Source organism: Mauremys reevesii, linkage group 13 (assembly GCF_016161935.1).
Source record: "Mauremys reevesii isolate NIE-2019 linkage group 13, ASM1616193v1, whole genome shotgun sequence".
NCBI lineage: Eukaryota > Metazoa > Chordata > Testudines > Geoemydidae > Mauremys > Mauremys reevesii.
In genome coordinates, this window is record NC_052635.1 from 43437066 (window position 1) to 43558497 (window position 121432).

Here is a 121432-nt window from a genome sequence, read left to right on the forward strand (position 1 = left end):
AGTCAAATGCAGCCAGCACAGTGTGTACCACTGGCCCTGAGCATGGGATCAGATCAGCTGGCTTGCTGTGTTCATGTCTGTTTCTTGCAGTGGTGTAGCCTTTTTGCTTGCAGCACATGACAAACAAGATAGGTGAGATAATATCTTTTATTGAACCAACTTCTGTTGGTGGAAGTTACAACGCTCAAAAGCTTTTACTTTTGGACCAATTTCTGCTGGTGAACATATTATCTCACCTACCTTGTCTCTCTTATGTCTTTTTTTGTCATACATTTTACGTACTACAGCCAAGCCTCAAAATTTTCAAAATTTGATGCCAGAAATAAAGGCAGACACCAACAAATGCTAGATGTCGTTTTTCCTTTTTTCCTCCTGTTTTCATGTCATTGCCATGCTGTTCTGTGAATGCAGGAGAGGGACCCAATCTCATACAAAGAGCATGGCCTGTCGACATTATCATGTAATCATCATCAAACCCACCTGCTGTTCATTCCAAGGCAGCGAGCCCCTCGTCATGGTGCTGCAGCAAAAGATGCATAGCTGGATAGTGTATGACCACTAAGGTTTTCCGAAGATACCCACTCCATCTCTCCAGTTTTATCACTGGTAGCTCAGTTGTTGTTCTTACCATCTGCTAGTTTCCATTACATTATAAGGATAGTCCATCTTTGTCATGCTTCTTAGGACAATGTCACCCATGTTCCAGCTCAGCTTCTTCACGTTTTGCCAGATGTCTTTCTCATTGGTCTTCTGTCTTACCTTCTCTTTCTTCCTTATCTGTCGTGCCCACTATCAGTTATCTCTTGAGTCAGAGTCAATTTATTTACATGGGGAGCATCGCACGGTTTGCTGGTGCCTAGAGCTGGTCTTGGTGGGGAGAAATAAGTTGCTAACCTAAGTAACACAAGAATGCCCCTCTTTGCCAGTCACCCAAATGCCATTCAGGCAGCTGGGCGTGTCTCCATAAAAAATAAACAAGTTCCAAGCTATAGCATGGTTGAATTGGAAAACTGGCAGTTCTGTGTTCCTTGTTGGCTGATATTCTACCCGTTAGAAAGCAGGATGAGCTCCGTTAGATTGATAATAATGCCTGACAAATCCTTCTTTAACAGAAATTAATGGATGAATGGTAGCACTCACATTAGTCACCAGCTGATGGCAGCTTAAAAAAAAAGAAGAGTGTTATCAGGTACTTTTGTTTAAACAAATGTTGTTTGGAGTAGCTGTGCCATGTGTTTTAGGTGAAAACAGAAGAGAGCAAAATAGAAAACAAGAATGGATTTTTCTCTTGGCTGGCTATCTTTTACAACAATCGCTTTAAAGAGCCACTGATTTAACTATGGATGGAGGGCATAGAGTTCCCTCTTCTACTAACAACTCACAGCTGCCACTCAAAATCTGCACATCACATTACAGAATTGCTTCATTGTGGTACAATTGTCCCAACTTCAGATCCATTGAAACTGTACCATGGGACCCAAAGACAGAGCACCTCCATGGATTGTAAGGGGCAGGGAAAGGGGCCAGCCAAGCACCCTCAGATTCTTCCACTGCCCCGAATCTACAGGCTAATACATAGTAAGTTACCGCATCTCCTTCTGCAGTTGGGAACCTCCATCCTCTTGAGGGAGGACCCATGTAAGCAGGGCTGAAAGTAACTTAAAGGACTTACTGGTATGCCCGAGATCTGAGTGGGGCATGGCCTCAACCGGAAGAGGCGGGGCCTTTGAAGATTTAAAGGCCCTGGGGCTCTGGCTGTGGCTGGGAGCCCCAGGGCCTTTAAATCACCCCGGAGCTACAGCTGCCGAGGCAGCTGGGAGCCCTGGGGCTCAGGGACGAATTAAAGGTCCTGGGGCTCTGGCTGCCGTGAAGCCCCAAGCCCTTTAAATCACCTCCCGAGCCCTGCCACCCCGGGGAGCCCTAGGCCCTTTAAATCCCTGCCAGAGCCCAGCTGCTGGGGCCCCGGGGTTCCGGCAGCCGGGCTCAGGCGGGGATTTAAAGGGCCTGGGGCTCCCCACAGTGGCTGGAGCCCTGGGCCCTTTAAATCACCGCCGGAGAAGCTGGTGCAGTCTGGCACAGAATACCAGCTCTTGCCAGTACGCCATACCGTACCGTACCGTACCAGCTTACTTTCACCTCTGCATGTAAGGGATTGCTGACTGCACAATTCTTGAAGAAGCCATGCTGTTCAGGAGCTAAGGGGAGCGATTGGGCCAGGTGTGCTTTACCTCTGGAAGGATTGTTCCTGGGTAGGGAAGAATGGAGCCCATAGTTTTACAGTCTGTTTGTGGCATTAAGCCACTGTATCCCAACCTCACTCTTCTCACTCTCTTTGGGGAGGCCCGAGCTGCAGCTGGCAATAGCCTAGAGCAGTGGTTCCCAAACTTGTTCTGCCACTTGTGCAGGGAAAGCCCCTGGTGGGCCGGGCTGGATTATTTACCTGCTGCGTCCACAGGTTTGGCCGATTGCAGCTCCCAATGGCCACAGTTCGCTGCTCCAGGCCAATGGGAGCTGCTGGAAGTGGTGGCCAGTATGTCCCTTGGCCCGCGCCGCTTCCAGCAGCTCCCATTGGCCTGGAGCAGCAAACTGCGGCCACTGGGAGCCGCAATCGGCTGGACCTGCAGACAGGGCAGGTAAACAAACCGGCCCGGCCCACCAGGGGCTTTCCCTGCACAAGCTGCAGAACAAGTTTGGGAACCACTGGCCTAGAGCAGTTCCTGTGGTCAGGGAGCACAAAGACTGTGATTAGGATCAGCCCCTCAGCAGGGGAACGGGGAAGATTCAGTGGGTGGACTCCTGGCTCTGTTGGCGTCAATTTCTAACATCAATTTGGCCAGGATTTCACCCTTGCTGTCTTCTTCTTTGTGCAGCCAGCCCTGTGCAGATGCAATCCAGCCCTTTATCTTTGTATTGAAAGAAAAGACAAGTCATCACGTCCCTTCCACTTTAAGTGAGGAGAGGTAGCCAGGAACTCTTTCATCCATTTTGGTGGATTTCTCAGTCTGTCATTTTCTTTCTGTGCTCTCACTTGCTCCCTGCTGCAGTTGGTTTCTCCTTTGGCTTTAGTTTTTTGTTTAGGTTCCACCCCCCCCCCCAGACTTCCTCTCTCGTTTGCTTCCCCAAGATAGTTTTTTCTCACACACACTACGTTTTTCTCACACAGTCTACACGCCATCTATGTTAACTTCTCCGCCCTGACTCTTCCCTGTCTCCAGCTGCCTAGGGAGTTCTGCTGCTTTCACTACACTCGCTGCAGTTTTCGTCTTTTCCTCACCAATTGCCCAGTTTTAACTGACGCCCCAGTTCCCCAAGTTGCCCTTTTAAAAAACGCCCAGTTCTGCAACTATGATTAAATAGCCGCAGACAAAAACTGCATCAAGATGGAGTGAAGGATGCGAAACATTCCAGAGATGTGGTAATTGTTCAAAAGTGGTGACACCATGTGATAACTACACATTTATGATTAAGACATTCTAATATTTGTGGGTCTGTATTAAATTATTTTTAAAGACACAATTTCCACTCCTATTCCTCCAATCCCTCTACCAGCCCAAGGGACTGATGGGGGAGAAACACAGCAGGTGAGAAACCCGAGTGTCAAAGGCAGAGAGAAGTAAGCGTTTGTTAGGAGGGAAAAGACAAAGAGGAGGAAATAAGGGGGAAGGAGGGAGATCACAAGGGGTCTTGTTAATTTTCTCCTTGCAGAAGTCAGCATGATCCAGCTCAGAGGGGGCAGCGAGGGAGAGGGTCATTCCCAGCTGCCCAATTCCCAACTTCCCTTCCCCGTCCAACTGTCATTCCCAAATGGCAGTCCCAATTGCTATTCCTAACTACCATTCCCAGTTGCCCAAGTCTCAACTGCCGTGAAACCTTCTGGAACTAAATGTGTCCAACATTCTGTCACTCCTTATCCCCTAAAGACTTTTTGGTGTTAGAATAGTACCCGGCACCTAATGGAATTTTTCTGATAACTTTCAGTATCTCTTCTATAACACGTCTTTTCTGTGTGTTGTTTCTCTTATTATCTTAGAGCTGGTTGTAAAGTGGTAAGTATATTTTATGGAAAAACACCTGAATTTTGGGGGGCGAGAGGGTTGAAATTTTTTGTGAAAAATTTCAAAATGTTCAGATTTTGGAGGTGAAACACCCAAATAATGGTCATTTTTTGATTTGTCTCCCCTTTTCCTTCTCCCCATTTCCAGTGGCAAAATGGAGGGGGCGGGGGAGGAGGAAGGGCAAGAAAGAAGAAAAAACAAAAAAAAACCCTTTTTTCAGTTTTGAAAACCAAATAATTTTTGCTTTTCGTGAAAAAAAAAATCAGAAAATAAAAACAATTTTTTCAATGAAATTTTTCATTTTTAAAAAAAGGACCATTTTTCATTACAGCTTCATACAAAAATAATTGAGCTGCTCTGCTACATATTGAAGAGCTATTCTTTACAGCTCACTGGTTCCTGTAGTCGTTGCTGCTTATGAAGTTCTGAACCTTAGGATGAAACCTCACAGTTGGGTGCAGTGTAACATTTAGGATGTCACAAATTGACGTTAATAAACTCAAGCGGGGAATATACTACAGGAACGCCAGGAACTACCACTCCACAAAGAGATCTTGGAGTCATTGTGGATAGTTCTCTGAAAATATCCACAGTAGCAGTCAAAAAAGCAAACAGAATGTTGGGAATCATTAAGAAAGGGGGAAAAAAATGAGACAGAAAATATCATATTGCCTCTATATAAATCCATGGTACTCCCACATCTTGAATACTGCATGCAGATGTGGTCACCCCGTCTCAAAAAAGATACATTGGAACTGGAAAAGGTTCAGAAAAGGACAACAAAAATGATGAGGGGTATGGAATGGCTTCCATATGAGGAGAGATTAATCAGACTCTGACTTTTCAGTTTGGAAAAGAGACCCCCTGCCCTGAGCCCACTCCTGCACTCCACTCCCCTCTGCACCTCAACCCTGGCCTGAGCCCCTTTCAGCACCCTGCACCCCAACCCCTTGCCCTGAGCCCCCTCCTGCACACCGCACCCCGTCCCACACCCCACACTCCCTCCTGCACTCCAAACCCCTGCCACACCCCTCTTTTACTCCAACCCCCTGCCCTGAGCCCCCTTCAGCACCCCGCACCCCAACCCCTTGCCCTGAGCCCCCCCCCCGCACACCGCACCCCTCCCTGCACCCCAACCCCCTGCCCCAGCCCTATATTCATGGCCCTGCATGCAATTTCCCCACCCAGATGCGGCCCTCAGGCCAAAAAGTTTGCCCACCCCACCATAGCCTCTGTTTGCCAGAAGCTGGGAATGGGCGACAGGGGATGGATCACTCGGTGATTCCCTGTTCTGTTCATTCCCTCTGGGGCACCTGGCATTGGCCACTGTCGGAAGACAGGATACTAGGCTAGATAGACCTTTGGTCTGACCCAGTATGGCCGTTCTTATGAAAAGGTTCTTTTAACAAATGAGGACCTGACCTGCAAACACTTATATACGTAATTAACTTTACTATCATGAATAGTTTTCTCACAGTAGAAAAATTAAGCAAGTATAGAAATTTCCAGAGTCCCTTCATGCCCCAAATTTCTCTCCACTCCTTGTGAGGGATTTGACCAGCTTTCTTCCCATAAAATGAAGTGGAAGGCCAGGATTCATACTATAATTCTTTACAGTTCAACAAGATGCTGTCTGCAATTGCAATCTGATAGGCATCTGGTCACACTTCCTCTTCTATTTGAATTCTAAGCATGTTTGATGATTGTAAGCTTTTTGAATATTATTATTATTGGGTCTACACTATTCATCGGGACTAAGCATGTTAGTTTCCTGTTCTTCAAAATCACAATAGGAGGCTGAAGGCATTTCCTGTATCAGGAGTTCAGATATCTGCTGAGCTTTTCAAACTTCTCCTTTAATAGAGACTCTGTTCCCCAGGTGTGGCCTAACAGCTAATCATACTGGAGTCTGAGTAACTCCCTTTGCTAACACAGCATGCTGCATCAATGCTATTGTAAATATTACAACAGAAAAAATACTTTAAAGATTGTGAGGTGTTCAGTTAGTACTATAATGGTTAGGTTATAGAACCACCTAAGTTTGATAGAATATTCAGGAGGCAGTCTTATGGTAAGGGACCGAGAGTCAGGACTCTTTGGTAAGTCACATAACCACACCTCTGTACTTTAGCTTACCCATCTATACAATGATTATAATAATATATACCCACCTCACAGTGGTGTTTGGCAGGCTTAATTAGTTAATGTTTGTAACCTTCTTTGAGATCTTTGGATGGGCAATGGATTTATTATTAATTGTTGGGTATGTGTTGGCTTTGCTTATTTTTTATTATTGAAAAATCCAGTGATGAATTAAAAATAATGATGAATGATCAGACTGTGGGAAGACCTTGAGCAGGTGGAAAGCCCTGACTGGTAAATGCTGATGGGGAAGGAGAAGTGCTCTGCACATGTATCAACATGCATTGTCTTGGGACCAAAAAAAGAAAAATCTTTGGCAGGCTGAATAGAAATCAAAGCTAGACATTTTTACCCCCAGCTTGAAGAAGTGATTCTGTGGCCACTGTCTGTACGTACAGTCATTTCTCAACACACCTTGTTACTATTCACTGGGTTGGAAGGCACTGTCTTTTCACAGTGGACTCTTGCATGAATGCCTTGGAATTTCCTGTCAGACAGTGATGCTTTTCGGTCCATCAGTGCTGGCTGGCAGGCTCCGATGGGAGCTGCAACAGACAGGCACCATCAAAGATTTTACTGATGAGGGAGAGGTGGTGTCATCAGCTCCCAAGGGCACGGAGAGCCTGGGTGTTGTTCTGCTCCAGGATGACAACCAGCTGGTCATTCAGAACTGAAGGGAGCTTAAGGACATTAATGTGGATGAGGCCAATGGGCAGGAAAGTGACAGTCATAAATGGCGGGGGAGGGGCAGGGAGGAAGCTTTCATGAAGCAGATATAACCAGCGCTCCTGCTTCTAAGACCCCAGATTTCATGACCCTACCACACTGTCCCAGCCTAGCTAGAAGTTGTACAAAAAGGCCTCCCCATATCTCCTTCCATCATGTCCCCTCCCCAACCACAGATCTTTACCCTCATGAACAGAGCTAGTCAGGCATTTTTCAGTGAGACGCTTTTCCTCTGGAAAAAATTCTATTTGTCAAAATCAAAACTTGGTTTTGCAAAAATGTCTCAGTTTCAACAAAAATCTCGTCAGGAAGGTTTCTCAGGACCAGGTCAGAATTTCTGGTCAAAACGAGACAGAGACAGAATTGCCGATAGTCCAGTGATTAGGGTGTTCGCTTGAGATTTCAACATTGGTTTTCTTTCCACATAGGAACAAAAACAAAACCTTTTGATTTTTTGGGCTGGGGGAGGGGAAGGAGTGAGTGAGAGACCCCAGAATATCCCAGTGGTTGGGGCACTCACCTGGCATGTGAGAGACCCAGCTTCAAGCCCCTGCTCTGCCTGATTCAAAGTAGGGACTCAAAGCTGTATCTCCCAGGTGACCCACTTATTCAGCTACAGAGTCAGGGTATGTCCACACTGCAGTAAAACACCTGTGGCTGGCCCGGCTAAACTGACTCACGCTAGGGCTGTGGAGCAATAAAACTCAGTGCAGCCTTTTGGGCCCAAGCTTTGAGACCCCTCAAAGGGGGCGGGTGCCGGAGCAATTGTACAGTCCCGTGAGCCCAAATCAGTTGACTGAGGTCAGTCCCAGGTGTCCTATTGCAGTGTAGAAATACCCATAGTCTCTCTCTCTCTGGCACAGTGATTATTTAATTATTTGCACAAAGTGGAACAGCTCCAACAGGAGAGGTTGACTGTATGGCCTGATGAGAAAGAGCCTTCCCGAATCATGGCTGAATCATCCTGAATCATCAAGTGAACATCACAATAGTAAAACAAACAAAAAAAAAGGGAAATTGCATGCCGTTTCCTCCATATTAGGGCGATTGGGGTTTAGTTTTAATTATTACTATTAATACTTTTTAGACTGCTGATAAATGCACTGCAATTTATTTCGTAAAAGTAATGAAATCTCAATAATATGGAGACTTCTCTGTGATTGAACCTTGACTGAAATGTGGGCTGCGACTATCAGGTTTGGGATAAGGAAATCATGGGGTGTTTACATTGCTAAGACAGAATTAAGGAGGTTCTATTACAACAAACATTGGCATTAAAAGCTACCTCATCTTATGGCCCTTACATTCCAATCTCTGAAGCCTTCTACAGCTCTCTCCTTTTTAACAGGCCTAATAATTAAAGCCGAGGCCTAAACATCAGGAGACCTGGACCCATGCTTGACTCTGCCCAAACTGCTGCATGAGCTTGGGTTAAGTTACTTAACTTTATTGTTCTGCAACTTCCCCCTCTGCAAAATAGAGATAATAATACTTAGAAACTCTCCCCAGGCACTTTAAGATCCTTGACTGAAAGATGCTTCATAAAAGCAAACCAGTATTCATCATCATTATTATTTATTAACAGACACCTTGCTATAACTCACTAATAGCTCCCCAAAATATCCCTTGTAATTGGGAATTTGTCCAAGTGGCTTTTCCAAGTGTCTTAGGTTTTTAATGTATGTTCTGCAAAATCCATATATACTTGTAAGGGTAGGACCAGCGGAGCAGAAGTTAATGGGCAATTTTATCCTCAGGAAGGATTAAAAAACACAAAAAAACCACATCCATCCACAACAGGATTCTCAAAACAATATTGTAAATAAGCACTGCCCTCTACTGTTTGTAGCATGTCTTAGGTTTCACCTTCAAGATTTTAATTAAAGCACATTAAAGACAAAGTTACCACCTCAGATGGTCAGGCTGACATTTTAATTTAAAAAACATACAGTTGTTTTATAGTCTTGTTTGGAGAAAGGGATTTTGGTTAATTAGGGGCAGTGCATGATCCAACAGGTTTCTTCAAGATGAGTAGTAGCACGTTCTGTTTTCCCAAATGGAAAATGTGGCAGGGGAGATATGAGTTTTCAAATCCCTGTTCCATTCAAGACCCACCTTAAAATCATTCCAGGACAAAGAAAGATACAGGGAGTGTTCAAACTTCAGGGATGCTGTGGAAGCTAAAGATCATTCTCTTCTGCAAAAACATAGCTGAAGCAAACAATTCAAACCGCTTTGAGCAAGTCCTCCTCCCTTTATGGCCCCCATCATGTGTATATTTTCCAGTATATTTGGTTGAAAATGAGAAGGTGGCACAAAACAGATGAGGATGCAACAGAAAAGTGCAAAATATGAGATGATACCAACAGATATTAAAAGAAAGAGAAACGATTAGTTTCAGAATCGTGGCAATCCAAAGAAGAAGTAGCACTACAAAGGGAACTGCACGTACACAGTGTATGGAGTTACACTGCCACCAAGGTTTGATGTTCCCAAATCTCTCACACTGACCCAGCAGGTAGCAGTCCAAAATCTCTTGACAAAATGGTTTTGAAATACAAGTCCTACCCCAATCACTGAAGCGTGTGAGCCACTCATAGATATGAATGGGCTGGTCTCTTAGTTACATTACACCTTTTGCACCACTCTGGCAGTGTGAAGTGGCCTTAAAATGAATGTAAATGTAATTTACATCCACTTTAGGGCCCCAGAGCAGTCCACAGGGGGCTTAGTGTAAATGATAATTATGTCCCAATGAATTTATCCTCACAACACCGCCTATGATGGAGGAAAATGTTATTATTCCCATTTTATAGATGGAGGCACAGAGCGGTTATGGCCTGGATCTTGCAAATCCTTACCGAACTTTACATACACAAGTAGTCCCACCGAAGCAGGTGCTTTAGTGTTTGCAGGATCAGGGCCATAATCAAGGTGTAGGTACAGCTCCCAGCACAATGTGGCTCAAGTCAGGCTGGGGACCCTAGGGTGCTACCACAATATAAATATTTGCTGCTGCTAATCAATTTGTATAATTATTTGTGCTTTTTTAAATTTTTCAATGGCTTTTTAAATTTTTATACAAAAATATATAGTACTGGGATGCTACAGCAGGTCTCCTAGCTCCTAATTGGTCTCCAGGGTGCTGCAGGGGCTAAGAATGAATCTCCATGAAATCCTCCAGCACACAACTTTAAGCATCCCTCACGACATCCTTTTCCACAGAGAATCTCTGAGGCTGCTGTTCAGCTACCACTTTCACTGGGGGATTTCAGGGGCAGGAGAAGGAGGGATGACAACTGTGGGTATGTATAGGGAGTATCCCAAACAGCAACAGGGAGTGAGGTCTGCTCTGGCTGCCTGAACGGTTACTTACTGAAAGACTAGTAGGAGACATGGCTGAAAGTTCACCTGGGCCCTTCCCCTCCCAGGCAGAGTGAATGGAGATGAAAGGTAGAACGGCCAATCAGAGGAAAGCAGCAATAGGCACTTCCCCAGCAGGTGAAATCACTCAGGTCTTGCAAGGTGTACCACACCCTCCAGAATGGCAGCTGCAATGATCTAGGAAAAAGAGAAACAAAGCTGACCTCTCTCAGTCACAGCACAAGGCAATGGGCCCTGGAACCTTTAAATAGTGTTGGGGAGACAAACTAGCTCCTCTAGGAGGGTCTTGGATGTTAGAAGTGCTCCATAGGCTGCAGATTAGTAGCTGGTTAGTTATGTTCTTGTTTGATCAATATTTTGCTGAGTAGAATTGGAGGGAGGCATCTGGATTCTGGCTAGATCCCCCTTTGAAATGGGACTGCTAATGAATGGGTGTCTAGCCTTAGCTTTTAATGGCCCAGAGCTGAGTGAGTACTTTGAGGAAGATGATGCAGGGGGCTTAATCTATGTTTCTGATGCCCCAGGAAAGTGCATTGGGTGGTGGAAATACTGGCTTTCACTTCTGTGACTTCTTGCCATCTCAGTCTGGTCTTGGAGAATTCGGCTGCTAAGAAGGCTCCTGTCTAAAGGGTCTCTAGCAGGATCAATAGATTATTTCAACATAACCAAATAAATGGGGGCTTCCTTTGGGGGAGGGAAGGAGGAAGGGGTGGGTGGCTGTGATTTATGACCAGGGGGTTATGAACTGGATGATCTCTCTTACTTGTCTTAGTTTAAAACCAACTCAACTCCAATCCCCCCCAAGAAAACCACTCCAGCATACTAACTGCCTGGTGTCCCCCACTCCCTGCCACTGAAGAAGTCTAGCTCTGCTATTGAGTGTTAGATGAGGTAACCCTCCTCTTTCTCCCCCACCCCTGCCCCAACTGGGTAAACTTGTTCCAGTGTATGGTTCAGTAAGTGACAATCACTGGTGATGGCTCCCTGCAGAGAGCAATGCCTGCAACTGTTTGACATTAACTATGACTTTTGCTTTGGCAGAGCCCAGGGCTGAAATAGTGCTGGAGTTGCAGAACTGCCCCAAACAAGCAAGTTGCTCTGAAGCTCTTCAGAGATCTGAGAGTGAAATCTGGTATGTAGGTTAAAGCAGCCTCCAAGTACCTTTACAGCACTGCAAATCCCCCAAGTCTCACTGACTCTAGCAATTTTATATGGATTTCTTTTACACCAGTTCTCAAACAACTGCTTCAGTGTATTCAGCACAAACACCCTTTCTTTTTAGCATGGGCATTCAGGACCTTTCTCTCCTCCACTTAGGTTTGTCCCGCTATGGCTATGGAAGGAAATTCTAGCTGTCTTGCTAGTAATGGTTTTTTTTTCTGCCTGGCTTTCTGTGGGGGAGAGGTGCAGGTTAGCAGGCTGCATTGAGCAGCTGGGGCTGTCTGTCAGTGAGTGCCCATGAAATACTGGACTTCTAGTAATGGTGATTTCAATCTGTCACTTGTGGGACATGTATCTCACAGGCAATGCCAGAGTAAGCTTCTCCACACCCACCAATGTACTGCAACCCTCTTCTGGCGGGACTTTTACTAGGGTAGCTAGGACTCCATATCACCTCTGCCACTGGCCTCTCTGTGAACAAGGTACTAATAGTAAAGAATGGGCCTACAATGTGCTAGGTCAGGGGTTCTCAAACTGGGGGTCGGGACCTCTCGGGGTTGTGAGGTTATTACATCGGGGGTTGTGAGCTGATAGCCTCCACCCCAAACCCTGCTTTGCCTCCAGAATTTATAATGATGTTAAATATATAAACAAGTATTTTTAATTTATAAGGGGAGGTGTCACACTCAGAGGCTTGCTATGTGAAGGGGGTGACCCATACAGAAGTTTGAGAACCACTGTGTTAGGTGCTGTACAATTCCCTTCAGGCTACCAAAAGCTCCCAAAGGGAAAGGGGTGCACCATGCAGTAAAGTGGGCAAGGTGATGGTTGGCCACATCTTGATAGTAAATGTCTTTAGAATGCTCTGACTCTTGTTAAATAATAGCTCCATTTATTTTATCTTGTTAATATATGGGTGCCTGTGCACCGTATTGAGAACTATCCACCTACAGGGGCGGCTCTAGGTATTTTGCCACCCCAAGCACGGCAGGCAGGCTGCCTTTGGCGGCTTGCCTGTGGGAGGTCCCCGGTCCTGCAGATTCGGTGGCATGCCTGCAGGAGGTCCGCCGAAGCCGCGGGACCAGCGGACCCTCCGCAGGCATGCTGCCGAAGGCAGCCTGCCTGCCACTCTCGCAGCGACTGGCAGAGCACCCCCCGTGGCTTGCCGCCCCAGGCACGCTTTTGGCGTGCTGGTGCCTGGAGCTGCCCCTGTCCACTTATACCACAAAAGTCCATTAATAGCTAGCAGATGGTCAATACTTCCTTGTCATGAACAGAACTAGTGACCTAGACTCTGACTCGGTTTTCTTAGGTGCATTTATATTAAGAGGCTTTATCAATGACTGCTGTTTGCCAAGTATATGGAGTCTCCTACTCTTGAGTATTTCATTTACCTTTAGTGGAATCACTCCTGATTCTCACCCGTGTGAGCGAGAGAAGATTTAGGCCCAGAGCCTTTTTGCATCTACTTTTGCTGGCAATACAGAAGTGGTGGTAACCTCGCAGATCTGCTTACAGATATCTGAGGAATATTACTTCAGTTTGAGTGGGGGGGGAAGGAGGCTTGGATAATCAAGTAATATATTTTCTTTAATTTCAGTCTTCCTTTTGATATAGGACTAGTGAAGGCAGCAAACCACTATCACCATTAACTGTGACTTGGGGAAACCAGTATAGGAAAGTGGGCCTCAACATTTTGGGCTACTTCTGTAGTGGTTCTGCTGCCGTGGTGGGGTGTATTGTGAAATGGGATGGGTAGGCATGACCAGTCACAAGCTGCTGATTCAGCTTCAGGCCACAGACTGCCGTACTAATGAATACTAAATGTTACACGTCATGAGAGGAGAAGCCTGCTAATCGAATATGCGACCTGTGTAACTGGAGGCGTGTTTGGTTATAAAAGGGATAACACGAGGAAATGTTTGCTTGGGTCTTGGCTATTCTGTGTAGGCTTCTGGCTTGTTGAACATGTCTCTAGAAAAGCAAACAGAGGAATTTAAATCCTTTTTATACTTTTGTTAAAGGCTAGAGAGGTGACTGAGTGTTCACTGCTCAGATCAGAGACTGAAAGCTGGAGCGACTTTGTCCAAGTGCATTGAATAAGCTTTGCCTTTTTTTTGCTTTTCCTGCAAACCACTTCAGCTTCCCTGTGACTTGAGAGACTGGAAGGGAAAAACTTCTGGTCTCTTCTCTCTAGGCACTAGTGGGGATAGAGGAAAAGGGGCAGGAAAAAGCAGCAGCAGGTCATAGACAATCTGGGTCTCTGGTTTGGCTGCAATTCAGGAACATGCTTGGCTTTGTTGAGACCATGAGCTTTCTAGAACATGTAGCAGGCTGAGCTGTGGGGACGTGAATGCAGACTGGCAGTCTGAGTGCTGCCTGACATCAGGAATACAGCTCCTCACTGAGGGATTGTCATAGATATTTTTTTCCCCTCTCTCAGTGCTGGGACATGGAGGACAGCTTTCCCCCAGAGGAGATCAGGTCTGGGCAAAGGCATTTTCGGCTGTCTAAGACCAGCATGCGGAGCGAGGAGAAGAGACTGAGGACTTTCCGGCAGTGGCCAGAGAGCTCACCTGTCTCTGCCACAGACCTGGCTAAGGCTGGCTTTTTCTTCCTGGGTCCTGGCGACCGAGTGCAGTGCTTCTGCTGTGGTGGTATCTTGAGGAGCTGGGAGGCTGAGGATCAGCCCATGCGAGAGCACCAAAAATTTTTTCCTACCTGTAAGTTCATCTGTGGTGAAGATGTTGGCAACCAGCAGATGCTCCCCTTTCTGGAGATCTTGGACTATGTGGATGGGCAGATCCTCAGCCTCCTACAGAGGATGGATGTGGAAGAAGCAGCCCTGCCCAGTCAACCAGAATACCCGGAGATGGAAACGGAGGCGATGCGACTAGCCACTTTCCAGAGCTGGCCACCATACACAGAGCTGTATCCTGAGCAACTGGCCAGAGCAGGGTTCTTCTATACAGGTAGGCATGGCAGGACTAGAGCTTTATCGGTAAATGTTGATACACATCAGTTTGTGCAGTGCTGTGAAACCGACAAAAAAATATTTCCATTGATGATAAATTTAGAGAGAGGCAAATAGTTGCTTGAGACTTATTAGAGTTTGATGTTAAAGATATTTTACTCTGTATATTGACATGTAAAGTTGACAACTTGCCTTTTAATAGTTATAAATCTTCAACGTTTTTGAATCTCAACATCTACTGTTTAAATCTGACATTCCCCCCCTTCCCCCAGGAGATCCCTCTCAGTGAAAAATTAAATCAGTGGTTTTCAACTTTTTGAGCTGAGCCCCTCTTTTGAGTTAAAATTTTTGGTGTCTCCCCCCCCTCAGGTTTACAGGGTGGGGGAAGGTGTGTATAACGGTCTCTGGGGGTGGAGGCAGCATGTGGAGGCTGATGGGAGCAGAAATCGGTGTGGGGCCGCGGTGCATGTTGACGCTGATCCACGGGCTAGGTGGCCTGCTGAGGTGAGTTGGGGGTGGAGGTGGTGTGCCCTCCCTGACCTGTGCCATGTGGGGCTAGTGTCACTGCTTGGTCCCCCCCAATGTTCCTCTGCCCTCCTGGGGTGACACACCCCACAGTTTGAAAACCTTTAATTTTAATTAACACAAATAAAAAAGCTTATTAGCTATCAATTATATAAAAACATTTCATTCTGCCAAGGCTATATACAGGTACATACGGTAGGGAAAGCCTCCCTCTGTGTGCGACTGTAGAGCTGTATGGTGTGTCCTGTTAGACAAGCTCTATTTAGGGTTTTTAATACTGCACCCATATACTGTGGTACAGAAGCAGTGGGGATTGGTGCCAGCCACACCATGAAGCCCTCTCCAGTAGAGCCACAACTTGACCCTCCTCTTCTAGGTGTGAGGGACCACAGAGTTCTCCCTAACTGGACCATCCTGAACAGCAGAGAATGAGATTCAGACACCACTTATCCCCTGCACCACATTCTCACAGCACTGGGACAGAGTTAAGGCCTACACTGCAAATGCCACCGCCGGGGGGAACCTAGTTAGAGCACACCCCTTTCTGACTAGAGTGCCCTGGAAGGTCAAACGCCATCGTTTGGTAACTTGGCTTTGGGGCTTTCCAGGTGCATTTACACTTTTTATTTTTAATGTAGCAGCCTCAGTTGGGATTGGGAGTCTCTTCTTCTTCTTGGTAATGTGGTACTGCATAGGAGCCCTGGGCATGGACCCAGGACCTCATTGTGCTGTGTAAACACAGATCAAAAAGACTCTCACTTCCCCACTGCTGGGTTAGGTTTGGCACAAACCTGTAGTGGAAAGTCTCTGCTCTGAGGAACTTATTTTAAGTTTGACCAGGTGCAACAAGGGGCGTGACAGACAAATGAAGATAATGGTAACAGCAATGAGGGGACATGACTGTTGACTTGCTATGTACCCCGTTTGTACCACATTCTTTAGTATCTGAGCAGTTGGCTAAAATGTGAAGTCTAATGTGAGTTATGACCTTCAAACAGTTCAAGTAGAAGCAAAGTAGAATGTGTTATGGAGGGGACAGGGTGGAGTTTTTATACTTATTCCTGAAAAAGAAAGACCCTCATCTGTCTGTAGGTGTCCCCTGTTCAGAAACTGTTTTGGGCTCTGTGGATCCCAGCTAGTTTCATGCTCTTGGATAGAGAAGTCTCTTAGGCTCTGTCTAGCTCTCTAACTGAGTCATGAATGGAAATTTGAGTTTGGGGCTTTTCATCTGAGGAATCACTTTGAAAACTGCTGTTTTGAACTCTAATGCTAAAATCTTAAATCTTCATTGTCTTTGCTATTCCTGTCTTGGTCTGAAAACTCCTACTCATGGGGTGTCCCCAGTGTAAGGACTCAGGTTTTTCTGGCTGAAATGTGTGAGCTCCCCCCCACACGATCTGTTCATAACATCCACAAACTATAGCTGCACATGCTTACGGAGACGGTGTCTAAAATTCCTTGGTTTGTTCTGTGACAGTTTATCTAATCTCTCTACGCATGCAAGCACTGCATTTGTACCTCCGTGCCTTCCACAACCTGTATTTCACCTATAGTTCTGTAGGGGTTGACCCAGTGAGCTGCTGTTCTGTTTATAGCATTGATAGAATCCCTCTGTGGAACTAAAATTCTTAATGTAGCACTAGACAGGTTATTCCTTTCTATAGTCTAACTACATGTGCAGTATTTCTTGTTTACTATATATTAAATACACATGAATACTAACATAGCCTAAATGACTCTCATTGAGTTCCTTGAGAAGGCTTTGCAGTGTACTTCACAACAAATGGTGTGAGGAGGTACCTCTTATTACTAGTCCTGAACTGAGCAACCAGATGTGAACTCTCCACCGTGTACTAGCTCATAGCTTTTCTGGAATTATAGTTATGTATGCTCTAGAGGCAAACACTACTGACAAAAGAACAACCAGCTCAGGAAAACAGAATAAACCAGAAGGCAGAGGTTGTAGTTGAAACCCTTTGTCAGATTTGCTTTGGAATTTATTTTCTACCTGCAGACCAGCTGTTGAAAACATAATACTGAGAATGGGGATCCATCAGGAAACAATCCAACAACATGGCAACCCCAGAGGTCACTTAGACGGGGCAATTCCAGAGCATTGCGTCATCTGATCCTCATAGTTCCATTGTTCTAGAGTGTTCAAGGACTTCTGAATGCCCAGTGTTTTGGAACAGCTGTACCGAAACTCCTTAAAGGGTCCAGCTTATGACTGGAAGGCCTATCCATTCCCAGAAATTCTCTTTTTAGTGAGACCCAATTATAACTTGCTGAGTGGGAAGGTGTAACTTTATATATAGCTTTATTCAAAATCATGCCCTGTAGCAGGCATGCTGATATTGTTAAACCCACTGAATCTCTTGCCCAGTTTCTTCCCTGGGCTGGATGGCTTGGGATCTTTATAATGAGGCCTCCTATTACGAAGGGGAGTGGTGTAAACCAATTTCATGGACCCCTAGTTGGCCGTCTTTATGGGGGAGCAGTTTGCTGGATGAAGAAACAGGAGGGGGCAGCTGTGTGCAGTGGGAGTGGACGTATAAGGTATACTTGGGATACATGAGCCCACAAAGGGGCTGCACAGTGAATCCATGAATCCCGAAATGTTCATTGACCCAACACTGGAATCCCAATAATTGATTGGTGCAACTTAGGCAAGCCAGCTAGAACTCAAATTTTGAACTAGTGCTCTAACCTGACTCCCTGTCTCTGAACAGGGGCGAGCTGCAGAAGTAGTGAGCCGGAGTCCTGGGACAGTCGTGATGTGTGCTCAACTGTTTGGTCTGGTACCATAGCAGGCTAACAATTAAACATACTGTACGTCCCCCAGCTCTCCTGGTAGCAACATCAAATTGCCTGTGGGTTAGTGTAGCTAGCTGCTCATGTACCTGACCTCCAATCTTCTCTTAATGCTCCTTTCAGGTCAAGGTGACACTGTGAGGTGTTTTTACTGTGATGGCAGCTTGAGGAACTGGGAGCTTGGAGATGACCCCTGGAGGGAACATGCCAAGTGGTTTCCAAGGTAATTCATGGTATACTAATGCTTGTTGGGGCCAAAGTACACATCATTAGTCAGTTTTATACTGAATGGACCTTGCTCCACAGTCAAACCTCATGCCCCAGGTAAGATGTAACTGGATTATTAGTATGTAGAGCTGTCTATCTGTTATCCGTTCAAATCCAACCAGCTCAATAGTGAACGAAGAGTGCTACTAGCTGATAAACCTACCTGAAATGAATCTGGTGGCTTATGGCCTAGTTGCATCATAAAAACTATATCCTGGAACAGCTTGTGGTCAAAGCAGGAATTTTAGTGAGCTCAGGAACTACCAAGAGACTGATAACTACCCCGGAAGCTCCCATCCTAATAAGCGGCATTGTTACTGTTGCAATCTCTTCTCTCCCTCATTCAGATGGTGGTAATGATAATCATTGTACACTTCTATCATTGGCCACAACCAAGTGAAGAGCTGTTGGATTAGACGTTGTACAAATCTACATGACCTGTGTCTACAAGTCTAATGCTTTTCAATCAAAATCACACACTAGGACTTGGCCAGAGCCTTGGAGTTCAGACCCCTATGTCTATAGAGTTTATGGATCGTGATCTGTGGGTCAATCTCTATTACCACTGCTTCATGGTAACTTTAACACTGCCTTGTCTCTTACCGGCATCGGAGCAGCCCTTGTATTCCACTTGTATTGGTCTTCATGTGTAAATGGCGGGATGCTCTACACCTAAGTCCTGCTGTGGTGGCTCTTACAGGTGAGGCCACAAACCCATTTTCCCCATGATCCAATCTGTCTGAAAGGCTCAATTGCAAAAGCCAATCTCACAGGCCTAAAATGAAGTCTGACCTGTTCTGGGGAGATCAGGAGCCTCAAACCACCATTCTTTCTGCTTGATCGGGAAGATTTTTTTACAGCAGGGAGGGCCTGTCCACTGTGGCAAGAATGACGTTTACGCTTTGTATGTAGAGATGTTGCTGTATACACCCTGTTTCATTAGGGAGCTTAGTACCACCCTCATGATGCTGAATTTCAGACAAGGTCTGCTGTCTTTCACTGGGTATTTGCCTTTTTCTTCGCAGGTGTGAGTTTTTGCTGCAGTCAAGGGGCAGAGACTTTGTTAGCAGTGTTCAGGACTCTGACTTCAACACTCTAGTAGCTCCAGTGAGTTTTAAATGTTTTTTGTTGTTGTTGTGCAGTGGAGGGTAGAGGGAGGTTTGAGGAGACACTTCCCTCCTGTGACTGTTTTGTGTCTTATGATGTTTTCAGGGAGGCTCCTGGCAACGGGCTGAACAAGATCCCCCTGTACCTCAAGGTTTGTGTGGAAATGCATATTCTCTTGTCTTGTCTTTTTGATGAAAGTGCTGCAGATCTATTGCTCTGGCTTCTGCATATTCTAGAGTTTGCAGGCAGAATCCTTTTCTGAGAGGCTTGCATTTTGATATGAAATAGCTTCCAGAATTATTACTAAGAAACTTCCTCTGGGACCTGAAACCAAGGTGAGCTCTGCTGTTGAAAGTGCCTGCTAAAGCTGGATGTTACTTTTCAGCCAAGGCTTTTTTGCCAAAAAATGCAGATTCAGGTTGGTAAAAACATTTAGCAAACTTGTGCTGAATTTACCAATTTGTCTTGGTTGGGGGGTGGGAAGCCCCCAACTTTTGAAAAAATCAGAACATTTCATTTTGATGCTATTAAATTACAAGTTTCATTTTTTTATTCAAACGACTTTCCAATTATTCAAACTGACTAAATTTTGCTTCCTACAAAATGTTTCATCTCACCCCAAATTATTTTTTTAAACTTCTCAGAATGGCCACTGAACTAAAATCAGTTAAGTCTAGTTTCTTGAGCAACCAGTTTTGCGGACAAGAGAGACCCGGTTAGCATTCAGAATCTGGGGTGCTCAACTCAGTTTCTGTAGGCTCCTCCATTGCTAGTGATAATATTGCCTGTGTCCTCAGAACCCACAACGAAGGTATTTTAAAAGTACATAGATCTGCCAGTAGAAGAGCTTGCGAGTGGTTCTTGGGTGCCTTTTTGAGGTTGATATGAAGGAGAGTTTAAAGCCAGCTGGTTCTGGAAATGGTGGTTGGGGGCTAGATCTTCAACACACAGAGACCTTTTGGAAGTTGGGGATACAAAAGCCACTGCATTCTGAGTTTGAGGAGTAAGGGAAGAAAGCTACCCTTTACAGCAGGGTTTCTCAAACAGGGGTCGCCCCTTGTGTAGGGAAAGCCCCTGGCGGGCTGGGCTGGTGTGTTTACCTGCCCCGTCCACAGGTCTGGCAGATCACGGCTCCCACTGGCCGCGGATCGCTGCTCTGGGCCAATGGGAGCTGCTGGAAGCGGCGCCAACTGAGAGACTTACTGTCCGCCTCTTCCAGCAGCTCCCCTTGGCCTGCAGTGGTAGGTTTCAGGGGGTGGGTCTGACACAGCCCCTGCAACTCCTAGCAGGAGAACAGGAAATCCTATCTACTCCTGCCTCCAGCCCAGCTGGGGCTACCAGCTGATCCTGGCTCAGGAACAGGGCCACTGGCTGGGATGTCACCAGCTCTGTGGTGATTTACCTCTCTGCTGGCTGCCCCAGGTGCCTGAAACCATGTACCTGCACTGCTAGGGAGTGGTGTGTGACTGCTCTCGCAGCTTTCCTTTGCTTCCCCGTGAGAGTCATTTTCCTGCAGGGAAGCAAAGAAATCTGTGGAGGACATGAATGCTACACACGTGCAGTGGTGCAGAATTCCCTGCAGGAGTAATCAATGGGTTTGAAGTCCAAGGGAATGCTTTAGGGTTCAAACTAGTTAACTGAGAACAAAAGGAGCTTGGGGGCATAACTTCATTCACAATTGTCTGCAAGTATTTTGGGGTAGCATATAGCTGAGAAACTGAAGCCAACTGTTAAGTAGCTGCAACCTGGTTTTCATACATCTTAATCCCTCAATGAGTTAGAGAAGTGTTCAGCCATCTAATCTGCCTGTCCTATAAGGAGGACCTTTGAAGAGCCTACACTTTTGGGATGGGATCACTTACTTAGGTATTTTATTTCAGATTCTCATGGAAAGGCCTTTTCCTGAATGGGACAGATTGGATCAGAGGGGAGAGATTTACAGTTGCCTGTTAAGCTCCCCCTCTTTTTTTGTAAAGTGTCTCCTCCCTGTGCTTTACAGATTCTGTGGGGAATCGGGAATTGTCATCTCCTCCTCTGGATCAGTCTTCCGTAGTGCAGAATGTCCTGCAGATGGGCTTTGACCACAGCTTGGTGATGAGCTTGGTCCAGAGTAGACACCTGCTGACTGGCACCTGCTACTTATCTGTGTCGGAACTGGTCTTGGATCTGCTTCAGGTAGATGGGGAAGAGAGCAGCAGTGCAGAAGAAAGAGGTATGGCAGTTTAGCCTCTTAAACCTCACTGATCAATCTAATCACATCCCACCTCCTCCTCTGATGATCGCTGAAGTTTTGGCACTTCAGTGACGCTATCTCATGGGTCTACACTGTCTCATCCTAGACTAGAATGAAATGCAATAATGCTTCCTTAGCTTCGTAGCCCTGTGATACTGAGGAAAGTGGTTCAGTTGTAGAAGGGTCAGCAGAGTCTCTAGTTATTGGAACATCTGTTACATTAGCAGTCTCCCAGCAACCTGGAGTCTAGCTGCTTTTCAATATTTCTCCGTTACGTCTTGCTTTAAAAGCTGTAGTACTACATTAAGACTTAGGCTTCCCCCCAGTGCTGACATTGCAGCAAATCCAGAAATGGATTCCTTTTGTGCCTGCTATTTAAACTGGATGATTCAAGAAGCTCTGTCTGATTCGAGGCGCAGTTGGGGGTGGTGGTGGTGTAGAAATATGTTTTTAACATGACTTCTAGCTTAAACTGTGAGGACACAGGCAATTGTTAAAGGAAGATTTCTAGGGTTAGTACCTCCCCACCCTATAACTTCAGTTCTACATAGGAAAGAACAAATGCTGCTCTCCATCACTCCTTTCCATCTCTAACATGCTACAACGCTGGCTGCAATCTTTCTGACCAAAAATAGCCTTTTTATAAAATAGAAATCTTTCTGTTTAGAAAATCCCCCCCCAAATCAGAATTTTGTGCCCACTTGTTTGGGGGGACGGGACTCATCGGAGTTGGATTATCTAATTTATGGTTCTTCATCAAGTCTTGGTGTTGCTATGAGAATCAGAGAACCCAGCTTTGCTGTCCGATCCCAGGCTGAGCATGCAGGGTTAGCCGCCGCCTCCTAACGAGAACCTTTTTCATCTAGCAACACAGCACACTTGAACTGACATCACTGAAATGACAGCGAAGGACCCACTGTGTGTGTGTGTGTGTGTGTGTGTGTGTGTGTGTGTGTTGTTTTTTAAGCATGGGAGCATTAATGCCATCTTCGTTCCTTCTGATTTCTATAGAGCGTACAGAGAGAGAGACAGGTATGCCAGGACAGAGACGAGACACACAGGCTGAGTGCTCAAAAGAATCAGGTGAGGTATCTGCCTGGGCTGGACCACAACTGTCTCTACATCAGGAAATACTAAGGCTCATTACCTCCCATGTAACAGTTACATTGCAAAATAATTTCCTCTTATTATTCAGAATGTGGTAGCACCTCCCAGGCCCCATTCAGGGAATAGGGTCTTGGGTGTATTAATCTTGCCTAACACAATAAAGAGTGCTTACCATGGATTCCCCATACATCACAGTTCACTAACTGTATCCTCTCTTCCTCCCACTGTTCAAATCTCAAACCCACCACCTGTGGACAAACTCTGAGAGGCCCAGGACTGGAATAGCAGGGGTTTGTCCTGGCCATTGTCATGGTCACAATTTTGAACAAAACAAGGAGGGAAAACTATGGCCCTAAATCCAGCTCTTGAACTATGGAACAGAAAGATCCTTTCAAAAAAAGTCAAGATAACACTGTTCTGTAATAAAACTTCAGTGTGTCTCTTTCAGCAGAGTCTCCACTGAGTACGGAGGAGAAGCTGCGACGGTTGCAGGAGGAGAGGATGTGCAAAGTGTGCATGGACAAAGATGTGTCCATTGTATTCGTTCCTTGTGGCCACTTGGTGGTGTGTGCAGAATGTGCCCCCAGCCTGAGACGATGCCCCATTTGCAGAGCAGTCATCAGGGGAAGTGTGAGGACTTTCATGTCCTGAATCATGGGGTGAGTAAGGGGGAACGTGGGTGGGGGGTACTGGGTGGGTTTTATAGAAACATTTTGTTCAAATGCCTTGTGTGTAGTTCAGATGGATTGGAAGGGTCTTGCTTGTGCTTTGTAAAAGCAATGTAATTATTTTCACTAGCAGGGTAGATGATCTGAATTTAGCCATCTACTTTGTGCCCTAGCTAACAACCACTTCCTTCAAGACTTGCCACTGAGCTGTAGCCCTCTGATTTTGCAGGAGAACCTGAGCTCCAAAAGGGGCTGGAGGAGAGTGTCTGTCTCTTCTGTCTCCTCTAAACTTGAAAGGCTTTTTTTTTTTTTTTTTTTTAAAGGGGAAATTCTCCTGCTTTGCCACTCTTAACAAGGATGGGAATCCCTGCTTTGTGAAGAGAGCACTGGAATTCCTCAACAACCTGAGGCCTTGCGTGTTTTCACTGAGTACCTGTGTTTGGGGACTGGAAAGCTGGCTAGAAATGGTGTTCTGGCATAGATCCTACATTGAAGGAAAAGCTACAAAGAATCTAATATTTGTTCAGACCTTGATTTGTCATGTAACTTGTCTCTTAGAGATGCATCTAGCAGCAGTGATGTCATAAATAAGCTCAGGACTCCATTGAAGAAGCAATGTTCTATTCCAAACAGGTCTTCATTAACTGCACGGAGGAAAGGAAAGGACTAGAAAAGTTAAATTGTGTAAATGAGGAGTTCCTCACACAACTTGAATACTGTGAAAACGCCTTCTGTCTTTGCAGAATCTCCAGTCTGACTGCCACTGATGGCAGCCCCTTTTCCAACACAGAAGGTGCTCCACGAGGATACCTCCCTAGAAATGATGTTCCTAGTCTATTGCTAGCAGTCTGGGTTACTGAACAACCTCCCAGAAGTGTCCTGCAGAGCTTCTTCCATGCCTGCTAGGAACCATCCCTTTGCTGGAAGATGACCATGGAAAAGTTCAGTCCTAAATTTTTTCCATTTACAGGATGAGTGGTAACTTCTTTTAGTTTAAATCTGATGATTCTTGTCTGGAATTGTGATTTTATTTTTAAGAAATTGTTAGATCTTTGAGCAGATAAAGGAAAGTTTGCCTGCAGAGTAACTTATTCATGGATTTGAAAAAATGATTTGCTAAGTCTGTAGATTTATACTTCACATTTTGGAATAAAAGCATCTTCTGTTACCTTTTTAGACTGGTCTCTCGTGTAGTCTGGCCTATAAAATGCTTTAGTACAACATTCCATCAAGGTTGGGATCCGAGGGCTTGCCTGCTGCATCAGATTGTAGGGTTACTTAGTCTGCTAGCCCATTTCCTCCAGTACCAGATTGGACACCATTCCATTCCCCCACAACATAGCTACCTTTCAGAGTAAACAGAGCTCTTCTCCTGTCTGGGGGCATGAACCAGACTCCAACAAAACATCCTGCCTCTTCTAAGGTGTAAGCAGGACCACACTATTTTGTATCTCTTGAGTCAAGCATTTGTCTTCCTTTTATGCATATCAGCTGAGACTGAGGATCAACTGCATCTTCTCCCCAGTCACTTACAGCCTTTGTCTGGTTCCATGCTCCTAAACACCTAACAGGACTGCAGGCCTTGGCTATATCTGAGTGACCTCAGTTCAGCTGGCTGGAGTCTTCCCAGAGCCCAGATGGAGGACATGCTCCATCACACCACCTCTGCAGAGGCAGGGGATATTATTCCACATAACAATATGCAGAGGTAAGAGGAATTGATATTTGAACTGCTAAAAACTTACCTTGGACGCTAATCAGTGAAGATGGGTGGGGTGTTCATAGATTTCAGCGCTACCATAGAATAGAAGTGAACTTTTGTACTTACAAGGCTGTTTGCATCCATTACAAACCCACAATGGCGCTAATATGCATTGCTAACTAATCTGGGGGTTGTGCCTAGTTTAAATAGTTGTATTAATCTGAAAAGGAATATCTTAAACCTCAAAACTGACTTAAAAGTTTGTTCAAGAGTAAGAACCAGCTTCAATTCAGAACTTGGCTCACTTATTAGCAGGAGGATCACAGTGTTTTTAATGATGGATATAATTAGGATAGAAACTGAAATCCTGACAGAAATCTTCTTGTAAAGTTAATCCAGTGTAGGCCATTTCTTTCAGCTGTGAAAGACTGCCTAGGTTCACACATTGTTCACACCAGTATATGTCCCTTTACGATGCCATGCAAAAGACTAGTGTTGATTTTAGTTTGTAAAACTATGCTTTTAGCCAGCAGAGGGCACCATTAACCTAACTATAACATCCAGAGGCTTGAAACCTTCAATTGCTCTTCGTTCTTATAACACAACAGACAGGAATGAAATGTAGTTTCCCATTTTAGCAAGATAGAGTATTGCACGGGCATACAATGAATGGAATTAGTGCACCAGAAACGAAGTGATTTTGTGCCCTTACTAATGATAGAAATCAATGGAGGGAAAAGGTTATAAGTTGTAAAATAAAGTCCCTAGTAGCTTGTCCTGATCCATCAAGAGCATCTGCCCCATTTCAGTGCTCTCAGCACAACAGCTCCCTTTGTCATAGAACCTGCTCTTGCATGGAATGGGATGAAGAAGGTCCTCCAGGCCGTTCTTCATTCCATGGACACTATTGCCATGGACTTAAAAGGTAGCACCTACTCGGTCTAGTCTTTAAATTCCAATGGATAGCTAAGGTTAGGTCTATACTGCAGCTGGGATGGAGCCTCCTGGCCCAGGTAGAGGGACTCCCCCTAGTAAGGCTCAAGCTCTAGTGTGAAAAATAGCAGTGTGGGCATTTCAGCTCTGTCGGATACTCAGCCTGGCCCCTCGAGCTCAGATGTAGGGCGTTGGGTGTGCTAAAGAGCCTGAGCTGCCACCTGAGCCACAACATCCACACTTTTAGTGTTGCAACCCAAGTCTGTCTACCTGGCATGGGAAGTTGGCTCCCAGCTGCAGTGTAGACAAACCCTAGGTGGGGATTAGCAGAGACTCACTGTACTTCCTATTAGCATTTGTCCGCCTATTCACACCATACCTGCAGCATACTTGCTTTGTGGGAGGGATGGCAGGGGAAGGTCTACCCTAACTCTACATATCTTCCTTGGACATTACCAAGGAACATTCTAATTCAGTGAAATAGAAACAAGGAACTCTCCCTCATGCCAAATGTGGCTTCAGGCTTCATGTGTTTAGAGGCTCTTAACTCATATTTTTCCTCTTTCTACAAAAAAGCAAATTGTCTTGCTCAACTGATCTAAAATAATGAGCAATATAATTGCACTCAGGTCATTATAGTGAGACAAGTTGATGGCTCAGGCGGTGATCATGGTAGTAGATTACGTTGCTCCACAGCAGGATTTCATCTCAGGCCTTGATCCTTACGTGGTTAGGAGGGGCAACTGCTTTAAAAAAACAAAAAAACCCACATTCTAGTAGGTGATTATTGTATTTTTTTAATTACTGTGGCCAACAATGCAATTTAATTACAGTGATGTGTATCCCCTCTATTTCCCCACCCCCCCTTAAAATAAAATTCTTCTTCTCCACAAATTCCCACATGGCTCAGGCCACTCCTGGAGTAAATTTGACTGCCTTGTGTCTCTGTACAAGAGGTCTCTAATGCATCAAGAATTTGGCCTTAGCCCCTGTCTACAGTGGGAGCAGCAGTGTAAGTTTAGTGTACACAGACAACGTTGCTGTAAGCTACAATGTGCACTGGTGTGGCTCACCCAGCCTTGACATTGGGCTAAGCTGTACCAGGAGCAAATCATGGCTTTGCCCGTCTACAGTTAGGACTTTTTCACCAACACAGCTGCCCTAGTGGCTGAAATCAGGCCACACTTCCTATGTGGACTAATCCTTAGGTTATAAGGAGTGGAGATTCTCAGTAAAGGCAAATAGCCTCCCCCCTGTCCCCCACAGGTAGGGAGGGGTGAGATTGTGTTGGGGACTTTGTCCATTTTAAAAAAAGTAAACTACAAAACTGTTGAAGCCTGAACCACTGGGATTGGCAGGACTTTATTCTTTATAGATCCATGGTGGAAGGAAGAAGTTCCCAGCTGTTCAACTCTGATGCTCAAGAAAGCGTGAAGGGTTCCCGTTGGACTTGTCCATCTCAGCCAAGCCTGTCCCATCCATGGGTCAACAAGGCCAGGCCACGGACTAACGGTTCATCAGGACACTCACAAACTGAAAATAAACCTAGAGGCCATTCATCAATGTACATTCATTGTGTAAAAAAACTGAAGTGGAATGGATTTCATTATCCTAGCATTTCCTCTGCCACAGATCTAGACCAAGGATGGCTTCATTTCTTGCAGCGCCTTTGATTGCTGGGTGCAAAAGATTTATCGAGCTTGTGGATCTTCCTCACTTACGCAGGCCTGGGGGAAAGGGAAGAGGAAATCTATCAACTCAAAAGGCAAAGGTGACATTTTCTGCATAAGACTGTTTAAACAGTATTGAATCAGTAAGAGCAAAATAACTTTTGTCCTCCAGTAGTGCACCCTATCTATCCTGTGTTTTGCAGGACAGTTGAATGCACACTGGATGGTCCATCTATGGAACTTGCAAGCTTTGAAAATCAGCTATATCTCCACCACTAGGGGCCAGATTTTAAGAGATATTTAGACATGGAGAGGCACCTAATGGGATTTTCAAAAGCACCTTGGCACCTAACTCCTATTGTGGGGCATTAGGTTCCTAAGCACTTTTAAAAATCCCACTCCATGGCTATGTGCATCTTTAGGTGCCTAAATACTTTTGAAAATCTGGCCCTAGGACTTGGCATGCTCTGCTGGAAGAACGTGAAAACTCTAGTATTATTCCTTACAAGCTCACCTGACTATTTAATGTTATGAAATACCCCACAATTGTGAAATGTTAGTTACAAAAAACTGTGTGTATGCGTGCATGCGTGCGTGCGCGTGCACACACACAGAGAAAATGCAATAACTAAGCCGATGAAACCTCTGCAGTTAAACTCACTATAGAGGCAACAACCAGTAGCTGTGGTACAATGATTTTTAAAGAAATCAATTAGACAATTCTTAACTTGATTTTTTGAATGCTTCAGACCAGAGCTGAAGGTGATTGCACTCCCCCTGGATCCCAGTATGGTAAAGGGAGCTAAGAGCAGCTCATCTGATGTATCCAGAGCTACTTCCACAATGCACTTAAACTAAAGATAAAAATGGCCTCTGAGGTTGTGCTGACTGCCTTTTCTGTGTAGCTGTGATAAGGTAGCACTGCTCATGTGTCTAACAGGTAGTAGGCGACCTAGTACAGGGCTACCTTAACTCAGGACATATACCTGCGTGTTATGGGTTCTATTCCCATTAGCCAGTCCTCAAATGCTGCACATGGGCAGTTGCTTGTGGTGTCAGTGTTTGTGTGGCCATGCTCAATATTAGAGAAATGCCTGAAGCACAGTGTGATTGGTTAGAAAGCATTAAGGAGAGTAGTGACCCAGAGGTGGGTGGAGCACTCCTGTCCCTCCAGCTGTGAAAGGACAGGCTGCCTCACTCACAGGCAACCAGCTGCTGCCTAACAGCCACACTTGCATAGCAGGGACTGCTCCACTGTGTTAGATATGAAGACGGTAACATTTAGCAACAAAACAGCTGACCAATATAGAAAAATGTATTTAGTTTTTTTTATGCTGCAGTAACTGTCAGTAAAACTGGGCTAGATGCTCACAACTGAAACCCAAAAGCTGGTGGAAATGTGCAGTTGTAACAGAACCAGACCAAGTTTGTAGATAGGTTCTCCAGCACTTGTGAACCTCTTGTGGAAACCCAGGGCCAGTTCCAGACCCCTGTGGGAGCAGTTTCTAGCATCAAAATGATGTGAAATAAGTTTGAGACAGTTTTGATCTAAAAAGAGGTGCTCAAGCACAATTCCACTTTGAGATCTTTTCACAAACTCAAAGGATAAGGATGGTCTCTCTTGAACAAACAAAAATGGACTGGCTCTGACACAACAGCTTTGAAGTGATGGCAATGGGTCACGATGGGTCTAAATCTCCATGTGTCTGAGAGGGCAGCATTGCTATTTGAGTTCTTAATGGTATTAAGTGTGCATTAGCGTTAGTCATAGATGCTTGTTCAACATCTCAAGAGCACTCTGCATGCTCCACATGGCAAGAATTGTTTCAGGTTACAGACCTTGTTGAGTAGTAGTTTTAAGTACTGTAAAATGGCCCTGAGCTGACACCCTGCGTGGAGCAGCCTCTCCACACAACCCCCAAAGAAGACAGTGTTGCAAAGAAACATGGCCTGAATTTCAGCCTTAGCTAATGAAGGATAAAACTGTTGAGCCTCCTAACCCTCATTCATGAAAACTTATTAGGCTGGGAATGCTCTCTGACTCAGCCTGGGGAGAGGGTTGCTTTTAGTTTTCAATAACTCCTTTGTTATCCTGCTCTTTAATATTTTGACCCAGATGCTCATGCACTGAAAACCCTCCAGTCCTAACTTACTTTGTATCCACATTCCTTAAAATATTAGTATTAAAGTTAACAATTAGTGCAGTCCTTTGATGGGCAAGCAGCAATTTGATTGATTGATTAAGGGCAACTAACTTTCACGGTAAACCTTTACAATATTTTTTCCCACAGTCTGTTGACTCCCTTTGTATTCAAAAGCAGTTTAATAAAAAACACCCCCAAAATAATCCTTACAGCCAGTGCAGATTGAAATAGGAATAATTGTAACCTGCATGTATTTATAAAGACTTGTTGCTGTGTATGTGGGGCAAAGGGGTGCTAACTAAACATATTTAAATATTGCAATTGTAAGCAACAATGCAGCATACCAATGGGGTAACAAACATAACTAACAAACAGCTAGTGGCTGTTTGTAGGTTTCCAATTAGCAGAGAACACTCTTACAATCACAATTCAAAGCAGCTCAAATCTATTTATTTTAACCAAGAGAAGATTAAACGGTGACTTGATCAAGGTCTGCAGGTATCTACGTGGGGAAGAGATTTTTATAGTAGCTGGCTCTTTAACATAGCAAAGACATAATGAAATCCAATGATTGGAAGTTGAAGCTAGACCAATTCAGACTAGAAATGAGGTACACATTTTTAACAAAGAGGGCAATTAATCATTGGAGCAAGTTACCTAGGGTCATGATGGATTCTCCATTGTTTGAAGTTTTTAAAATCAAGGCTTGGTGTCCTTTTCTAAAAGACACGCTATAGCTTAAAAGGACGCTATGGGCTTGATGAAGCATTCAGTGGGTGAGGTTCTCTGGCCTGGGTTATGTAAGATGATCGAATGGTCCCTTCTGGCCTTAAGAGTCTGAGAATTCAGAAGATAGGGCTCTCCCAGGAAAAGAACCCAATAATGAGCCTGGGATCCTATTGCTCGCAGATTACAGGATGCTTTGGTATCAGTATATAGAAATTGTTCCTTTTTTGTGTCCAGCTCCTTCTGCTCCTCCTCCTGCTAGATGTGTGTGGAGGAGGGGTAAGAGCCCAGACTGCTAGTAAGCAAAAGTCATTACAATCTGGTGGCTATTGTGAAATATATGGGTGCTGTCTATCCAGTGCTTGGTAGCTAACTGCACATCCCAAATTAAACAGCACAGTACCACTGTGTACAGTCTCAGCAGGAGGATCATGGATTGGAAATTGAATGAAGACTGTGGGGTTTTGTAAGGAAACTTGCACTGACACTCTCCATGCTGCTCCAGGTTGTGAAAGAAGCTGACATTGATAAGTGAAGTCTTATTTCCACATAACACACAACTATTTTTTAAGAGAAAAGCAACCTAATCTCTCTCTCTCTCTTTTTTTTTTTGGTGCAAAAGTGCAGTTTTTCTCCACTGCACCAGGTCAGTAAATCAAGGAGCTGCCCAGGAACCCTGCAGCTTCCACAGATGCAGGAAAATCCCACCCCACAATGACAAAGTGAGAGGAAAAAAATCAATATTTAATCTCCAGCCCCGTCCCTCCTAATAAGGCCACTAAGCCCCTCAGTTATGAGAAACTGAACTTCTTTTCAAAACTCACCTGTTCTCCTGCAGTGACATAGCGCGTTTGAGTGTGCCTATGCATATGCATTTTGGGAGCATCTGCCCAGATCTATTTTAAGGTCAATTTCCTCTTTCCAGCCCCACCTCTCCCTCACCTTTTGCTTTACGGGAGAATTCTGCTATAGCATCAGACTTAAAATCATCCTTCCTTAAGAGTTTCCGCACACCAAGGTGCTCTCCTGAAGATTCCATGCAGAGAGTAACAGAAATTCAATGTCTATAGCTGCTAAGCACATATAATACTAGCCTTTAAATGTAAGTATCTAATTAAGAAGCAGCTCTCAAGTGGACCGCACAATAGCTCTTGTGTAATGAATAACAAAATGGGGATTATTAGAGGGCAGGAGTTAGAATTCAATGACGGATCTATCAGGCACCAGCGTTCCAAGCATGTGCTTGGGGTGGCATTTTGGCACTTTGGGGGCAGCACTTTTCAAGGGGCAGCACTCCGTTTTGTTTGTTTGTTTTGCTTCGGCAGCGGCACACCAGCTTTTTTTTTTTTTTTTTGCTTAGGGCGGCAAAAAATCTGGAGCCAGCCCTGGGATCTATGGTAGGAGTGTGAGGGGGATGGTTGTGAAACGACTGCCTTTCATCTGAGCTCTACTACAAGCACTGTCTGTATAAACCACTGTTTCCATGGGAAACAGAATTCCAGCAAAATGAACTCATAAAGCCAAACGTGTATGATCCTGTATGTAAACCATAAAACACCCAAACATGGGGGAAATGCCCACTTTCCACTGCACAGGGTGGCTGAGAAGTGGAGAATCTATACAGGGAGACCAGGCCAGCCTCTGCATGTCATGGAGCCAAGTCTTTAGGTGCTCACTCCATGGAACTGCACAGATGTAATGGACTAAAACCCTGTGTTATGACTGGCTGGGCGCAGAGCTGAGATGTAGTTTTAATAGCTGGGCAAGGGAGGGGAGGATTCTCTGCCACCCTTCCCCAGCATGCATACAGTTACCTTGCACAAAGCTCTCTTACCGAATCTTAGCACGGGGGACTAGAATTTACTCCATTGTGAGAGGCCGTAATGAAGCCATGTTAGAAACCAAGGATGGCCACACTAGCATTCACAGCTTGAACCCAACCACACCCTGAGGTTGAAAGGAATTGACTTCACCCCTCCCAGGGATCTGTCCCATCAAGTGTCAAACCCTGACAAGGGAATACCTGCTAGAGAAATCCGCCTATTAGAGAGTAAACAGAGCAACCTTGAGCCACTGAGCTGAGAGGCACCACACGCTTCTTAGCACGGTAGCCAATACTTACAGATATGTCTGCTTGCACAAAAGGTTGGTGGGTTTTTCATTGACATGGTAGAGAGGAAATGGATCAAATCCACCAATGAAATCAACTGAAAGAAATCAAAACCCAAATAATAATAAATAAATAAAAAAAACATATGGCAAGGATGGTGACAGGAAAGCTGGTGCGTGGCATGACTTAACATAAAATGGTGCAAAGAACAGAAAGATGATTACCAACAGCCCTGCATTTGGCACTTATCTTTGTACATGAGACCTAATACAGACTGGAAAATTCTGCCTATAAAGACCACTCAACCTAGACCTCTTGGGAAAGGAAACCGTTCACTGTGTGAACTCCAGCTACTGCAGAATTTTCAATCATGGGGGTGGGGAACCCCTGAGGCATCCCTCCCCACTTCAAATCATCATCACGTTGTGTCATAGCGCATCAGCCATGAGTGGACAAAGCAGACCGTGGCCTTTCAGAAATGTGCTAACAGAAAGACTTTGAGCGATGATAAGGGAGTGGATGTCTGCATGAAAGCAGGTAGCAAGCAATATCTCTGAAGGTTGTCTCCCCAAGGGCCATTTGCTTGCTTGTAGGAAAACAAGACAGTGACAGCAGTAACTGGTTTATTATAAACCACCCTAGTGCCCATGAATTTGGTGGTTTTCAGATTTCTTCAATTTAAATATTTTTATGGATTTAAAAAAAAAATCAAAATGCTTCCTTTCCCCAATGCTCAAATAATGACAATGGAACTGGTCAAAGGACTTTTTATGACACAATTTCCTCTCTGCCCATTGTCAGAGTTTTCCAGATGACCTGACTGGGAAAATCTTTCTGCTCTTCTAAAATTAATCATATTTTTAGACCATGTGGCTCCAACAATATATTTACAGATTAAGGTTGGGATTTTCAAAGGAAAATATGGGAGTTAAATTTCAGAGGGGGTTGGGTGTCTAACTCTCTCGGGCTCCTTTGACAATTCTACCTAGAACATTTTGTAGATGTTCAACTTAAGGAAGATTCTCATAGAGAATGTCAGACTGGATCAGACATGCTCCACCCAGTCCAAGTATCTGATCTCCTACAGTGACTATAATACCAAGTAGTATAGGAAGTTATGGAATATTCTCTCCATAGGGAAAGTTTCTTCTTAAATCCCATCAGTTTGAATGTGGTTTACACCCTGAAGTAAGAAAGTTTGTATCCCTTCCAAACATATTTAAAAAAAATATAACTCTGGATATTCTCATTAACCATATAACCATTCCATTTTTCTTTCCTGAAGGTGGCACTGTTCTTTTAAGCTTCAGTTACATAGTTTTAAAGGTTGTTGGTAATTTTATTGAATATTTTGTCAACACAACCTAAAATAGAAAGAGAAGCATGAAAAACATTACAAAAATATTTTAAAATATTTAGAAATTGAACTTCTTAGCAGCCACCCAAATCTTTGTTCTGACAGACAGCAGGACACTGCTGTTGTGACACTGGAATGACTAGAACATAGGTAAAATTTTCAAAAACACATAAGCAACATAGGACCCTAATCCCAATGACTTTCAATGATACGTAGGCTCCTAGGGCCAGATTTTAAAGGAACTCAGATGCCTAACTCTCACTGATTTAAAAATATCTTTAAAAATCTGGCCTCTATCTGCCTATGTCACTTTTGAAAAATAAGATGTAGGCACTCAAGTCATTTAGGTGCTTTTCAAAATGTTCCCTGATAACTTCAAAAATAAAAATTGGCCAAGATTTTTGAAAGTGACTAGTAGTTTTGGTTGCCTCTGTTTTTGTGTATCCAACACCAGAGATATTAAAGAGGCCTGTTTTTCTGCTCCCTGAAAATAAGTTATCTCAAGTTTGGCATCTAACAACTGAGGCACCCCAAATCCTAATCACTTTATAAAATCCTGATAATAATTCACTGGCGATACCATCCATAGATTATTGTGCATTAGCACATCTAAAACACTCTTGCCCACAATCCAGGGTTAGTGGATCCCATTGCTGTTTTTTCTCATGAAAATCACGTTAGCACTGGCCTCCTGATTAATGTGTCTCAGCACTCATAATTACTTCATGCTGCACATCAAAGGAACATTTAAAAGAAACCACAAATGGGAGAGAAAATTAAAACGCAGCTCAAATTTGTTCAGGTCACTGGAAGGATCTACTGCTGTGACTGTGAAATATTGATGGTGTGTCATTGTTAATTATTCAAGCTGGCATTTCAACTCTAAGCCCGAGAAACTGGGATGGAGCAGAATTTTTAAAATTCTGAAATTAACAGCAGTATGTGTCTAAATAATTCATTCTACTTGTAATGGCTTCTGGTGATGAAACCATTGTATTTAAACCATGTTTTTAAAAATAGTATTTAAAGTTACATTAAATCTAAAGCCCTTTGGGTAAAACATACAGATGACATTCTTGGTGAGAGAGGGGAAAAGATGATGGAGCAAACCTTGTTTTTTCATTACTTATAATACAGGCCTTTGTTAAACAGCTAGCTAGCTCTAAGCAAGTAACCAGTAAAGCCACTGTGGTCGCTATAGCCACACAGGGAGCAAGAGAGAAATAGAGAGGGCAAGCCAGACTAGTAGTACATCTCATTATATCCATTTGAAATAAACTTTCTCACTTACCTTCTAACATCTAATTCAAACCCATTATTTTTCAGCAAACATCCTTGGCAGCGAATCTTTATAGGATAAAGCTTCTCACATTAATGTGAAGGGCTAGAAGCCTCAAAGAAGTAATACTGGTATATAAAGCCTTTAGGTCAGATCCTCCGTTGAAGTAAATTGGTGTAAGTCCATTGACTTGAACAGAACTATGCTGACTCACACCAGCTGAGGAGCTATCCCTTAGATGCAACCCAAAGAAACACGCTTCTAAAGAGAACATCCTATACTGCTCTTTATAATCAATGGACCCAATCTTTGTGCACCTAAAATCATGTGGTTCAATGGGAGTTTTGGAAATGCAGGAAAAAGCTACATGTAGGTGGGTAAATCCAGCTGACCTTAATAATCAAAGTGCCTTTCCTTTGGCTCTCTGCTTTCCTTTGGCACTGTAAAATTGAACCCTAAGTACCTAAGAGAATTGCAGATCAAGCATAAGGAGAATTAGTTCATTCATCTTCTCTACAATCCAGGTACAGGACCACCTCGTTTTGCAAGTTAAATGCTCAGTTCAGTTATTTGTCAATATTCTTGCCCTCTATTTTATCCTGAGCTTATATCATGAAGTGCACAGGGCATGGCCTTCCTGCTCAGTTGAACACACTGGTCCTGATTCTCCATTCACTTACACCAAGTTTACTTTGTTAATACTCCACTGATCTCAATGGCATTATTCCTAATCAACACCAGTGTAAAAGGAGAATCGGCTCCCCTGTTTCTGTCTCTAATACCCAGACATGATCAGTGGACAAAGCCAAACCTTTATGCTAAAATAATCAGAGAAAACAATATGAGAGTTCAAGACAGAGGAAAGGATCTCACGGTAAATTTGTCCTTGTCAGGCAGATGTTGCAGTGATGCCATTTATGTGGTGAGATGGAAAGATTGATAAGAAAATGTCACCTCACTTCCCCTGACCTTCTTCCCCTTCATTCACTGGCTGAAGGCCTATAGCACTAGCTCATGAGACAACATCCTTGAGAAAGAGAGAGAGAGTGGTTTTTTTTACGAAAACGGTTGCCCAGGAATCTGTTGATGAATACTTACAGCTGTCCTCTTCTTCTGTAAAAACACTGACAACGTAACAGGCATAGACAAAGCCCACCAGCTGGAAAACAGAGAGAAGAAATCATTCAGCACTTTTGCAGCCAGACTTCAGCAGCCACCACCGGAATGGTGAAACCAAGTAAAATTTGCCATAAGGTATGCAGTGCAGGAGTCAGACTGTGGTGTCATATTTCTCCCTAAATTCTTTCCAAAAAATCACAAGCACCACTCACAATCCCAGAGCAGCAAGATACTTCTGCTAATGTAATCAGTACTGAAATAACATAGCAATGTTGCCATTTAAACTGTAATCACTGAGCTTCAGAGTTAACACCTGACTGAGATGAGTCATTCACACCTTATGTTCACACCACTCCGAGAGCTATTGTTTCAGGTTCCCTGTTTGCAGACAGTACTGCTTTAGGTCACAGTTAGGTTTTCTTCCCCATAAGGATTGGAAACATTTATTTTTGATGAGGATGCCAGAGAAGTACTGGGACAATGTGCCAGACAGTATCCACTTCATACAACCCCTTCTACAATAGCAGTCAAATAGACACATGGAAGAATACTGATTTCACTACTGAAGAGATGCAAGGGGAGGAGAACTCATTGGCTAAATCATCCTATAGATATGGTCAAGCCTTTAGGAGGTAAGTTAAGAGATAACTACCTTGGTATTATCCATCAAGAGAATGGGACCAAGTTCTGTTTTGCTTTGTAGGTAGACGAGATGGGACAATTAGTTTTGAAATTAACCATAAATGTGGGAATACTTTGGCTTTTAATGTAGTGACACTGAACTCTCTTAGACTTGGAAATGGAGAAATGATTGGAAGTAACAGTGAGGAAACTTAGGGCAAGATGCAGAGTCAGACTCCATGTCCATACAAGGGAGTAAGAAGAAACCCCACACTTCTTAAAGCCCTGCTGGAGCTCCCAGACCTTGGGTCCAGGTGCACAGCAGAATTTTTAGCTGTTTACTCTCTCCCAGAAGCCGGTTGTGTGGGAAATGGGCAGGATCTTGACTCCACCTCCTCTACTCACTGGCCAGAAGAGCTGAACCAGTGGGTGGTGTTTCATAATTCATGGGGTAGTATAGGCCAGCTTTAAATTACTATCTCCTGTGAGGAAGCAGGGAAGGAAAAATGACTCAGTGGGGGTGTTTCTGGAGTCACAATGCCTCCTGGAGCTGCTCCTGACTTGATGCCGTTTACACATTGCTCATTGCCCAGAGTCAGGCCTAAAGTAAGAAAACAGACTTGAAATTTCAAAACTGAAGTGGACCATCACCGCAGAGCCTCAAAACAATTAAAAAAAAAACCCACACAGAGGCTCACCACTTTGGGGACAGTCATAGAAGCTCTAAAATGTGACAGACCCTGTTGTCCTCATGTTCAGCAGCAAGAAAATACCCAGATTGAGTAAGGAAGGAAGAATCTGGCCCTAACAGAATGATCCTGGTTCAGCAGATTTGTATTTTGCTCTACTTTCTGTTGATCAAATATCTCCTCCGCGCCTAGTATTGTGTCCTTACATAACATTCCAGTTAGCAAGATCTTGGTTGACACTAACCACATTGTTAAAGTTATTGTGAGCCACAATTATTTGTTTTCCACCGTGAACTCAATGCCCTTTAACAAGAGTTAGAATGTGGGAAACAATGGCTCACTCCAAGGGAAGACAGAATGATGCATGAAAGGACTCAGTAAGTGGAGTCCATCCATTTTTAATATGACAGAAAAATACATCACACCAGAAAACAAAGGCAGAATAATGAGATTTCTATTGAGGGATCATAAGACTTGCTTGTGTGCTGCAGCTCTCTGAAGACAAGAAACACCTTAGCTGGAGGAAACTAAGTAATTATTTTTATAGCACCACCAAACCTTCTATTTCTTTTTAACTTCCTATTAAAAGTTAAATGCAACAACAGAACCATCAGTTTGCTCTCTTGAGCCTTGTCTTGTTCCATGGAGGTACAGTCCAGCACTGCTGTGATGGAGAGACAGCTTTCATCACTCATTTTCCTGCTGCATAGTTTCCAAAAGAGGGCTACTTTACCCCTTCGTCTCCATTAACTACAGTTTACTTAACTCAGAAAAGAAGCCAACCAGTTGCAATGGCAATCACAAAACCACACGACATACAAAACTAATTATGCCTGGGGAACTTTGAGAGAGTTACCTGTTTAAGTGGCATCACTGCTCTCTACAGGCATATGAGAGAAGAAGAATGAATAAGCGTTTTCTTCTGATTGCTTTTCTTTGTTTGTATTATGTTAACAGGGAAAAAAGACGTGGGGTTTTTTTTGGCTTTGGGGTGTTTGTTTTGTTTTGCGTGTTTAAATTTGCATTTGTTGAAGGAGAGAAATGTACCTGGAACTGACCATGGTGCTGAAGAAAGGCAGTAAGCCATATTCCTTTATTAAATTAGGCAATATATATAGCTATTAGATAAGGGACAAATAAAAGCTATTTGTGGGACTACACTCCAAATGGCTTATGAGCATTTCTCCATGCAAGACTCTCCGATTGGCCCCTCTAAGGTGTCACTGGTCCATGGTTTTCAAGTTTTGGGTGACTGCAGTAAGAGTGCTAGCACCATCTTATGGATAGGATCTCTTGGTCAATCCCTAGAATGGAAAATTCAGGTGTTATTAAGGTGCAGATCCTCCTTTGTTACCTCTCCTCAAAGGTCCAAAGGTCATTTACCTCTTCTCGGGCTGAACTTCAGTGAATTATCCAGGAGCTAAGATTCTAAAGTGTCTAAGCAAAGCAAACATTTATAAATAATTTAAGAGATCATCAGATTAAAGATAAATACTTTGAAGAAACATATTTAGATTAAATGAAATAGCTCCTTTTACAAAAAATATGCTCTTATCTTTAGCATGCTGTGCCTGTTAATTTCTCATGTCTTCTCTTTTTCATTCCAGCAGCTCTGATCTCCAGTCCTAGGCATTAGTGACCTACAATCTGTTGTCCACTGAGGATCTAAAGAGAACCGGAATGATAGGAAGTAGGGCCAGTTAATATCAGGATGACAAAATGTCCCACTGTTTTCTGGTTTGCACCATCATCCATTGTTTGCTTGATCTGTGAGACTTAACAAAGCTGAACATCACAATACAATTGGGCGAGGACAGGTATTTAAAAATTAATCACTGTGACAGAGAGAAGCATCTTTGATGCAAATTTTTATAAATTCCTGTGTCTTCGAAATGACGGTAAGAACCTGGAGACTTATATTTATTAATTTCTTAGTATGTTAGAGGTGAATTTTGGCTTTTGTTTACAGCAGCGAGACAGGATCCCTGGGTTTTATTCCTAGATGTAACATTAACTCACTGTGTGGCTGTGGACAATCATGGTTGGTGTAAGTTTATCAATCTGTAAAATGTACATAATAAATAAGCCATGTATGTCACATGATTACCTGGAGTCAAATGAAAACCATCTATTTCACATGAGTGATGTGAGACTTGACTAATAGATGTATGATGCTTTTTGAAATCCCATAATAAGAGGTACATACGAGGCATTATTATTTAGGACCTGATTTTTCAAAGCACAAAAAGTCTAGGACAGCATGCACAAGTGTGTGAGCATTTCTAATCTGCACATGCTATTACCATCTCTGTGGCTTTGTCTACACATGGAGCTAGGGGTACAATTCCTAGCTCACACAGACATGCTCATGCTAGCTGTTATTGAGCTCGTGTGCTAAAAATATGGTGTAGTCACAACTGCACGGGCAGCGGCAAGCAGCAGCATGGGCTAGCTGTGCTGGGTACATACCCACGGGGTTTAGGCATGTTTGTACCTGGGGTCGCTAGCCCATATAATCGCTTGCTATGTACCATGGCTACACTACTATTTTTAGTGTGTTAGCTCAGTGAGAGCTAGCATGCGTATATCTATGCGAACTGGGAATCCCACCCCCACTTCATATTGTATGCCTGTGTGTGCAAATTTGACCTTTGATAGATGTTTACCTGCTTGTTTGCATACACAGAACTCTGATGTGTGTGCATCATGTAATTCCAGGTTCAGATTCAGAGTACAAATACACACACACCCATACAGGGCCTGACCTTAGTGGGCTTTGAAAATCCTGCCTTTAGTATTTTACAGGGATCAGTATAAAATAATAATAAAGCCAACTCATTGGACATTCACTAAAACATCCAGGAATGGGTATTGCATATCTACTGATTCACAGGAGATTCCAGGTAGGCCTGCTTGTATCTTCATACGTTGTCATCATTGAATCATAGGACTGGAAGGTACCTTGAGAAGTCATCTAGTCCAGTCCCCCGCACTCATGGCAGGATTAAGTATTATCTAGACCATCCCTGACAGGTGTTTGTCTAACCTGCTCTTAAAAATCTCCAATAATGGAGATTCCACAACCTCCCTAGGCAATTTATTCCAGTGCTTAACCAGCCTGACAGGAAGTTTTTCCTAATGTCCAACCTAAACCTCCCTTGCTGCAATTTAAGCCCATTGCTTCTTGTCCTATCCTCAGAGGTTAAGAACAACAATTTTTCTCCTGCCTCCTTGTAAAAACCTTTTATGTATTTGAAAATGGTTATCATGTCCCCCCTCAGTCTTCTCTTGTCATGGTCTTGTCCAACTGTGAAATTTGGATTAACAGTTATGCCAAACTTGATTCCTAATGGTGTGTACTCCATATAATATACAGATAAACCTGATCTAAAGTTGTTACTTCTGTCATCTGTGTCAGAGAGGTCCAGGGCAGCATTAAGAATGAGAATGAATTATCTTGCACCATAAAGGTAGAATTCACATAAATGCTTATATCAGTCATGCCACTAGGGTCAACCTGTTAAACCTCCAAAAACTTGTTCCACAATTAAGAGGTATTGAGCTAGCAATAAAGGCTGCTATGAAGTTTTCTTTGCAAATAAATTTACCTCCCCCCTCCCACCAAAACACCCCTTCTCCATATAGCAGGCAAAAACAAACACACAAACAAACAAAACAGTGGACAAAATGAACTTTACCAGATCTCCTGATCCCAAATCCTTGGAAGCCTGAGTTGTCTTTCTATTTCTGTTTTCTCCTCAACTTTGTTTCAACATAGCGGGCTTTGTGTTTCAAATTTACTCTGTTTTGACCTTATAACCCACGACTTTGTGGCATGGATTTCATCAATTATGAATTACTGTTTATTCAATGACTTATTTCCGTTTTCTCTAAAAGGGTTACATTAGCCTCCCTGCTCAGCCGGAAGGGGGAAGTTTCTGGAGCGGAGGGAGGAGGGACATACAATATAAATCTGTGCTGCATTTTCATGTTGCCTGAACTAAGCTATAATTAAACCTATCACTTCAGGGATAAAGTGAACTCCTGGGATCTACACTATGTCTTGCCTCATGCATGAATTATGAATGAAATAAAGCCAATAGAGATGAAATAAAAATTCCCATCACCAAGTCTGCTTTCAGTGAGAGAGTCTGCTTGAGCGTGGGCTGAGTTAACTCCAAAAGGCTCAAAGCTTTTAAAGTGGATTCATTGCCAATTGTTTCTTCACCGAACTTGAGAATTAGGGGATGGGTTTATTCCATGTAATGTGGAATGAATATAAATCCTTCGAAAGATTTACAAACAGTGTGACAAACAGCCCCATTTTTAATAATGTGCTTAATTGGACTGCCAGGGGTTTATGTTCTTTTAAGATACCCAGGCTTTTGGCTGTTAGGAGGAACATCACTGGAATTCTGGGATTTCTGAATTAGGAGAAAGACGTGTGTGTGTGGCACTCTGAACAAAGCCTCAAAGACACCAGAGTTCACCTCGTGGCTCTTTACAATGTTGGGTGGAATAAGTAGGATGGGAGGGAATTCAGCGGGCAAGCCCCTGCATCAGGAGACCCACCCTGGATAGCAGTCGTTCATTTACATCACAGAAGCCTCAGGAGAGAAGCCAAAGATCATGGCTGTATTTCACTCCTGTGTAGGATGCTAGCTCAAGGCTCACCTGCCACTTAGGTCTCACTTCAGCCCAGTCTATCGCAAGCCCTACAGTCACATTAGACTGTGACGGAGAAAGAGATGCAAGATTATACTCTCCCATTAAACATTGTTCCTTGCCCTTCAGGGTACACTCTCCAATCTGAAAGCAGTGGATTAAACACCACTGAAGCCACCTCAAGACAAACAGGGGAGAAAGAAAGCCCCCTGGATGGTAACAATAATGGAAAGGGACACTTTTGTGAGAACACATTCCATAGAGCAGCTTTGCACACAAAGCCCCACCACATATTTTTGATGCTAGAGAAATTCAAGGAGAATGGTGAATAGGCACCAGGACAAAAGGACAGGGGAAGGGTTTGCATGTTTCTTTGGTGCAGAATAGAAAAACGATTCAGTTGCTGTTAAACATGTAAAGGCTCTAACAAAAACATCCTCCAGCTACAACTGGAATAGATCTGATTTGTTGAAATTTAATTTTTGCCTCGGCAGGGAGGAGAGGGAGACGCAGGAAGAGAATTTACACCATTTTGATCTATTAGCTTCTTTTATAGCATCATCCATCAAGGTGTTTGCCTACATGAGAAAATGTTCCAAGGTTGATGTATACAGGGAAATATCAAGAGCAGTTCAGGACAGAGGGAGGAAGAAATATGAAAATAATCAAGAATCAATGGTGATTTTAGTGGCACATGAGAGACTGTGGCCTTTAATGGGGTTAGGTTGGACTCCCCACCAACTGTAACAGCTTTTAGGGTAAGTTAATTATTTATGCTAAAATTTAGTACCTCACTTGTTTCCAAATAGATTAAGCAATTGAGTTCCAGGAAATCTTGGATTTATTATTATTAATTATCTGTATTAGCATAGCACCTACAAGTCCTAATCATTGACCAACCCCCATTGTGCTAGGCGTCGTACACAAAGATGTCTAGAGAAGATGCAATCACCGAATCTCATTCTCCACTTGCACCAGTTTTACAATGGTGTAACTTAAATGGAGCCATTCCTGATTTATAGCAGTGCAAGTGAGAAGAGCGTCAGGCCCAAGGTCTCTGGAGGATGGTTCCTCTCACAATGCTCCCACTCAGCAAGCTCATTCAAAAGTGCTGCCAGTAGAAGAGGACGACACTGGGCATTTATCCCTCCTCCCCCATCTGATTGGCAGCTGCAGAAGTGTAAGAGAGGAGCAAGACAAAAGATTCATTATGGCCTCAGGAATGACAGAGGGATAGAAAGCTTACAGGCGCCACACTTCAAATAGGAACCAGTTGTGGCAGAAGAGCCCCATTTTCACCACCTATAAAACCTAAAGGAAGCGAACAGAAAAAGCATTGCAGATGGCCAAGGATTGAAAGTAGTTTTCTTCATAAAATTCATAGGGGGTGATCCCCCTTTATTAACTTCCTCCCATCCCATGCTGTGTCACAGCCCCATTTATCTTTATTAATACAACATCACTGATGCGCATCTTTGACTGATAAATAAAAGACAAGGGGTCAAATATTGCTCTTAATTTCTCTGGTATAATCGGGATTCACAGTAGTGTAACTGAGAGCAGAACCTAGAACCCTGTTCCTTCCCCAGAATGGTTACCATTTGAGCATGTTGGGATTTTTCCTTCTGAATGATTTTTGATGAAAAATGCAGTTTCAGCAAATTCAAATCCCTTCCCCCACCCCAATTTAAGATTTTGGTAAATTTTTTCAAATGTCCTCCAGGAAAATCAAAACAAAATATTTTGTTTCAAGTCAGTTCAAAATACTTGGGTTTGCTGACACTGACACACAACATTTAGTTTTGAGTCAGTTCAACATTAAACTGCATTTTCCTGTGGTATTGCCTTGTCTCACAGGGGTTGTAGTTTAGATGCCTGATGCCCCCATTCCCTCTAATGGGCCAGACTCTAACTGGCCGGACTACATGTTCTATGATGCTACAGAATCTCCCCTTTGACCAAGCAGCGTGGTGCATCATGGGAGTCACATGGCTGCAAATGTATCATAAGAGATATAGTCCAGCCATGGTAAAAATAGTTGACTGTTGAAATGACTTGAAATGAAACATTTTGAGTCAGTTCAGCAAAGCAAAATGAAATGGTTCAGTTTGGGAATATTGAAACTTTTAATTTTGATCAAAAAAGCACGAACAAAACATTTTGCCATTTACAAACCAAAAATGTTCATTCTTTGAAAAATGCGTCTTTCAACTTTTTGTCCTAATTTGGAATGAAAACAAATGTTAGAACATCAGAATTCCCCATGAGACAGAAATTCACATTTTCACTCAACTCTAAATACAACCTAGGAAAGACAAGATGTTAACATACCATGGATACAAAGACAATAAAAGGAGAGGCTACAATGAGATCACATGGTCGCTTAGGCTGGTGATGCACACAGTCTTAAGAGATGTAAAGCATTATTTTGGTTTTATATACTATTATTTTGAGGTTTGTAAACCTCATGGTCTATATGTATTTATTGAGGAGAAACTTGAAAGAGGAGAAGGTGGAAGCATGACAGATGGGCTCAAACAGAAAGTGTTCCTGTCCAGCTAAGCTTAGTCAGCTGTGGAGCTTTTTAGGGCTAGCTTCAGGGGAGAAAGAGAGAAGCAGCAATTCAGCTAGGAAGCTCTGAAGACACAAGTACTACTTCTGTTGCTTTGGGCTTTTAAACAATTCTGGTCTTTGGCATTAATGCTTTTAAGTTGCATGAAGGGAACATGTCCAGAAAGCAAGAGCACTTTGGGGGTGCTTTTTGGTTGCACAAGATCCCTATAAAAATAAAATCCCAGAGTTTTTTTTGCTTAAGCTGGGCCTCTAGTTGGGGATTAGACTAGATAACCCTTGCAGTCCCTTCTAACCCTATGATTCTAATGCAATTCCTCTCCAGCTTCACAGTCCCAAGCCATGCCGCAGATGATTTGCAGCCCTAAATGGGTGGTTGATTTTGTGACTCTACAGGACACTCTGTGACTGTCACCAAGCAGAGACTACAAAACTCAGTTCAGCTGCAACCCAAACTGAAATTCAAACCCAACATTTGCAGCGGTATAAGGCTAACAGAGTAACTCAATGTGACTCCCAGACCTCAACCTTTGCCAATCTAAGAAAGGGTTTTGAATCCTCTTTGCCCCAGTGAAATACTGATCATTCTTAGGCCTTTGAAAGTTACCCGAGTGGGGGAAAAAAAGGTCAGTGATGTAAAATGATACTAAGCTATTGCTCTAAGTCCTCCAAGAATGCTCTTGTGCTTCAGCCTCTGCTGCTCTTTCCCCAGATAACCTCAGTACCAGCTTCCTCCAAGGCATGCAAGTATCCAATTAAGCCTTTTATTAGGAACATATGTCATAGCCAGGTGGGTTCAATCAGCCAGTCAAACAGCCTGGGAAACAACAAGCTGCAGAACAGAAGAAATGATGCATCTCGGTTGTCCCACGCATCAGCTTCTTTCATTGTGAAAGTCTGTTATCACAGACAAATGGATGGAGGAGGACGCTGAGCTGGGACCCCTAACCTAATCCTGTAGCGGTTATAAGACACGCTTATTTTATACCCAGCATGCAGTTTGCTGTGAGTGACGCCAGTACAGCTGAAACACAAGTAGGGGATTATTAAGGTAGGCTTGGTAATAGACCAAGGCCTAAGCAAGGCTGTCACCAGTCTTGGGCTGCTGATGGGTGCATCCTACTGGACAAGCACTGAAAAACCCACAGGCCATCCCCATCTACCTAAGTACGGGTCTTTGTGATACCAAATGAGTTAAATGGCCCATGTGCGTTTGAAGGGGATGGGGCTATTGGCTCCCACTCCCCTAGTCTCTTTTATAGATGCTCAGATTCTGTATTCCCCAAAGGGGTTGGGGCACCAACTGACCCATGGCTCTCTTTAGGGCTTGCCAAACCTATTCGACCTGGCCAGCGTACCAGGTTTATTCTCTCCTTGTAGGCATGAGGAGGAGAGGAGAGGGGGATGGTAAATGACCCTCCTGAGAGTGACAAAGAGTCCTGGGGCATCTTATAGACCAACAGAAGTATTGGAGCATGAGCTTTCGTGAGTGAATACCCACTTTGTCAGGTAGGGAGGGTCCTGAGTAGGTGGTGGAGTTTCTTAGTATATTCCTCAGTGCGATCTGAGGAAAGTGGCCTGTAGAATTTGGTATTGGAGAGTTGTCTGGCAGCCTCCTTTTGGTAGTCAGACCTGTGCATGATGACAACTGCACCTCCTTTATCAGCCTTTTTGATTATAATGTCAGGATTGTTTCTGAGGCTGTGGATGGCATTGCGTTCTGCACAACTTAGGTTATTCGGCAAGCGATGGTGTTTTTCCAGTATTTCTGCCTGTGCACGGTGGCGGAAGAATTCTACGTATAGGTCCAGATTGTCATTTCGACCCTCAGGAGGAGTCCATGTGGAGGAGTTCTTCTGGTGCTGTTGGTGGTGGTGGGTATCTGTGTATCAGTGCACTGTTCAGTGTTATCTTGAAAGTATTCTTTCTTATAATCAAAGAGGCTGATAAAGGAGGTGCGGTTGTCATCATGAACAGGTCTGACTGCCAAAAGGAGGCTGACAGACAACTCTCCAACACCAAATTCTACAGGCCACTTTCCTCAGATCGCACTGAGGAATATACTAAGAAACGGCACCATCTACTCAGGACACTCCCTACCTGACGAAGTGGGTATTCGCCCAAGAAAACTCATGCTCCAATACTTCTGTTAGTCTATAAGGTACCACAGGACTCTTAGTCTGGATCTGTAAAAGCGACAAACACTGCTACCCCTCTGCCACTTGCCTCCTGAGGGTGGCTCCCCTGCAGGCTTCCAGGAGACTCCCTTAGGAGCAGGACAGCCACCATGTGTTCTCTCCCAAAGCTGCCTGGCAACTGCTAGGAACTTCCTGCTTTTCAGCCCTTATTCCACCCTCCAGGGCTGGAGGGATGGGGCCAGCATTGCCAACAGCTGCTCTTTAACTCCTCCTTCATGGCTTCGGGGTTGATACACTCTCTCACAGAAGCCTAGCAGTTAAGAGTTTGCTAGCATAAGACTTAGCATAAGTAAGTGGGCTAGGGTTATAACCTTTGGCAATAAGAGTGTTTTCATAAACAAACAAAATAATGCAGGCTTAATGGAATTTTAAGGTTTTTTTGAGTAACATGTTCCCTTGCAGCTAGCCACACTGGAAATACTGCTCAAAATACTGATGCAAATAGCTATATCAACATTCAGAAACCCAGTTATGGTTACCTGGATAGCCACATATGGAGAGAGGACTGAGACCTAATTAAATATGGTCATGGATATGCTGATGTGTAAACAAAGGGTATAAAAACTGATGCATGGATGCTAACCAGTGGTTCATCAGCATGATGTAGTAAGCAACAGCCACCACTGTCATTACCACTTAGGGTGACATGCACTTACTGATCAATTCTGTCTTTTTTTTCCCCCATCAGTCCTTGATGTTCTGAATATGTCAGCTTTGTGGATCACTCTCTTCTTTATATCCCTTTATTTGCCCAGTATTTTTCACTTGTGGATGAGCATAGTTCTTGATTAAAATTTTTAGGTCTCCCTATGTATCCAACCAAACTCAAAATTCAACCTGAATAAAATTTTCTTAAGTAGCCATTTGAGTGATGAACCTGTTATTTGTAAAAGTAGTAACTCAAATTTATCATCGACTACAAGGAGCAAGAGGAAAGGCAAGGGAGGGTAGAATGTGCAATGAAGCTGGAAAACTAGAGCAGGTCCCATCCCACCCCCCTTTGCAAAGTTCTGCCCTGGGGGCATGAACTATTCGAAGCTACATTCAAACCCTCCCTTTCATTCTTGCTTGTGACAAGAGCAGCAGAGCACAGAGTCTCTGCCAAGTTCTCATCTCTTTTCTCCATGAGACAGAAGTACTGTAGGTTTCATTTCTAGCTTGAGAGAGTCAGTTGATCATGTTTGCCCTTTCATAAACATGAGATGGGAGACGTAGGATGGAAGAGGGGAAGACATTAATTTCTTGATCATTCTTGAGTTTCTGGAAAGCTCTTGCTGGATGGAGAAAAAGGGATTGTGATCAGATATCCAAAGCGACAACCCACAGCGTTTGATTTCCTGACCTTTTTTGCTCTCAGGCTGCAATTATTATCAGTGAAAATGTAACACACGCCAACAGCAAAAACGTGTCTTGACTTGCTTTCCACTGTAACATCTGCTGTCAACCTTTGCTTTGCCATTTTCTTGGGAACCTTCCAAGCTGTCATTTTGAATGAAAGCAGCAGACAGGCAGGCAGAAAATTCTCCCTGTTGGGGAGACATTTCCAACCTCCATCCCACACCATGGACCTTTGGAAAAAGCCCATCCCTCCCCACTCCCAGAGCTGCCATATGGACAGACCAAAAGTAGGCCAGGTATTTAAAACAGAAAATGAATCTCCAACTGCTGCCTGGCAAGTTGGGGAGTTGTACAGTGGACATTTGCTAAATTGGAAAACAAAGCAGCTTTTTTTTTTTTGCAGATGACTAGGACAAATATTACTTCTGCTGCATTTTTATGGGGTTGGTATGGCACACTGATAGTAAATGAACTAACCTGCATATGCTAGTATACAGTCACTGCTTAAGATGTATGTTTCCATTAAGCATCTCTCTCCACTATGTCCCGTCACAATGTCCTTTGTTCTGGTATATTTCAGTGGGTTGGTTGGGATTAGAGGTATAGCCCCACTTTTCTTGTCACATAACCCAGTATTGGTTCTGTCATGATAGTATTTATGCCCTTTTCACTGTCAGGAGACATGGCTTCAAATCCTGACTGAATGACATTTGAAAAGGATTCTGATGGATTCTTAAATTAGGCCCTAACAGATATTTGTGCAGATCAAGAAACAATCACATCTCATCACAACTGACAGTCTTTGGCCTGGATGCTGACCTCATTCACTCCAGATAAAGTTGGAAGCAACCCCATTAACATCATGGAGTTCGCCCAGTAGAATTTGCCACGAGTGAGATCAGGATCAGGTCTTTAGTGTCTTTTTTTCCCCCAACAGAGTCCCAGGATTGGAAGAGCTGGGTGACATAGTCAGGAACATAGTGCGTTAGCAGACCTATGCAGGAATACTGCTATGGCACTCACTCACCCTGGACGAAATTCATCCCGAGTAAAGATGGGGTTTATGCAGAGCTGCTACACAGGGGATTTGACCTTTTTATCCTGTGAGCAGGGCTCAGGGCAGCTCCACAGCTGCTATTCCAGCCCATTGGTTTGCATGGAACATTTTTTTTTCATAATAAGGTCAAATTTAATGAGGGGGAGGTGTTTTCTGGGACGAATCAACCTTCCCTCAGGGGGAGCACCCAGCAATGTTACTGTGCCTCAGTGCTCCTGAGGAATAATTATCTCCCGAGGATTGGACACGTGGTCACATCTTATTTGTTAGTGAATATGAATTTCATATCACTGAAGCTGGAACAGATATTTCTAAAGCTGCTGAACAAACCCCACAAACACAGGAGAGGCTTTGGGTCCCCCACCCCACTGCTGTGAGGTACTGAGCATTCAGTTCTCATAGACGCCTGACAGACAAGGAGGGAACAAGGTCAGAACCTTTGCTGCATCTCCCCATTCTTCAGTTCTTAGGGAGACATGATCAATAATACACAAAAAATATTTACTTTCTGTCTTCAGCACTGAGGCCTGCAAAGCATTCTGGGAGGGGCAGCGGCCTATAATAAAATCTGTCTGAAAATGAGATAAAGAGAATAGAAAAACTACTGGCAAGGTTCGAAGAGTTTGGTCCTCAGAGACTAAACAGGGAAAGGACTAGCAGTAGTTGGCTATTTTCAGGCAGGGCCTGATTGAAAAATGAAAAGCCCTTTAAGGTTTCCTTTCTGCTCTCTCTTCAAGGGAAATCTGTCTAATGTCCAGTAAGATTATATGAGAACTTCAGGATCCCCAGGAGATACAGGTCTGGGGCTTTAACATTCCACCTTTACTACAGGAAAGGTATGTCCCTTCTACAGAAACTCACCATGTACGTCAGGAAATCCCTAGCAGGAGCTGTAGGGACTTCTGCACACAGAGGTGCTTGAGCTTGTATCCCAGTTTCAGGGCCCAGGATGCACAGAAGTAGGATAGGAATCCTCTAAGGCTTACAGAATGGGGGGAAACAACTTACAAATATTTGCCCCAAACCCATTAATTTCCTCTCTCCATCTGGCAAGCTGAGAACACACACTCTGAACCCATGCTCCCTTACGCATTTGCAAATCACTGCATGAACTTACAGTGCTCTGTAAAAAATAGTTAAGTAGTATCAGTATACCGAGCTCAGAGGCAGGGGCTGTAACCCTGCCTGCTGTGTTTTGTTGTGGCAATCTATCTTGGGGCCTCATGCCTAAGTTATCAAGATCCTATAAAACCAGAGCCAATCCTAAGCATAACATAGGTCCTGCCATTTGTCGACTGAGCCCTTCTCCTTAAGTCGGCCCCTGGGAGGACTTTGATGTTTCTTAAGTCAGCCAGAGGGAATGCTATTAAGTGAGGTATGACACTTCTGCTCCCTCAAGGGTTCAACATTCAGCCTCCAGAGCACATCTATAGTTGGTTGGCTTGGAAAGCAATGAACTAAGAAACAAAGCTTTGGTTTTCTTTATGGCAGTGCAGGGAACTACCATGTGAGCACTGGTCAGTAAAACATCCATGAGTAACATTCAGCCTAACAGTCCTTCATAAAAAGGGCATATTCCCTTGAAATATGCACTGTGTTTCAGCATGCATGGGGTTACATTTCTCACGTCCTCCTTTCTCATGCATACAAGCCAATGTCAGATGCAGCCAAACCTGTCATTTGAGGCACCCCAATGGGTTAAAGCACAGTTCCCAGCTCTAGTAGAACCTGTATGTATTTAAAGCCACTCGACTAACAAAGCAAAACAGATTTAAAAGATTTGATGCAACTACAAAATGCATGAGCACCAGTGGAAATAAAGAGGACAATGGACCTTTTGTTTCAATTAATTTCACATGCAAATGAGAAACAATTAATTAATGGGGAACATTAAGGACAACACATTACTGCAGTATATTTTTAAAAATGCCTGTGAAAGACTCCAATGAGGCAATGTTTGATGAAAACTTATTACAAATCACTGGTGTCAGCAGGAATAAAACATGCTGCTTTCTGAATCTATCAAGAGTTGTTTTGCTTTCTGAAGGAGGATATTATCTTTGTGATCTCCCCTCCCCAAATCCTTTCTATCAGTTCACACTCACACATAACCTTCAAATATCACACAGCGACTATTGGAAATGCAAAAAGCTAGGTCTCTTTCCTTATTGAAATGTGTTTCCCTTCCCCAGTCATTGATTTGTTACAGTAGAGGTACATGTGGCTTGTTATGGTAAGTGCTAGGCTGCTGGTCTCGATTTCTATTTTTAAAAAATGGCTTGTAGATATTTAAGAAAGAACACAGAGTTAAAAAAAAAACAACCACTCCCTTTATGCTACCCATTAACATTCTACTTGGATGGTTTTACTGTGTTGGAGACCAGACCCACTAGGAAGTACTCACCGCTACCAGAATCTGGACCGAGCTGTGCATGACCTCAATGTACCGATACTCTAGAGCACAGCCAATCACAGAGATGTAAGAGTGGCTGTCCAATCCCTTTATGCCAGCCATGGAAGCCTCCTTCCTTACGCAGCCAGGGCCATTTTCACTCCACCATGACTGATGCTGGGAGATATTAAAGGTCAAAAGTTCGCTGTCCTGGGGAGAAAAAAAAAGATGCAAAAAAAATCTTCATTTACAGAGGAATTAACTCACTAGTCCCATTTAGGGTGAAGAGTTGCAAAAATGCTTAGTGTTGCCTTAAAAATTAACCATTAAAAAAACAAAAAAAACCCCAATACGACCACTAAAGTCAATGAGCGCCTTCCTAGCTTCTGAAAAACCCACCCTCAGTGAGCGCTAAGAGGATCAAAAGGTGTTTAGAAGCATTTTTCAAACAAGCCGATAAATCAGTATGAACTGGACTAAGGCCTGTCAATGGGACACAGTGCTGCAACATTGTGTCAATCAGTCCCCCCTTAACATGGTGATGTCTGGATGCAGTCGTGAGCGTGAGGTGGCTTCAATACACCATACTGCAAGGCCACAACAGAAAGACACTTTATAACTAATGTGATGCCAATTTTTAAAAAGAGCTCCAGAGTTGATCCCAGCAATTACAGACTGGTAAGTCTGACTTCAGTACCGGGACAACTGGTTGAAACTATAGTAAAGAACAAAATTGTCAAGCACATAGAGGAACATAATTTGTTGGGGAAGAATCAACATGGTTTTTGTAAAGGAAAATCACGCCTCACCAATCTACTAGAATTTTTTGCGGGGGTCAACAAGCATGTGGACAAGGGGGATCCAGTAGATACAGTGTATTTAGATTTTCAGAAAGCCTTTGACAAGGTCCCTCACCAAAGGCTCTTAAGCAAAATAAGCTGTCATGGGATAAGAGGGAAGATCCTCCCATGGATTGGTAACTGGTTAAAAAGATAGGAAACAAAGGATAGGAGTAAATGGTCAGTTTTCATAGTGAAAAGAGGTAAATAGCGGCATCCACCAGGGGTCTGTACTGGGCCCAGTCCTATTCAACGTATTCATATATAATCTGGAAAAAGGGGTAAACAGCGAAGTGGCAAAATTTGCAGATGATACAAAACTACTCAAGATAGTTAAGTTCCAGGCAAACTGCAAAAGCTAAAAAAGGATCTCTCAAAACTGTGTGACTGGGCAACAAAATGGCAGATGAAATTCAACATTGATAAATGCAAAGTAATGCACATTGGAATACATAATCCCAATTATACATATAAATGATGGGGTCTAAATTAGCTGTTACCACTCAAGAAAGATCTTGAAGTCACTGTGGATATTTCTCTGAAAATATCCACTCAGTGTATAGCGGAAATCAAAAAAGCAAACAGAATGTTGGGAATTGTTAAGAAAGAGACAGATAAGACAGAAAATATCATATTGCCTCTATATAAATCCATGGTACTCCCACATCTTGAATACTGTGTGCACATGTGCTTGCCCCATCTCAAAAAAGATATACTGGAATTGGAAAAGTTTCAGAAGAGGGCAATAAAAATGATTAGGGGTATGGAACAGTTTCCATATGAGGAGAGATTACTAAAACTAGGACTTTTCTGCTTGGAAAAGAGACGACTAAGGGGGATATGACTGAGGTCTATAAAATCCATGGCTGGTGTGGAGAAAATAAATAAGGATGTGTTATTTACTCCTTCTCATAACACAAGAACTAGGGGTCACCCAATGAAATTAATAAGCAGCAGGTTTAAAACAGACAAAAGGACGTATTTTTTTCCCCACACAACGCACAGTCCACCCGTGGAATTCCTTACCAGAGGATTTTGTGAAGACCAAGACTACAACAGGGTTAAAAAAACAGAACTAGATAAATTCATGGAGGATAGGTCCATCAATGGCTTTTAGCCAGGATGGTGTCCCTAGCCTCTATTTGCCAGAAGCTGGGAATGGGCAACAGAGGATTGGTCACTTGATAACCTGTTCTGTTCATTCCCTCTGGGGCACCTGGCATTGGCCAATGTCGGAAGACAGGATACTGGGAGAGATGGACCTTTGGTCTGACCCAGCATGGCTATTCTTTTGTTCTTTGTGTGTGAAAAAAATAGATCATCCACACTAGCAATTAAATTATTTCCAATGTTGGTTCAAGGGAAAAGTTCCTGGCAATGGTTTACGCCAAGAGGTCATTTGCCATAGAAGGAGAATAAATATGGAGCACTGAGTCTACTCGCAGAATCATGTCTGAACATATCCGCCTGGCAAGATTAGAATTAGGATCTACAGCTGGAGTAATTCTTTGCCTCTAACTGTAAATGTATCTAATAAATTCCCCTCCCATCTCCATCTCAGTATTCAGATTTATTGCATTTCTGGTTCTTCTATTGACCTTAGTCACTATCAACCTCTTGGGTCAAATTACTCTGACAGACTGACCTACTATCAACCTCTTGGGTCAAATTACTCTGATGAACTGACCTCCACTGTGATCGATAGCTTCGTAATTAACACTCGCCCAAGAACTCCACATCATCTCTGCCTCACAAGCTACCTTTTACTTTGCTTCCCACAGCGTCGCTGGTTCAGTGCACTAAAGCATGCAGTTCTGGGTGTCACATGGCGAAACACAGCACGGGTAGTCCAAGGGTTTGACAGGCAATGAGGAGGTAGCACTTCCAACAATAACAAATCCCCCTTCCTTTGGGAAAAATGATACCTGAGTAACTTGGGATCACAGCTGCAACTCCTGGGATATTGCTTTGGGGCTTCTAGCTTAAATTTCCCTGCAACTGATGAAAGACAAATTTAGCATTGTGGGAAGAGCAGGGGATGAAAAGAATAGTAGCAATACTTTGCGGGGAAGTGCTAAGTGCCCAGTGCCACTGGGACCCCAACAGACCTTGCATGTCACTTTGATGTAGACTCAACAATACCTTTTGGCTCTAGCAGCAGATAGGAGAGCGGTGGAAGGATTTATATGTGCCTGTCCTAGAATCTAAATACCTCTTCACTATAGGAATAAACACAGAATTTACAATGCAAGTCCAACAATAACTACAGGGCTTCTTGTACTTTCCTCTAAAGCATCTGGTACCGGCTGCTCTCATTTAAGATACTGGACTGGATGGGTGTAAGCATGCGAGACTCAACCCTGCGGCACCTCCTGAAGGTCGTCTCTGGGAATTAGCGCTCCAGCCTCCAGAGCGCCCTCTACAGGCCGGTGTCTCACTGCCGCTGGGCCCCCACATCCCTCCCTGGACTCTGGTGCCCCATTATCTGAGGTGCTTCCCCCTGACAGTACATCCCTCAGTCTCAGGGTCTCCCCTCGCAGGGGAACCCCCACACCCTATCCCTCAGTGATAGGCCACTGCCAGTCACCAACTGCCCCCACACCCTGGAGCAGAGTGCAGTATAAGCCACTCATCCTAAGCAAGGTTGGGTCTGGACCTCCTGCCTCTCTCTGCAACCCAGTGCCTCTATGGCGTCTTGGACAAGGCCCTGCAGCCTGGCGAGTTGTCAGCCTGGAGCTCCCCAGCCTCACCTCACTCTAGGCACCCTGAGCTTCCCAGCCAGCCAGCCAGCCCCTCTCTCTCTCTGAAGGCAGAGAGAAACTGACTGCTCCCCAGTCCACTGCCCTCTTATAAGGGCCAGCTGCGGCCAGATTGGGGCGTAGCCCAGCTGTGCCTACTTCCCCAATCAGCCCAGGTTTTAAGCCCTTCCAGGCAGGAGCAGGTGACCGCCCTCTACAATGGGCCATTGGTCCTAGACTGAGACAGGGGATGGGGTGGGGGAAATAGCAAAAATCAGAGTCTGGATCCAGGCAGGAAACTGGGCTTGCAAGTAGAGCTGATCTGAACTCAGTTAATTCTTAACCAAGACAGATTTTGATAGGCTACCAGACAGACTTTAATTTTCCTAAGCTGAAGCTCACGTATAGCATTAATTCCTAGTTCCCAAGTCCTGAGAAGCCAACCGCCCCAGTATGAATCCTATGTAGACTAGCCTGCAAGCCCACAACAAGGTAGCGCTCAGTAACACGTTTTGTGGCAGTTATTAAGTGTTCTGGGAAGCACATCTTGGGAGCCATGAACAATGAAGTTAGAAAAAGACAGCTGCCAAATTCCTGACATGAGCACAGCAAAAGATGGGATGTGCTTTGCCGGGGACGGAGGAGGGTGCGAAGCTGTGGTGTGCTACCCATGCCGAAGCAGCCCCAATATTAAAGGAAAGACAACAGAGAAAACTCCATTAACAGTGTAGAGCTTACACAGAATCCTCTGCATTTTGGAAGAGGGGGGGAATAATCAGATTGCCACCTGTGGGGTAACAAAGCTAATGTAAGGTGCTGGGTGCCACAGGTTCTGTGCTGAGGGACACCTGAGGAGAAGCTTCTAGTGACCAATTTCCTTCCCCTGCAGCCTCTGGAAGCTGCCGGATTTTGGCGGGAAAATCACTGGCCTGCTCTGTCCAACAGAAGTGTTGCTCCCTCACAGATTGCACACATATGTTCTCCCCCTCCTTAGAGTCATGCCGTTTTTCCTCAAGCTTGCTGCTCCCCCGCACTCGCCTCCCATCTTATACAGTCCCCGGGACCCATGATTATGCCCTGTACGAGTTCCCCCTTCAGTGAGAGCCGGCCAGCCTGCTCAAGCCGCTGCTGTACTGTACAGTACAGTGCTTCCCCTCAACCCTCTTCTTCCCCGACCCCAGGAGCCCATGGGCAGATCCACCAGCTGGAAAAAGCAAAACCACACTCCAGACAAGGACTCATCTCCAGCTCCGCTCAGGTCTTCCCTTTATTACCACAGATACAAGTGATTCAAAACAGCCTCACTGCCCCACAGGGTCTTGTCTCCAGGGCGTCACTCTCCCCCCATTTCCCAGCTGAGTCTTCCCCCAGCTGGCACCTGCTCCCTGCAGGGGTCTCCATCAGCCTTTTGCCTGACTGATGTGAAGAGCCCCTTCCAGCTCCATCCCTGGATTCCACGGAGGGTAGACTGCCTCTATAGAAAGCTGGCAAGAGAAAAAACAATGGGACAGCTTTCCTCCCCTTTGGAAATCCTCACAGAGTCAGCTCTTGCTTCCCTCTGCTGCAGGAGATGGACTTGTAGTCACCAGACATCAGCAAGCCTCATTTTGAGCTGAGCCTAGATAAGCTGCAGAACAGATGTCAGATATGGCAAGGAATTAGGCCGGTAGAAGAATGCTAAATACAAAGTCAAAGTGCTCAGTGCAATGGCATACAAATAGCCTCAGCTGCAAGCACAAGCAGAGTTTATGCTATCAGAAAGCAGAAACAACAGTGCCAAAGTTGAGCGGTTCCTAGAGAGACACCCCCCCCCCTCCCTCCCGCCCAGTTTTTAAGAGTTGCTTGGAAAAACGTTGGCACATTTACAGGTTCAAGTGGAGCAGGCAGTCACTCGCACATACAAATGATCAGCCTAACCGACCATTATGCTTGCACATGATGTGATTGAGAGTGGTCTTGTGTAAGAAGATGCGAGTGACGTTTTGCACACATCATTCTGAAAAGGTGATGAGGCATTTTGCCAACAGTGTTTTGGGGTAAGGGACAGGAATGGAGGTGTTGTTTCTCTGCACACTGAGATCAATGCCATTTTTTACCAGTGCTCCTGGCAGTCACTCTTTGGGGGACACCTGCAGTGACCAAGCATAGTAAAAGGACATTCAAGGCAAATGTTTTATTGACTTCTGTTTGCTAAGCTTTAGTTGGGAGGCCAGGGGAAGAATCTCTGGACTCCTACTGCAGTCTGCTAACATTTTGTTTTCCTTATTGCAATGCTAAAAAAACCAAAGGGGGCAGTTAATTAGTGTTGTATGAAAATCACAGAAGCAGCTCATTAAAAACAGGGCAAAAGAATAGGAATCAGGAAATGATTTCAGAAACAGAAACAAAAATATTCCGTGAAGCATTTGCAATTTTCCTTACAATGCACAAGAAAAGGTGACTAGAAGTGGGAGATGCGTTGGGAAATACTTATCAGTTCCCAGTTAATTCAGTGAGGAACAGAGATCGGTATATCTCTACACTCCCTCCATTTCTTGACAGGTGGCTATTTAAAGGGTTACTGCTACCTCCTTAGCCTTCAATCTGAAAAGAAATATGAGAGAAGTGGTGATACAAGCTCCCTCTCAAGAGCACGCTGAAGGCCAGCCAAGCTCACATTTCAATTTAAACTGTCGCTGGACCTTGTTGATGCCTATTTGCGATTCTCCAGCACTGTGGTGGTGCTGTGGGGAGGAAAAAATCTAATACAGTATGAGAGTTTTTCCTGTTACATCTCCTACACCTTTATATTAGAGGCAATTCCCCACCCCTAGCACCCACAGAATCAGCTTTGGAAAGGCTAGCCCTATGAGGCTTAAAGATCATCAGAGACTGCTGGGTTTCTTCATTCACTAGCTGCCTTCTGAAGCCCGCTTCCCCTTTCATTCATTTTCAGGCAAGGCAGCAGTAATGGCTCTCAAAGCAAGTTCAGCCCAGTCACACAACCCCTCAGAGCTTGATGGCGGAATAATTTTGCATCTTTTAGGTTGGAAAAATTTATTATCAAAAAGGGAAACAATAATTCTTATCTCCTAGCAGTGCATGCTAAGTGCCTACATCTCACTGAGGCAGCAAGGGAATTACTTTTATCATTGCTTAGACTTACGTTGTCTGTTCACAATGCTGTCGTACTTAAAGGCCAAGTAATGGATTTCTATTCTCTGAATTCAGGAGGAGGAGTGGGGGGAGTAATTATTATCAACAGTGCATTTCCTTTCACCTCCATCTGATAACATTTGCTCAGGTACCATAGCTATCCCAGAGAAGCTCTACCTATTTTCTTCTTGAATGCAAATAACTCCCATGATGGCTAACGAAAATTACACTCCTATAAGTGATCAGAACAGTGTTGGTAGAGAGTTAAGGCCGAGCATCAGGCCTGGGTGGGAAAATTTAAAAATCACCATTCCACGATGAACAGTTTCCAGATGAAAAGAATGAACAGAGGCAGGTTTAAAGGTGACACCCAGACACAAACTGTCTCTCAAAACTGTTTCAGTGTCCTGAGAGTATGATGAATAATCAATGTGGCAGCTGAATAGACAGAGACATGTACATTTTAGCAGCCTGATTTTAATTATTAATTTAGATTGGCATTTCCCACTAACCTAAAAAAGTGTGCTTGTGTAAATGAGCTGTGTCTTCACGCTTAGCAAGTGGATCTAGAGAAGTTTATTGTGATATTTGGATCTGTATCCAAGATACCACGGTGATGCAAGTATTATAAATAGCTAGCTAGATGGATGCATAGACAGAAAGAAGAGGGAGAATATGAAAAGTCAGGAGGAAGAGAAGCAGCAGTCTGGAAGTGGAATCTCAGGAGTTGCACCAATTGCAGTGATATAGAGCAGCTGTACAAAGTGCTCAGAGAAGCAGTATGTCACCATGATACTACAAGCGTGCTCTGAACAGTGAGCAGAGACAGCCAGGAGTCTGCACCAAACCCGCTAGGAAGCACATCAATGTCACATTGCTGAAGATGAAAAGCAACATTTCAGGTCCAGGTCTTCCATGTTTCTTGTATGACCAAAGCATGGTCATAAATAAACTGGCACAGCTGGACCTGCTTTACAAAGACCTTTCAAAAGATCATTGCAAGGTAGCAGGAAACACTTTATTAGACCTTTGTCTGCCAATCCATTTGTCTGCTGTCCGCCTAATGAAGTTCTGGCAGACAATATTTCATTCCTTTTATTCTATAAAGGAAAGAATTAGGGGGAGGTTTAGGTTGGACATTAGGAAAAACTTTTTCACTAGTAGAGTGGTGAAGCACTGGAATGGGTTACCTAGGGAGGTAGTGAAATCTCCTTCCTTAGAGGTTTTTAAGGTCAGGCTTGACAAAGCCCTGGCTGGGATGATTTAGTTGGGTTTGGTCCTGCTTTGAGCAGGGGGTTGGACTAGATGACCTCCTGAGGTCCCTTCCAACCCTGAGATTCTATGATTCTATGATAAGATATCAAAATATGAAAAATGACAAGGTGTAAAAAAATAATCACAATTGTCAGACTGATTTTCTTGTTCAAGGAATAAGGAACCAATGTAAAGTACTCAGAAGAGGAGAGAATTTTCCTTTTGGACAAAAATAACTCAGCTTGATATGGTGTCAGATGAGTCTAGGAAAAAGGGAAATGAAGAGGGTTCAGTTTAACTCCAGTTGCAACATCTGGGTCTAGATATGTGGAACTGCCTGTATGCTTTTGCACACACGGTTACTGCCATTATGGACCCATACACTAATCACATGCCCAAATGACTGGTTAAATGCATGTTTATTGCTACTGCACATGGAAATTAGGTAAAAATATACATTGATTTTTGCATGTGTAATTATGCCTACAGTTTTGGAAATCTGGGTCTAAATTTCTCAGGAATATTAGCAGCACTTTTGTTACAATTTATAGCCACCAATCTTTTCTCTCTTTAATGTTTTGAACATTTGTAGATAAAGTATCAAAGAGAGAACCTCAAAAGGCTTGGAGGCTGCATTTGGGCTAACACCTGACATTTCAGATGCTTCTCATTTTTCGGGTGGCTTGCAAAATTGAACTAGAGACATTGCGAGTCTGGCTGTTCTGGTGATATTTTAGCAGCTTCTTGCTCAACACCAGGATGTAATGGCTACTCTAGAAGTATGCTCCATGAAAGGGGAGTAAAAGACAAAATGAGAAGAAGGAAGGAAAGAGATAGAGTCTTGCTTTGAGTTGAGGAGACACCTAGATCTGGGTGTTGTGGCAAATTCAGGCCAATTAACTACCTGGAGAGGGGTAACAATTAGCCAGGAAGGCTTAGCCAGCAAAATAAGGTTCAGCTGGGGCAGGGGTTGGAAAAAAAACTAATCAGCCAGCTGGCCCCCCCAGTGCTAGAGACCTTTTAAACCCTCCTCTGACAAGGAGGAGAGGGAGGAGGGGGGCAGAAGCCAGCAGCAGCTGCCAAGGAGGGAGAGCTGAACTCTGAGACTGGCATTCTGGAGGACGGAGGGAGGAAAAAAGAAGGAGGAGACTAGAAAACTGAGGCTGAGGGAGAAGGAATCAGAATCAGCCTTTTTTTTTTTTGGGTTTTTTTTTTTTTCCTGCAGCCTCCTGTGCTCTGGCTAGCAGGACGCTAGAGCACACAACAGGTGGGGCAGTGTTTTTGGCAGGAGTGTCAGGAGGACGCCCAGGAGGTGAGGTGGCAGGTAACTGGGCAGCAGGCCGGGCGAAAAAAAAAAAAAAAAAGAAAAAAAAAAAAAAAAAAAAAAAAAAATTTTTTCAAAAAAGAGGATGGAGGATGCCCTGAAGGGGCCACCAGGAGCCACTGGTGCAGGTGGCTGCCCAGTGGGGGTGGGGCCCGGGGTCAACAGGAGGGAGTGCAAGCTGAGGATGAGCCAGGCAGCCCAAGATCGAGCAGCCTGATCAGGGTAGTGACCCAGGTAGTTGATCAGGTGGAGCCCTGGGACCTGCATGACAGGGAGGGGGCCCAGGGGCCCGCAGGGCCAGCACCGCGACGCACGGAGAGATACTACTCCTCGAAGATGAGGCCAGAGGAGGCCTCGAGAGGCCGGCCGGGCCACGAGGCGGGACGGCAGCGCAGGTGGGCTGGCCGGGCAGGCAGGCACTTTGCCTGCCTATGCGATTTCCCCAGATGCCGCTCGGCCAGAAGCGGATTACTCGCCGCCAGCGCTGCTGACCGGCTGACGGCAGGCCTGGCGCCGCAGGCGAGGTGGAAGGCCCGGAAACAAAGGAAGTACGAGGTAGGACACCGAGGACAGGTCCCAGTTATTCGACCGCGATCCTATGGTCCGGAGAAGGTAGTGCCTCCGCCTGGGTATGGACGGTCCGAGAATTGGTATTAGCCATACTGGGTACATAGGGTACAGAGAGGGTTGCCGCCGACATACTGACCTGGTCTTATGATGAGACTCTTATGATGATCTGACTGCTCTCAGACCTCGAGAGGAGAGGCGCCTCCCAGAGAGAGAGAGACTCCGGGAGGCGGGCCCCCTCGCCTCCCCAGCCTCGCGCCCGGGCCCCCGCGAGGCCCCCGCCCCGGGCCGGAAAAAGGAGGAGGCAGGAGGTGAAGGGAGGAGGGGGAGGCCCGGAAAGACTGGGGCCCGGCAGGCCCGGGGGCTGCGCCCCTGCAGGGATGAAAGCAGGCTGCCCAAGGGGATACCAAGTGGCTGATGTGCCTGTGATGCCTGCTGGCCATTGCTGCCCAATGCCCTAAACTATGGGAGCCTGGGCGGTAATAGGTAAGGGGAAAATGGGGGGAGATGGGGGGGGACATAGATACATTCGCACGATGGTCCCTCGGATACACCGCATTAATACACAGAGGCAGTGCAATTACGCTGGTCTCTGGGAGTGAGACCACGCTGGTCTCTGCTCAGTGGCCAGTGAATCTGGTGCCCTGCATCCCAGCTGGCGGGGACACCTGGACCGCCGGCACATGTGCCGCTTGAGCCACACCCTGCCGCGGTAGGACCGCACCCGGAACCCCTCCCCCCACCTGTATCGCCCGACTCCTCGCTCTTCGGACTTCGCTTCTCCGATCCCGCTTCCCGAGGCCGGATGGCCTACCCTACCGGGGGAAGGAGGGGGGCGGGTGCCCAGGAGGGGACCGCTTCCCCGCGGGGGGGACCCTTCCCGGCCCCACGAGTTTGGCCAGGGGAGTGCGATTCCACGGGGGGAAGAAGGGGAAGCCCAAGGACGGGAGGCTGACAGGAGGGGGGACAGGGCGGAGGGTGGGGAAAGAAGGGGCGCCTAGGGGTGGGAAAGAAGGGCCAGCCCCGGACAGGCGCAGCTGACAGGGGGCGCCAGGGCAATTGGCCAGAGGAGGGGAGAGGGGCCTCTGGGGAGGGGGGGAGGGGGGCCTCCCGAGGAGGGGCCCCGGGGGGATCCGCTATGGCCAAACAGGCCCAACATTTTTAAAGAAGTATCAGGTACCAGAAATAAGTGGTAGAGGTGGAGCAGGAAGACGTGGGTGAGTGAAAGGGGAAGGACGATTAAAAGAGCCAGACATAAGGGAGTAGTCCGGTCCAAGAGCGAACTTTGGTTGGCCATCGTAGCGCGGCATCCCACCTCGCCTTGATCCATCTGTTTGGGGCCCATCTAGGGATGGATCGGTAATGGACCCCGGACCTGTCATCTTGGCCTTTTGGGCACCGGGTTCGGCCTGGAGGTTTTTGGCCTGTTATTTAGAGGTTTGCCGGGCTGGTATACGGCTCCCGTGTCAGTATTGTTCCTCCCCCGGCCCCAACAGCTATGCCAATCCCCCCATCCTTCCTCAGCCGCCCGATCAGAGTCCTCTCTAGAGCCGGGAGATCAGGCCAAGCTATGGACCATATGCAAGTCGGGATTATACCACCCGATTGCCAAGTCCATACCTTGGAGGTCCCCCTGTCCAATGCCCACCCCCAGATACCCCAAGAAGACCAGTCCCAGATTGATACCAGGATTCCAGACCATAGGGATATTCTGACAGACCAAGCGATCCTGAAGGATACCTAAGCACCCTCTTTGTCCACACCTCGATGAAGGACGCGACCTGAAGGACCCACGCGACCTCGTCCCGCACGTACTTCCTCCTCCCGATGGCCTCGTTGAGCGAGACCGAAGCTGCTTGAAAAACGGGTCAAAAGGACTGGGACTGCGTGCTGCTGCTCTGTGGAACCCCTCCACCTCCGGATACCCCTCACCCTTCCGGGCTTACGTTCTGTTTGTGTTCCGGCCCCGGGAGGGCCCAAAGAGGGATTCCCCTCTGCTAGAAAACCTGGGGAAGGGTAGCCAGGCATAGCCTACCCACCCTAAAAGAAAGAGGAGAAAGCACAGGGTCACCGGAAGAACACAATGACAAATGTCTACAACCCGGGAGGCCAACGGACCTACTAGGGCCAAGGGAGACAACCGGGAGGAGAAGGGGGTGAAGTGGGCCTACGGGGTGAGACCAGAGGTAGGTGAAGTTCAGGTGGGGAGTGGCAGAGAGCAAGCTCCTGGCCAGGATGGATGAGCCCCTGCCAGATGGCAGGGACCAGACCCTGTTAACGACAAGGTCCGACAGCTGAAACCTGGGTGCCCAAGCCAGGTCGCTGAAAAATGGCAGGAAACCCATGGCAGGATAGAGAAACCTCAGCGGCGGGGGCCCCCCGTCCCGGCGGTCCAATCAGGCCCAAAGACGCGCAGCCCACCCAGGGTCAAATATCCGAGAGTAGCCTGGTGAACAACTCTCGGTCCGGTCAGCCGGGGTGAAGGTCCACGTCAACGGAAGTCAACCATCACATCACAGGAAACGGAAGTTCACCATCAGCATCTCGCAGAGAGATCCCGAGGAAGAGGTCAGGAAAAAGTCTGGCGAGGAAGATGGGAGAGGAATGCAGTATTGGTCCCAGTAAGAGGGTCCTAGCATGTGGTCCAGTCCGGCAGTATGAGATTCCTGCAGGTGGCAGTGTCCCTGACGACTGATTTCAAAGCGAGCGAGATATCCCGGTTTGACGATCCTGACCCTGATCAGAATCTAGGAACTGATCTCATTCATGCCCCCCGGACTTACACCACTCCACCTGGACCTTCCGGGGGGCAGAGACTCTGGTCCTCTTCCTGAACAGGAAGACGGCCTTCTGGCCTAGAGAAGCAAGACAATCAGCTCCTTTGGACAACACCCCCATGGCCCCGCTACTCTGCCTTGCTGATGGATAAGCTGTTACGGGATAGCCCGTTTGCTTGCGCTGCTGCCTACCTTGGCTATTATATATGATAGGCAGACGAGACGGGGAGGACGCGGTAGTGGCAGATACCCTGAGGAGAAGGGCTGTACCTGACCGCAAACTCCAAGTGTTCGGGAAGGCTGAAGCTCGCCAAATGGCTGGGGTATGTGGGGTGGGGTGGGCCTGAGCCCCACAAGCAAGAAGCTAGACGCTAAGTTAGGCCCACTTGAAGTGAGAAAGTGGCCCGGCCCAAGCGGACCCCCGGGGGTGGGTACTCTAGGCAGGTCCCGGGGTACAGACCATGGTTGCCTTGGCACCATGGCCCAGTGCCACTCCGGCAGGGGCAGCCAGGGCCCTGGCCTGAACAGCATGCCTAGCCAGAACGACCTGCCCGACATACAGCCGGACCGTAGCCCCAGACTGGGGAGCCTGAGTCGCACTACAGACGGACGCCTCCAGACGGACGCTGGCAGACGCTCCCCAGAAAGCTCGGGGCCTGCAGCCCAATACTCCTACAGAGAAAGGACCTCGGTAGAGTAGGGTGTGTACCTGCGAGAACAAATGAGAAGCGAGGAGAACATCGAGGAAAGCTCCTAAGCCTCCGGCCCAAGAACGCCTCCTTCACGATTTACTGGAGAAGAGGAATATGCCCCACCTGGCCACTACAAGTTGCAATGGATGACGAGAACAAGGACAAACTCGCCAGCCACGCACCACGGTTGCTGGCTGTTCGGTCCGCCCTTGGTTCGGCGGATGGCCAGCGCCAATCCCATTGCAGTGTTCGCCCTGTCAAGTGTACCCATACGCGGCCCAAGGGCCCCGGCCCTCAGCATGCAGAGGCCTGGCCAGGGCCAATAATTAACCGCAGAGGGGGCAGGGTTGGCCAGCAAACTAAGGCCAGCAAGGGCTGGGCTCAGGGGGCAAAACTAGAGAGGTGGGAAACCCTGAAACCAAGGGCAGCTGCCAGGACCTCTTTAGAGAAGGCCAAAAGCAGCCAGGGTAAGAAGCCAGCTGAGGAGGAGGAGGGAGGGCAGGCAGAGGGCCCCAGCTAGAAGGGACAGCTGAACTCTGGAGGGGAGGAAGGAGGCTGAGAGGGAACAGAGGAGGAAACCCCTCGGAGGGAGGAGAAGGGTGAGAGAATGAGCCCGTTTTTGAGAAGATGAGAAGGGGGTTTTTTCCCTTGTGCAAGCAGAGGGCAGCTGAAGCACCACAGTGTCAAAACACTTACCAGAGACTGTGGTTTCGTCTACTCGGCAAGTTAGGGGTGTGATTCTCAGCTCCCATAGACATACTCACACTAGCTCTCATTTGAGCTAGCACGCTAAAAATAGTAGCATGTAGTGGTAGCATAGTGCAGCTAGCCCATGCCACTGCTGCCTAACAAACATGACTGAACCCCCTGGGGACATACTCAGGGTGGCTAGCCTGTGCCATCGCTTCTGCTGCTTGTGCTAGCAAGGCTACACTTCTATTTTTAGTGCACAAGCTCAGATGAGAGCTAGTACAAGTGTGTCTATGCGAGAGAATCACACCCCTAGCTCATAGTGTAGGTGTAGCCTGAGAGGAAGACGACCTTCTCCCATAATTCACAAGAAACAAGCCCGCACCTAAAAACCTGCTGGTGTTCTACAAATAATGCACAACAGCTGTGTAATTTCTCTTCTCTGTTTCCCTGACCCTCTCAACCACCATCCTCTCTCCCCGCACCTTCCTGAAATCAGAGCTATTCACCAGACCACATAAAGAATATACAGCAATGACTTTCTCTGCCACAAAGACATGGAGCAGTTTCCTCGTTGCTCATATTTTCACCTCACCAGGCATATATTAAACTTGTTAAAGCAGAAACAATCAGGGTTCTTTTCCCCCTTGTCTCCCCACCGGAGTCATCACCTGTCTGAACTGGACAGGGCTGTCATTACCAGCTGCCATTTTAACAAACTCTATTCTTTCTAGCTCACTGCCCTTGCTGCATTTTGTCATTATAAATTAACCACCTGCTGACACAGCTATATCAGCCAGGCATCTGACAATACATCATTGCCAGAAATGAAAAGGAGAAGCACTGGGGTGGTCAGAAATGCTACCTGGCTTCCCCAGCCTGCCCCATCTATCTTATAGGGGCTCCCATGGAAAGATGGGTGAACAGTCAATACAACACACAGACCTAGGGACAGGAATCCCCCTCAGGTACACACATGCAGGGATACCTGCCCCACTGTGGCATCACCATACAATGCTCCTCAGCAAATGGCTGATACTGCAATGCTCTTGCCATCTTCCAGAGGTGGTTCATCCAGTGAGCTCACAGGGCTGGGTACTCTCCTGAATACAGTTCTTACGGGGACTGAGCTGAAGCCCATTCAAGTCAATAGGAGTTTTTCTACAGACTTCAGTGAGCTTTGGATCAGGCCTCTGGAGGTGCAGGAGGCCGTGGTGGTTCCCACATAGGCCAGGATAGAAGCTTGTCCACATGCAGAGTTGCATCAGTTTAGATGTGACTTTGAACCAACTTAGTCAAACTGATGCAAAAAGGCTTTGTGGACACTTTGATTTCAGTTTAAACTAGGGTTGTTTCAGTTTAATTTAGGTTGACTAACCTTGTCTACATACAAACCTGTATCAGTTTAATTAGATCAGTGTAAAGTCCTGAATGGACATGCTGATTTCAGTTTTAGAGTGGTTTATTTGGGTTTAACTTAAATCTGTTCACAATCAATTTACAATAAGCTTAAAAGCAAAACAAAACAAAAAAACCCTAACAACTCAAAGGGATAGAATAGCATCCACACAGGGATTTGCACTAGTTCAACTAAATAGTTTCATATTCACATATCGTTAAAGTTTATCTGTGCAGTTAAGCCCTTTGGAACAGGTTTCAGCTACACTGAAATAAGGGAGTCCACACAGGGGTTTGCACCAGTTTAAACTTTGGGTTTGTCTACAATGGAACTGCAAGATGTAATTTCCAGCTTGAGCAGACATACATGTACCAGCTCTGATCAAACTAGAGTGCTAAAAACAGAGGTGTAGCTATGGCAGCGCAAGCTGTGGAAGGGGCTAGCTACCCAACAACAATCCCATTTGAGACTCAAAGTACACCTCTGCCCCTATATAATGCTGTCCTCAGGAGCCAAAAAATCTTACCGCATTATAGGTGAAACTGCGTTATATCGAACTTGCTTTGATCACCTGGAGTGCGCAGCCCCACCCCCCCCAGAGCACTGCTTTACCGCGTTATATTCGAATTTGTGTTATACCAGGTCACATTATATCGGGGTAGAGGTGTACATACTTGGGTGGCTAGACCCTTGCACTGCTGCAGCTACATGTCTATTTTTAGTACGCTAGCCCAATCAGAGTTAGTGTGGGTATGTCTACTTGAGCTGGAAATTATACCTTCAGCTCCAGTGTAGACATACCCTAAACCAGTGCAAAACGTGTGCGTAGACAACTGCTAGGTGCACTTATCCATCTTGTTCACACAGGATAGTATAGTTCCCATTTAGTGCAGTCTTTGGAGAGAAAGAGATTCTGGGACAATGCATCTTTAAAGTCTCCTCCTTTAAACCACAAAGCACACCCAAAATTCTACCTTAAATCCTGGAATTCATTTCCACAAGCATCCCGCTGACAAGATCTCTCGTTTGTTTGTGTATAGACATAGTTTGCCATTCTTAGGATACAAGGAGTTTTTCATAATTTAAAAAAAAATGGCATTTTTTCAAACAAAAACAATTTGTGAAAAAATCAAAGCTCAGCTGTAAATTATTGTGCTCTTTCATGAAACCAGCAACATTACTTATTTTTGCCAGTTGCCACCCCCTCAATGGTGTGAACTCTGTTACAGCTCCAAGGGAGAATCCACTAGGAGACAAAATAGAAGAGTTATGCAGTGCAGCCCAAATCTATAAACTCTTATTCACACAAACAGTCCCCCACTCATCTGAGTAGTCCCATTGACTAAATAAAGATTTGCAGCAGTAGAAACATAATCATATAAAGGTGCGAGCTTTGCTAAAGTTTCCCATGAGACAAAGGTAGTGGGTTAAAGCTCATTGATAGGTGGCAGAATGGCATTTGTATTATCCTGTTTGAATTGCAGAGTCTTTTTCCAAGCCGTAAAACTCAGATAATGTAAAACAGGTCAAGGGTAGCAAACATACATCAGAGATGGGCTGCTAGAAAACACGAGTGTCAGTCAGTGAACCATCAAAGGGACAGTTTGATCTGAGTTTTACTGTTTCCAGAAAGGTGCTTTCAGACTGTTACTAACCAAAACTAGATCCTAGTATCTAACTGATTGCAGCCAGTGTTGAAGTTACACTTCGGACCAATGATAATCACTGGTCCAGGCGAGAGCTCTCTTTCAGTGAGTTTCTGTGGCTACTTCAGAAAACAGAGATTAGTTGGGGAATTAGGAAATTAAAGTTTCTCCTATTTGCAACGGGCTTTTTGTGACCATTCACTGAGTTAACATAAACCCGATAAAACGTAGAGCAATTCCAGTTAATGTCTGTAATTTAGACATATGGCCTGAGAATTCAGGTCAAATGTAAAGTGTTCTAAAGTGAACCAAGCTCCTCCAACCACTTTGAGCTAATTAAACTACAGCAATATTCATTAGCAATTCACTGCTTAGAGCCCAGGCTTAGGTTAGGAACTGGCTCCAATTGCCAGTATTTCTGACTCTGTCCTCATGCAGCAGACAATAATATTTAGCACCTTTCATCTTCAAAGAACTTTGCAAATATTGACTAATTTAATCCCCACAACATCCCTGCAGTAGGCATGTATTATTATCTCTATTTGTAGATGGAGAACCTGAGGCAGGGAAGTGCCTAGCCTATGATAAGCAGTCACCTACGTTGCCACATTTATGGAGATGCCACAATGCATCTACCTGGCTTCCCTCAGCTTTACTCTTCATATAGGACACAGAGAAGGTCTTTTACTGAACTCTCCAGAGAGGTGTAATTGGAAACACGGTGTCCCTGTTCCTAAATTGTCTGAGGGCCATTAGGCTAAGGGTAGAGTAAAAGGAGAGAAAACTCCCTGAGTGAGTTATTGCAAGAAGTTTGGTTTAATTGAGTTCAACACCAACTGAGCTAAAGTCCCTAAATGCATTCCTTCCCTAGAGCAAACTCAGAAATGCAAACAGTACAAGGCACTGCCAATGATTCCCCAGAACTCCCTGCTTTGGAGTCTGATCAGCACAAACCCTTATTTCTCTCCCCTCAGAACAATGCACCCTTCTTCTAAAGTGTTATTAATAGGCTGGGCTGCAACCTAATTAGCTCTCAGCCTCCCAGAGTTGCCTTTGAACTCTGGCTAGGAATTAACCCGCTCTCATGCAATGGTCCCCCCTGTACCTTGCCACAAGGTCCCTTTCCCACCTTCAGTTTGAAATATTATTTGATTCCATTGTGTGCAGGGACTGATAGGGGGGAAATCAAGCCACCATTGACACTTCTGCTAGGGGACTCCAAGAAATTTGCCCTTGTTTTTATTAGTATTTATTATGTACCTTTTTACAAAATTCTTGCAACATGTGTCTCTCCCCCAGAGGGACCGTAAGCATCAGACTGCATTAGTCGATGCAAGAAGGCAGCACTCTTCCCCTTTTTCCTCTTTAATTTTAATCATCAAGAGGGCAGGCAGCATTTTCTCCTGGCAAGTCCCCTCCCCCACACTTTGTTCCCCAGCAGGTTCCCTTCCATTTCCTTTGATGCACAGGCTGTTGTCCAATCAGCCAGGCTCACCTTCCTACTCACCTTAGAAAGTCCTCCCACCTCCAAGTAAAAGCAGATGATGAAGATGTTCCAGGTGACCCACATGGCAGTCCAGATGGCATACTAGAAAGGAAAGGGCGGGGGGAGAGAATTAATGAACATCGGGGTGCTCTGGGAAGCTGGCATGCTTTGCATGTGATACAGTCAAATGGAGACAGTCAAATGCCCAAAATCAACCTCACGGTCGCTTTCTGCCCTTCTGGCATTTGACTATGTTTCAATGAAGCTCTAGCTCTCTGGTGGTTATGGAGCTCTGATCTGGCTCCCAAAAGCAGGGTTCATAGGCAGCAGGCTGCATCTGTCCTGCTCTGCAGCATGGCTTGTTAATGCAACACCGCCCCATCATTCCCTGGTGAAGGCTTCTTCCGCTGGGATCAATCTATGTATCTCATTGGTGTCAGTGGAGCTGTGCTGATAAACCCCAGCTGAGGATCTGGCCCTGAGTTTTCAGCTTGCTAATCTAGGTTTGTCAGATCCAGTAACATTTTAACATCAGGCCCTTGCTGGCTCTGGCTCCCCTTTCAGGCTCTTACAGCAGCCTGCCAAGGAGAGATGACAGACTTTGGAGGGAGTCACATTAATCTGTCCTCAGCTTGAAGATAGTGGCTGCTGTTCAGGGGCTTACAGGGCAGAGTAAGGCCAAAAGTTAGGAGGAATGGGAGGCTCCTCAGGGCTCCAGCTGAGATCCAGGTGACTTCTCAATTTCAAAACACCACCAGACAAATAACCTTGGCATTTTTTTTAGAACAAAGGGCAAGTGCAATGGGCCCCATTTCTAATTCCTGTGACCTGCTCCTCTGAAGGGTGCAGTTGTTATGTCACTCATCTCCATAAACATGCTTAGAAATACATAAATGAAAGAAACAAACTCTGCCAGCCAGCCAGCAGCCTGTGGGTCCCTTCCCTTGGGCACCAGATCAGCATTTAGAGTCTTGGAGGAAATGGTGCAGCATAACCTAGCATCCCAGGGGAAGAGGAACAGCTGGTCTCAGGTGTGTGAAGTAGAAACTGAGACAAACTCAACGAACCCACGGTATCTGTCTTACTGACCTGTGGCTGGAAAGCCCTGCTCTGCTGGATTCCTACTTATCCTGACTCAAGAAACTTACTTCAGCTAAGCTTTCTATGCAGCTGGTAACTCTTCATATGAAGTGTGACCAGAATGCATTTTTTCGTGTTCTGAGAAGTTTGTTAGTTGATTGGGTTTACTTTGAATGAAGTCTGAAAGCTGTCAACACGTAGGGAAACTGAATAAGGACAATGTCTGTAGAAAAATCCCAAATTCCTCAGAAAAATACTATTCAGACCCCTTTAAATGAACTTCCCCTGGCATTTTCTATTCCAATGCTTAATTGTCTTCCACCCACGTCGACAGGTACACTTCACGCACATCAAGAGTGTACACTTGTGCACGAGTGCCCCAGTATGAGGCTAGGAGGTTGTCAGACAGCCCGAGAGTCACAACCTGATCTCCATCTTGTCAGCTTTCACAGAGAGAGGTGACTGCAAACTGTCTCCTGCCCAAAAACCTGCCAGCTGGCAGAAGTTTATTACTTAAGTCACAGTCCCTGTCATTGAGGATTTTATCTGTCCAACAACTGACAGTGATAAAGTGGAGCTGAAGGGGAACATGAATCATATAGAGTTTAGGTCAATTATAAGGCAGTAGATCCTGTAAAGAGAGATGCTTGCTGGCATCAGAATGTGATTCTAAGTATCTAAAAATATTTCTGAATGTTGGTTTTTAAAAAAACACATTTCAGTCAAAAATGGTTTCTAACCAACAATGAGCAGAGCCAGAAAATGAACATTCCATTCCAGGAGGCTTCTGAAAAGATCCAGTGGTCACTGACCACAAAATCTGACCGGCTAGCATAACCAAGGCAGAATTGCAGATCCTCATGAGCCTCAAACTTGAGCATCTACTTATCAAGAAAGGATGATTTCATAGACTTTTAAGGCCAGAAGGGAGCATCGTGATCATCTAGTCAGAACTGCACATTGCAGGCCACACAGCCTCGCCCATCCACTCATGTAATAGATCCATAACCTCTGGCTGCATTAGTGAAGTCCTCAATGACTTTGCGATTAAGACACAGGATTGGGACTCAGGAGACCTGGGATCATCTCCAGTTATAGAAAGTCAGTACCCAGCTCTGTATCTAGGTCAGCACCCAGTTCTGCTGCAGACTCCCTACGTGACCTTGGACAAGTCACTTAATCGCTCTGTGCCTCAGTTTTCCTATCTGTAAAATGGAGAAAATAACACTTTCTTTCTCCAGCCCTTTGTCTGCCTTGTCTATTTAGATGGTTAATTCTCAGTGGAAGAGACTATCTCTTACTATGTGTCTGTACACCACTCAGCACTATGGGACTCCAGTCTCACTTGTGGCCTGTAGCTGCTACTGTAATACAAATAATAAATATGATTTAATCTTTTCCAAAAGTGCTGAGTAAATACAGCAAAGAGTAGAATAAATAGTGTGCTCTTTAAAGCAGCACAGGCAGGTACAGGTTAAACAAACACCTGTCAGGGATGGTCTAGATAATACTTAGTCCTGCCATGAGTGCTGGGGACTGGACTAGATGACCTCTCGAGGTTCCTTTGAGTTGTACGATTCTGTGATTCTGTGTGGATAAAAATCTCTAATGGCTGAATATCTGTGCATGAATGGTTCCAGCCTTAACCCAGTGTCCACTAGACCTGATCACGGACTTGGCTGGGTAATTGTAGCACAGAAGAAAGCGAATGCTACTTACCACCACTACGTAGCGTGGCCTATACTGAATAGTTCCGAAGAGGCCAAGGATAACGATGATGATGTGGAGGAAATTGGCTAGAATAGGAGCCCATTGATATCCCAGGAAATCGAACACTTGTCTCTCTAATGCAGCAAGCTGGAAGAAAAGGAGCAAAAGATGAATTACAAATTCACAGCTTGTTGCAAGGCTTTTAATGTTCAATCTCAGATTCACTTCATCACCCCAGCTGCCTCTGGTGTTTTCCATTTATTGGTTCACCTGGGTACATCCACTGGGATAGCATGGGGAAGGAAGGTAGTCCCCTCCCCATCAAAAGCACTGCCCTCCCCCCACATATTTAGCTCTTTTCAATGCTAATATATTAGTTTAAGGTAAAAGCCATAAATTGTTAATGATTTACATCCAGATTTTCAGAACAGTCAATGCAAAAATATGTGCATTTTGGGCACATGTTTTTACCAGCACTGTGCACATAACAGCAGTCAATGTATCCAGCTAGACTTATAGCTGGCCATCTGTGCATCAAATTGCTACATAGAGCAGGCTGCTATATGTGCAAATTAGACATGCAATTGCACAAAAACAAACAGACAACCTCCTCCCCCCCAAGTCTTTTCATTGATATGTTCACAGCTCAAGCACGGCGGAGGTGAATGGGCTAGTGCCTCACGCCATCCCTTTACTCCAGGCCTCTGAGACATACACTCTCCTATATACAAAGTATTGCTCCATCCCAAACATGCTATGTCCAATACTGTGACTGTTACCAAATCCTTAGAAAGTGGGATCAGCTATAGCAAAACAAAGGTGCTTAACAGCATTCAGAGTAAAATTGGTATTTATTTTTTTACCCACAAACAAGTTGCCAAAATTTACCAGCAATGCCCAAGATTAAGTGTATAATATCCAGTATTTACTCCCTCACTTGCAGGGGGTAGCCCTGAGCGTCCAAAGGGCCTTTGCCATCCCCAGCTATTAGGATATATTATACTAGCTTTGTATACTGAATTCTTTTAGTGGATGCTCCTAGTCTACTCCTTGTAGTCACATCTGAAGCAGTGCATCTTTTCCTGGGTGTACTCTGCACGCAGCTGGGCACCAGGCAGTGGAACTTTTGCAATGGCTTAAAGTATTGGGGGATGCTCGTTGTATCCCCGTGAGCTATGCATGCCCCAGTGAAGCAGCATGAAGAGGAGCACCACGCTTATCAAATGACCACAGTTCCTCCTCCTCCCTGAGTGACACAGTGGGGAAATCATTCATATGCCTCCCTGTGGCTCAGAATGTGCAGGAAATGGAACTATACCCAAAGGAATGGCAGGTAGATACACTGCACAGGAACACAGTTCTCTTTGCTGAAACCACTCACTCGGAAGACAGTGGGGAAAGCTCAGAAATATCTATGTTTCAAAGGGGTAAATAAACAGTGTTGCTGCTTACAGGAGGAGATCAAAAAGCATGGCTGCTAAGCAGTTTTTCCTCAATGACAGCTCTCTGCATTGGAGAAGGGGTGCATGAGAAGCAGGGGGTGGGGAGAGCTGGCTCAAAGTCAGACTGTATTATACAAAACAAATTAATCTCCCCTTTGAAGTAACGCACGCTGTCATATTTTGATCATTTTTAACTAACTGGAAGGTGCTGTGAAATGCGGCAATGCTGCCATTGTGCTATCAGGCTGTGCCTTTGAAATGGGAACAGGGAGAATATTCCGCATTTCACAGTAGTTCAATTTGGTATCCTCCCATGAGTGCAAAAGATTTTCTATATCTCATCAGAACCAGCAGTCATAGGTTAAATGCTTAATCTTTTTAGTAGGGAATTAATGTTCATACTATAATGACATTTAGAATTCCTGAACCCTGATTGGCTGGTAACAGGTCACTTGACTTTGACCACTTCATCCAATCAGGCATTTAATTGGCTTTGTGTGTGACATTAACCCTGGAATATGTACCATATAGAGCCAGCACCACAGTATATCAATTAGCCGGTTAGACAAGGGGACACAATGGGGTGTGTGTTGTAAAGAGATAACACCCTGCCTTAGGTGCATTAGGATGAAATATTCAGCTTTGCCTCTTGCCTTCAGCCACTGTAAGAAATGGACAGATATAGATTCTACCCAACAGTGCATTATTGCCACTAAGAATTGTTCTTATTCGTTACAAAAAAATCATACTTTGCCTGTCCAAAAAAGTGTTCCTTGTTCTTTTGTAAAAAAAATAATAATAAAATTTGCCAGTGTGGTCGTTGGAGGGGTAGCTAGCACCAGCCATCGATCACCATCTCCTTCCAGCAGTGACCTCTGTTGGGTTGTTTAATTCACAGGAATCTGGCAAAATGGATCTCATGCCACCTCTGTCAGATGGAATGATCCCAATAGTCTTAGGGACTGATTCATGATTGCTCTGTAGCTGCAAAGCTGCCACCCAGGCCTGCAGGGACTATCCCTGGTGTAAGATGCAGAGCCAGAATGGCCTCCTACAAAGAAGACTAGCACAGAGGGTTGGTAATAGAGGTAGGTAGGGATGGGTGGGTGTCTTATGCATTGGCAATTGTGTGCTGTTGTAATGCCCCATAAATGCTGACCTAGTCCCCACCGGCCTCTAAATAGCAGAGGCTCCTCTTCTCGGTTCCTGTGCTGGCTCTAGCACTGTGGCAGGTATGAATTCCCCATTTGTCTCTAAGGGTCAATTCGTGCAGTCTGTACTCCAGACAAAATTCCCAGATGGTTCTGTAGTCCTTATTCAGGCAGGATTTTGCCCTGTCATTTTAGGAGCTATGTTCCTCTTCATACTTCCCTTTCTTCTACCTGCTACCGCCTTTGTCCCCCTAGTGCTTCTGCCCCTGCTTCTTCTACTGTGATCTGCATTTCTCCAAAGATCTTTGGGAATTTTCAGTCCATTTCACCCCATTTCTTTTTTTTTTTTTTAAACTTCTACTCTCTTTTTCCCATCCCCATCCTGGACCGTTAGGTGCCTTTGCCATTTTCTTTAGGCCCTGTATTTTTAAACAATGGTTTTGTGACCTTATGAATGGACATAGCAGACTGTTACAGCCTGCCTGTAGCATGACTGGTTAGAGCAGGAGAAAGGGAGCCGGAAGAATTGGGTTCTGTTCCAAACTGCTGTTAATGCAGTGAGTGAGCTCAGCAAGTCATTCATCTTCATGGCTTTGTTTCCCCACTTGTAAAATAAAGACACTACGGGGCACTTTAAGATCTTCAGATGAAAGATGTTATGTGCAGTACATGCAAAGATTTACTGTGGTTGTTAATGCTGTCCAAGCAATGAGTGCTAATGCCACAATCCAGATTTTGGAAATGAATTCCCAAGCAGCATCAAGGCTCTCTCTTAGTTATCACTGGTCCTTGGGTGGAATGAACAAAACATTTGCTAAAGAAGAATAGATAAACAACCGTGTAATTCATTAGGCTACAATTCCATGTGAAGGACATAACTGTTAAACTCTGCCAAAGCTAGGAGGTAAACCAGGTAACTCTTGTGCAAACCCAGCCTGAATTTCAGGTTGGCAACAAAGCATGAAACCAGGAGAATGGAACTACAGCCACTAGAATCCCAAGACTGGATTCCTTGATTTGGCCAGAATGAAGGGAAAGTGATAGCAGAGGGGAAGGGACAAGGAGCTTTGGACATAAGCAGATGTGCATGAGTGTGTATATGCACACACCTCTCTACCTCTGGACAGGAGCCATCCATCCTATGTGCCTGTGGGTATTAGCTCTTATGGAAAACTGCTGTGGAATAAGAGAGAAATGCAATCTTTCTATACAAGTTTGAATCAGCCTATTGGGGGTATAGAAAATTATATCTCTGCAGTGCAGTAGAATTCTATGGGATGATTCAAAATGCCTACAGAGAGGAACTCATTGTATTACATTCTAGGTACAGATTTTAAAGATCGATTCCTATCAGTTTCATCCCATTCAACTAAAATAACACTTTTCCATTAGGGAGGGCAGAATCTTGTCCTTTACAAATATTTTCATTATAAGGTCTCTTTTTCTCTTCTTGCTGCTCCAGACCATACAGCATCTTTCCCCTTTTAAATTAAATGAAGGAAAAATCAGTTTTCTTCAACCAGTTTGTTACAGAACAAAAATCTAAATGATTGTGATTAACCTTTCTCTTCTGAAATAAGCTGTGTTTGTGGCGATCTGAAAGGAACTGGAATAGCAATAATCATACAAAGTATTTGTTAGACAGATAAAACCTATAAAACTGTCTTTAGGGCTCTATTGCATTTATACAACAGGTAGCGAAAGGAAAGCAATTCATGTATTCTACAGATGCCTCTGCAGAATACATGAATTAAGGTCAATTGCATAACTCATGGGTAGTCAATTTCCTCCTCCATCACCATTTTTTCTTGTTGCTATTCTGTAACTGTTCTAAAGTTGAGGAAGCTTGGAAAAGTTACAAAGTAGCAAAAGGAAAAAATGGATTTCCTCCCCAACCTCTTCAAAAAACCCACCCTCTCCAGACATCATTCACTCTGCTGCATTCAGGGGAAAAAAGAGGAAAGGGGAAGGAAGAGGAGAAAATTTAAAAACTCCAAGATTTCAATATTTGTGATTTAAAAAAAAACTAAACAAAAGCTTTTCATGAAAGTTTTCAATGTAGAAAACAGACCAATTTTTGTTTATTAAAAGAAGTTTTGAACAAGAAATGCTGACTTATTACTTATTACTTATTAACCTTTGCTGGTATATAACCCAAGAGGCCAGTCTACTTACCATAGTACCTGGTGCCCACAGCTGAATCGATATGAAAGACCCACCTCCCCTTCCATCCTCCATCTCCCACTGTTCCTTCTTGTGCCTTGAGGGACACTTAACCTCTTTTGTGACGGGCATTTTCAGGGTAGTAGTCATACAGCAGAGATTTACGTAAATGTTTGTTCAGACGTGACTGTCCCATGTTTGTGTATCTGTGCTTCGATTGGTTGAGAGGTATTTGTATAATGGAGAAACCAAAGTACAGTCATGGCACCATCTGACCCAGGTATCTAGGTACTAAAAATACCCAGTAGAATAAAGTGGAGGAGGAATATCAAAAATGGGCTCTGGTCCCATGCTTCTTGGGGTTGGTTGCTTATCTTTGGAGGCTTTCCCGCCTCTATTTTCCTCTTCCTACTTTTCTTCTTTCTATGATTTTCCCTTCCTCTGGGCTCTGCCTGGCTTCTGCAATTGCAGGGAGGCTCCTGTGAAAAGGTAGGTTCTGTACTTGGCTCTCTGAAGGCCACCAGACTGGAGAATATTGACCTGCTTCAGCAGGGGGTTCCCTAACATCCCACCTGCTTCTGCCTCCTGCCAGCTTCCCCTTTGGCATGTATGGATTTGGTCACCCTGATGAGCTCAGAAATCTTACCCAGTCCCCAGGTGCACTGGTGTGGATAAAGAGGGAGTGGGGGGAGCCAATGAATGAGTCAGAGGTCACCTGTAATCCTTTTATGACACATCATTTTTATCCCACTATCCCAGCCACGTTAGCAATTAGATTTGTTCTTGCTAATGTATTATGTTTTTAAGCATCCTAATCTTATTCGCTTCAGAGCTGTGTCTTTTATTGCTTTTCTGGAGTCACTTGGAAAAAAATAATAACCATTTGGATAATGCTGAACTGACCGTGTGAGAGAAACAGACCTGTGACTTGGCTATGCATACACCATATATCACATATATCCACACCTCTGTGTTCTAATAGCAGTAAAGCTGCTTTGACACTTTCCAAGTTCAGCTTTAATAATTAAAGAGAATTTTTTGTTTAAATTTTAATGGCAAAATAGAGAGTACAAGCATGAAACACAGGAGAAGCTAGGAGGAAGTAACCCTGTATGCAGCCTACAAGGATCTGTCTCCTTGGGAAGAATATTTGAAGGTTGTAGGTTTGAGTCCCACCAGAGTCAATCAAAGGTATGTTTTTTTATGAATCACTGGGGAGCTGGAAAGATTTCTCCAACAAGTCAAGCAAATTGGTCTCTCGCTACAGTTTCCCAATGTGTTAATGGATCCAGGCTTTACAGCAGGCTGATGGATTTTAAAGAGGCAAGAAATATGAAAACGGTGTGTCCAGTTCTTATTTACACTAAGTCCTCTTTAAACCACTCTGCCAGTAACCCACTAGAGATGGGCTCTAGTTTAAAAAAGTCTAGATCCAAACCTTCCCAAAGTTCAGGGCTGTTTGGCTCTGGGAGTTTTTTTTCAGTCTGACTCTATAACAGACCCTTAAGCATAGCGACTAGAGCTGCCCAGAAAATGGTTTGTTTTTCCATGGAAATGTTAAACTTTTCATTGAAAAAAAACAAAACAAAACATTTTAGTCTGAAAAATGAAAGTTTTTGAGGTGGTGGGGGGGAAATTGGGACAAAAAGGCAACATTTTCCATAGAAAGCAGACACTTTTTGCAAACAAACAAAACCACTCCTCTTTCTGTCCAAAATTCCAGTTTTCTGTTGAAAAGCAGTTTTGATGGGAAATTTTCTACTAGCCCTAACAGTGACACAGCTTTAAAATCTTTTCTTTCCTACTCCTCCATGCTTCCATCTCCTTGGACACCCAAAGCACGGACGGCCACAAGGCACTGCTGAGAACTCTGCAATGCCCCTTTAAATGGATATATATGGAAGCCTTGGATCCTGAGGACACGTGTGTCTACAGCTTAGAAACAGTCCAATTCTGTGACCTAATTTTATCTACTGTCTCTTTGACCTAACTCAGGACAGAGATCTAGCCAAAGCCAGAGTTTTCTAGATGTGTCTTTGTTTGATAAACTCCATCATGCACATTATTAAACATCTCAGCCAACTTTAAAGTGGCAAGAACTTCCATAGTTATCAACCTTCAGCAAGAGTTTGAAATTGCAGTTCTTACTCAGGCAAGATTCCCATTGACCTCAGTGGGTGTTTTTGGCATTCAAGGGCTGCAGGGTCAAGCTCGGTGCACATTCACAGTGTTGCCAACTCTTACAATAGCCAGCATGATGCCTATCTGCCTTGCAATTTTGCCTTCTCATCTTTGAAAATGGTGAAAATATCTAGGCCTCAATAACTCATGCTAAGCCTGGGTAGGGGGAAAAAAACATTATGTCTGAGCAGAAAATTACCTTCCATTTGTCTCAGGGTGAACCGCAGTGTGGACAAGGTGAATTCTGTGGGTAATGAGGTTATTCATTTAAACAATAAACCTCTTCTCTACCACAGTGAATTTGTCTCCATGCGGCAAAAAAGGAAATTCTTTAATTAAGTTTATTAGGGGGAAAAAAATTGGTCCCACCCACCACTTCAAACTGTCAGGGCCTGATCCTGCCGGGTGCTGAGTGCTCTCAGCTCCTCCTGAAGTCAGCGTCTCATGGCCTAATATGCAACTGTGTTCATGAAATCTAATTTTTCTTCTGTAAGTGTTGTCAAGGAAACCCTCCTTGGGGCCTCATGATCCATAGCTCCCTTCCTAGCATCCCGTGCTGAGCCACAGAGGTCAAGAGACTAATTGAACAGAAGAGTTCTGTTTGTCGCCTTGTCTCCAAGATATGTTTGGTCAGCACTGCCATTTAATGAAATAAACACCATTCTCTATTAAGTTTGGTCTGTTTGCTCCCAAGGAGCTGCTTGTATACCCCAGGTTCATTGCATCCAGAAGCACACAGGCATTAAAGTGGCCGGAAGGGTGTTCAAATCAGATGCCATCTTTTGAGTCTTCTAATTATTAATGTTGTAGAAATAAACCTGGGTCATCTAGGGGTTTGTAAGGACAAACTAGCCTCAACTAAGCAATCATCCATTAAACAACTCCGTGTACATTTTTGACATCTTCATTTCCTCTAGTGTGGTATATGTGCGCTAAGGATCTGCCACCCACAGGATCATTCTTTCAGTTGACAGCAATGCTGTTACAAGTCCTTTGGCCTCATTTCCCACGTACTGTGTCACTGGGTCCTTTCAGAAAAATCCTGGATGAAGGCTATGTTGACTTGCACTATATTATTCAGTTATCAGCTGTCTGTGTCCATCATTGACTTCCTGGCAGGCTATGTTCCTTGGTAAACATAGGAGACAAAACTGGGACTCAAGCTGTGTGGAAGCCTAAACTTTCCTCAATAAATTTCTCCTGCTTGAAAGGGTCTGTGATTCTGCGTGTCATGATATTGAATTTACTCCATGGGAATACACTTGCTACACAACCACTGATGAACAGATAGTACAGCTAAAGTGGGAGGGGTTTGGTAGCTATTACCAATTTTAGGATAAATTTAGTCTTCGAGAAAGTATGGGTCTAATGGGATTAGCTAGAGGTAGGCAGGTACTGCATACACTTCTCTCATACAGATCTATTAATGTACCTCAGCCTGGGATTGCAAGACCCCCTGCTATACCAGTGCTTAGTCTCTCTGAAACAGAGACTACCATTAATAAACAGATAGTTTTGTCATGCAGACAAAAACCCACTATGATCTTCTTATCGGATGCAGAGCTTGCCAAGCCAATTTGCGTCAGTCTCCTCAGTGATGTGCAGAGCTTGCAGACCATCAGCAAATCTGGTCAGAGGCAGTCATCAGTGATTTGTGATATTGTCTGTCTTTGGCCACAGATGCATGTGGGATCCTCTTGTTGGCCCCAGGCTGGCTGCACATTGATCACGGCCCATTTGAAATGAGGTCAGAAGGGCCCACGCGTGGCATGGCAAATCAAAGCCGGGTACATACATAGTCAGGTCAGTTAAGAGAGACTGGTTTCTGATGTCAACTGCAGACCATTCTTCACACCACATTGACATTTCGAGTGTGTTCCATCTTTACAATGCCAGAGCAGACCAGGAACTCAACATCTTTCTCAACAGATATTTCTTGAAACACGAATCCCACCCAGTCTACCTCAGAATAACCCTAGATCAGGGATCGGCAACCTTTGGCACTCAGCCCATCAGGGAAATCCGCTGGTGGGCCGGGATGGTTTGTTTACCTGCAGCGTCTGCAGGTTCAGCCAATCGCAGCTTCCACTGGCCATGGTTCACCGTTCCAGGCCAATGGGGGCTGCAAGAAGTGGCATGGGCTGAGGGATGTGCTGGCTGCCACTTTGTTCCAGGCCAATGGGGGCTGCAGGAAGTGGCAGCCAGCACATCCCTCAGCCCAGTTCAACACATACCAGTACTGTGGCTCCATTTGTTAAGCATCATCACTCCTCCACCCACTGTGATAAGGCTGCTGAACTCATTTTATTTGTGACCTAAGTCAACATCTGAACCTAGGCCTCCAGAACTTAAAGACCAATTAATTTAATGTATTGTACCAGCTTCGGTCATCCTACAAAAACCTTGTGACAGACAGAATGGCCATTGAAATGAATGGGATGTGATTGGATTTGTACCTGGCAGAAAAATAAGAGTTTTCTTATTCAGAATGTGCCTGACATTTACGTCCTGCAGGCACGTGGCGAGATTTGCAATGCATGGCCTTCTTGGATAGCTGTGTGCATCCAAGGGACATTCTCTAATACAGGGGGCCAGCAGTAGCACAAGTTTATTGAGGGTTGAGTTAAGGATGTGCTAGTTCCTTGCCAGGGCAATTTGCTACTGTTTATTAGGCCATCTGAACATTATAAAGACCAGGAGGCAGAGCAGTGCTACAATATCAGCAGGAATTACATGTTCTAATTGAAAGATTTATTCCCACTAAACATGGCATTGCATCCCTGCACTTGCTGTCCCACTGCTAGTCCAGAAAGGCTAGCCAATGTTGTTTGCAAGAGAAGGGATGAAAGAATATGAAAAATAATTCCAATCTCAGTCTTGATAACTAGGTAGGCAGTAGTACCACAGAAAAGGATCAGAGAATTATAGTGCATCACAAAACGAACAGGAGCCAGCAATGTGATGCGGATGCAAAAAAGGCTAATATCGCGAGGGTGTAATAACAAGAGTGCTGTCTGTAAGATACGGGTGGTAATTGTTCCACTCAACTCGACAGTGGTGAGGCCTCAGTTGGAGTACTGCATCCAGTTTTGGGCACCACACTTTAGGAAAGATGTGGACAAACTGGAGAGAGCCCTGAGGAGAGCAACCAAAATGATAGAAGATTTAGAAAACCTGACCTACGAGGAAAGGTTAAAAAAATGGGCGTGTTTAGTCTTGAGAAAAGAAGACTGATAGGGGGCCTTACAACAGTCTTCAAATACGTTTTGGGAACTGAACTTCAAATATGTTCCTTCGGGAACTGGAACAGTTTGGGACTAACTGTAATTCTTGGTAGTTTTGAAAATGATTGTGATAAGAGTCTGATAACATTGAAGTGAGTGGATGTTTTGCCACAGACTTCACTAAAAGCAGGACTGGGCCCTTCGGATAGATAGGTAGCGCTCCCTTCACACAGTGATGGCACCGTGATACATGTTAACTGAGTGGAATTTTCATTTGTACTATTTATTTGTGGATACGCGTCATGTGCACAGTCTCGCCCTCAAGTTCTTAGCTGAAAGCAAATGCAATAAAACAAAAGCTAATCTACATTGTATGGGCTTCCCTAGCTACTACTCCCATGAAACAAGAAACAGCCTCATTACAGTTCTTGAAAAATTCACAAACTAAAAAAGAACAGTCAGGAAATTCAACTAACTGCAATTAAAGTCCACTCTGCTGATGGCGTGGCAACCTTTTCAGCAAAAAGTTTTTGAAAAGTTCCACTTGGTCAGCACAGAGGCTGTCTTATCCCCCATAGTACATACCAGGTTACCCTCCGAAGAAGTGAAAAGGCAGCTGCATGCTCATTCAGAGATCTTTGCATGCCTGCCAGCTGAGATCAACTTGGATTTGTAAATCCAAATACAGTAAAAATGCACTAAGCTCTTGTTAAATACATGCTCAGTTAGAATATTGCTTGGTCACCCTCACACTGTTCACTCTCAACCAAATTGCTAAGTATTATTTAAATAACTAAGCACTTAAATGCATTTCCTTGCAAGACTCTGGCAGCCCAGCCACTGTGCTGTTTATTTTAGTCAGGCTTATGGCTTCCTAGTTACATGTGCAACTGAATAGGAAATGTAGCTATGGATACTAAAGTGTAGATAAGCCCTTTGGGCGGGGACTATTTTTTTATGTTTGTACAGCACCTAGGACAACAAGGTTCTAGTCCACATCTGGGGCTCGTAGATGCTACAACAATACAAATAATAATACTAATAACATAGTTTGTCTGTGATGTACAATGTCCCTATCTCCATTTGGCTGGGATAAACTTAGAACTGGGTTCATGAGCTGGATAAACATCAGGAAGAGTCCAGAATTATAAGGTAAAGGGCCAGGTTCAGCCCTGGAGTAAGACCACAAACTTCATTTGCACCTGTTTACTCCAGGGTTAAACTAATGTTCTTAAATACACCTCTACCCCGATATAACACGACCCCATATAACGCGAATTTGGATATAACGTGGGTAAAGCAGCGCTCCGTGGGGGCGGGGCTGCGCACTCTGGTGGATCAAACAAGTTCAATATAACGCGGTTTCACCTATAACGTGATGAGATTTTTTGGCTCCTGAGGACAGTGTTATATCGGGGTAGAGGTGTATTTTAGTCTTCAGTTTCTTAAAGGAACAGCAGAATCTCCATAAGGAAACTGACTTGAATCTTGAAAGGACTGTCTCAATTCTTCCTTTGTCCCTTCCACACACAGCTCAAGAAAAACCCTTCATTTGAGAGAGACGAAAAGGCACAAATTTGAAATATATTTACCAAACCTTCGGAACAAGCCCCATTTTGTGGGCAACGTGATTCCCACTCTGTCCTTTTACATCATCCCCAAGAGTTTGAATCATGACAATGTATCATCATGGTATCTCCTAAGTAGTTTCCTACCATACCGAGACACAATTTGTGATCACTGTAACGGAGCGGGACTCACCCCTGTGGCGCCTCCTGCTGGTCGTCCAAGGAATTAGCATTTCCAGCCTCCGGAGCGCCCTCTGCAGGCCAGTGTCCCACTTGCCACTGGGCCCGAGTCCCTCCTGGACCCTGGTGCCCCTTTCAGGCCAGGGTACTGCCCCTTGCCCCACAGATCTGGGTCTCCTCTCCCCAGGGAACCCCACCCTCTATCCCCACCTCACCTCAGTCTATGGCCATTGCCAGTCATCACCTAGCCTCCATTCCCTGCGCCAGACTGTCAGTGGCATGAGGAACCTATCACCCGATAGGCTACATAGGTTATTTTGCTTGGCTATCAGTTTCACACTGCTTGAATATTCTTTATAAACAAGAAATGACAGAGGTGATAATCCCCTTATAACACTCCTTAATCATGTATTCTATTGGGAGATTGACACTCAGACTAATGCAGTCCTCTGTGCATATCACAGGCTCTGGATAAACGTCAGGCCGAGGATACTGTGCACATCTATAAAACTAACCTTATTCCGAACTAATTTAACACACCCAAGTTCTAAATCCTAGGAAACCAGAAGTTATGTGTTCAGACCCTGGACCTAATACAGTGATGAGCCACAAGCATTTTTCTCTATTAACACATTACAAAATAAATGAACAGAACAACATGTTGATCTTGCTAACTCCTAAAGTCTCTCCTTCGACAGGCCTCATCTACCCTCCTTCTCCCCCATGCAACAGCGACTAACAATCCTCGGAGCTCCTATTAGCATCCTCCATCCAAGAACCTCAAAGCACCTTACGATGGATCAAATTCACTCACAGTAATGCAGGAAGGGGCAGTTTGTCAGCATGGGTGGGATGAGATTGTCTCTCAGGGGAAAGTGTCGCCAATGCTGCCCTCCATCAGGAGTTCTATCAGCATGAGGGCAGCATCTTTAAATTATGCCCAGTCCTACCTAGGAGACCTGTCAGGAAAACCTGCAGTAGACATGAGGTGGATCAATGCAGATCTAGCCACCCCAGTCATAGCTGTCCCCCAGCTCCGGTCGACAGCACCCACTTTTAGGTCTGTGTGCTGTGCTCTCTCTCCTCTCTTTTTCCAACCTCCACCATCCAGTTTTCAAAGTTTAGGGCCTAATCCTGCTCCCAGTGAAGTCGATGACAATCCCCACTACTGATTCCACGGGACCAGGATCGTTCCCCTAAGTTTTAGGCAGAGCTCTAGCAGCTGATCCCTCTAATTAGGTCACAAATGGATCACTTGTAAAACACTTACACAGGCCAATTTCTCCCCCTGCCAAGCTAGCGTGAAGTGTTGTAGGGGGAAGGGAAGATTAGACCCTGTGTAGACCTGTTGTTACAGACAAAACAAAGCTTCTAAACTTTACCCCTAAGGAAAGGGGAGAGCCCTGTTTTAGCTTCTCTTAAACAGCTGGGAGGGTTACCCTCACACTGACATTGCAGCTAAGTGGTAGTGTCTCTTTAATTTCCTTTTGCTCCTGCTGCAGCTCCAGATTGCTCAGATATTCCTCAACAGAAGGAGTTTAATGAAAATTATAATTAGAGCCCTGCGGTGCTCTAGCAGGTCGCCTTTACACTGGGGTGCCAATTTACATTACAAATCAGCCTGGTGTCATTGCAGAGTCGAGGGTAACAGAAGGGAATTCATTAAAAGAAAGCTCAGGGTGGGAGAGAAATAGTGGATAAGGAAAATGATATTAGGATGATTATTAACCATAATCATAAAGGAAATTGGGATCTGCCACTGTCTCCATGCAGCTTTGCTCAGAGCATAAAAGCCCTTTTGTAATCATCCTGAGGTGGAGGAAGACAGAGCAGCAGTTTGGAATTTTCCCTGGGCAATTGCTGTACAAATGAACCCTTTTCCATCCAGCATCTGCTTCCCCAGGAAAACAAAAGGGCAAAGAAGAATTTATCTCCCCCACAGGGATACGGAAAGTGCACTCCGCACTTCTGCTTTCCCGCATTTAGTGTTGCACAGCTGGATGGTAGTTGGGGTGGGTGAGACTCTCTGCAAAATAAAATGCAAGCCAAAGAAACTAATTCACCAGGGTTTTACTGATTTCACCCTCCTTTTCTTACCCCCAGGCAGCAGCTAAGCACTGTGCTTCCACCCCATTGTGGTGTCATGATCAGTAGCATCTTAAAACTGACAGAGACCCTAATTCAGCAGAGCACTTAAGCACGTGTGTAAGTCCCATTGAAGCCAATGCTTAAGTATGTGGCTGAGTCAGGGCCTAAGGGAGCAGTGGTGATCAGAACCTGTAAGGAATGGTGTGGTGAAAGATGTCTTCTCAGGGTACGTCTTCACTGCAGAGAGAGCCCAGGTGATCAGCACCCAGGTCTGAACACCTGGGTTGGCCTAGCCTAGGTGGGAGCAGCCACAAAGCAAAGCCTGGCTCGAGTTACTGTGTCCTCACTGGTACTGCCCCCCCTCCCGGTGTGTGTCACTAAGACTTCTGGGGACATACTCCCTGGTTCTTTGTGCTGCAGTAAGATGAGCCACTCAATGATCTGTCCCTAGTGAAGTGTGAGAGAACTTGTTTGTCCTCCTGGGCACCCGGTGGAAATTGTGGGAAGGCACTGGAGGACTATCAGCACTCAAGTGGTTTAAGCTGTGTCCTCACTGCAAAGTGGGTAGGTTACCAACCTGAGTGAAAGGGGAGCCCATGCTCTACCCCACTTCCCCAGCTAGGCCAACTTGGGTGCAAGGATTTTGGATGGGAGCTGGGTTAGGTGCAACACCAGAGGAAGAGGATAACTGCAGTGTAGACAGACTCACAGTTTGAGCACGTCAAGCTGCTGCTTCTTCATAACAGCAGCTCCTGGACACACACATGCACGCACCAACTCTTGCAATTTTATCATGAGTCTTGTGATATGTGTTGTTTTATTAAATCCCCAGCCTCTGGAATGAAACTCTCTCATCTTTCATTTTAAAAATTGAAAAGTAAATTTCTAGCCTTCACAGTTGCTGAGAAAAAGCTTGAAAACATGACCTGGGTGCATTACAAAACCTCAGACACCGGAAGGCAAACAACAAGGAACCCAAAGTATATTTTTAAGACAATTTCATTATTTAGGGGGGCCTGATTCCTGATTTTGGAACACTTGGGATTGGCCATACTGCAAACATTTTACTGCGAACCAAAAGTGGAAGTGCTACGTGTAACACAAACCAAAGGGTCTATCACCTTCTTAATCTCTTGACAATCCAATATTTTTTATCTCACACCTTAGAACTTGATAATTGACCTCAACGTACAATTTCAAGGTAAGACACCAAGGAGGATTGATTCTCTTTTATACCACAGCCCTGTCGTCATTTGCAGGAAGCAGCAGTAGCTTGTACCAGGGCATCCGCTACTATCAGTGCCAGTCTTTGCGTGTGCCATGCTGCTGTGTTGGGAGATCTGTCTGCCTGTTTTGAGGTTTTCTGTAGTACCCATCACCTTAGTATCTGGGCTCAGCTCCCAGGAACAGCATCAAGGCCCAGGGCAGCAGCAAGCTTAGTGCTGGCATGTCACTTCTAGCAAAAGGGCCCTACCTGCACTTCGTCATGGCTAGTAAAACAGATAAACAGCTCCCATGGCTCAGAAGCATCTAAGGGTATGTCTACACTGGAATTAAAAACCCGCAGCTGACCTGTGCCAGCTGACTTAGGCTCACAGGGCTCGGGCTGTTTAATTGCATTGTAGATGTTCAGGCTCAGTCTGGAGCCTGGACTGTAGGGGTATGTCTACACTACCCACCGGATCGGCGGGCAGCGATCGACCCAACAGGGGTCAATTTATCGCATCTAGTCTAGACGCGATAAATCAACCCCTGAGAGCTCTCCCGACGACTCCTGTACTCCACCACTGCAAGAGGCACAGGCAGAATTGCATAACTTAGATCAATCCCCCCCTCCCCCAGTGTAGACCAGGCCTAGGATTCTGCAAGGTGGGAGTGTCCAAGAGTTCGAGCTGCAGCCATAGCCGAATGTCTACATGGCAACTAAACAAATCCCTTTGCCCGAGCCCCTTAGCCTGAACCAGCTGGCACGGGCCAGCCACGGGTGTCTAATTGCAGTGTAGACAATTAGAAAACACAGACCTCCTCTGATCAAGGGAAGAGAGGCCTCAGTCTACATGAAAGGCAATGAGGGGATTAGTGCGGCCTGAAGACAGCTGGGGAAATGAGATGTGGGGAAACAAAATATAGAATAAACCAACCATATTGGCTTTTCCAATGTTTAGCATTCTAGGACAGTTACTGAAGCTACCTGTGTTTATTCTAACTGAGGAAGAGTCTAGGTCTTTCCCTTTCAGACTCCTGTCTACGCTAATAATCTGCAGTTCTGTTATAAAAAAAATAGACAAAAAAAAATAATCAGTCAGATTCTTAATTTCCCCTGGAAAACAATAACTGCACTTTCCTGGCTGAGAATGAAGAATGTGACTATATGGGCAGAGGAGAAAAGAAAAAGTAAGATGAAAACTGATCTGAAGGTCACTTTGTTGGTGGACCTGACCTCAGGTGTATCTCAGCAGATCTTTTCTTTTCTCCAACACCAGAACTTACTCCCCTTGCCAGTGTGCTGCCTCCCAGCTTCAGAAGTAATTGCTGGAGAGAAGACATGGGTTTGCTGTTAAGGCAGAGAGAGGATGTGGTCTCTGTTCTTGCCTCTGCCATATGCGTCCTGTCTTACCTAGGGCAAGGGTGTGTCCACACAGCAATCAGAGGTGTGACTGATGCATGTAGACGTACCCGAGTTAGCCCATGTTGCCATGGTTTCACTGCTGTTGGCACCTGAGCTCGCCTGATTAAAGCTAACTTGGGTATGTGTACACATGCTGCAATCACACCTCCGACTGCAGAGCAGATGGGCCCTTAGAAGCAAATTTTCAAAAGTATTTAGGTGCCTAAAGATGCAGAAAGTTGCCTAGTGGGATTTTCAAAAGTGCCCAGGTCCTAACGCCCATTGAAATCAATGGGATTAAGGGTCTAAACTGCTTAGGCACTTTGGAAAATCCCATCTGCATCTTTAGGCTGCCTAAATATCTTTGAAAATCTGCCCCATTGAGCACAATTTTCAAAAGTGACCTCTGATTTGGGATGCCTCAGTTTTCCAGTGCCCAATGTGGGACACTTTGTGCCCAGCGTTCAGAGATGTTAAGCAGTTCCCATTGATTTTATTCGGAGTTGCTGGTTCTCACCATTTCCGAAAATCAGGTATGTCTAGTTGGGCAAGAACCCCAAAATGGAGGCCACTTCTGAAAATGTTACCTTCCCCCCTTTCTACCTCAGGTTCCCCATGTGTAAAAAAAGGGACAATGAACACCCAAGTGACTTAGTAGCACAAGACCCACTGGGAGTTGTACTCCTAAATCACTTAGGTATGATTTTGTAAGGCACTTTATATTGATAAGGTACGTTGTGATTCTGAATTGAAGGATGGAAGTGCAAAGTATTATTATAACAGCTGGTCAGAAAATGGGAAGGGGTGTGTGAGAATTTCTCAAAATTTTATTTTTGCCCAAAATTTCTGACTAGTATTAGTTATTAGGGCTGTGGACAGAAAAAGGTTCTATTTCAAGCAGGAAGCTTCCAGATTGTCTGCACTGCATGTTCCAGGATGTGAACATTTACACGCTATTTCAAGTTGATTCCATCTGCACCTGGAGATACGGGTCTAAAAATTCTATCCTCAGACATTTTGGCATCAGCTCCAATGAGAAGTATAGTCACATATCATGAATGCAGAATATAGACAGTGGACAATCTATTCAGTTGGGGTCACTAGGTACTAATGTAGTATAAATGCTAAGTATATATTACACCTTGGGATGTGGTGTCTGCCACGGCTAAAGTAACATCCTATTTAGTAATTAACAGTGAGAAATTTGCCTTTCCAAGTTTACTTAAATAAAATACAAACAAATTAATGCAAGATGCATATGAATCATTTTTAAAAGGTCTGACTTTTTCTCCTGTAAAATGTGACTGTGCACCTCCTGTAAAATGTGACTGTGCACCTATACAGAACACGTATTTGCATATGCAGATCAGGTAACTGTGTTTCTATCTCACTGGCTTAGGTAATTGCCATTTCTGTGCCTGTGAATAAGTACACATTATGATTTTGTGTGCACAAATTTCAAAGTCCTACTGAAAATGTGACCTCCAGTCTGAGCCTACAGTTAATACTGAGTAGTCACAATTTCATGTCATTTTACACTGACAGTGTCCCTTATGAATGCAAAGAATTCAGGTGGCCAGTTTGTATCTGAACTGTTAGAAAATCTCAGGCTTCTATGTGAGCTGAAAACAGTCTATATATTGCTAAGGGATGTGGAAAAGAAGATCGCCTTGGTAAGATTTGATGTATCAACCGGAACACTCCTGCTCTGGTAGCTCATCTATTCTGAACTGAGTTTCCAGCTGTTTATTAAGCTTCCAGTTGTAGCCCTTTCATGTGAAGGGAAATATAAGATTAAGAACTGGAGAATGCAGCAGTGAGGTTGTGAGCAGGTGAATCAAATTTGCATTCCTTACCAGGTGTTCCTGGGATTTGGGTGAAATAATTTCTCCTGGACAGCCAAACATCAAACCCCAAAAGTAGAGATGAAGTTCCAGGACATGTGGGAGCACAGATCTTGATTGAATTTACATCAAGAAATAATAACATTATTGGTCACCTGTTTTTGACAAGGTCCCACACCATAGACTCCTAAACAAAGTAAGCTGTCATGGGATAAGAGGGAAGGTCCTCTCATGGATCAGTAACTGGTTAAAAGATAAGAAACATAGGGTAGGAATAAACTATCAATTTTCACAATATTAAAATATTAGAATTGGAAAAAGTACAAAGAAGGGCAACAAAAATGATTTAGTAGTATGGAACAGCTTCCATATTAGGAGAGGTTTAAAAGACTGGGACTGTTCATCTTAGAAAAGGGACAACTAAGGAAGGATATGATAGACGTCTATAAAATCATGAATGGTGTGGAGAAAGTGAATTAAAAAGTGCTATTTACCCATTCACATAACACAAGAACCAGGGTCACCCAATGAAATTAATAGACAGCAGGCTTAATACAAACATAAGGAATTACTTCTTCACATAACGCACAATTAGCCTGTGGAACTCATTTTCAGTGGATATTGTGAAGGCCAAAAGTATATCTGGGTTCAAAAAAAGAATTAGAAAAGTTCATGACAGATAGGTCCATTCGTGGCTATTAGCAAAGATGGTCGGGGATGCAACCCTGTGTTCTGGGTGTCCCAAAATCTTCAACTGCCAGAAGCTGGGAGTGGATAACAGGGAATGGATCACTCAATAATTGACCTCTTCTATTCATTCTCTCTGAAGCATCTGACACTAGCCACTGATGGAGACAGAATGCTAAGCTAGATGGACCATTTCTCTAACCCAGTACAGCTATTTTTACATTCTGATGTTGCTAATCACCCTTGGGGGTCTAACTCATATGATGTATTTGCCCATGGATACTTAACAGAAATCCCAACATTCTAGGAACCAGGGAAATGCTTTATCCCTATCTATCAACATTTAAAATCGATGGGGTAAAATCCTGGCCCCACTCAAGTCAATGGTAAAACTTCCAATGACTTTAATAGGGACAGGATTTAAGGAGCTATTTGGGGAGAAAACAGAAGATCCAATGTTTAGATGCAAGAAAGTGCATTCAACAAGGAAAAATTTTAGAGGAGGTCAAGAAGGCAAACAAATATTTTGTTAAAAATGGCAACTGTCAGCATGTTCACAGAGAGAGCATTCCCAGGGTTTTCCAATAACTACAGTCCAGTCCCAGTATGCCCACAAACAACTTCCCATCTATAGAGTGACTACAAAATTAATCAATCACTATTGATTTTCATCACCTGATTGCACTGAGGGAAGAAAATCCAACGTAGTTGAATGATTGATTAATTACCTCAGTAATGACAGGTAACATTCCCTCTGGATCTCTATTTTTTGAACCAATATTTATAAAACTCGGGATTTTTAGGTTTTCAGATCAATTTGGGGCGCAAAGCCAGTTTTGTATTTCTAAGGAGCTGGAGAGAGAACAAAGCTGTACAACTGATTCTGAATTACTATTTTTGAGTTCTCACCAGCAATTCACTGTTCAGGATTCCTAAATGTTTTGAAACACTCTTATAAGAGCGCCGTCCCAGGAAGCTTTCTGTAAGTTTGGAGGTCCTGACTGGTTCATTGGTTTTCCTCCTCATGAAGCATTCCAGCAGAACACAGGGTGTTCTGTCTAGTGTTTGTTTTGTTTTAAATAAGTTAATAAAAACAAAAAATACAGATACTATTACCTGCAGAAATAAATTAAATATATAAATGTACCATAGTAAGTTTAGACATACAGCTAGGGTTGAAATTCAGCCTGTATGTTTTTTTATAGGATTTTACGTAATGTTTGTAAAGTATAACAGGCTATGGCTAATCCAAAGAGGATAACAGCCTACTAACAGCTGTGAGCTACTAAAGTTGTTACTTTATTAAGTAGTAAAGGCCTGTGCTTTGGGGATGAAAGTCCCATGTTCAAAATCTGCATACGAGCCTTAGAACATAAGAACGGCCATACTGGGTCAAACCAATGGTCCATCCAGCCCAGTATCCTGTCTTCCGACAGTGGCTAATGCCAGGTGCTTCAGAGGGAATGAACAGAACAGGTTATCATCAAGTGATCCATGCCCTGCCACCCAATCCCAGCTTCTGGCAAACAGAGGCTAGGGACACCATTCCTGCCCATCCTGGCTAATAGCCACTGATGGACCTATCTTCCATGAATCTATCTAGCTCCCTTTTGAACCCTGTTATAGTATTAGCCTTCACAACACCCTCTGGCAAGGAGATAAGCTTCAACCTAAAATAAGAGCAAGTGGCAAGTTCTTCATTCATTTTGGCTACTCCTTCTTGATGCAGTTCCTGCCATGATGTGTTTGCAATGGAAAAGATCATTCTGCTCCCATCCCTACAACTCAATTAAATAGGGTAGAGGGGGATTTTTTCACTCAGTGTTAAATAGGGGTGAAGGGAGGATGAGAATAAAAATGAAAAAGAAAATCTTACTTATTATAAGTAAAAAATTTGCAACTCAGAGTTTCTATCGGATGTTGTCCAGCCTTCCAATTAGAGAAGCCAAGACACACAGTAGTGCCATTATATGTAGCTATTTATACAGTGTCGCTCAAGCATTGTTTATCTTATGAGAATAATTTCTCTCTTCTGCAGCGCTACCCAATTTGTTTTGATTTCCAGTGGCCCCTCTACAGTCTAGTCTAGTGTTTTATTGTATATATATTTTTTGGCCTCCAACCAAATGACTCTCCCGTTATGTTTCCGTGCATGTCCCACAATAATCAGGCCCCTCCTGCTCTACAACTTTCACATTGTGTTTATATTCATTTTATGGGTGAGATGGTGTCCCCTCTATTTCTCCTCCTCCCGCACCAACTGGCAGTTCCTCTATAGCTCATGTTTTATGCAAGAGCAGAACTGAATTTCTCTCTCTTTTTTAAAATGTAGTGGCTTGTGAAAAGGTCCCACCACATCAGCTCTGGAAACTCAGATTCTCTGTTCCCGGAACATGCCCAGCATAAGCAACAGCAGAGCAAACCTAATGGTGAGCTGGGATAGGTCATCTGCAGGGATTGAACCCAGGACTTCTGGAGCTAAACACAGGAGCCAGCAACAGCAGGGTCAGGTCTATTAGTTCAAAGGACTTAGACTCATAAACCCTTTATAACTGGCCCAGCCTCTAGAGGGGGACAAAAAGCCACATTTTGCATGGGTTACAATAGCTTCCTCCACAGAGCACTGCCAACATAGCTCCTTGCTAGCCCATAAAGCTCACTTCTCGGGGTGAGAAGATCACTCAGTTTCCATAGTTGTTCCAGCCTTGGCCTCTCTCCATTCCAAACTTGCCAACAAGCTTGCCCCAGTGGAGGTGGGTTTCTAATGTGCAGACATCTGTCTTCTCAGACCTAGACTGAGGCCAGCTACATCAACTTCTTACTCCAGAGCAGTTTAATCCAGTAACACTCTGAAGGCAGCTCTCACTTTGAGCTGGTGCATGCATGTCACTCAGCTGCTTGTATTAGTGTGAAATTCCTTAATGGCGATAGGCCCTACTCACCACCTTTTCTCATCTTCCCCACCTAAATCCAATCAGGTCACAATTTTTGGCCAGTCTTAATCTGAGTTACAGTTTAAGTGATGACCTGCTGTAGCATGGAAAGGATCCTTACCCTTTACCAACCACATGATCTATCAAATCCCCCAGAACAGGATTCCCCCGACCCCTCTTTATATAGGAAAATATAGTTAGCATTTGACCATCAAAAATGAATTCCATCTGGATTGGCTTATACCTGTAGGGCATTGCCCTGACGCATAGGTTGGGAGGCACCGCTTACATGGCTATGGTCACCTCTCATGAAAGAGCCTAGCACAAATGAAACTGAGGGTTACTTCTTATGCCACCAAAGCATTCTGTGGCTAAGCAATCTGCAGACAAATTCCCTCGCCCTCCCATCTGCTGCCACAATAAGCCTCTTCAGAAATTCATTGTTTATGAAATGATTCACTCAAGTATCCATTTAATCCCAGTGCATAGGATTGCAGATCTTTTATTACATACCTGCATATGTAGCAGGAGAATAGTTCACAGCAGTTGTAACATGCATGGTCATCCAAGAAATAAAACAAAGCACCATTAGTCAGCTGGTGGGAGATGCAGTCTTTATAGTTTGAAGCAGTGCAGAGGGCTTTATACCACCCTACCTATTCTCTGGCTGCCACACACCTCAGTTTTAAGCTATTTTGTTGGCAGCTCTGAAAGTCTTTGGGCTCATGTAACTTCCCACATCTAATTTCTCAGTTTGTGCTGTTTAAAACTGACCCCACAGACTCTTGTTTTTGAGCTGAAGCCCACAGGCTCATGCGTTGCCCTTTGTTGTGAGCAATTACCTGCCATGCATATTTGCAAATCACATACAGATCCACTCCTGAATATCTTAAAAGGCAAGAGGCTTTGGTCTGTTTGGCTCACAGTAAGTTTAAAAGAAAAAAACTGTCACCTTTCCTCAGACTCGGAGTGTGTGAGAAACCCATCACTTTCAGCACAACAGGAGGAGAGACAGGCTGTGAAAGAATATCTGCTAACAGAGCAGCAGCAATTACTGACCAAACTGCAGACTGGTGAGTTACTGCAGAAAAGAGGCCCATAGCTCTACTGTGGCTTAATGCCCAGCTGCAGGGAGGATGGGATAGTGATTGCTAGGGCAGTAGTGCTAAAGCATCCAATCCTCTGAGTGCTAAGAAGACTGTGACCTCAGCACTGATTAGACTTTTATGCAGCAGAGTAGCTGCTCCATCCAACAAACAGAATTTCTCTTGAAGGAGAGAAGCCCAATAAGAGTACACAGGGCAACAGGGTCATCATTACACACAATCCATTTGCTCTGGTGGAGGGAAGCAGCCTGAAAACCCATTCTAGGGGGAAAGGGCTAGTTACTCAAGCCTGCTCCAGTGACACTGGGGCAAAGACCTCATTTTCTCTCATTCACTTGGAATAATTTGTTGGCTGGTTCTCTGTGGCACTAGGTGCTGTACAAATACAGCATAAATAGGTGGTCCCTGCCCCAAAGTGCTTACAATTGTCTGTATTTGCACAGAACATGATCTGCTATCCCCTGCCACATGAAGCAGAAATCCAAGAAGCACAACATGCCCTGTTTGGGAGCTGCTGAAATTTAATATTTGCTCCTGGCTCAAATCCTGAAGGTTAAATAAACAGAAAATGCAGGTATGTGTGATAAATTGTGTGTTAGCAGCATAACAGGAGGCCACCTAGAGTAAAGGGCAAATGGTTTTAGCCTTTGGAAGCCTGACAGAAGAGAAATGTAGAGAGAAAGTCAAATTCAGCCCTGGCATGAGTGGTCAGGACTCCCCTTGGCGCCAATAGGAACTGCACTGTTTTTTTTTTTTTTGCCATGGATGAATTGCATTCAAGGTCTACAGGGCAGAGATGTTCCCCAAATCATGAAACACTCAAGTGTATAATGATCATGCGTTCACTGTAATGTTAGATGAATAGCTACTGACCACAGTAGCTGAGGGTGAAGGGAAACGTGGGGATTCACTTGGGTTCTGGCAGTGCAGCAAAATGAAATAGAATGGAAGCCCACTGAAGAGGTGCTGAATATCTGCAACTCAGTCATTTATGTCAACAGGACTGGCCTTTCAGAAGAAAGAAATCCTGCTATAAACCACCTAGGCACGTTCAGTGAATCAGAACATGTTGCTCCAGCACGGCTGGACAGCTCTGCCCACCCATCCCTGCCCTGCCATTCTAGTATCATCCAGTCCTAATGCAGAGGTAAATAAAATTACACTGATCTGCAGTCTAGGGAATAAGCCACCAGCTATTCAACACTCCGATCAGCTACTCATCCTTTCATGCTGCAGGTTGGAGGAGAAGGGGGTGTTTTAATAAATGGCTAGTTGGGGTCTTGGAGCCTAATTGAGCAAACTGTATTATTTGTCAGCATCCACTCAATCACTATACAGAGTAGCAAGCGAGTGTCTGAAAGGACATTCTGGGCAGGCAGTTACTAATTGTCCTCACAGCAAGTCAGACACTGGCTTTCTTTAAACATGTTTCCTTCTTAACAAGGAGGAATGAGGTGGAGGCAGGGGAAAGATGGAATGGGAAATCCCTTAGTTAATTTCACAGTGTCTGTTTTAAGCATCACAATCCTGTTATCTGTGTCTCCGGTCCCCAATTTTCACTCTCCTCTGCATGCTTAAATGCACATAATGGAAATAAAATACATAAACCTCAGTTATATGTACTCCCAGTATCTGAACCTTCCTTTCTAGTGAACTGCCAGCATATTCCCCAGTCTGATTATCCAGACTCCCAGTTATCTGAACCTATTTAGAGGTTCTAAGAAATTAGGATAATCAGATTTCTACAGTAATTTTATATGTACAAACTATAATTGGGTGTATTTTCTTTCCTGCTATCATGTCACAAAATGCAGTTTACTGTATGTACTTAGCAGACATATACTGCACATGTGCACCAGTTCTTAACTTCACACATGGGACCAATTGCCTAAAGAGTATATTTGTAACTATGGGAGAATCCCAAAAAGTTTGGAATTGTGTTTGGTTTGGATAACCATCCAAGAGTTCATATGCACATTCAATCTACTGAGATGTGCTGAGTCTGCAAAGTTGGGCAACGATCTGGAAGCTCTCTTTCCAGTCCCTAATAGAAGCACTGCAAGAATAGTTGCTCTGTTCTATGGATAAACAGAGGACTTTAGTCTCCAGGACCACCACTAACGTTAATATTCAAACAAAAAATGTTGAGTCTTTTTTTAAATTTTACTTTGGCTTTTATGTATCATCTGTTAGATAGTAATGACTTTGTGATGTCATGTGCCTATAGAAGGCTTACTGTACATTCACTAATAGCTACATATTCATTTAAGTACCAAGATCCCTTTTTACTGAGTATGTTTTGCTCTTGATGAGAAGTTTAACCAAACTCTCCTCAGTAACGCTGAGTCCTTACATCATTTATCTGTATGGCCGGGGTCTGGCTGGTACGTGGGATTGGCAATGGAGTACAGAGCCTTTCATCTCAAGGGCACCAGCTCCGATCTTCTGCAAGTGAGTGACATCCCAAAGTCATTACTATGACAGAGGACACATATGGCTGCTGGGGAGTGTACCATGGTACCTGAGGTGGAGCAGGGCTGGGGGAAGGCTAAAGGAGCTGGGGAGCTCCGGTTGGGAAACCCTCCAGGCTGCCGGCCTAGTCTAAGGCCAAATAGGCACTGAGGTTGCAGGGGGCAGCCCAAGGGTAGGCAGAGGCAGGAGGTCCAAAGCCCCCTTGCCGGTGATGAGTGGCTTATATACTGCAGTTTGCCCCAGTAGATGGAGACTGGGCAATAGCCATATACTGAGGTGAGGTGAGGGTTCCCCTGGAAGGGGGAGACCCAGAGACTTGGGTTACTGCCAGGGGACAGCACCCCAGGGGATAGCGGCACCAAGGTCTAGGAGAGATATGAGGGCCCAGCGGTAGTGAAACACTGGCCGAAACAGGGTGGTCTGGAGGCTGGAAGCTAATTCTCTGAGAGACCAGCAGGAGGCGCTGCAGGGCTGAGTCCTGCATTGCTACACCCCTGGGCCCCAGAGCCCCCTATTTGGAGTTTCTGGGGGAACAGGCAGTGTAAAGTGGGCCACCAGGGGATACTCTTATGTCAGGGGAATCCCCAGCAGCCATTGGGAAATCTCTAAATCTCCTTTGTTCTATTGGAGCAGCACAAAGGGAAGTAGCCAGGGGCTGAGGATCTGTCCCTAGGTGCACAATCATGCATGCAAGTCAGGTGTCTGTATGCACAAGTCCTGTTGCATGTCTCAGTGGATCACTCCCTGCAGAAGTTAGCCACAGAACTGTGCTCCCAATTTTTCAGAAAATCTGGACCTGGGTGGAGCGCGTATCCTCTCCCCACCAGCACAGAAAGTATGCCAACGGTTCAGGTTTCAGTTAGTTCCAAGTATTTGGGAACAGAATGTATTCCTAGAGAGGGTTAAAAATGAGGGAGAAAGCAAAAAACGTTATTAGTCAAGCTCCTGCTCTGAGAAGGATCTGAGAACAGCTGGTGCATTTTCCTGCTGAGTCGGCCGGTCACTGAAAGGTGGCAAAGGAAGCTGGCACGACAGTGCCAATTGTTTGCCTTCTATGAGCAGGTGACAGAGGCAAGCTAGTGCATTGATTCTCACATTATATTTTCATTAAGCCATGGCAGATGGCATTTGAGACTACAGTTGACATATCATAATTTCAGAAGAAAGGGGGCAGTGAAACCGATGCATAAATGACTCAACTTGGATTCACCCAAACAACATGCGGGAGAAGTGGAAGTGATAGACGAGAGATCATAAAAAGCTGCTGTCTTTATTTCTTCATTGAGTCCTCACCACATAAGGAAAATCTGGGGCATCGGTTTCTCTGCTAACCAACATACTTATGTCTAGCATCCTGACACCGAAGCAGCTGTACTGACAGCAAGCCACAGACACCAGGGAAATGGCAATTATGCCCTTTCATAAATGAGGCCAAAGTACTGCTTGGAAAATACAGTTTGGGCCAGTTCCTCAGCTGGTATAAATCAGCATAATTGAAGTCAGTGGATTTATGCTGATTTACACCACGTGAGGACACGATCCTTTGTTATTAGATTTCCCCCTTAAAGAGACAAATTAAAATATGTAAAACTCAGAGTGCAATTGACATAAAACTTCTGTTCTCTGTCGGTTTGCATAGACATTTAGGGTCAAGTTCTGATTGCAGCTGTCCCAATGAAAATCCAGAGAAACAGTGCTGCCTGCTCTTATGGATTTATCACAGATTTCACAAAATCTGCCGTTTCTCCGAAAGCCCCAATTCTGGGAGTCATGTTATCCACAGAGAATCTCAGCTTTTTTTGTTTCTGGTTTTTTGTTTTAGAGTAAGATTCTTGGTTGCAAAGAAAAGCTTGAAAATGTGAACACTAAATGCTCAAGAACCAGAAGGCCAAATAAATCTCAACCCCAAATTCATTATTTTTAAAATCTCATTATTTTTAAGCCAATTCCATGATTTTGGGGGGCTTGATTAATTACTTTTGAATGCTTCAGACTAGAGATACTGCATAAATTGGTTTTGATTTCATTGATTTATTTAGATTTAAATAATAAAAAAAGTCCAAAAAGCATTCAATACTCCTATACAGATAACTGATTAACCAAAGCAATGAAACAGCTCATTTCTCCCTTCTTTTCTCCACCTCAGAAAAATATCCTCAATCTTCCTGCAAAACTCCATCAGATTAATGATTTGCAGAGTGCCCTAAAGGTTAGCAATAGGGCTGCGTGGAAAAGGAGGGGAGGGGATATTTCCCATGGAAATTTTTGACAAACACCAAAACATTTTTCATTTTTGTCAAAAAAAATAGTGAAATTTTTAAACTTTTCATTAAAAAAAGAAAACTGAAAATATTGCAGGTTTTGACAACCCATTTTGGACAAGCGCTGCTGAATACTGACAAACCTTTGGTTTTTTGCCAGAAATGTTGCTTGGGTTTCAGACAGAAAAAATACAAATTTGTTGAGGAAAGCAGGCACTTTCTGTGTAGGTGACCATATTTCCTAAAGTAAAATCAGGATGTTCGGGGCTCGCCCAAGCCACACACTACCAGCACCCCATGCAGGGCTTGCCAGAGCCACCCACGACTTGGCCTGAATGCCTGAGCCCTGTGCCACCCACGGCTAGGGCTGGCTGAGCGCCCGAGCCCCTGCTGGGTCTGAGTCCCCCCGTGAGCCCCGTGCTGCCCATGGCTGAGGCTGAACCCTATGCCAGCTGGGATTGGGGCTGACCCCAGAGCTCCACTGCCTGGCACCTTGCATCGCCGCCCCCTTCCAACGTTCCTCTGCACCCCCCTAGGGGGATGCACCCAGCGTTTTTTGTAAACTGGGCATTTGTTCATTTGATCTTGCTAGCTGATCCGTTGGCAAGAGCAAATGGGACAAATGCCAGTTTTTGTCAAAAAGTGGGGACGGCTGGGACAGAGTTTAAAAAAGAAGGCAGAACAACTTTCATTGATCACAACTGCAGTGGTACATCCGTGGGGAATAGGTATGTCCCATGTCAGTTAGGAGTTGATAGGTCATGAACAACACCTTAGACTACCCCTACTGCAGTGGAGTTACTCCAGATTTACCCTGGTGTAGCAGAAATGAGAATCAGGCCTTTTGCTCTCTAGTTTATCCTTCCAAGATCTCCTGTTTGACAGTCCCCTGCAGCAGGTGCTTGGAAATGCTGCCTTTTACATACCAGCGAAAATGTACTTCGTCCCTTATGTAACACACACTGGAGCAACCTAAGCTCTGCTTGTGGGATGTCACTGGGCTACACTGGGTGTTCTCTTGAGCTGATGGCCCCATTTCCAGTGGTGTTGCATCTGAGCCAGCCCCCAGGCACGGCAAAGAGGAAAGGGGCCGAACCCTGGGATAGCAACAGACCCTTGTCCGTCCTTATGGAAAACGCAGAGCACAGATCTGTAGAGATGAGCTACACCTCAAGCTGGTATGATACATATCAGGGATGGAGGGGTGGGAAAGAGAATGAAGAATACCAGGGTCGCTCCACTCCTCACAGAAACATTTCACAATTCCGGACCTACATAATAACGTTCTCTCCAATGCAGCTAGAGAGGCTCCTCGCCTTCGTTATTTGGACTCATCTTTTCCTCACGTTATAAGCAGAAATGGAAGCCTGATAGCTGCTGCCACTGGGACCCGCTATTTTCCCCTCCAGGATCACCTTGTGCTGTTGTATTCAGGTCACCTGCCCATGTAGCAGTTAATCAAGCTCAAGAGTTATGAAGAACACAGCATAGCATATGAGGTAACCGGACAGAACATGGGAAAGAGGTCACATGATAAAATGGAGAGGTGCAAGGCACAGCCTGTTTGCATCCTATGCACCACTGACTAGACCTTGTCTTTTTATTTTTTTATTTTGGACCTTCCCAGATTCCATTCATGGTCTGAAACCTCGGAATGAGTTGGTTTAGACAACACAAAAGCATAGGATACCTGGGAGTCACTGCCACAGTGGGAAGTATGAATCTGGATTGTCTGAGCAATGTGAACTCTGGATGCAAGCACCTTTGAAATACCAAATATTGCACAAGAAACACTACTCTTGTGCTGCTCTCCCGCTTTGCAGTGGAACTCCCTCTCCGAATCATTACTGACGAGAACGGCTTGGAGAACTGTGCTTTTCTCCACACAAAATTTTGACTTTTTGTCAAAAAACAAACCAACCAAAACTGGAACATTTTCAGCCAAACATTTTTGGGATTTGGATGAAAACTCAAAATTGTCCATGGAAAGCAGACACTTTCCATGATAACGTTCATTTAGTCAAAACCTCTGTTTTCCACCAAAGACCAGTTTCAGTGGAAATTTTTACACCAAGCCCGTTATTGCCACAGCTTTAACTTTGCTTTGTCTGGCACTCACACTCAGGAAACAGTTTCTGTTTAATGTGGCTGTTATACTTATTGTATAGTTTGTGGCAGTGCTTCAGGACCACAGATGGGGACCAGGGCCCCACTGTGCTAGGAGCTGTACAAACATAACAAGAAGACAGTCCCTGCTTTGAAGCATTTACAATCTAAGTATACGATGAGATTCAACAGGTGAAGGTGATAAAATATGGGGGAGCACATGGTAACAATGAGATGATTCTGATCAATATGATAAGCAATGGGCACACTGCTGATTTGGGCACCTGCTTTTGTTTTAACTACTCTGGGTTCAAATCTGCCCGTGAGGCACAGCACAGCATTAGCGACTGTGTGAAATCATCCCTTCCAGTCCTACACGCCTATGTATCTATGATACCACCTGGGGGAGCCTCAGGGAGCATACAGTACCTCTTCAGGGGATGTATCTAACTCTCCCAGCAGTGCCGCCTCTGCTCCATGGGCTGGTTGGTGTGGGAGGGCAAAGGTGAGAATGTCCCTTCCTCCTTCTCCCACGCAACTTTGGCATGCTGGGCACCCCCAGAGAATAGCAAGGGAGGAATCCCTCTACTTCCAAAAGTTCAGGGAATGTACTTCCGCTTGGCTCTTAGCCAGGCAATGCAAAGTGCAGGGGAAGGCTCCTTATACCCTCTCTCCCAACCCTCACTCATGTAGAGGCCTGGCAGAGTCTAGTACCTGATTGCTATTCAGGGCAGACAATGTGCTTGGAACTGTAGGATATCAGAGAGAGAGTTCCTGCCCCAAGGAGCATATGAATTACAGCTGACAGGCTGGTGTGAACTTCCCCAAAGTTTTGGGCTGCTTGGTTCAGCTCAATATATAAAGAGGGGCCAAGAGCCAGCTGCAAAGTTGGGACCCGTATGTGAATCCAAATTTTGCCTGTGTTGGAGATTGAGAGTGGGTGGATCTAAAATCAGCATCCAGGTCTGTTGCTGCCTTTAATGTAGGAAATGGAGTGGGAAGTTTATAAATTGTATAAAATTTAAATATTTTATGTTTGTTCATTTTTGGCCATATTCTGTTCTGATTTATACCCTGTACAATCCCAAAGGCCAATGTACCTTTTTAAAAATTTTCCAGTGTTTTAGTTTATCAACGTTCTGCTAGATCAAGCTGACACGGCCATGTTAGTCATTAGAGGTTGCTAGAGAAGGATCTATACTGGTTTCAGATAGTTTCCAGAACTGATCACCCACTTCTGTAAGAAATTAAAAAGACATTGTCAGAAAAAGGAGAGGGGATGGAGAGACAGAGAGAAAAAATAAATACATGGATATAGTTACTTTTGGTTTGTTTCTGTGAGTAGAAATTCTGTGTGGGCTCCTCTCTCACTGTTAATGGGAAATGTTTGTCATTTTTTCCATCTAGAGCCTCTGAGAAGAAGGGGTTCTAAATGTATTTGTAAAATTGCCTCCAGGTTTACGCTTGGCATCCATACTCCCAACCCATGGACTGAATTTAAACAACAATTACTTGATTTGTTGGGATGGATTATGGGGAGGGAGGAAATTTTTCCATGCCTGGTCTGGTTGTAATAAATTCAGATGGTGCCTTCGGCACACACAATCACTTATTACTCGAAGAAATATACTATTGTGAACAATCTGCTTACTGGCAGGGAGGAAGGACTGGATCACCAGTTATTAACATTTTTCCTATCTGGAACCTAGCAATTGTCCATGGTTTCTTGCGGGGACCCACCAATCCCACAATGTTTTGGGGGTCCTGGTGGATGCTCCCTAGTGATACACACTGCAGTATTCCACATAGGTTGTGAAATCCTCCACTAAAAATCTTTTGTATCATTAATTTCTATACTGAACATTTCTCTAACACACTTCACAGGGATGGAGTCCAGGTACCATTCCCTCACTGGGAAAAGATACAACTTGTTCAGGTTTTGCTTAAGCTTTTCCTAATGTTCTTATTTCAACAAAGATTCATGGGGAGGAGGGAGGCGGAGTCCATTCAGGTAACATTAGTTTCTGAGTTAAAGTGAGACAATAAAGCCAGTTGTGTCCATCCATCCTTAATTCACACTACTGGGCCCTTAAAGTGTGAATTAAAAGGCCAGATTGCCAATCCTAGAACCAAACCCTCCCTTGACAAGCACAGTGATGGGGACCAAAGATACTGCCTTATGATTTTCTGCGGGCAGGTCTGGGACACCTTGCTGTGGGAGTAACTATGCTCTCTGTCCAGAGCAGAAATGTATTACAGCAGGGGTAGGCAACCTATGGCACGTGAGCCGAAGGCGGCACGGGAGCTGATTTTCAGTGGCACTCACACTGCCCGGGTCCTGGCCACCGGTCCAGGGGGCTCTGCATTTTAATTTAATTTTAAATGAAGCTTCTTATACATTTTAAAAACCTTGTTTACTTTACATACAACAATAGTTTAGTTATATATTATAGACTTATAGAAAGAGACCTTCTAACAACGTTAAAATGTATGACTGGCACATGAAACCTTAAATTAGAGTAAATAAATGAAGACTCGGCACAGCACTTCTGAAAGGTATTACAGGGTAGGTGTATTAGTAGCTAGCCATCAACCTACTGAATATGGGTTCCCCCTTAGGAATATGGGGGGCAGGCTGCATGTTAGCTGAGCCCACTTCATACAATACTCTTCTATACATTATGGGCCTGATTTAGCAACACACGTAAGCATGTGCTTAACGTTAAGCTTGTGCTTAAGTTCCATTGAAGGCCACGCTGGATCATGACCAGTGGTGCTACCTTGCCCTGCTGCATGCATAGGGGTGGCAAGGAAGAAGAGCACCAGAAGAGCCCTTTCATTCACTATGCTCACCAGCACAGAGCCACGAAGGAGCAAAACCTTAATTTGGAATGTTCAGGTGTACGACAGTTTAAGATTAGAGTTAGTCAAATTATTCATTACAAATGTAGCCTCTTTCTGATCAGCGAATCAGCTGAGACTCAATCCTGATTCTCTTCAAACATATTCATTAGCTTGCTCTATATAGTTTAGACAAAGAGTTTGCAGCCCGTGCATTGCTGGTGATCCTATTTGGCATTCATGTGGTGTTGCTGATCACCTAATTCACATTTGTTGCTTCTGCTATCCAGTTGGATGACAAACGTTTTAAATCAGGAGAACAACAAACAACAATGATTAATATACTTGGATATTTTATTTTTGCAGGCATACATTTGTGCTATAATTTGTGAACATTTCAGAATCTGTGAACACTTCCACGCACAACTGGCAGTTATCCAACTACTTGCACATAAGGCGCAATAGGACCTCCACAAGCCATTGCAAATTGAACTCTTGCTTTTCTTGTATTTATTATTTATAAAAACTCCCAATAAAGTCAGTTATTGCATTAGAGAAATATATAGTAGAATGTGCCGTTTCCAAACAAAGTAGTATAAAAGCATGCAATTAAGGTTTGAAGTACCAGGGGTCAAATTCTTACCCCACTGATGTCAATGGCAAAAATCTCATTGACTTCAGTAGAGCCAAGATTTCACGCTAGGAGTTTTGTGTGTGAAGCACAGTGTCTGGAAATACTAAGGGGAGAATATAGAGAGATCAAAATAGCAAGTGAAATAGAACAGAGACATGCAACGATCAAAGAAAGTTCACATCTTTATAATTTATTAATGATGATGGTCTGATCGCTTCTGGTTTTTGTATTAATTGATTCCATTATGTACAGTATCTCATTCTATTGCAGCTCACTTAGCTATATTGTTGAATAAAAGATGTGACAATTTACACACAAGGAGAGCTGGAAAAAGGTCTAACAGCTTCCCCCAGTAACTTACTGGGAGTTTCGCCAACAGCTCATGATCACACGCTCATCAGGACAGAGCTTCAGGAATTCCCTCCCCATACTTTACATTTTTCATCTCTACCAATTTACCAAGGCAAGTGCCATGGGAAATCACCAAGACAGAGGCATCCAAACTTGCTTAAGAATGGGCAAAGAAGCTGATTCTTTTCTTCAAGGAGGAGGGTCCTAAGGAAAAAAAATGTTCGGGGTTCTTTGTTCCAGTATCCTGGATACCAGAAAACTCCCACGCTTGTCAAAAATAAGAGCAGCACCAGCAGTTTTTTTAAAAGCAAGCCGATACACTGCTGGATTGAAGAGACAATTCATTGTTCAAACACTAATTTATTCAAATGTTAACATGGTTACAGTCTCTTTCTTCTGTAAAGTATGGGTGAAAAATTATGGGAAAGAACACATATACTAAAAGACTAAATACTCACTACTATCATTATCATCATCATGCATAAAACATGTCTAGTAATATGCTTCATGCAAACAACAGAACCTCATTCCTTATTTTATGTACCCACAAGTCAAATCTTACATCTCTTCGTTAGGCTAGTCACAGTGAATAGTCTAAACTTTGCTCTCCACACCCAAATTTTAGACCAGTGGTTTAGGTTTTAAAAACTAGCAGCTTCCAGTTTCTGCTAAATGAGAGATTATTTCTTCCACAGAACTGTCCCTTCAGGGAAAATAAATTACTGTTACAGTAAACAATTCCAAAACACAGTTTTAGCTAGAGTACTCAGTGGCACCAATTTACTACGGAGTTTAAAATCAACTGGCTCCTTTCCTCAACAAGATCTAGAGATTATGCTCCAAAATAAAACAAATTTAGAAAAAACGCACTTCACAATTAAATAAAGGAATGACATTTCCTTTTTAAGGCAAGAGAAACCCTGCAGCCTATTAGCAATTGACAAGGGGAACCTCCAGATACAAGCTAGATGCACAGACAATCATAAAACAACCAGACCTTTGTTTATCACAGTTCAGCATTGACATGTATGCAGATGTGATAGAAAGCCACGATGTATGAAAACCAGTATTTCAGACGTGAAAGGAGTTTGCTTCTGATCATAGATACTTGTACAATTAATGAGAATGTTCTAAATAAGTAGTTTTAAATATGCATGAACACATGCAATAAGTGAAGAAGTGCATATTACATTAATCTTTCATTGCAGCCTTATGTATTAGTACCGTTGGCCTCTTTGATATCTTGATTATTTCAGCACTTTTGAACTTTTTGCTGTTGCTGATGATGATCATTATGAGAATCTTCGACTTTTAACATCAGGTTTATTATTTTTTTTTGTTAAAGGAGGGTGACCTTGCAAGTTCAAGACTTTTTTTAAAGGTGCCCCTTTAAACAAATAAAATAATGAAGCCACCCCAGAAAAGAAAATTAACTGGCAATTCGGGATTACATCCCGACTCCCCCCACCCCTTTCAAAATATAAATCAAAAGGCTGAAAATTAAAAGGGACCCAATTCTGTAATAAAATTAATAATTCTAATAAACGATTATTACGAAAGCAGCTGCGTGGGACTTCAATTTTCAAGCAACCCACCAAAATTGGCCCGGGGGACTCCCTAATTCTTCACAATGCAGTTTGGGAGCGGAGTTAGATCCCTTTCCCGGGGATCTTTTGTTCCGAGCCGGATGGCTGGCCCCCTCCCTTCCCCTCCCGGGTTTGTGCCTGATCGCTCAATCAAAAAATGAGTTGCTCGCTCCCCTTCTGTTTGCGAAACAGGGTTGATCCGGCGTAGACAGACACAACAATCTCCCCCCCCCCCCCCATACACTCCCTTCGCCTGTGGGTGCCGGTGGAGAGAATCGGTGCCAACTCGTGTCGCTTCGGCTCCCGGACCAAGTTGGACTGGAGCGGCGTGTAAAAGTTTCCCTGAATCAGACACCCTGCTAGAGGATAAGGGGTGGGGGGGTGCGAATGGGGGTTCCCCACTGGGGTGGCCAGAACCCGGCGAATTGTCCCGGCGTGAGGAAGGAGCCGGCTACTCACCAGCTGTAAAGTGCAGAGGAAAATCAAGGTGCAGCGCCCGGTGCAGCATCCCATTCTCCCCGAGCCCAGCCCGGAGGGTCCCTCCAGCCGCTCGAAGCCGAACGCCCCAGACCAAGGAGCCGGGCTGATTCACTGGGATCTGCCCGCTACCATCTCCGGGGCCAGCTGCCTTCAGCCGCATCCAGGGACTGGGCAGCCCCCTCCCCCGTCTCCGCCAGCAACCGGGCTGAGAGAGCAGCTGCCTCTCCCAGCCGTGCGGTCGCGGAGCAAGTGGAAGAGCCCCCTCCGGGGAACCGCTTGCTGGGGAGGAGGGGGAGGAGGGCTGGAGTGTGGGGCCACATCTTAAACGGGCAATGCCTGATTGAGGCTCTGATCCAGAATCTTTGCAAGCAGGGTGGGAGCCTTGCCATTGACGTCAATGGGATTGGGGTCAGGCCCTGCCAGTCAACTTGGGTAGCTGCAAAAACCCACCCTACACTTCTACTCCTTATGGGGCACCCAGCGCCCACCTAGAAGCAGAGGATATACAGACAGACCCACCGTTCTGCATGTACCACACATGCATAGGATCAGATGTGAGCAGAGCTTTGTAAATAGTGCAGGGCAATGAATTTACTCAGCCAGCTTCACCTCCTTTTCGCTCTGCAAGTTCTCGAAGAACAGGTGGCAGTTTTCTCAAATGTAGTCCTTATTTTGCTGTTTCTTCCAGTAAACTTGTTAACTAGAATAGTTGTGATAGAAAAAAGGGGGTAACAGTCACAGCAAAATTAATTTTAAAATGTACATACATATTAATGGATTTATTTTAGTATTTTTAGTATTTTAGCTTTGGGCATAAATCACATATGAATCATTAATAAATAGAAGTTTGATGTAGAAAGGACTTAATGGGCCATATCTTAACTTTCACCAAGTTCTGCAATCAAAGCACATGCTTTGCTACATGTTGAGATATTCTAGATCTCTATAAACTTATCCAAATATCTTTACACATCACATATAATAATATCTAGCTCTTATATAGTGCTTTTCATCCATAGATCCCAACATACTTTACAAAATATGTTGGTATCCTTATCCCCATTTTACAGATGGGGAAACTGAGGCATAGAGCAGTGACATGACTTGCCCAAGGTCATCCAGCAGGCCAATGGCCAAGCTACGAGTAGAATCAAGGTCTCCTGAGTTCCAGAATAGTGTACTGTCTCTAGGCCAGACAGCAAGTAGCAGAGCAAATCCCCAGAGATAGGTGCAACAGTTTATATTGGATATTGTACAACCCCACATAAAAGCCAACTGCAAGCACAGTCTCTGTAGAAGGGCCTCCAGAGAAGAGGGAGACATTGCTCCATCCTCCACTCCACCATAGCCCAAGGAGTGAGCCAGATACACCCTGTGTTAATCTATGGCAGGCTTCATGCTGCAAAGCACCTACACAACAGGATAACAATATCACACAAATAAGAGATGGGAAAGACCCATTTGATCATAATGTGGTACCTCCACAGGTTCCATTAAGCTAAATAGCAATGTTTAGTGTACCACCCTGGACCTGCTCCTTCTCCCTCTGAAGTCAACAGGAGCTTTGCCATTGCCTTCGCTGGGAACAGAATGTGACTTTGGCACCATGATTGATCAGTTGCATTTTTCCTTTAAATAAATGCAAAAGAGTACTTGTTGCAGTAGTGTCAGAATATGGTGGTAGCTGGGGCATCATGATGCTGAAGAAACAAATGGCCCATTAAAGCGTTCCTTGATTATACTCAAGAAAAGTAGGATTATGCCCAAAGTGGTGAGAAAACCTCATATTAACTTCACTATTGTTATTCAAATCAGCAGCCATGAACGAAAGAAAAAACAATCAAAGAAAAAAGTCCCTATAACACCTAAAACAAGAAGTTAGATCTCTAAATGGACACAAGTCCCATTGGTTTCAAATAGTGAATTTTTCTGACCTGTCCACCGAACATAATCTGACATGCACCAATTAATGCAGTCTAACACAATGAAACACATTTTATTCCAGCTGAAATGAATATGCCCACAGAAAATACCAAATTACCTCGCCTGAAAAGCTCTGGATTTAAGGAGCTTTTGCTGTATTTATATTTGCAGGAAATGTTTGAAGGTTTGTTTTATTTTTTATGCATTCAGCGGGAACATTCTTTAGAACATGAATAAAGAAGTCTCATGCTGCACTTTTGGGTCAGGCACCCTGGCATCAGAATGTAAAAATGCTACTTCAAAAACAACAGGAACAAGTTGGTATTATGCTGGTTTGAGTTAAATTCTCTGCTATCAGCTAGGAACAGTGTGGAAAAGGCTGGACTGCAGCTGTGTCTGCAAGAACCTCACCTCTGTGTAATTTATTTCAGTTTCCTACTTTCTTTGTGTCAGCTTTTGGTTTTGAAAACTCCATGGGCGCAAATATTTTCAAACAAAATTATAACACAAAGGACCCATCCTGGAGAAATGGCAAAACATAGCAGGACTGAAATAATAAATAGCTTGCCACAGAAAGGATTCTTCTCCTACAGTTTTATCTTAATAAACTGAGACAGGACAGAAAGGCAACTGAGCGTCAATCAGACCTTTTTATGCATCAGAAAATCATATTGAATCTCCAGAGGCTATTAAGAAGGGTAAAAAGACAACATGAGGGTGAGTATTTCTTGAGGGGAGATAGTTACACTTCCAGACCCTAATCCTGAAAACTCTTCCTGACTCAGGTAGTCCTCACTTTCACATAATTAGTCCAATTACCTACTACCTGAGACTTCAGTTTAGGAAGACACATAACGTTAAGCATGGGAGTATCTCACTGATGTCTCTGGGACTATTCACATGTTGAAAGTCGGACACATGCTTGCGTCTTGCTGAATTGGGTTCCGAGTATGTAGGGTATGATAAGGGTATGTAGGATTGGGCCTGGGTGACTTATTTATTCTAAGGACCAGCTCCTGCTCCCTCTGTAGTCAATAGCAAAGCCCTCGTTGAGTTCAAAGGGGCCAGATCAGGTCTTTAGAAAAGCCCTTTAAAACCACCCAAGAATGAAGTATGTTTTAACTTCTCCGTGTCCAGGGTCTTCAGCTCCCAAAGATGACCCCTCTCCTGAACTCCTGCCTGGCAAAAAGTTCAGTGGGATTTCAGGAGGGGTGTCAATAGGATTTTTTTTTCCTGATTGAGGAGTTAATGATGCAGCTTGAAGGATTCTTAATAGGACTATTGATTTCCTAAGGTCATGTGTCTTTTGAATTGTGAACTGGGTCATTCCTTTCCATAGTACAGCCACTTCAGGAGCCTAAGGCAGAAGAAAATCAAATAGGGAGCCCTGCGTGGAGTTCCTCCCTGATTGTTTGATCAGGGACCATGACTCTGAGCCCCTGGCTGTTGTCCTCCTCAGGCTTGCTTCTCTGGCAACAGCTGTCTCAGGGACTTCCCTGCACCCTTTAAAGGGGGATCCCTTGTGCAAAGAGGGTGGCACAGACCAATTGAGAAAGCCCAGACTGTACTTCCATCCAGGGGAGCTCCATGGGTCTGGAAAGGGGATGTATGTGACCCCAACCCCACACGGAGATGCTCATTTCTCCCACATCCCTGCACAGATCATAACCTTAGGCAGAGCCCTCTGCAGGGTCCTAGGAAATGAGGGATGATCGTATAAAGGCAATTGAACTCCGTCCCCTTCCAAACAGTAGGGTTGAGATCCTCCTTTGGAGGGTCCATCTATAAACCTAGGTTCTCCTATGCCCTCTCACCCTTCACCATAATAATCGAGCTCCTAGGATTCCCTCCACATACAGATCTTGGAGGCACAATTGGCCCCGTGGTAGCATCTTTCTTGCCAAATAAATGTACACACGTTTCTTGATAGAAAGTTGCTATCATCCCCGGCTGACAGGACCTAACCTACACAGGACCTAACCTGCTAAAATCATCACACAGAACCCATCCTAGATCAGGCCTCGTTACATCAAGCACAGCTTGCTAGAAATATGTCATCATGGTTTCCCCACGCAGGGCTAACAAGACCTCCTTTGCAACAAATAATAAAGAGAAGAAGGAGCTGCTTCTCCTGTAGTGTATTTACTCCTTCTGTTATCCTTACCCTTTGTTTTCTCCCCTGATCAAGAGAGTTTTTAGTCATTATCATCCAGGACATCTCCAATCCACACCCATTTTTTGTTTTGATGTAATCTTCCCTTTTGATGTATTGTTATCCCCTGAGTGCTGTATCTATTGTTTCATTGTACCTCCATTTTTCATGGCCTGATGTGTGCATGACTCTAGAAAGTGTGCTTGTTTGAGTTCATTTTCAGCAGTCGAATAAAAGGTATTGCTAATCCCTTTTTTCCCCCCTTTATTACTTATCTCAGGAAGCTGTATTTAGTGTGTCTGGAAATGATGCTATGCCCAGACTTTCCTGAAACTCTATAAATCTGACACAGATGAGCCCAATTCAACAATCATGCCATGCCCAGATCTCTTATTGAAGCCAGTAGGAGGAATATTACCTGCTCAAGGACTTCAGAACCAGATAAAAAGGTAAGAGATATCAAGGGAGGGTGTGTCTTAGAATCCATATTTGCTGCAAAGGTCAGGAGTCCTCTTACTTCTTCATTATTTAATTGTTTTTGGTAATCTATCATTGCCATTGGAGCGGCAATTAAGGAGCAATTGTACAGGGTTGTTTCTGGATTGAATGCCATCAGAAGCCAAAAGAGACCCTGAGGCAAAGCCATCCATGGTGGGGACTCTGTTGGGAAAGTTTGCAGTGGCTCACATCTTACCACCTCCTCTGTGCCAGAGGGATCACAGGCAGCACTGGACAGCCAGAGGCGTGACACATCCCCACTGTAGCCTCAGCAGATTGGGCTCTTCTGGCAGACCTTCCATTGGAACCAAAATCTGCTCACCTTTCCTCTGCAGCCTAATGAATACATCTCAGAAAAGAGAAGCCACAGTCAGAGCAGGGCTCAATGTTTCATGCTGTTTCTTTTCATATCTAATGACTAGACCCACTTAAAAACAACACAAATTACATTTGTGCTTTGACATCATCTCCTAACAACCCTGCGTAATCTGTGAAATTTGCCATAACCAGTGCATGAAATCTGTCATCTTCCCTCTGATTCCTGGGAAGCCTTGGACATTGTGGGGATGCTGCCGACAGTGCTACTTTGCATTTCCATAGCTTCTTCCATCCACAAACTGCTGAATGCTTCCCTAATATTAATCTCCGGAGCCTCACAGCATCCCTGTGAGGAAGGGAAGTGTGAGGACCCTCATTTCACACAGGAGGAAACTAGCCCAGAGAGATTTAGGGCTCACATTTTCCAACGTGGACTCAGATTTTGGACAGCTGAATGTTTTGATGCCCAACCATATATACCAGAGGTCTGATGATCAGAGCTGCCGAACATCCCCAGCTTTTGTTGACTTTAGCCGGAGCCATAGCTGCACAGCGCCTCTGAAAATCATGCCCAAGGTCTGAAATCCCAGTTCCATTGACACTGATGAGCATTTTGCCATCAGCTTCATTGAGACTAGGATTTCACCCTCCGTATCTTTTGAAAACCCAGGCCCAAAGTCACACAAGGAGTCTGGACAGATCTGGGAATATAAATCCCAGGAAACCAGATCTTCGTTCTGTGCTGTAGCCACAAGATTATCCTTCACCATCCCTTTGATGAGCCTTCCTTCATACCGTGAAACTGGAGTTTGCTAAAATTCCTTTTATCAGAATGATACCCACTAGCGCAGCCACCACTGAGGTTCTCGTTCCAAAGCTTTCTTCCCAGGGGTCTATATCTCAGTCAAACTATTCCAATCTGGGCTATCACTTGGCATGCAAGATCTCATCTCGGAAGCAGGGCTTTTCGGATATGTGGCTTTTTGGCTGTGTCCTGGACTGACTGCCTAGAGTTCAGCCCAGCTGGAGCAAACACTGTTAGTCTCCATAACCCATTTAGGACCTGATTGTGCAAGATTGAATGACACTTTCTCTACTAGAGATGGTCCCACCAGATTGGTGTTAAGTGTGTCACAAGTGGGATTAAGATGGCACAGCCACTCCCCATGCCCTCTCTCTTCTGTGAACAACGGACTTTTTTCTAGTGACGTTATAGGCCCCCTTCCTGCAAAGAGCTTCATGTGGGTGCACAGGTCCATCCATGCCGAACTCCTTGCAGGATCACCAGTTTTCTCTTTTATAAATGTAATTTCAATATCTTTTGGAAATAGCTGAATCTATTTATAAGTTACAGAAGGACTAAAGATACTAAAAACTGAAGCAGTGACAATTTCCTGGTTGCATACACTTTTTTCTTTATTCTTTTTATTCTCATAAACTAAAATGGCCCTTGTTTTGTTTTCTTCCCGCCATTTTTCATGCTCTTTGGACCTGGTGCTGCAAAGTGCTTAGTGCCCTCAACTCTTGCTGAAGTCAGTGGGAGCTGAAGATGCCCAGCACTAGGCAGGAAGCACTGAGTACTTTGCAAGATCATAACCTAACACTGGAAATCAATGAAAGGTGGTAGCCCAACAGACTGGCATGGTGGGGCATGTGAGCTTGCTACCTATGGAAACACAGCATTTCAGGTAATTGAGTGAAGAGAGAAGTTCAGCCGCACATGGTCTGACTTTTTTATATAATGGATTTTCTCACACCTTTTGCATCAAACATATTGCTGTGGCTACAGTGAAACCTAAGTAGGGAAATCATGGTTTTCACAGAGCTTCTCCTCACCTATGAGACAACAGAATCCTCATTCTGCTTTAATTTCTCCCTATCCCCCTTCTCACTCCCTATACCCTTTCCAATCATCTTGCTGTACTCCCATATCTGAGCTCACTATAAGTGGGATATGCTGCCTAGCCCAGATCCTTGGTTATGGCTAGAGAGTGCACAATGCCACTCAAGAAGGGTGGTGAGGGATGGAGCACAAATGTGGCTTTAATCACCTTTGCACTCCCTCCTTCTTGAGCAGCTGAACACAGGTCCAATTTCCTTAAATAAGTTAGAGCAACCTGAAGGCTGCTCTAACTTGCTTCAAATGCAAATAGCCACAGGGGCTGATACAGGCACCAGGGATTGCCAGGATGCAAGGAAGTCCCAGCCACACTGTCTTTCCATTGGCCATGCCCCCTACAATATCAGCCATGTGGGCTCTTTGCCATTGTGGGATCCTCTTACATGTCAGCCAAGCATGCCTGGATTAGGTCCAGTGTTCATGGGCAGTGCAAATCAATTGTACCACAGGGGAGAATCTGGGCCTATATGTGTAAAGAAATATCTAATGAATGACAAGGCTTATGTCTCTATGATTCTCCTCCCCTCTTTTTCTGCGAAGAATTAAAAATAACCTGTGTGTGTGTGTGTGTGAGTGAGTGAGAGAGAGAGTATAAAATGACTAATTTATGTCTCTTAGAAAAACAGCCAATGCATAGCACTTTTGATAAGGTCACACTGCAATTCTATGAAGGATTTGAGCATTCAGGGTGATGGCACAGGTATGGATCTGCAGATTAAAGGCTACATAAATCCACATTGACACTATCAATGTTAATGTATCTCAAAGAGCTCTTGCAGCCTGTTGTGTAAAAGCTTGATATGGGGTGTAAAAGTGATAATCATGCTGGTCCAGTAGACCAAGGATTAAAAACAAAACATGCAGAATACATCGCAGAGCCATGGCCTATACAGTTTTATTGGATTAATTTAAAAATAAAAGTACTGAGCTTTCAAGAATCACCAGACATGGGACAGCAGAGCCAGGCAGAGAAGATGTGTAGTGACAAAGTGTAGGTTCAGCCCTAAAAACTAAATTCAGGAATAGAGAGATTCCTGAAGGGAAAGATGTCAAAAAATTTCAGGAATCGGTAAGGAGTGGATTGGACTGGACTATGGTCCATGAAGTTGTGCCATTGGCTTCCGGGGGATGAAGATTCCACTCTAATACTTAGCAATTCTCCAGCACATTTTATCTGAGGACCTAAAACTTCTTTACAAATACTAATTAGTGAAGATTCACAATCCATCTCTGGTATTGCATATGACTCCATCACCACAGTATCTGAGCACCCCAATCGTTAGTGTAGTTCTCCTCACAAAACCCTGGAAGGTAGGAAGCAGTAGTTCCCCTATTTTACAGATGAAGAACTGGAATACGGAGAGACTAAGGCCCAGATCCTCAAAGATTTTTAGGCTGCTAACTTCCATTGATTTTAATCAAAGTTAGGAGCCTAAATGCCTTTGAGAATCAGGGCCTCAATGACTTACCAAGGTTGCCGAGAAAGATTGCAGTGGAACAGGGCATGGATCCCAGTTCTCCTGAGCCCTCGACTAGCATTCTAACCACTGGATGATCCTTCCTCTCCACTCCTCATAAAACCCCCCAGTGGCAGGTGAGTTAATTATTAATTTACTGATGAGTAAATGGAGGAATGGATGAGTTATGTGATTTGCCAAGCTCCAGAGTATAGCAGGGCTATCTACTGCCCTCTATCTGCACCTCCAGCACCCAGCACTATCCAGGCATGAAAGGAGGGTAGAGAGTGGCAGCCTGAATTCAGAATTTCCTGGATTTTGTCAGTTTAAGTGACCGCATTCATGTTAGTTTAATATTTATACCACAGATCATAATTCTATTTGAACAGTGGTATTGAAGACCTCCATTATCCAATTATTTAATTTCCTAATTCATGTAATTTATATCCTGGAGGCTGAGAACTTTAAGTGACTCACTGGAATGCTTTTGGATGTGCATTTTAACACAGGGTTCTATCGACTCACAGATTTGCATTCCAACATTCCACTAAAAACACTACAGGTGCCTTCAAAAGCATGGCCTTGGGCGGGTATAAGGGAGTGCCAAGGGAGGGATTAATTCAGGCAAGAAAGCAAGCTGTCCCAGCTGACATCTGAACATCTCAGCTCATGCAATACGAGAAGCTGGCATGACTGCAGACACATTTCCAGCTGCAATTTCACTAGACAGTGTGACCAAGTGGTAATTCAGTGCAGCTGCCAAGTTCCATGGAGTATTGATACTAAATGACTGTTCCAGGGTTCATGGAACAGTTGCATTTCTCAAATGATGTGAAAAGATCTCGGGCCAAAAGTATGAGAGAGTTCTCTAATTCTGAGCAGTCCTCTAGGGCCACTCTTTTTTTGTGGGAGGTTCCCCTTTTTGTTTTATTTTTTTTCTACCTGCAAAATGTTATGGATTTTTCTGTTCCATTTCAACAAACCGTGTGTGATATGGTGGAGAAAAGATCAAGGAAAATTTCCTTTTACAATGTATATTGAAGGGGCATCTGAAGAAGTCAGTAAAACAGTGTATGCAATTATGTGTAGAGTGGGGAGTACGTATCTCATGGCTCATGCGCATAGTGTAGCTGTCCAGGAAATGTACAATCATGAACCACACTGTGCAAACACACACAAATATACACACAATTTTCTAGAGTGTCTTGTACTAATATTTTCCTTTTGAATACTCTCTACAGTTAAACAACAAGCCGTGACAGTCACTGCATATTATGGTAAATTAAGAAGCATCAGGCGGTGTCCTAGGCGCCAGACTGTAGGAGCAGTGTATTTTTTGACAGACGTTTATTTCTGAGTGATTGACTGCTCCTGAAATGTGCCAGATTGACAAGCACTGGACACTGGACTCTAAATATCCCAAAGCAGGTTCACTATAGGCAGCAGCAGTGCAAACATCCCTCTCCATTCCCCACCAGAAGGGTTCAACCCAGCTGGAGCAACCACTGTTAGTCTCCATAACCCATTTAGGACCTGGTTTTGCAATGTGTTCAGTGTCTTCAAGGCTCAAGTGCTGAGCAGGATCAGCCCTTGGCCATTCTGATGACTTTGATTGGCATTGACATAAATTGTGATGTGTCTTGGTTGAGTGACTTTAAGCCTTCAAGAAGTGCAAAAGTCTCATGACTTTCCTAGAGTGCCTTATTGCTATGAAATGGATAATAAAAGTTCTTAGCAGCTCTGGTTGATGATATCATCACTTATGCACTTACTGGCTATTATAGACAAAATTATCAGAAGACTCCAACTGTGTGTAATAATAGCTACCTGTTACATAAAAGCTCATAGCTGATTTATGTGAACATGTGATTTCTAATTTTGTAATATTAGAAGTGTGACTATCTTGCCTAAAGCTGAGAACTTTCACACTTAACTCATGTCTGAAATTGGAAAATATGCATGGCCTAACTTTCAGACCAAGAGACTATCCAAGTGATAATCCCTCCTAAAATTTCTGCTGATACTGTAAGAAGGTGTCACTGGAGAAAGATAATGGTCTGGATGTCCTAATAACTTGAACAGTAGGATAAACGCAAGCATTAAAAGATAACAATCCTGGCTTGTGTTGTGAATGGAGACAGGAATATGACTAGCCAGGATAGTGAGCCTGAGTCATCAATGAATTTCCTGAAACTATTCAAACAGGTGTTCAAGAAGAGATTGATTATTCTTCTAGCCCCTGTATACACTAGGTAAAACAGAACATGTAATTCCCCACTGGTGGTAGCAATGTGGAATCTGTAATGTAGATAGGGTTCATGTGTTTTAAATGCCAGAGCCTTGTCTACACTACAGCTTCTGCTGTTATCACTGGTAGGCTGTACTAGTCGATAATTACGGCTCCAGATTTTGCAAGTGTGGATACAACTCTAGGTAGTGATTTTCAACAACCTGGCAGCATCTCTAAGCAAGTATTTGAGACTAGAGGGAGTGAGAAGGCAAGCTAAATAGTACAATCAGAGAGAAGGAGTTATTCTATTGAAGGCAAGTGAGATTTCTACTGTAACTTCAGTAACAACATTCTTTGTAATTTAATTATCTTGCTATACAAAGTCTGTAAGGCACTGTGCATATATATGGCATTATATGCAAACATTAAATAATGTAATAATAATTAATAGATCTACTGAGGCTTCTTCATATGGAAGATAACATTTAACATATTTTCTCTCTGTTATTTTCTCTCATGTAATATAATTAACATTAAAAGCCTAAGGTCCCATTCCTGCAAAGACTTACACGCATGAGTAATATCCCAGTGAAATAATTGGGATCACTGAAGTGTATAAAGTTAACCATGTTATTAAGTCTTTGTAGGATCAGGGCCAAAAGTGCTTACTATCATTAGCTGTAGCATTAAGTGCCAATAACAAACTCAGCACTGTTCAACACACAGACAAAAACACTCTAATTAATGTATTTATTTTGGGACAAGTCACCGTGTAATGCTTTCTAAGGGAAAATGGTGCCTTCTTCCCAGAAACAAGCCAGTCTGGCGTAAATGACCAGGTAGTTACCGCTCATGGTGTAGGAAAGGGACTAAGGTTTTATTTCTAAGAAATCCTATTAAGAAATCATAGGGTGCAGAGAAGAGCAAAGAGCTCCAGGTCTCATCACATTTCCTACCAGTAGCACTTGGAGGCTATTGAAGACATACAGGGTGCTTAAAAAGTGCCAAGTTTTGTTATTATGATTTTATTATTATTGCTACATAAGTTTATAATTAATGACAATGCAAAACTTGAATGCCAAGGGAAATTAAAGAGAGAAAAGTCCCATCAAAACTAGTATGAAAAATCTTCCAAAGGAATGCATTTTCCTTGTATCTCCTTCAGTCTTACAGTTTGTTCCTACATTTTACTGTATTTGAAATTAGGCGTGATGATAAAATACTATGGCTAACAGTGTTTCATATTGGTAGTCCAACTAGTAGCCAGTCAACTAAGGAAAGGGGGGAAGATATAATTTAGGACATTTTTTCGGAATCCGACGTTAATATTTTAAACGTTTTCGTACTACCACACTACAGATATCTGTCTCCATTTCAGAGATGACAATGGGGTTATGTACCTGTCCCAGATTCCAGGAACAGAGCAATTAAGACTTGCTAGAGAACTGCATTGATTCATTTGTATGCTGTGTAAGAGAGACTTTGCTGGCTTTGTCTCATGGGCCTGATCCTGTAACTCTCACTTACGCAAGTACTTACTCCTACTTCTGATTTATCTTGTTAGTGAAGACTTCTCTCATACTAGGAAGGGTTGCAATATTGTTACCATAGTGCAAATGTAAGAATACAGAGCTATTTAAACTGTATCTTTGTGAAAGAGCAGGGAATGCATTAACATGATCCAGGTTATTAGTGGCAATTTTGATCCAGCCAGCCAGGGCTGCCTCTGGAAGATTCTGCAGCCCAGACAGTGCGTGAATGTTCATGTTTGGTAAATTAACCAAGAATAGAGACAGTGTTAATATCGCAGTTCTGCATCATTCATGACATATGAAAAATGTTGCACAACAGTGCTCCCTCGAGGCTGCAAGCATAAAGTATTGAATATGCAACACAAGGCCTGACAGACACACTGCAGAATCAATGCTGATACCAATCACTGGGCCCTATACCAATCACAGAAATAGTATGATGAATACT

General features: G+C 44.3%; 2 protein-coding genes across 14 annotated transcripts; one reads left to right on the top strand and one right to left on the bottom strand.

Moving 5' to 3' along the window:
- The first annotated feature begins 10496 nt into the window (after window positions 1-10496).
- BIRC7 (baculoviral IAP repeat containing 7) lies at window positions 10497-24336 on the top strand. Of its 6 annotated transcripts, none has more exons than XM_039498832.1 (10): window positions 10497-10635; window positions 11349-11439; window positions 13912-14440; window positions 17902-18001; window positions 19071-19152; window positions 19258-19303; window positions 21152-21364; window positions 22397-22468; window positions 22941-23151; window positions 23904-24336. In XM_039498832.1, the coding sequence occupies exons 3-9, from the start codon at window positions 13921-13923 to the stop codon at window positions 23141-23143; spliced, it is 1236 nt and encodes a 411-aa protein (XP_039354766.1). In that variant the 5' UTR covers window positions 10497-10635; window positions 11349-11439; window positions 13912-13920; the 3' UTR covers window positions 23144-23151; window positions 23904-24336. The 6 variants fall into 6 exon arrangements, with proteins under 6 accessions (XP_039354766.1, XP_039354769.1, XP_039354770.1 ...); XM_039498835.1 differs by having other exon boundaries at window positions 22944-23151; XM_039498833.1 differs by lacking the exon at window positions 10497-10635 and adding an exon at window positions 10640-10774.
- Window positions 24337-27138: 2802 nt separating this feature from the next.
- On the bottom strand, window positions 27139-109203 carry NKAIN4 (sodium/potassium transporting ATPase interacting 4). 8 transcript variants are annotated; one of them, XM_039497354.1, is made up of 8 exons: window positions 96090-96307; window positions 95382-95455; window positions 73078-73215; window positions 70300-70380; window positions 51744-51941; window positions 36180-36240; window positions 32458-32542; window positions 27139-27522 (listed from the first exon to the last, which is right to left on the bottom strand). In XM_039497354.1, exons 1-8 carry the CDS (start codon window positions 96235-96237, stop codon window positions 27513-27515), a joined length of 795 nt encoding a protein of 264 aa, XP_039353288.1. In that variant the 5' UTR covers window positions 96238-96307; the 3' UTR covers window positions 27139-27512. The 8 variants fall into 8 exon arrangements, with proteins under 8 accessions (XP_039353288.1, XP_039353291.1, XP_039353293.1 ...); XM_039497357.1 differs by lacking the exon at window positions 96090-96307 and adding an exon at window positions 95651-96079; XM_039497359.1 differs by lacking the exons at window positions 95382-95455; window positions 96090-96307 and adding an exon at window positions 108954-109203.
- Between the last annotated feature and the right edge of the window lie 12229 nt (window positions 109204-121432).

Bases quoted from the DNA above. Each gene is read 5' to 3' on its own strand.
- BIRC7 (XM_039498832.1), top strand. From the start codon at position 13,921: ATGGAGGACAGCTTTCCCCCAGAGGAGATCAGGTCTGGGCAAAGGCAT. The intron at 19,304-21,151 runs GTTTGTGTGGAA...TGTGCTTTACAG, and splicing joins AGATCCCCCTGTACCTCAAG to ATTCTGTGGGGAATCGGGAA. The intron at 21,365-22,396 runs GTATGGCAGTTT...TGATTTCTATAG, and splicing joins CAGCAGTGCAGAAGAAAGAG to AGCGTACAGAGAGAGAGACA.
- NKAIN4 (XM_039497354.1), bottom strand. From the start codon at position 96,237: ATGGGCCTCTTTTCTGCAGTAACTCACCAGTCTGCAGTTTGGTCAGTA. The intron at 70,381-73,077 runs GTAAGTAGCATT...TTTCCTTTCTAG, and splicing joins GGCCACGCTACGTAGTGGTG to TATGCCATCTGGACTGCCAT. The intron at 51,942-70,299 runs GTGAGTAGGAAG...TTTTCTCCCCAG, and splicing joins AGGTGGGAGGACTTTCTAAG to GACAGCGAACTTTTGACCTT.